The 121,896-nt window shown below is 42.4% G+C and overlaps 3 protein-coding genes across 9 annotated transcripts; 1 reads left to right on the top strand and 2 right to left on the bottom strand.

Moving 5' to 3' along the window:
* Positions 1-49,050: 49,050 nt before the first annotated feature.
* Positions 49,051-81,180, top strand: ep300a (EP300 lysine acetyltransferase a). Of its 6 annotated transcripts, none has more exons than XM_080872482.1 (31): positions 49,051-49,583; positions 51,991-52,658; positions 56,732-56,911; positions 57,364-57,682; positions 57,965-58,084; positions 58,485-58,724; positions 59,107-59,212; positions 59,340-59,462; positions 59,921-60,038; positions 60,328-60,469; positions 60,596-60,667; positions 61,040-61,125; positions 61,315-61,464; positions 64,925-65,416; positions 65,844-66,264; positions 66,374-66,492; positions 66,637-66,700; positions 66,866-67,041; positions 68,653-68,741; positions 72,183-72,293; positions 72,698-72,754; positions 72,850-72,927; positions 73,032-73,099; positions 73,431-73,581; positions 74,025-74,171; positions 74,301-74,414; positions 74,547-74,712; positions 74,818-74,985; positions 75,136-75,297; positions 75,416-75,697; positions 75,867-81,180. In XM_080872482.1, the coding sequence occupies exons 1-31, from the start codon at positions 49,490-49,492 to the stop codon at positions 78,951-78,953; spliced, it is 8,370 nt and encodes a 2,789-aa protein (XP_080728608.1). In that variant the 5' UTR covers positions 49,051-49,489; the 3' UTR covers positions 78,954-81,180. The 6 variants fall into 6 exon arrangements, with proteins under 6 accessions (XP_080728608.1, XP_080728610.1, XP_080728611.1 ...); XM_080872484.1 differs by having other exon boundaries at positions 72,213-72,293; XM_080872485.1 differs by having other exon boundaries at positions 60,328-60,415.
* Positions 81,181-85,232: 4,052 nt separating this feature from the next.
* Positions 85,233-104,374, bottom strand: cbx7b (chromobox homolog 7b). Its single transcript, XM_080872069.1, has 6 exons — positions 104,086-104,374; positions 94,178-94,221; positions 91,439-91,504; positions 89,632-89,698; positions 89,174-89,513; positions 85,233-87,547 (listed from the first exon to the last, which is right to left on the bottom strand). The coding sequence occupies exons 1-6, from the start codon at positions 104,152-104,154 to the stop codon at positions 87,357-87,359; spliced, it is 777 nt and encodes a 258-aa protein (XP_080728195.1). The 5' UTR covers positions 104,155-104,374; the 3' UTR covers positions 85,233-87,356.
* A 483-nt stretch (positions 104,375-104,857) lies between these two features.
* On the bottom strand, positions 104,858-119,757 carry josd1 (Josephin domain containing 1). 2 transcript variants are annotated; one of them, XM_080872220.1, is made up of 5 exons: positions 119,618-119,757; positions 118,201-119,064; positions 117,966-118,094; positions 115,479-115,673; positions 104,858-109,389 (listed from the first exon to the last, which is right to left on the bottom strand). In XM_080872220.1, the coding sequence occupies exons 2-5, from the start codon at positions 118,569-118,571 to the stop codon at positions 109,290-109,292; spliced, it is 795 nt and encodes a 264-aa protein (XP_080728346.1). In that variant the 5' UTR covers positions 118,572-119,064; positions 119,618-119,757; the 3' UTR covers positions 104,858-109,289. The 2 variants fall into 2 exon arrangements, with proteins under 2 accessions (XP_080728346.1, XP_080728347.1); XM_080872221.1 differs by having other exon boundaries at positions 119,514-119,739.
* Between the last annotated feature and the right edge of the window lie 2,139 nt (positions 119,758-121,896).

A 121,896-nucleotide genomic window follows, 5' to 3' on the forward strand; every position in this document is an offset into this window, starting at 1 on the left:
TTTGACGTTTTTTGATGCTTCCTGTTAAGAGCAAAAAGTGGAAAGAGAAGGTTTAAAAAATGTTCTCCAGTATTGTTCAGTGGGTCGTTAAGTAGTCGTTCAGTGGGCTATTCAGTCGTTTGTTCAGTCAATGGCAGGGGGGGTGAGATTCTAATCTCAATGCACTCACCCCCCCCCCCCCCACATCACTTGTATAAGTTAATAGTGTGGAGAATCTCATAAAGCCTTTAGGCAATCAAATGTAAATGACAATATTTATGAGTGTCTTAAGTTTTAAAATGGTCAGGTTTGATTTGAACATGACTGGAAGGTCATGTTCCACCCCCTTACTTTAGTGTTCGTAGTCATAATAGAGATTGACAGACCACATGACTTTCATGCATTGCATGCCGGGCACTAGTGGCAAAACAATTAAAGCAATGCATCAAATGCAAGCATTTGCAGCACCGCAAAACGTTCATTCTCCGGTTCTAATACCTTCTTGCTTTTACTTTGCCCCCCAAAAGAGGTATGTACAAAAACGAAGGAGAACAATACCGCTCCGTACAAAGACAAACTTGATGAAAAGTCAAAGAAAAGATACGAGGAAAAAAATCAAAAGAGTGAAAGGGTTAGACCCTTACGAGCACACAGAGTGGACAAAAGAGTTAGCGAGAGCCCAACTTTCACCACGCTCAAATTGATAATCATACGGTTCTTGGAGTGAGTGCATACACTCATGAAGTTTTTAGTAACTTCAGGTCACTTTAACAAGCCCAGGTCTAGTTTACCGACAGATGGGTACAGGACCTTGAAATGCACCGTGTAGAATGAAAGACCATCGTACCTATCATAAGTTTACCAGTCTCACAAATCGTCTTCATAAATACACATTCGTTAACCGTTTATTAATAGGACCTTTAAGCTCAACGGTAATTAATTAGTAGTGGAAATATTTTCTGGTTCATTACAGAAATGTAGCAGTGACAATAATATTGTATGCTGTAATCGTACTGCGCAATTAGTGATACAAAAAAAAAGTTTTATCCTGTGAATAAAAGTATATGTTTTTGTTAATGTACCATGGTAATAAAAGAAACGAAACGCAATATTGTGTCAGGACAATTCAGTATTTATGCACAATAAACACAGGCGCATAGCGCGACAATTTCTGTTCAGCGCCAGACTTGCTTGTAACCTATATCAACAATTCTGTTATGAAGAATGACATATTAGCTACTACAAAACACTGACCTTTGTGTAAATGCTTGGAGCAAACTAACATGTGAGCTGGAGTGTGGATGTTTGTTTAATATATTTTTTTTCTCTTTTTATTGTAGATGCCAAGAAAAAAGGGTTTTCGCATGCGGCGCACACCAAGAATCACCTCTGGTAAGTCCAATGCTAACCCAAATGTTTGCATTTGTGCAGAGAAGTTGCAAGCATCCATTGTTGCTGGGACTGCTGTTCAATGTGCACCATCCACTTCAGATGTGAATGCCTTAATTGCCTGCAGTGTTGTGGCTGCAATCAAGCATATGATAGCTCCAGTGTGTACATGGAAACCAGAGGATGTTGATGATATATGTGTAGAGGGGTGCCAGTTAGGTAGGTATATAGCTAAGGCAAGACAGGACATTGGCAGCAAGCATAGCGTTTGCAGGCTGATTGGGCAGCACACTGTGTTTGGCCAAAGATGGAAAGTTGATATTGGCCCGCCAGTTTACATAGCTTTTGGGCTGTCGGAAGGGGAAGCTGTGTTGTATGAAAAGCTGCAGGAACATCTGTTGAGGGATGGCATGTGTCTGTTGGATCTTCACACTGCAGTTAGTGTCATCATTCATCACAAGAATTATTTTGTTGTTGTTGATTGTGGCACACGTAATGCAGCTGGGCTGGCATCTGAGATTGGCACAGCTGTGGCTGTTTTTAACACATGCCTTGACGACCTGATGCTTCACATCAGAAATTTACAGACGTCTTTAGATGCACAATGGTATGCTGTTAGCAGCATTTCTGTGCAGGCAGGTCAAGTTGATGTTGACGTGGAGAGCAGTGCAGTGTTTGTGGACAGGGATGTTGACACGAATCTTACAGCTAAAGTTGATAACACTTCTGTCAACCTTGAAACTGTTAATGCTGTCACGGGAGTTGGAGCAGAGGATAGCTGTTGCATTATAAAGAGTGTGAGAGGATCATTTCACCAGGCTGATGATCGATTTAAATATGGAGGAGTTCAGTGTATGGCTATAGGTCTGGTTAGCCTGGCAAAACATAAAGTTGATAGCGTCTTTTCATGGGAGACAAAAGTTCTTGACAGAGTTGTAGTTTTAGGTGACCTTTTGTACACCAATTTGAGAGACGGCAACATGATAAGCAACTCATCCAGTGTGTTGTGTGTCCCTGATTTGCCTAAAAAGTATTGTATTGATGGGCAAAACTTTGAGTTTGAGTATGGAGATTTTGTCAGTGGGGATGTTGATGTGCTTGAAGGGGAACTCATTGAGAATGGTGTCTACACTACCCTGCAGACTGGGCTGCAAAAGATCTGTGCCATGTATAATACATGTCTTCTGACATTGTGTGGCAGTACATGTGCAGTCATTTCTGAGAATGGACAATATGCACTAGTTGATTCTCATGCACGCAGTGCTGTGGGTTTGGTCAGTGAGCAGGGAAGAAGTGTTGTTTTGTGCTTCAGGTCACTTGAAGATGTGGTCAGACACATCTGCCAGCTGGCAACGGGCCTGAGTCAGAAGCAAAAGCCTTTTGAAGTAGCTGGTGTTTGTGTTAGGTACCTTATGGTGTCTGATAGTGCCACACCCAAAGACAGTTGTGAAAAAACGTGCAAAACCTTTACACCAGAATCAAGTTGTGATTCAATCCAGAATGAACCAAACATCAGTGATGTTATCATCGTGGAGTCTTTAATAGAGGCAGAGAGTTGCAAAATGTCTGGAAAGACCTTGAGTTGTTCTGAGTATAATTTGGGGTTATTATGTAATGATGCAACAAGAAAGCGCAAGATTTCAGTGGGTCACAGTGAAGCTAAGAAGTTAAAACAGTATGATGTGTCTCAGGTGAATTCAGATGTTGAATTTGTTAGTGAAGTGACAAACAACAAGCTGGTGTTTAGTCCCATTTCTGAGTGGGTTTGTCAGGCTTTGTGCACACAGTTAAATGTGGAGTTTGAAAAAATTAGTGTACCAGCGTCTACATGTGTTGGTTTGTTAGGTGTTCCATGCAAAAATGAAAGTATAGTGGCTGATGGGAACTGTTTCTTCAGAGCTATTTCTCAGGTTGTGACTGGCACACAAAAGCACCATCGCAAGATAAGACTTGCCATTGTGAAAGAGTTGGAGAGGAATGCTGCAATATATAGAAATATTTTAAGATCAGAGTATTCAACAGTTGCAGACTACATTCAGAAATCTAAAATGAGAAATGTTAACAGCTGGGCTACAGAAGTTGAAATCCAAGCAACTGCTAATTGTTTAGGAGTTGATGTATTTACATTTCATGATGAGCGTTGGCTAAAATACGGCTGTAATGGCAAGCTTTTGTCAGAAAAGGGAATCTATTTAGAAAATCGTCATGGGAATCATTATGAGACGGTGGTTTGTGTTCTTAAGCCCGAAGAGCAGACCTGTTATGGCTACTGCAAAACCAGTCCATCTGTTATCGGAAGATACAGCACTAGGTCTCATAGTAAGGATAAAAGTACTTTTGAGAAAACACAGGATCACACATTTTGTGCAGATGCAGTAGTACTAGATACAGATGCTGATGTTGAGGTTTTGAATGATGAAGGTCAGAAAAAGATTAGCTTTAGTCCTCTTTCTAATGGAGTTGCACATACTTTATGCTGCAAATTTAATGTTGAATTTGAGAAGCAGGATAAAAACGTTCATTCTGTGTATGGTCCTTTAGGTGTTGTTTGTGAAACAGATAAGGTTGTAGAGGATGGAAATAGTTTCTTCAGGGCTTTGTCTCATATAATCAGTGGTTCTCAGAAGAGTCACAGGAAGATAAGGCTTGCTGTTGTAAAGTATATAGAGAATAATGGTGAAAAGTACATGAAGTTTGTGGGAAAAGATTATGCTTCAATATCAGAGTATATTTTAAAGTCAAAGATAAAGTATGTTGGACATTCTGCTACTGACACAGAATTTCAGGCTGCAGCAAATGCTTGTGGATTGGACATATTAATATATAATGGTGACAAATGGAAAAAGTACAGCTGCACGACTCCTGTTGTCATAAATGAAGGGATATATTTAACGTGTCAAAATGGTCATTTTGAGCCAGTAATTTGTGTGCAAGATGTTCATAAGGCTGTTTGTTTTGGTTTATGTAGCAAGACTAATTCATCTGCACAACAGAATATGTGTAGAATAAAAACAAAAGAACAAGCAAAGGATAATTCAGATACCTTTAGTTCAAATACTAACTATTGTTTTTCAAAGTATTTAAAAACTAAACGATGTTTACACAGTCAAATGACCTATAATGAACATGTCATGCGTAAAGCAAGATTAAAACAAATAAGCATTAGTAAATATAAACAAAACATGTCGCATAAAGAAAAGGTCAAACAAATGAGCATTAGTAAATATCAACAAAACATGTCGCATAAAGAAAAGGTAAGGCAAATGAGCATTAGTAAATATCAACAAAATGTGTCGCATAAAGAAAAGGTCAAACAAATGAGCATTAGTAAATATCAACAAAATGTGTCGCATAAAGAAAAGGTAAGGCAAATGAGCATTAGTAAATATCAACAAAATGTGTCGCATAAAGAAAAGGTAAAACAAATGAGCATTAGTAAATACAGATCAAATGAGTTGCACAGGAAAAAAATAAATGCAATGGCAGCTAGAAAGTATCATGGAAATCCAGAACATAAGATGCGTGTTATTGCTGGTGTCAAATTAAAAAGGCAGCAAATGAAAGAAAAGGCAGAGCAGTCTGATTTTGTGATGGAATTTTTTTTAGATAAAGTAAAAGATGGACCAGATTTTGTTTGCTGTGTCTGCCATAGGTTGTTATTTAGACATCAGGTGTTACATTGTCAAAAAAACTATTATAACAAAACTAAAACTGCAGTAATGATTGCAGAAAAATGTATAACTGAAGACTATTTACACAAATGTAATAAAGATTGTATAAATCCATGTCACTGGTTGGACACAGCTAAAGCTAAACTGTGGATCTGTTATACATGCCATTATAAAATTAATAAAAATGAAGTGCCTCCAGAGTCTGTAAAAAATAATTTAGAATTGCATCCAATTCCACCTGAATTGGCATGTTTAAATAGCTTAGAACAACATTTAATAGCTTTACACATACCATTTATGAAAATGCTAGCCTTACCTAAGGGTGGACAAAATGGAGTACATGGACCCGTGACATGTGTTCCAGCAAACATTGTAGAAACCACCAATGTCTTACCCCGTTCTAGCATGGAAGGCTCTTTATTACCAGTAAAACTAAAGCGCAAGTTAACTTATAAAGGCCATTATCAATACCAGTTTGTTGACACTATCCACATAAGACAGGCTTTGCAATATTTAAAAGGGTCAAATGTGCATTATAAAGATGTAGAGTTCAATGAAAGTTGGCAAAATCAGTTTTGTATGCAGCAAGAGGAAGCTGTGGAAGAGGAGAGTGATAAAAATGCAGTAAGCGGTGTTGCATCTTCAAATGTTGATGATGAGCTTTTGCATGACAGACAGCAGCACTGTATGTTTCAGGACACATGTCTCATGCCTGTTGATATTGGACAGGAAGCACTAGATCAATATTTTACTAACATATTAAATCTAGCTCCAGCAGAAGGGAATAATCCTGTAAAATTACTTTCAGATCATGCAAATGAAGCCAAATGTTTCCCAGTGTTGTTTCCAAATGGGTTGAATGCGTATCATGAAAACAGAGAGAAGCGTTTGACATTGTCCCGTTATTTTAATAACCGGATTTTACATGCTGATGGTAGGTTTGCACAAAATGTCGAATATATCTTTTTTGCTCAGTATATGTCTGAGATTGAACAGGTTATCTCAAATGTTTCAATAGCATTGCGAAAAGGAAAAGGTGATTGTACATATCAGAATGTTAGCCATGAGTTGTTGAAAGATGAAGAGTCTTTGAAGAAGTTGTTGGAGTTTGATGATGGGTACCGTTTTCTTAAGCCTATTAGAGGTACTCCAGCTTTTTGGCAGGCAGCACAGCGTGACCTCTTAGCTTGTGTTCGTCAGCTTGGTATCCCCACATGGTTTTGTTCATTTTCGTCAGCTGACATGCGATGGACAAATCTTCTTTATAGTATTTTGAATCAGCAAGGTAGAACAGAAACAGTTGAACAGTTAGAGTGGGCAGACAGGTGTGATTTGCTGCGTCGAAATCCTGTGACTGCAGCAAGGATGTTTGACTTTCGGTGGCATTGTTTTCTGAAGGAGGTACTCATGTCTCCATTGCATCCGATTGGTAAGATTAAGGATTACTTTTACAGAGTGGAATTTCAACAGCGAGGTTCACCACATGTGCACTGTCTGTTTTGGATAGAGAATGCTCCACAGATTGATAAAAATACAGATGAAGAGGTGATTCAGTTTATAGATGAATATGTAACATGTGAATTGCCTTCACAAGATGAGACTTTATTGGACATTGTCTCATCTGTACAACAGCATTCAAAGCGGCATTCTAAAACTTGCAAAAAAAAGAACACAGTTTGCCGGTTTAATTTTCCCAGGCCACCATCTAGTCGAACATTTATATGTCGTAGGAAAAGTGATGTTTCCGAGCAAAAATGCAAGTGTCAAGTCGATAAGAGAGAAGATGATTTACAACAATGTGCCTGTGAAAGTCAGCGTCAGCAAGACTCTATTAAGATGAGAAGAAAGCAGGCAAGTGATATCTTAACAACAATCAAGAAGGCTCTTTCAGATGAGAGTAGGAGTTTTGAAAGTGTGGAGCATTTGTTTCAGAGTTTAGGTATGAATCAGGCAACTTTTGAGGAGGCATACAAATGCTTTAGTCGAAATACACATGTTGTGTTGAAAAGGAAGTTAAACGAGGTTTGGATAAATCAATATAATAAGCCACTGTTGAAATGTTACAATGCTAATTTGGATATTCAATTTGTAATTGATGCTTATGCCTGCTGTGTTTATATAATTTCTTACATGTCAAAATCTGAAAAAGAGATGGGTTTGTTGTTAAGTAATACTCAGAAGGAAGCATATAAAGATGGAAATGTTAGTGCAAGGGAGGCTTTGAAGTCATTAGGCAGTGTATACCTTCATAACAGAGATGTTAGTGCTCAGGAGGCTGTGTATAGATTAACAAATATGCATCTAAAAGAATGTTCTAGGAAAGTTGTGTTTGTGCCAACAGGGGACAATGTAGTTAAAATGAGTTTGCCCTTAAAAGTGTTAAGACAAAAAGCAACATCACAGGATTTAACAGCAGAGGACATGTGGATGACTAGTATTGTAGACCGGTATAAGAATAGACCAAAAAACATTGATTTTAATGATATGTGTATGGCCACATTTGCCTCCGAATATCGTGTTTTGAGTAAAAGTGAAAAATCCACTAAGCCAATACAGTTGAACAATAGATGTGGTTTTGTTACTAAGAGAACACGATCACAACCTGCAGTTGTTCGTTATGCGCGATTTTCAGAGACTAAAAATGCTGAATTGTTTTATCATAGTATCATGCAGTTGTTTTTGCCATATCGTGTAGATCAGGAACTAAAGCCTTCAAACTATACAACATTTGAACAGTTTTACAAGAATGGCATTGTGAAGTTTAGCGATGGATTTCTGCATTCAGTGAAATCAGTTGTTGATGCAAATAGACGTAAGTTTGAAATAAACGCAGATAAACTGGATAACATTCAAAATACAATTGATTTGGATGGTGTAACAGAAGATGCCTGGTGTGAGCTTTGTCCAGAACAGGAGTTGGAGCGTTTAGAGTGTGAGCAGGAATGGAAAGATAAAGAGCAAATAGGGGAAGAAGACAATGAGAATATTCCAGATTTAGCTGTGTGCAGCCAACAGGTTTCACATTTAGAAAAGAGAAATGACATTATGCCCAGAAGAGACGGTTTGGCTTTAATTAGATCTCTAAATGAGACACAGCTTTCAGTCTTTTATCAGATTAGGCAGTGGTGCTTGGATAAGACAGTAGGCAAAAACCCAGATCCATTGCATGTATTTATTACTGGAGGTGCAGGAACAGGGAAAAGCCATTTGATTAAAGCAATTCACTATGAAGCAGCAAGGTTATTGTCACCAATGTGTCGTCATCCTGAAAATGTTTGTGTTTTATTAACTGCGCCTACTGGGATTGCTGCATATAACTTACATGCAACAACAATCCACAACACATTTAGCATTGGTAAAGATGTCCGCTTACCTTACACCCCTCTGGGTGAAGAAAAGTTAAATTGCCTACGTGCTAAATATTGTGATCTGCAGATCCTGATAATTGATGAAATCTCCATGGTTGATCAGAGACTAATGGCTTACATCCATGGTAGATTAAGACAGATTAAACAAATTGGAGATTTTTCGCCTTTTGGAAATGTTAGTGTTATTACTGTTGGAGACTTTTTTCAGTTGCCTCCAGTAAAAGGAAAACCCCTGTATGTTGAGGATGTTGGTATGAACTTGTGGTCTAGTCTATTTAGGGTTGTTGAACTAAATAAAATAGTAAGGCAGAGCGATGTTGGGTTTGCAGAATTATTAAACAGGTTAAGAACTCACATTAAAGGGGCTCCATTATTAGAAAAGGACATTAAAAGCTTGAAGCATTGTGAAACTGGTGAAGTTAGCTCAGCTTTACACATTTTTCCAACAAACAAACAAGTAAATGAGCATAATATGCAGCAGTTGTTTAAGTTGTGTCCTGATTATGTTGAGATACCTGCTCAGGATTTTGTCAATAGTAAGAAAACAGGGAAACTGGAGTTAAAAACTGGACATCATGCCAAAACATATAACACGTGTTTGAATGAAAAGCTTCTCTTGGGGAAAGGTGCCCGTGTAATGTTGTGTAAAAATGTAGATGTAATGGATGGTCTTGTTAATGGTGTATGTGGTACGGTAACACACATAGTTTATGTTACTGAGGACAAGAAGCTTCCCAAAACCATTTATGTAAAATTTGATGACAATCATATAGGTGCACAAAGGAGGAAAAACTGTGTGTATTACCCAGCAGTTGAAATAGGCTCTACAGGTATTGAAGCAGAAGAAGAAAAGGTAACTGAGAAAGGTGGATTGCGACGGCAGTTTCCACTGAAACTTGCATGGGCTTGTACAGTACATAAGGTACAAGGAGTTACTGTTGATGATGCAGTAGTGTCTCTTAAAAATGTGTTTGCTCCAGGACAGGCATATGTTGCCTTAAGTCGTGTTAGGAGTCTGTCAGGTTTAATAATTCAAGATTTCAATGAAAAAGCTATTTACTCTAAAGGTGGTGTAAAGGATGTAATCGAAAGAATGCCCCAATTTTTGTCTGAAAATACAGCATGTACTAAGACACGTGATTTCACAGTAGTGTTAATGAATGTGCAGAATTTAACTCTACATGTAGCTGATCTGGTATTGTGCACACAGCATTTGCAGCCTAACTGTATTGCTGTTACAGAGACATGGATGTCTGCCGATTCTTCATTAGACACTGTAAAAATTGACGGTTATGGGTTTCAGCATAATCCACGAAGTGCATCTTACACTAGAAGTAACCCAACATTTATTGAAATACAAAGCCAACAGCATGGTGGCGTTGGCATGTATACTGCAGACAGTTTGACATCTGAAATTATAGCTATACCAGATGCCAATTTAGAATGTTTACTTTGCAACTATTGTACATTGAACATTTTAATAGCAGTTATTTATCGGCCTCCTTCTTATACCATGGCACTGTTTAAACAAAACCTAGGAAAGTTACTTGATTGGCTAGATAAAAAAAGTAATACAGTAGTAGTAATGGGAGATTTTAATGACAATGTTCTAAAATCTTCAAGTATTTGCAAGTTTGTCACAGACAAAGGATTCATTCAACATGTAACACAGCCCACCACAGAGAAGGGCACATTAATTGATCATGTGTATGTTAAAACAACACATTATAATGTAAAAGCTGTAGTCTTTCCAACATATTTTAGTGACCATGAAGGGATTTTTTGTACGTTTAAATCCAAGACTCCTACATGACAAAAGGGCAGTGAGCAGCAGTGTGTGTGTGTGTGTGTGTGTGTGTGTGTGTGTGTGTGTGTGTGTGTGTAAATTTATGTAAATAATGACCTAAAAGTACAAAAAGCACAGCTAACCATGAGAGAAAAGAAATATTCCGCTCTTCTCCTCTCTTCTCTTCTTCCCTTTTCTGGAACGCAGTGGGGAGGTAGAGCGTACAGCCTAAACCGGCGGGGAGGTGTGGGAAGCCAGACCAGGCGCCCCCCTTCTAGCTCTCCTCTCTGCTCTCTCCTATCTTGTCCCTTTTGTCTTACTTCTCTCTATCACCTATTCTATCCCGTTGAAGAAGTTATCCTCCGTAAATGCTAAAGAGAAAAGAAATATTCCGCTCTTCTCCCCTCTACTCTTCTTCCCTTTTCTGGAACGCAGTGGGGAGGTAGAGCGTACAGCCTAAACCGGCGGGGAGGTGTGGGAAGCCAGACCAGGCGCCCCCCTTCTAGCTCTCCTCTCTGCTCTCTCCTATCTTGTCCCTTTTGTCTTACTTCTCTCTATCACCTATTCTATCCCGTTGAAGAAGTTATCCTCCGTAAATCCTCCGTAAATCATGAAGCAGATGTGAGGAAGCAGTTTAAGAGTCTGAATGCTCGGAAAGCTCCCGGCCCAGACGGTGTGTCTCCTGCCACCCTCAGACACTGTGCAAACGAGCTGGCCCCAGTGTTTTCTGGCATCTTCAACTCCTCACTGCAGGCATGTCATGTGCCTGCCTGCTTCAAGTCCTCTACCATAATCCCTGTCCCCAAGAAACCTAGGATCACTGGACTAAATGACTACAGACCCGTGGCTCTGACATCTGTGGTCATGAAGTCATTTGAGCGCCTAGTTCTCTCCCATCTCAAGACCCTCACGGCCCCCCTCCTGGACCCCCTGCAGTTTGCATATAGAGCCAACAGGTCTGTAGACGACGCCATCAACATGGCCCTACACTTCATCCTGCAGCATCTGGACTCCCCAGGAACCTACGCCAGGATCCTGTTTGTGGACTTCAGCTCTGCCTTCAACACCATCCTTCCAGACCATCTCCGAGACAAGCTTTCCCAGATGAATGTGCCTGATCCCATCTGCCGGTGGATCACTGACTTCCTGACGGACAGGAAGCAGCATGTGAGGCTGGGAAAGAATGTCTCGGACTCCCGGACCATCAGCACCGGCTCCCCTCAGGGCTGTGTTCTTTCTCCTCTGCTCTTCTCCCTGTACACCAACTGCTGCACCTCCACCCACCAGTCTGTCAAGCTAATCAAGTTTGCAGATGACACCACCACCCACCAGTCTGTCAAGCTAATCAAGTTTGCAGATGACACCACCGTTATTGGACTCATCTCGGACGCCCCCCTCCTGGACCCCCTGCAGTTTGCATATAGAGCCAACAGGTCTGTAGACGACGCCATCAACATGGCCCTACACTTCATCCTGCAGCATCTGGACTCCCCAGGAACCTACGCCAGGATCCTGTTTGTGGACTTCAGCTCTGCCTTCAACACCATCCTTCCAGACCATCTCCGAGACAAGCTTTCCCAGATGAATGTGCCTGATCCCATCTGCCGGTGGATCACTGACTTCCTGACGGACAGGAAGCAGCATGTGAGGCTGGGAAAGAATGTCTCGGACTCCCGGACCATCAGCACCGGCTCCCCTCAGGGCTGTGTTCTTTCTCCTCTGCTCTTCTCCCTGTACACCAACTGCTGCACCTCCACCCACCAGTCTGTCAAGCTAATCAAGTTTGCAGATGACACCACCACCCACCAGTCTGTCAAGCTAATCAAGTTTGCAGATGACACCACCGTTATTGGACTCATCTCGGACGCCCCCCTCCTGGACCCCCTGCAGTTTGCATATAGAGCCAACAGGTCTGTAGACGACGCCATCAACATGGCCCTACACTTCATCCTGCAGCATCTGGACTCCCCAGGAACCTACGCCAGGATCCTGTTTGTGGACTTCAGCTCTGCCTTCAACACCATCCTTCCAGACCATCTCCGAGACAAGCTTTCCCAGATGAATGTGCCTGATCCCATCTGCCGGTGGATCACTGACTTCCTGACGGACAGGAAGCAGCATGTGAGGCTGGGAAAGAATGTCTCGGACTCCCGGACCATCAGCACCGGCTCCCCTCAGGGCTGTGTTCTTTCTCCTCTGCTCTTCTCCCTGTACACCAACTGCTGCACCTCCACCCACCAGTCTGTCAAGCTAATCAAGTTTGCAGATGACACCACCACCCACCAGTCTGTCAAGCTAATCAAGTTTGCAGATGACACCACCGTTATTGGACTCATCTCGGACGGGGACGAGTCTGCCTACAGGAGGGAGGTTGAACGTCTGGTGTCTTGGTGCAGCCACAACAACCTGGTGCTGAATGCCCAGAAGACAGTGGAGATTATTGTGGACTTCAGGAAGCACACAGCCCCACTCCCCCCCATCATCCTGACTGACACCCCCATCACCTCTGTGGACTCATGGCATCTTCAACTCCTCACTGCAGGCATGTCATGTGCCTGCCTGCTTCAAGTCCTCTACCATAATCCCTGTCCCCAAGAAACCTAGGATCACTGGACTAAATGACTACAGACCCGTGGCTCTGACATCTGTGGTCATGAAGTCATTTGAGCGCCTAGTTCTCTCCCATCTCAAGACCCTCACGGCCCCCCTCCTGGACCCCCTGCAGTTTGCATATAGAGCCAACAGGTCTGTAGACGACGCCATCAACATGGCCCTACACTTCATCCTGCAGCATCTGGACTCCCCAGGAACCTACGCCAGGATCCTGTTTGTGGACTTCAGCTCTGCCTTCAACACCATCCTTCCAGACCATCTCCGAGACAAGCTTTCCCAGATGAATGTGCCTGATCCCATCTGCCGGTGGATCACTGACTTCCTGACGGACAGGAAGCAGCATGTGAGGCTGGGAAAGAATGTCTCGGACTCCCGGACCATCAGCACCGGCTCCCCTCAGGGCTGTGTTCTTTCTCCTCTGCTCTTCTCCCTGTACACCAACTGCTGCACCTCCACCCACCAGTCTGTCAAGCTAATCAAGTTTGCAGATGACACCACCGTTATTGGACTCATCTCGGACGGGGACGAGTCTGCCTACAGGAGGGAGGTTGAACGTCTAGTGTCTTGGTGCAGCCCCCCTTCTAGCTCTCCTCTCTGCTCTCTCCTATCCTAAAGCAATGCATTATCAGGGACTGTAATATCTAGTCCTTTAACTGAATCACAATGGCTGAGTAAGGGAGGGAAGTGGAAAGGTTACACCTCACTTCTAGCTATGCTTTATATGTTAGTCAGCCCAATTCTGTGCACACTCATTCTTAATGACTAACCTCAGCCAATTGCTATTACAGTGGTTTTTTTTTCCTGCATTAAGTGACTTTACCATTAATTAATAAACGCAATATTTTAAAGTTTTTTGTAGATATCTTTGGGTATTTCACAATAATTTACTGGGTTCTTGTGCACATGAGGAAATTCTGTCCATAGACTTCTAAATAACTGTAACTGTTTTTTCATTCATCTTTCAGATACAATGTATGCATCACACATAGAAAAATAAAATGTACAATTTGCTAAAGATAGCAGTAAGTATTCACTTTTAAATAGCACATAGTACAGTTGTGCTATCAAACAGAGTAGTCATGCTCACATGTTGTTAATGCAGGTTTTGCTTTATCCACTTAGCCTTAAAAAGCAAAAAGACACTGGTAATGGTACTCCTGGTTTACTGGGATAGGGTTCGACTCCCTGTGGTGTCCTTGCTTATGGCTATAACGGACTAATACATGCTATTGACCATTACATTTACATTAAAGTAATAAACAACCATGTCGATCCAGTTACATCTATATCGAGGGTGCTTCTGATTGATGATTAGTGCTTCAAGTTTGGTTTGTAGCTTGTAATTAGCTTTCTGGTCTGGGCAAATAAAGTCTAATAGCAAAGTGTAAAGTAGGGTTAAGTGATATGTAAAGATTTGCCAACCAACAATTTTAAGTCCAACAATCAACAATATAAAATATATATACATGCATGTGCATACTTTTTGATGGGCGGGGCAATGTAATCATGCACAGACTGATTTGAACGTTTACAACAAAGAAGTCCAAACTAATTGCCATAAAAAATAAAGTCACCAATTTAGGATTTTATTTGACTACCAAAACAGTGTGCTACTTGTGCAGATGTATAATGCAAGCAAAGGAATCAAACACGACTAACTTGCATGAGCATGTATGTGTCCACCATCCAAACATTTTTTCTAACATAGGCTCGTGCCTTTCTTTGTGTCTGTTTTGAATTTCAGTAATTGAATCACTGCACTTCGGCACACTCTGAGGAGAGTGCAAAAAAGGTGGTGTTCAAACAGTGCTGTAATTTCTATCCTCTTAACTGCTTCTATTAGTTCCATCATTATTAGCAAACTTACTTATGGGCAAATAAATAAATCGCCCATATCATCGAATTGCGAACCTTAGCAGACAGATGGAGAGGGATGACGTAAGAATGCACCAGCAGAACTTTATTCCTCTGGAGGCAGTGAACACAATATACAGCTGAACACTAATATTTCACCCAAAACGGGCTCTTGAGAAACTCTACAGTACCTTTTCTTTTTGTCACTCTCTGTAAACTTTAACTGCAAACTCTCACTCGCTAATGTGCAAACACCACACAAAGAGAGGTTGTCCTTGTCTTCTCTACCACATTGAACCTGTGGCACAGATTATATTATGTTTCAAGGCTATTAATTAATTTGTTTTTTATTTGTTTTTATGTTTTTCACCCAATTCTTGTAGAAGCCACAGCTGAAAGGGAAAGGAATTCCATGTGACTCGCAGACCTCTACAATGAGTACAAAAGTATACAACCTGGAAATTGCAAAAATGTGTCATAATGACCAAAATAATTCCAAATGGAAGGCCTAAAATGTGAAACAGAATGCTGCAAGAATCACAATTTAAAGTCAAAAACATGCAAAAATGTTTGCATTGATCCATGACATTGACCATAAAACATGAATAAAATAGGAAAACAGATAATTTTTATGGCAATATATCAAAACTCACTGTGGCACCATGGCCAAACCACTAGCTAACATTTAATCTCATTCAACAATGATTATTTTTGTCCCACTAGGTGGCGCTCTAACATTACTGACAAATGGCATATCAAATATTTCTGAGCTTGACTCTCGACTCATGCCTGCGATGTTTGGGAGAGATTGGACATTGTGTCTTTGAGTGACAGCAGATTACTGCTTTTTGGCGAGTGACTGAAACTCCACATGCCGCCATGACCACCCCGTTTCCCTGAACGTAAAAACCTTCGCAATTTAACATCACAAAGGTCTTTAAATTCCACACACTGGAGATTGGTTCAATATGATGAAATCCCTTGGAGGAGTTCGTCAAAGAACGGTGCCTGGAAAGAGGGGAAAATGTCACAAAAATTACACATTAATTTTAAAATGGCTGACTTCCTGTTGGATTTGGGATATTGCTCCAAGAGACTTTTTTGTACATCTTGATATCTCCTATAAGCTTACCAGGTTTCAGACTCATACATAAAACACAGAGCTGAGGCTGATGTTTTGAAATATTGTAGGGGGCGCTGTGGAGCCATTTTGCGCTATTCAATGAAAATGATCACATAACAACAAAGCCTTAAGCACAATGGAGGTGTGCGCCAAATTTCAAGCCTCTATAAACTTTCCAAGCCCCTCAAAAGCCACTTCATTTTTCATGGTGAACAGCGTTGCCACCAGGGTGCGCCGTTCAGTTTAAAGTCACAATTTTTGCACTAAAGCATCATCAAGGACTGATGGTGATATTCACCGCTTTTGAGGTGGCCACTATGAACCTGTGAAAATCAGTACAACAAAGTGTAAGACATGACATTTCCTGTTCCCACTAGGTGGCGCTCTTCATATTCCTGACAATGGGCACATCGATCTGTTCAGGGCGGGTGTGACATCATGCCTGTAAAGTCTGGTACTAATCAGACTGGATTTCATGGAGTTATACTAATTTGTTTCTTCATGGCGAGATATCAAAGTTCGCCATGCTGCTGAGGTCACACCCTTTCGTGAAAAGCCACAGTTTTCACTGTACCTCAAGACCAACTCCTTAAGGCTTTCCTGGAGAAATTTGAGGCTACAGATGTCACCCATCACTATACTGTACCCCAAAGTGTAAAACATGACATTTCCTGTTCCCACTAGGTGGCGCTGTCCTTGATGTAAAATATGGCATTTGAAATATGTTCAGGGGTGGAGCCTTATCATATGTGTTCACTTTGGTCAAGGTCAGAAAATGTATGACAAAATGAGAGGCAATAAGATTTTCATGGCGAGTCATCGAAATTCGCCATGGCGCCACGGCCTCATAGTATTGTGAAAACTCAAAAGCTCCGCAATTTAACATGGCACAAGGGTGTAGTTGGCACTGACCAAATATGAAGGTTATGAAATCAAACCCCAAGGAGGAGTTCGTTAAAGTTCGAGGCATGGAAACGGTAAAATCAGAGCCAAAATGTCACCTTCAATCCAAAATGGCGGACTTCCTGTTGGGTTTAGGACATTGCCATAATAGACTTTTTTGTTCGACTCTGAACGTTATATAGGTGTACCGACTTTCAAACATGTAGGTCATACCCATATCGGGGGCTCGCGTTTTTCATTTTTCTAGGTGGCGCTACTGAGCTAATTTTCCCTGGCCATGTCTGAGAACATTAAAATACGTAAATTTTCACCAGACCTGACGCGTGTGCAAAATTTCATGAGTTTTCGAGCATGTTTAGGCCCTCAAACGGCCAATTCATTTGCCGAAATAATAATAATAATAATAATTAAAGCTGCAAGCAGCGTTATGAGGGCCCGAGCACCCCCGGCGCGTCGAGCCACGCCCAACACCTAAAACCACCACGTCCGATCGATGTCACATTGATGGAATTCATGCATTTAACCACCAGCTAACATTTCAGCTCATTCATTCATGATTAGCTAGTCGTTCCACTAGGTGGCGCTCTAACCATTATGTACAAATGGCATAACAAACATTTCCGAACTCGAGTCTCATTATGCCTGCGACCTTTGGGTGAGATTGGACATTGTGTTTTTGAGTAACAGCAGATTACTGCGTTTTGGCGAGTGATTGAGAGTCTACGTGCCGCCATGACCACCCCGTTTCCTTGAATGTAAAAAGCTTCGCAATTTAACATCACAAAGGTCTTTAGATTCCACACACTGGAGAATGGTTCAATATGATGAAATCCCTTGGAGGAGTTCGTCAAAGAACGGTGCCTGGAAAGAGGGGAAAATGTTGCCAAAATTACACATTAATATTAAAATGGCTGACTTCCTGTTGGATTTGGGATATTGCACCAAGAGACTTTTTTGTACATCTTGATATCTCCTATAAGCTTACCAGGTTTCAGAATCATACATAGAACACAGAGCAGGGGCTGTGGTTTTGAAATTTTGTAGGGGGCGCTGTGGAGCAATTTCGCGCTATTCAATGAAAATGATCACATGCCAACAAAGCCTTCATCCATTTGGAGGTGTGTGCCAAATTTCAAGCCTCTATAAACTTGCCAAGACCCTCAAAAGCCACTTCATCTTTCATGTTGAACAGCGTTGCCACCAGGGTGCGCCGTTCAGTTTAAACTCACAATTTTTGCACTGAAGCATCACGAGGGACTGATGGTGATATTCACCGCTTTTGAGGTGGCCAAGATGAACCTGTGAAAATCAGTACAACAAAATTAAAGCCATGACATTTCCTGTTGCCACTAGGTGGCGCTGTCCGCATTTCCGACAATGGGCACATCAATCTGTTCAGGGCGGGTCTGACATCATGCCTGTAACGTCTGGTACTGATCAGACTGGATTTCATTGAGTTATACTAATTTGTTTCTTCATGGCGTGACATCAAAGTTCGCCATGCTGCTGGGGTCACACCCTTTCGCGAAAACTCACAGTTTTCACTGTAACCCAAGACCAACTCCTTAAGGCTTTCCTGGAGAAATTTGAGGCTGCAGATGTCACCCTTCACTATACTGTACCCCAAAGTGTAAAACATGACATTTCCTGTTCCCACTAGGTGGCGCTGTCCTTGAGGTCAAATATGGCAGTTGAAATATGTTCAGGGGTGGAGCCTTATCATATTTGTGCTCTTTGGTCCAGATTGGAACATGTATGACAGAATGAGAGGCAATAAGATTTTCATGGCGAGTCATCGAAATTCGCCATGGCGCCACGGCCTCATAGTATTGTGAAAACTCAAAAGCTCCGCAATTTAACATGGCACAAGGGTGTAGTTGACACTGTCCAAATTTGAAGCTTATACGACCAAATCCCAAGGAGGAGTTCGTTAAAGTACAAGGCATGGAAACGGTAAAATCAGAGCCAAAATGTCACCTTCAATCCAAAATGGCGGACTTCCTGTTGGGTTTGCGTCAATGGGCCCCCAGACTTTTTTGTTCGTCTTGGCATGATACACATGTGTGCCAAATTTCATACATGTAGCTGAAACGATGTGGTCGTAGGGCTGCATTTAACAAGGCATAGGTGGCGCTCTAGAGCCATTTCCCAGTGCTCATATGTAAAACCATTAAAATACGTAAATTTTCACCAGACCTGACGCGTGCGCAAAATTTCAAGAGTTTTCGAGCATGTTTAGGCCCTCAAAAGGCCGATTCATTTGCCGGAATAATAATAATAATAATAATAAACAGAGCAATTACAATAGGGCCTTCGCACTGTCAGTGCTCGGGCCCTAATAAACAGAGCAATTACAATAGGGCCTTCGCACTATCAGTGCTCGGGCCCTAATAATAAACAGAGCAATTACAATAGGGCCTTCGCACTATCAGTGCTCGGGCCCTAATAATAATAATAATAATAAACAGAGCAATTACAATAGGGCCTTCGCACTATCAGTGCTCGGGCCCTAATAATTAAAGCTGCAAGCAGCGTTATGAGGGCCCTCGCACCCCCGGCGCGTCGAGCCACGCCCAACACCTAAAACCAGCACGTCCGATCTGATGTCACATTGATGGAATTCATGCATTTAACCACCAGCTAACATTTCAACTCATTCATTCGTGATTAGTTAGTCGTTCCACTAGGTGGCGCTCTAACCATTATGTAGAAATGTCATAACAAACATTTCCTAGCTCGAGTCTCATCACGCCTATGAGCTTTGGGAGAGATTGGACATTGTGTTTTTGAGTGACAGCAGATTACTGCTTTTTGGCGAGTGATTGAAACTCTACGTGCCGCCATGACCACCCCGTTTCCCTGAATGTAAAAAGCTTCGCAATTTAACATCACAAAGGTCTTTAGATTCCACACACAGGAGATTGCATCAATCTGATGAAATCCCTTGGAGGAGTACGTCAAAGAACGGTGCCTGAAAAGAGGGGAAAATGTTGCCAAAATTGCACATTAATTTTAAAATGGCTGACTTCCTGTTGGATTTGGGATATTGCACCAAGAGACTTTTTTGTACATCTTGATATCTCCTATAAGCTTACCAGGTTTCAGAATCATACATAGAACACAGAGCAGGGGCTGTGGTTTTGAAATTTTGTAGGGGGCGCTGTGGAGCCACTTCGCGCTATTCAATGAAAATGATCACATGCCAACAAAGCGTTCATCCATTTGGAGGTGTGTGCCAAATTTCAAGCCTCTATAAACTTGCCAAGACCCTCAAAAGCCACTTCATCTTTCATGTTGAACAGCGTTGCCACCAGGGTGCGCCGTTCAGTTTAAACTCACAATTTTTGCACTGAAGCATCACGAGGGACTGATGGTGATATTCACCGCTTTTGAGGTGGCCAAGATGAACCTGTGAAAATCAGTACAACAAAATTAAAGCCATGACATTTCCTGTTGCCACTAGGTGGCGCTGTCCGTATTTCCGACAATGGGCACATCAATCTGTTCAGGGCGGGTCTGACATCATGCCTGTAAAGTCTGGTACTGATCAGACTGGATTTCATTGAGTTATACTAATTTGTTTCTTCATGGCGTGACATCAAAGTTCGCCATGCCGCTGGTGTCACACCCTTTTGCGAAAAGTCACAGTTTTCACTGTAACCCAAGACCAACTCCTTAAGGCTTTCCTGGAGAAATTTGAGGCTGCAGATGTCACCCATCACAATACTGTACCCCAAAGTGTAAAACATGACATTTCCTGTTCCCACTAGGTGGCGCTGTCCCTGATGTAAAATATGGCAGTTGAAATATGTTCAGGGATGGAGCCTTATCATATGTGTTCACTTTGGTCAAGGTCAGAAAATCTATGACAGAATGAGAGGCAATAAGATTTTCATGGCGAGTCATCGAAATTCGCCATGGCGCCACGGCCTCATAGTATTGTGAAAACTCAAAAGCTCCGCAATTTAACATGGCATAAGGGTGTAGTTGGCACTGACCAAATATGAAGGTTATGAAATCAAACCCCAAGGAGGAGTTCGTCAAAGTTCGAGGCATGGAAATGGTAAAATCAGAGCCAAAATGTCACCTTCAATCCAAAATGGCGGACTTCCTGTTGGGTTTAGGACATTGCCATAATAGACTTTTTTGTTCGACTCTGAACATTATATAGGTGTACCGACTTTCAAACATGTAGGTCATACCCATACCGGGGGCTCGCGTTTTTCATTTTTCTAGGTGGCGCTACTGAGCTAATTTTCCCTGGCCATGTCTGAGAACATTAAAATACGTAAATTTTCACCAGACCTGACGCGTGTGCAAAATTTCATGAGTTTTCGAGCATGTTTAGGCCCTCAAACGGCCAATTCATTTGCCGAAATAATAATAATAATAATAATTAAAGCTGCAAGCAGCGTTATGAGGGCCCTCGCACCCCCGGCGCGTCGAGCCACGCCCAACACCTAAAACCAGCACGTCCGATCTGATGTCACATTGATGGAATTCATGCATTTAACCACCAGCTAACATTTCAACTCATTCATTCATGATTAGTTAGTCATTCCACTAGGTGGCGCTCTAACCATTATCTACAAATGGCATAACAAACACTTCCAAGCTCGAGTCTCATCACACCTGAGACGTTTGGGAGAGATTGGACATTGTGTTTTTGAGTGACAGCAGATTACTGCTTTTTGGCGAGTGATTCAAACTCTAAGTGCCGCCATAACCACCCCGTTTCCCTGAACGTAAAAAGCTTCGCAATTTAACATCACAAAGGTCTGTAGATTCCACAAGGTGCAGATCGGTCCAATCTGATGAAATCCCTTGGAGGAGTTCGTCAAAGTACGGTGCCTGAAAAGATGGGAAAATGTCGCCAAAATTGCACATTCATTTTAAAATGGCTGACTTCCTGTTGGATTTGGGATATTGCTCCAAGAGGCTTTTTTGTACATCTTAATATCTTCCATGAGCTTACCAAGTTTCAGACTCATAGATAAAACACAGAGCAGGGGCTGATATTTTGGAATTTTGTAGGGGGCGCCATGGAGCCATTTTGCGCTATTCAAGGAAAATGGTCACATAACAACAAAGCCTTCGTCACATTGGAGGTGTGCGCCAAATTTAAAGCCTCTATAAACTTTCCAAGCCCCTCAAAAGCAACTTCATCTTTCATGGTGAACTGCGCTGCCACCAGGGTGCGCCATTCAGTTTAAAGTCACAATTTTCGCACTGAACCATCACGAAGGACTGATGGTGATATTCACCGCTTTTGAGGTGGCCACGATGAACCTGTGAAAATCAGTACAACAAAGTGTAAGACATGACATGTCCTGTTGCCACTAGGTGGCGCTGTACGTATTCCCGACAATGGGCACATCAATCTGTTCAGGGTGGGTCTGACATCATGACTGTAAAGTCTGGTACTGATCAGACTGGGTTTCATTGAGTTATACTAATTTGTTTCTTCATGGCGTGACATCAAAGTTCGCCATGCCGCTGAGGTCACACCCTTTGGCGAAAAGTCACAGTTTTCACTGTAACCCAAGACCAACTCCTTAAGGCTTTCCTGGAGAAATTTGAGGCTGCAGATGTCACCCATCACTATACTGTACCCCAAAGTGTAAAACATGACATTTCCTGTTCCCACTAGGTGGCGCTGTCCCTGGTGTCAAATATGGCAGTTGAAATATGTTCAGGGGTGGAGCCTTATCATATGTGTTCACTTTGGTCAAGGTCAGAAAATCTATGACAGAATGAGAGGCAATAAGATTTTCATGGCGAGTCATCGTAATTCGCCATGGCGCCACGGCCTCACCGTATTGTGAAAACTCAAAAGCTCCGCAATTTAACATGGCACAAGGGTGTAGTTGACACTGACCAAATATGAAGGTTATGAAATCAAACCCCAAGGAGGAGTTCGTAAAAGTTCGAGGCATGGAAATGGCAAAATTAGAGCCAAAATGTCACCTTCTCTTCCAAATGGCGGACTTCCTGTTGGGTTTGCGTCAATGGGCCCACAGACTTTTTTGTTCGTCTTGGCATGATACACATGTGTGCCAAATTTCATACATGTAGCTCAAACGATGTGGTCGTAGGGCTGCATTTAACAAGGCATAGGTGGCGCTGTAGAGCCATTTCCCAGTGCTCATATGTAAAACCATTAAAATACAAAATTTTTCACCAGACCTGGCATGTCTGCAAAATTTCATGAGTTTTTGAGCATGTTTAGGCCCTCAAAAAGGCCCTTGTTTTGCCTGAATAATAATAATAATAATAATAATTAAAGCTGCAAGCAGCGTTATGAGGGCCCTCGCACCCCCGGCACGTCGAGCCACTGCCAACACCTCAAACCGGCACGTCCGATGTGATGTCACATTGATGGATTTCATGCTTTTAATCACCAGCTAACATTTCATCTTATTCAACCAGGATTATAGTCATGCCACTAGGTGGCGCTCTAACCATTATTGACAAATAGCATAACAAACATTTCCAAGCTCGAGTCTCATCACACCTGCGACCTTTGGGAGAGATTGGACATTGTGTTTTTTAGTGACAGCAGATTACTGCTTTTTGCGAGTGATTGAAACTCTACGTGCCGCCATGACCACCCCGTTTCCCTGAACGGAAAAAGCTTCGCAATTTAACATCACAAAGGTCTTTAGATTCTACACACTGAAGAATGCTTCAATATGATGAAATCCCTTGGAGGAGTTCGTCAAAGTATGAGGCCTGAAAAGGGGGGAAAATGTCGCCAAAATTACACATTAATTTTAAAATGGCTGACTTCCTGTTGGATTTGGGATATTGCTCCAAGAGACTTTTTTGTACATCTTGATATCTTACACAAGCTTACCAAGTGTCAGACTCATAGATGAAACACAGAGCAGGGGCTGATGTTTTGAAATATTGTAGGGGGCGCTGTGGAGCCATTTTGCGCTATTCAAGGAAAATGGTTACATAACAACAATGCCTTCATCCATTTGGAGGTGTGTGCCAAATTTCAAGCCTCTATAAACTTTTCAAGCCCCTCAAAAGCCACTTCATCTTTCATGATGAACCGCGTTGCCACCAGGGTGCGCCGTTCAGTTTAAAGTCACAATTTTTGCACTGAAGCATCACGAGGGACTGATGGTGATATTCACCGCTTTTGAGGTGGCCACGATGAACCTGTGAAAATCAGTACAACAAAGTTAAAGCCATGACATTTCCTGTTGCCACTAGGTGGCGCTGTCCGTATTTCCGACAATGGGCATATCAATCTGTTCAGGGCGGGTCTGACATCATGCCTGTAAAGTCTGGTACTGATCAGACTGGATTTCATTGAGTTATACTAATTTGTTTATTCATGGCGTGACATCAAAGTTCGCCATGCTGCTGGGGTCACACCCTTTTGCGAAAAGTCACAGTTTTCACTGTAACCCAAGACCAACTCCTTAAGGCTTTCCTGGAGAAATTTGAGGCTGCAGATGTCACCCATCACTATACTGTACCCCAAAGTGTAAAACATGACATTTCCTGTTCCCACTAGGTGGCGCTGTCCTTGAGGTCAAATATGGCAGTTGAAATATGTTCAGGGGTGGAGCCTTATCATATGTGTGCTCTTTGGTCCAGATCGGAACATGTATGACAAAATGAGAGGCAATAAGATTTTCATGGCGAGTCATCGAAATTCGCCATGGCGCCACGGCCTCATAGTATTGTGAAAACTCAAAAGCTCCGCAATTTAACATGGCACAAGGGTGTAGTTGGCACTGACCAAATATGAAGGTTATGAAATCAAACCCCAAGGAGGAGTTCGTCAAAGTTCGAGGCATGGAAATGGTAAAATCAGAGCCAAAATGTCACCTTCAATCCAAAATGGCGGACTTCCTGTTGGGTTTAGGACATTGCCATAATAGACTTTTTTGTTCGACTCTGAACATTATATAGGTGTATCGACTTTCAAACATGTAGGTCATACCCATACCGGGGGCTCGCGTTTTTCATTTTTCTAGGTGGCGCTACTGAGCTAATTTTCCCTGGCCATGTCTGAGAACATTAAAATACGTAAATTTTCACCAGACCTGACGCGTGTGCAAAATTTCATGAGTTTTCGAGCATGTTTAGGCCCTCAAACGGCCAATTCATTTGCCGAAATAATAATAATAATAATAATAATAATAATAAACAGAGCAATTACAATAGGGCCTTCGCACTATCAGTGCTCGGGCCCTAATAATAATTAAAGCTGCAAGCAGCGTTATGAGGGCCCTCGCACCCCCAGCACGTCGAGCCACGCCCAACACCTAAAACCAGCACCTCCGATCTGATGTCACATTGATGGAATTCATGCATTTAACCACCAGCTAACAATTCATCTCATTCAATCATGATTATAGTTGTCCCACTAGGTGGCGCTCTAACCATTACTGACAAATGGCATAACAAACATTTCCTAGCTCGAGTCTCATCACGCCTGCGACCTTTGGGAGAGATTGAACATTTTGATTTTGAGTGACAGCAGATTACTGCTTTTTGGCGAGTGATTGAAACTCCACGTGCCGCCATGACCACCCCGTTTCCCTAAATGTAAAAAGCTTCGCAATTTAACATCACAAAGGTCTTTAGATTCCACACACAGGAGATTGGTTCAATATGATGAAATCCCTTGGAGGAGTACGTCAAAGCACGGTGCCTGAAAAGAGGGGAAAATGTTGCCAAAATTGCACATTAATTTTAAAATGGCTGACTTCCTGTTGGATTTGGGATATTGCTCCAAGAGACTTTTTTGTACATCTTGATATCTCCTATAAGCCTACCAGGTTTCAGAGTCATACATAAAACACAGAGCTGGGGCTGTGGTTTTGAAATTTTGTAGGGGGCGCTGTGGAGCCATTTTGGGATATTCAATGAAAATGATCACATGACAACAAAGCCTTCGTCACATTGGAGGTGTGTGCCAAATTTCAAGCCTCTATAAACTTGCCAAGACCCTCAAAAGCCACTTCATCTTTCATGGTGAACAGCGTTGCCACCAGGGTGCGCCGTTCAGTTTAAAGTCACAATTTTTGCACTAAAGCATCATCAAGGACTGATGGTGATATTCACCGCTTTTGAGGTGGCCACTATGAACCTGTGAAAATCAGTACAACAAAGTGTAAGACATGACATTTCCTCTTCCCACTAGGTGGCGCTCTTCATATTCCTGACAATGGGCACATCAATCTGTTCAGGGCGGGTCTGACATCATGCCTGTAAAGTCTGGTACTGATCAGACTGGATTTCATTGAGTTATACTAATTTGTTTCATCATGGCGTGACATCAAAATTCGCCATGCCGCTGGGGTGACACCCTTTTGCGAAAACTCACAGTTTTCACTGTAACCCAAGACCAACTCCTTAAGGCTTTCCTGGAGAAATTTGAGGCTGCAGATGTCACCCATCACTATACTGTACCCCAAAGTGTAAAACATGACATTTCCTGTTCCCACTAGGTGGCGCTGTCCCTGATGTAAAATATGGCAGTTGAAATATGTTCATGGGTGGAGCCTTATCATATGTGTTGACTTTGGTCAAGGTCAGAAAATCTATGACAGAATGAGAGGCAATAAGATTTTCATGGCGAGTCATCGAAATTCGCCATGGCGCCACGGCCTCATAGTATTGTGAAAACTCAAAAGCTCCGCAATTTAACATGGCACAAGGGTGTAGTTGACACTGTCCAAATTTGAAGTTTATAGGACCAAATCCCAAGGAGGAGTTCGTTAAAGTACAAGGCATGGAAACGCTAAAATCAGACCCAAAATGTCACCTTCAATCCAAAATGGCGGACTTCCTGTTGGGTTTAGGACATTGCCATAATAGACTTTTTTGTTCGACTCTGAACGTTATATAGGTGTACCGACTTTCAAACTTGTAGGCAATACCCATACCGGGGGCTCGCGTTTTTCATTTTTCTAGGTGGCGCTACTGAGCTAATTTTCCCTGGCCATGTCTGAGAACATTAAAATACGTAAATTTTCACCAGACCTGACGCGTGTGCAAAATTTCATGAGTTTTCGAGCATGTTTAGGCCCTCAAATGGCCAATTCATTTGCCGAAATAATAATAATAATAATAATTAAAGCTGCAAGCAGCGTTATGAGGGCCCTCGCACCCCCGGCGCGTCGAGCCACGCCCAACACCTAAAACCAGCACGTCCGATCTCATGTCACATTGATGGAATTCATGCATTTAACCACCAGCTAACATTTCAACTCATTCATTCATGATTAGTTAGTCGTTCCACTAGGTGGCGCTCTAACCATTATGTACAAATGGCATAACAAACACTTCCGAGCTCGAGTCTTATCACACCTGAGACGTTTGGGAGAGATTGGACATTGTGTTTTTGAGTGACAGCAGATTACTGCTTTTTGGCGAGTGATTCAAACTCTAAGTGCCACCATAACCACCCCGTTTCACTGAACGTAAAAAGCTTCGCAATTTAACATCACAAAGGTCTTTAGATTCCACACACTGGAGATTGGTTCAATATGATGAAATCCCTTGGAGGAGTTCGTCAAAGAACGGTGCCTGGAAAGAGGGGAAAATGTTGCCAAAATTACACATTAATTTTAAAATGGCTGACTTCCTGTTGGATTTGGGATATTGCACCAAGAGACTTTTTTGTACATCTTGATATCTCCTATAAGCTTACCAGGTTTCAGAATCATACATAGAACACAGAGCAGGGGCTGTGGTTTTGAAATTTTGTAGGGGGCGCTGTGGAGCAATTTCGCGCTATTCAATGAAAATGATCACATGCCAACAAAGCCTTCATCCATTTGGAGGTGTGTGCCAAATTTCAAGCCTCTATAAACTTGCCAAGACCCTCAAAAGCCACTTCATCTTTCATGTTGAACAGCGTTGCCACCAGGGTGCGCCGTTCAGTTTAAACTCACAATTTTTGCACTGAAGCATCACGAGGGACTGATGGTGATATTCACCGCTTTTGAGGTGGCCAAGATGAACCTGTGAAAATCAGTACAACAAAATTAAAGCCATGACATTTCCTGTTGCCACTAGGTGGCGCTGTCCGTATTTCCGACAATGGGCACATCAATCTGTTCAGGGCGGGTCTGACATCATGCCTGTAAAGTCTGGTACTGATCAGACTGGATTTCATTGAGTTATACTAATTTGTTTCTTCATGGTGTGACATCAAAGTTCGCCACGCCGCTGGGGTCACACCCTTTTGCGAAAAGTCACAGTTTTCACTGTAACCCAAGACCAACTCCTTAAGGCTTTCCTGGAGAAATTTGAGGCTGCAGATGTCACCCATCACTATACTGTACCCCAAAGTGTAAAACATGACATTTCCTGTTCCCACTAGGTGGCGCTGTCCTTGATGTCAAATATGGCAGTTGAAATATGTTCAGGGGTGGAGCCTTATCATATGTGTGCTGTTTGGTCCAGATCGGAACATGTATGACAGAATGAGAGGCAATAAGATTTTCATGGCGAGTCATCGAAATTCGCCATGGCGCCACGGCCTCATAGTATTGTGAAAACTCAAAAGCTCCGCAATTTAACATGGCACAAGGGTGTAGTTGACACTGTCCAAATTTCAAGTTTATAGGACCAAATCCCAAGGAGGAGTTCGTTAAAGTACAAGGCATGGAAACGGTAAAATCAGACCCAAAATCTCACCTTCAATCCAAAATGGCGGACTTCCTGTTGGGTTTAGGACATTGCCATAATAGACTTTTTTGTTCGACTCTGAACGCTATATAGGTGTACCGACTTTCAAACATGTAGGTCATACCCATACCGGGGGCTCGCGTTTTTCATTTTTCTAGGTGGCGCTACTGAGCTAATTTTCCCTGGCCATGTCTGAGAACATTAAAATACGTAAATTTTCACCAGACCTGACGCGTGTGCAAAATTTCATGAGTTTTCGAGCATGTTTAGGCCCTCAAAAGGCCAATTCATTTGCCGGAATAATAATAATAATAATTAAAGCTGCAAGCAGCGTTATGAGGGCCCTCGCACCCCCGGCGCGTCGAGCCACGCCCAACACCTAAAACCAGCACCTCCGATCTGATGTCACATTGATGGAATTCATGCATTTAACCACCAGCTAACAATTCATCTCATTCAATCATGATTATAGTTGTCCCACTAGGTGGAGCTCTAACCATTACTGACAAATGGCATAACAAACATTTCCTAGCTCGAGTCTCATCACACCTGAGACGTTTGGGAGAGATTGGACATTGTGTTTTTGAGTGACAGCAGATTACTGCTTTTTGGCGAGTGATTCAAACTCTAAGTGCCACCATAACCACCCCGTTTCACTGAACGTAAAAAGCTTCGCAATTTAACATCACAAAGGTCTTTAGATTCCACACACTGGAGATTGGTTCAATATGATGAAATCCCTTGGAGGAGTTCGTCAAAGAACGGTGCCTGGAAAGAGGGGAAAATGTTGCCAAAATTACACATTAATATTAAAATGGCTGACTTCCTGTTGGATTTGGGATATTGCACCAAGAGACTTTTTTGTACATCTTGATATCTCCTATAAGCTTACCAGGTTTCAGAATCATACATAGAACACAGAGCAGGGGCTGTGGTTTTGAAATTTTGTAGGGGGCGCTGTGGAGCAATTTCGCGCTATTCAATGAAAATGATCACATGCCAACAAAGCCTTCATCCATTTGGAGGTGTGTGCCAAATTTCAAGCCTCTATAAACTTGCCAAGACCCTCAAAAGCCACTTCATCTTTCATGTTGAACAGCGTTGCCACCAGGGTGCGCCGTTCAGTTTAAACTCACAATTTTTGCACTGAAGCATCACGAGGGACTGATGGTGATATTCACCGCTTTTGAGGTGGCCAAGATGAACCTGTGAAAATCAGTACAACAAAATTAAAGCCATGACATTTCCTGTTGCCACTAGGTGGCGCTGTCCGTATTTCCGACAATGGGCACATCAATCTGTTCAGGGCGGGTCTGACATCATGCCTGTAAAGTCTGGTACTGATCAGACTGGATTTCATTGAGTTATACTAATTTGTTTCTTCATGGCGTGACATCAAAGTTCGCCATGCTGCTGGGGTCACACCCTTTCGCGAAAACTCACAGTTTTCACTGTAACCCAAGACCAACTCCTTAAGGCTTTCCTGGAGAAATTTGAGGCTGCAGATGTCACTCTTCACTATACTGTACCCCAAAGTGTAAAACATGACATTTCCTGTTCCCACTAGGTGGCGCTGTCCTTGATGTCAAATATGGCAGTTGAAATATGTTCAGGGGTGGAGCCTTATCATATGTGTGCTCTTTGGTCCAGATCGGAACATGTATGACAGAATGAGAGGCAATAAGATTTTCATGGCGAGTCATCGAAATTCGCCATGGCGCCACGGCCTCATAGTATTGTGAAAACTCAAAAGCTCCGCAATTTAACATGGCACAAGGGTGTAGTTGACACTGTCCAAATTTGAAGTTTATAGGACCAAATCCCAAGGAGGAGTTCGTTAAAGTTCGAGGCATGGAAATGGCAAAATTAGAGCCAAAATGTCACCTTCTCTTCCAAATGGCGGACTTCCTGTTGGGTTTGCGTCAATGGGCCCACAGACTTTTTTGTTCGTCTTGGAATGATACACATGTGTGCCAAATTTCATACATGTAGCTCAAACCATGTGGTCGTAGGGCTGCATTTAACAAGGCATAGGTGGCGCTCTAGAGCCATTTCCCAGTGCTCATATGTAAAACCATTAAAATACAAAATTTTTCACCAGACCTGGCATGTGTGCAAAATTTCATGAGTTTTTGAGCATGTTTAGGCCCTCAAAAAGGCCCTTGTTTGGGGTGAATAATAATAATAATAATAATAATTAAAGCTGCAAGCAGCGTTATGAGGGCCCTCGCACCCCCGGCGCGTCGAGCCACGCCCAACACCTAAAACCAGCACGTCCGATCTGATGTCACATTGATGGAATTCATGCATTTAACCACCAGCTAACATTTCAACTCATTCATTCATGATTAGTTAGTCGTTCCACTAGGTGGCGCTCTAACCATTATGTACAAATGGCATAACAAACACTTCCAAGCTCGAGTCTCATCACACCTGAGACGTTTGGGAGAGATTGGACATTGTGTTTTTGAGTGACAGCAGATTACTGCTTTTTGGCGAGTGATTGAAACTCTAAGTGCCGCCATAACCACCCCGTTTCCCTGGACGTAAAAAGCTTCGCAATTTAACATCACAAAGGTCTTTAGATTCCACAAACTGCAGATCGGTCCAATCTGATGAAATCCCTTGGAGGAGTTCGTCAAAGAAGGGTGCCTGAAAAGAGGGGAAAATGTTGCCAAAATTGCACATTAATTTTAAAATGGCTGACTTCCTGTTGGATTTGGGATATTGCTCCAAGAGACTTTTTTGTACATTTTGATATCTCCTATAAGCCTACCAGGTTTCAGATTCATACATAAAACACAGAGCTGGGGCTGTGGTTTTGAAAATTTGTAGGGGGCGCTGTGGAGCCATTTTGGGATATTCAATGAAAATGATCACATAACAACAAAGCCTTCGTCACATTGGAGGTGTGTGCCAAATTTCAAGCCTCTATAAACTTGCCAAGACCCTCAAAAGCCACTTCATCTTTCATCGTGAACAGCGTTGCCACCAGGGTGCGCCGTTCAGTTTAAAGTCACAATTTTTGCACTGAAGCATCACGAGGGACTGATGGTGATATTCACCGCTTTTGAGGTGGCCACGATGAACCTGTGAAAATCAGTACAACAAAATTAAAGCCATGACATTTCCTGTTGCCACTAGGTGGCGCTGTCCGTATTTCCGACAATGGGCACATCAATCTGTTCAGGGCGCGTCTGACATCATGCCTGTAAAGTCTGGTACTGATCAGACTGGATTTCATTGAGTTATACTAATTTGTTTCTTCATGGCGTGACATCAAAGTTCGCCATGCTGCTGGGGTCACACCCTTTTGCGAAAAGTCACAGTTTTCACTGTAACCCAAGACCAACTCCTTAAGGCTTTCCTGGAGAAATTTGAGGCTGCAGATGTCACCCATCACTATACTGTACCCCAAAGTGTAAAACATGACATTTCCTGTTCCCACTAGGTGGCGCTGTCCCTGGTGTCAAATATGGCAGTTGAAATATGTTCAGGGGTGGAGCCTTATCATATGTGTTCACTTTGGTCAAGGTCAGAAAATGTATGACAAAATGAGAGGCAATAAGATTTTCATGGCGAGTCATCGAAATTCGCCGTGGCGCCACTGCCTCATGGTATTGTGAAAACTCAAAAGCTCCGCAATTTAACATGGCCCAGGTGTGTAGTTGACACTGACCAAAGATGAAGCTTATACGACCAAATCCCAAGGAGGAGTTCGAAAAAGTTCGAGGCATGGAAACGGCAAAATTAGAGCCAAAATGTCACCTTCTCTTCCAAATGGCGGACTTCCTGTTGGGTTTAGGACATTGCCATAATAGACTTTTTTGTTCGACTCTGAACGTTATATAGGTGTACCGACTTTCAAACGTGTAGGTCATACCCATACCGGGGGCTCGCGTTTTTCATTTTTCTAGGTGGCGCTACTGAGCTAATTTTCCCTGGCCATGTCTGGGAACATTAAAATACGTAAATTTTCACCAGACCTGACGCGTGTGCAAAATTTCATGAGTTTTCGAGCATGTTTAGGCCCTCAAACGGCCAATTCATTTGCCGAAATAATAATAATAATAATAATAATAATAATAAACAGAGCAATTACAATAGGGCCTTCGCACTGTCAGTGCTCGGGCCCTAATTAAAGCTGCAAGCAGCGTTATGAGGGCCCTCGCACCCCCGGCGTGTCGAGCCATGCCCAACACCTGAAACCAGCACGTCCGATCTGATGTCACATTGATGGAATTCATGCATTTAACCACCAGTTAACATTTCATTTGGTTCAACCATGAGTATAGTCGTCCCACTAGGTGGCGCTCTAACCATTATAGACAAAGGGCATAACAAACATTTCCGAGCTCGAGTCTCATCACGCCTGCGACCTTTGGGAGAGATTGGACTTTGTGTCTTTGAGTGACAGCATATTACTGCTTTTTGGCGAGTGATTGAAACTCCACGTGCCGCCATGACCACCCCGTTTCCTTGAACGTAAAAAGCTTCGCAATTTAACATCACAAAGGTCTTTAGATTCCACACACTGGAGAATGGTTCAATATGATGAAATCCCTTGGAGGAGTTCGTCAAAGTATGAAGCCTGAAAAGAGGGGAAAATGCCGCCAAAATTACACATTAATTTTAAAATGGCTGACTTCCTGTTGGATTTGGGATATTGCTCCAAGAGACTTTTTTGTACATCTTGATATTTTCCATAAGCTTACCAGGTTTCAGACTCATAGATGAAACACAGAGCAGGGGCTGATGTTTTGAAATTTTGTAGGGGGCGCTGTGGAGCAATTTCGCGCTATTCAATGAAAATGATCACATGACAACAAAGCCTACATCCATTTGGAGGTGTGTGCCAAATTTCAAGCCTCTATAAACTTTCCAAGCCCCTCAAAAGCCACTTCATCTTTCATGGTGAACCGCGTTTCCACCAGGGTGCGCCGTTCAGTTTAAAGTCACAATTTTTGCACTGAAGCATCACGAGGGACTGATGATGATATTCACCGCTTTTGAGGTGGCCACGATGAACCTGTGAAAATCAGTACAACAAAGTGTAAGACATGACATTTCCTGTTCCCACTAGGTGGCGCTCTTCATATTCCTGACAATGGGCACATCAATCTGTTCAGGGCGGGTCTGACATCATGCCTGTAAAGTCTGGTACTGATCAGATTGGATTTCATTGAGTTATACTAATTTGTTTCTTCATGGCGAGACATCGAAGTTCGCCATGCTGCTGGGGTCACACCCTTTCGCGAAAACTCACAGTTTTCACTGTACCCCAAGACCAACTCCTTAAGGCTTTCCTGGAGAAATATGAGGCTGCAGATGTCACCCATCACAATACTGTACCCCAAAGTGTAAAACATGACATTTCCTGTTCCCACTAGGTGGCGCTGGCCCTTATGTCAAATATGGCACTTGAAATATGTTCAGGGGTGGAGCCTTATCATATGTGTTCACTTTGGTCAAGGTCAGAAAATGTATGACAAAATGAGAGGCAATAAGATTTTCTTGGCGAGTCATCGAAATTCGCCATGGCGCCACGGCCTCATGGTATTGTGAAAACTCAAAAGCTCCGCAATTTAACATGGCACAAGGGTGTAGTTGACACTGTCCAAATTTGAAGGTTATGAAATCAAACCCCAAGGAGGAGTTCGTTAAAGTTCGAGGCATGGAAATGGCAAAATTAGAGCCAAAATGTCACCTTCTCTTCCAAATGGCGGACTTCCTGTTGGGTTTGCGTCAATGGGCCCACAGACTTTTTTGTTCGTCTTGGAATGATACACATGTGTGCCAAATTTCATACATGTAGCTCAAACCATGTGGTCGTAGGGCTGCATTTAACAAGGCATAGGTGGCGCTCTAGAGCCATTTCCCAGTGCTCATAAGTAAAACCATTAAAATACAAAATTTTTCACCAGACCTGGCATGTGTGCAAAATTTCATGAGTTTTTGAGCATGTTTAGGCCCTCAAAAAGGCCCTTGTTTGGGGTGAATAATAATAATAATAATAATAATAATAATAAGAAACGGAGCAGATACAATAGGGCCTTCGCACTCTCGGTGCTCGGGCCCTAATAATAATAATAATAATAATAAGAAACGGAGCAGATACAATAGGGCCTTCGCACTCTCGGTGCTCGGGCCCTAATAATAAGAAACGGAGCAGATACAATAGGGCCTTCGCACTCTCAGTGCTCGGGCCCTAATAATAATAATAATAATAATAATTAAAGCTGCAAGCAGCGTTATGAGGGCCCTCGCACCCTGGCGTGTCGAGCCACGCCCAACACCTAAAACCAGCACGTCCGATCTCATGTCACATTGATGGAATTCATGCATTTAACCACCAGCTAACATTTCATTTGGTTCAACCATGAGTATAGTCGTCCCACTAGGTGGCGCTCTAACCATTATAGACAAAGGGCATAACAAACATTTCCGAGCTCGAGTCTCATCACGCCTGCGACCTTTGGGAGAGATTGGACTTTGTGTCTTTGAGTGACAGCAGATTACTGCTTTTTGGCCAGTGATTGAAACTCCACGTGCCGCCATGACCACCCCGTTTCCTTGAACGTAAAAAGCTTCGCAATTTAACATCACAAAGGTCTTTAGATTCCACACACTGGAGAATGGTTCAATATGATGAAATCCCTTGGAGGAGTTCGTCAAAGTATGAAGCCTGAAAAGAGGGGAAAATGTCGCCAAAATTGCACATTAATTTTAAAATGGCTGACTTCCTGTTGGATTTGGGATATTGCACCAAGAGACTTTTTTGTACATCTTGATATTTTCCATAAGCTTACCAGGTTTCAGACTCATAGATGAAACACAGAGCAGGGGCTGTTGTTTTGAAATTTTGTAGGGGGCGCTGTGGAGCAATTTCGCGCTATTCAATGAAAATGATCACATGACAACAAAGCCTTCATCCATTTGGAGGTGTGGGCCAAATTTCAAGCCTCTATAAACTTGCAAGCCCCTCAAAAGCCACTTCATCTTTCATGTTGAACAGCGTTGCCACCAGGGTGCGCCGTTCAGTTTAAAGTCACAATTTTTGCACTGAAGCATCACGAGGGACTGATGTTGATATTCACCGCTTTTGAGGTGGCCACGATCAACCTGTGAAAATCAGTACAACAAAATTAAAGCCATGACATTTCCTGTTGCCACTAGGTGGCGCTGTACGTATTCCCGACAATGGGCACATCAATCTGTTCAGGGCGGGTCTGACATCATGCCTGTAAAGTCTGGTACTGAACAGACTGGATTTCATTGAGTTATACTAATTTGTTTCTTCATGGCGTGACATCAAAGTTCGCCATGCTGCTGGGGTCACACCCTTTTGCGAAAAGTCACAGTTTTCACTGTAACCCAAGACCAACTCCTTACGCCTTTCCTGGAGAAATTTGAGGCTGCAGGTGTCACCCATCACTATACTGTACCCCAAAGTGTAAAACATGACATTTCCTGTTCCCACTAGGTGGCGCTGTCCCTGGTGTCAAATATGGCAGTTGAAATATGTTCAGGGGTGGAGCCTTATCATATGTCTTCACTTTGGTCAAGGTCAGAAAATGTATGACAAAATGAGAGGCAATAAGATTTTCATGGCGAGTCATCGAAATTCGCCATGGCGCCACGGCCTCATAGTATTGTGAAAACTCAAAAGCTCCGCAATTTAACATGGCACAAGGGTGTAGTTGGCACTGACCAAATATGAAGGTTATGAAATCAAACCCCAAGGAGGAGTTCGTCAAAGTTCGAGGCATGGAAATGGTAAAATCAGAGCCAAAATGTCACCTTCAATCCAAAATGGCGGACTTCCTGTTGGGTTTAGGACATTGCCATAATAGACTTTTTTGTTCGACTCTGAACATTATATAGGTGTACCGACTTTCAAACTTGTAGGCCATACCCATACCGGGGGCTCGCGTTTTTCATTTTTCTAGGTGGCGCTACTGAGCTAATTTTCCCTGGCCATGTCTGAGAACATTAAAATACGTAAATTTTCACCAGACCTGACGCGTGTGCAAAATTTCATGAGTTTTCGAGCATGTTTAGGCCCTCAAACGGCCAATTCATTTGCCGAAATAATAATAATAATAATAATAATAATAATAATAAACAGAGCAATTACAATAGGGCCTTCGCACTATCAGTGCTCGGGCCCTAATAATAATAATAATAATTAAAGCTGCAAGCAGCGTTATGAGGGCCCTCGCACCCCCGGCACGTCGAGCCACTGCCAACACCTCAAACCGGCACGACCGATGTGATGTCACATTGATGGAATTCATGATTTTAATCACCAGCTAACATTTCATCTTATTCAACCAGGATTATAGTCATGCCACTAGGTGGCGCTCTAACCATTATTGACAAATAGCATAACAAACATTTCCAAGCTCGAGTCTCATCACACCTGCGACCTTTGGGAGAGATTGGACATTGTGTTTTTTAGTGACAGCAGATTACTGCTTTTTGCGAGTGATTGAAACTCTACGTGCCGCCATGACCACCCCGTTTCCCTGAACGGAAAAAGCTTCGCAATTTAACATCACAAAGGTCTTTAGATTCTACACACTGAAGAATGCTTCAATATGATGAAATCCCTTGGAGGAGTTCGTCAAAGTATGAGGCCTGAAAAGGGGGGAAAATGTCATCAAAATTACACATTAATTTTAAAATGGCTGACTTCCTGTTGGATTTGGGATATTGCTCCAAGAGACTTTTTTGTACATCTTGATATCTTACACAAGCTTACCAAGTGTCAGACTCATAGATGAAACACAGAGCAGGGGCTGATGTTTTGAAATATTGTAGGGGGCGCTGTGGAGCCATTTTGCGCTATTCAAGGAAAATGGTTACATAACAACAATGCCTTCATCCATTTGGAGGTGTGTGCCAAATTTCAAGCCTCTATAAACTTTCCAAGCCCCTCAAAAGCCACTTCATCTTTCATGGTGAACCGCGTTGCCACCAGGGTGCGCCGTTCAGTTTAAAGTCACAATTTTTGCACTGAAGCATCACGAGGGACTGATGTTGATATTCACCGCTTTTGAGGTGGCCACGATCAACCTGTGAAAATCAGTACAACAAAATTAAAGCCATGACATTTCCTGTTGCCATTAGGTGGCGCTGTCCGTATTTCCGACAATGGGCACATCAATCTGTTCAGGGCGGGTCTGCCATCATGCCTGTAAAGTCTGGTACTGATCAGACTGGATTTCATTGAGTTATACTAATTTGTTTATTCATGGCGTGACATCAAAGTTCGCCATGCTGCTGGGGTCACACCCTTTTGCGAAAAGTCACAGTTTTCACTGTAACCCAAGACCAACTCCTTAAGGCTTTCCTGGAGAAATTTGAGGCTGCAGATGTCACCCATCACTATACTGTACCCCAAAGTGTAAAACATGACATTTCCTGTTCCCACTAGGTGGCGCTGTCCTTGATGTCAAATATGGCAGTTGAAATATGTTCAGGGGTGGAGCCTTATCATATGTGTGCTCTTTGGTCCAGATCGGAACATGTATGACAAAATGAGAGGCAATAAGATTTTCATGGCGAGTCATCGAAATTCGCCATGGCGCCACGGCCTCATAGTATTGTGAAAACTCAAAAGCTCCGCAATTTAACATGGCACAAGGGTGTAGTTGGCACTGACCAAATATGAAGGTTATGAAATCAAACCCCAAGGAGGAGTTCGTCAAAGTTCGAGGCATGGAAATGGTAAAATCAGAGCCAAAATGTCACCTTCAATCCAAAATGGCGGACTTCCTGTTGGGTTTAGGACATTGCCATAATAGACTTTTTTGTTCGACTCTGAACATTATATAGGTGTACCGACTTTCAAACATGTAGGTCATACCCATACCGGGGGCTCGCGTTTTTCATTTTTCTAGGTGGCGCTACTGAGCTAATTTTCCCTGGCCATGTCTGAGAACATTAAAATACGTAAATTTTCACCAGACCTGACGCGTGTGCAAAATTTCATGAGTTTTCGAGCATGTTTAGGCCCTCAAACGGCCAATTCATTTGCCGAAATAATAATAATAATAATAATAATAATAATAATAATAATAAACAGAGCAATTACAATAGGGCCTTCGCACTATCAGTGCTCGGGCCCTAATAATAATAATAATAATAATAATAATAATAATAATAATAATAATAATAATAAACAGAGCAATTACAATAGGGCCTTCGCACTATCAGTGCTCGGGCCCTAATTAAAGCTGCAAGCAGCGTTATGAGGGCCCTCGCACCCCATCGCGTCGAGCCACGCCCAACACCTACAACCAGCACCTCCGATCTGATGTCACATTGATGGAATTCATGCATTTAACCATCAGCTAACATTTCAACTCATTCATTCATGATTAGTTAGTCGTTCCACTAGGTGGCGCTCTAACCATTATGTACAAATGGCATAACAAACACTTCCAAGCTCGAGTCTCATCACACCTGAGACGTTTGGGAGAGATTGGACATTGTGTTTTTGAGTGACAGCAGATTACTGCTTTTTGGCGAGTGATTGAAACTCCACGTGCCGCCATAACCACCCCGTTTCCCTGGACGTAAAAAGCTTCGCAATTTAACATCACAAAGGTCTTTAGATTCCACAAACTGCAGATCGGTCCAATCTGATGAAATCCCTTGGAGGAGTTCGTCAAAGAACGGTGCCTGGAAAGAGGGGAAAATGTTGCCAAAATTGCACATTAATTTTAAAATGGCTGACTTCCTGTTGGATTTGGGATATTGCTCCAAGAGACTTTTTTGTACATCTTGATATCTCCTATAAGCTTACCAGGTTTCAGACTCATACATAAAACACAGAGCTGGGGCTGTGGTTTTGAAATTTTGTAGGGGGCGCTGTGGAGCCATTTTGGGATATTCAATGAAAATGATCACATAACAACAAAGCCTTCGTCACATTGGAGGTGTGGGCCAAATTTCAAGACTTTTTAAACTTTCCAAGCCCCTCAAAAACCACTTCATTTTTCATGGTGAACAGCGTTGCCACCAGGGTGCACCGTTCAGTATAAAGTCACAATTTTCGCACTGCAGCATCATGAAGGACTGACGGTGATATTCACCGCTTTTGAGGTATCCACAATGAACCTGTGAAAATCAGTACAACAAAGTGTAAGACATGACATTTCCTGTTCCCACTAGGTGGCGCTGTTCATATTCCTGACAATGGGCACATCAATTTGTTCAGGGCGGGTCTGATATCATGCCTGTAAAGTCTGGTACTAATCAGACTGGATTTCATGGAGTTATACTAATTTGTTTCTTCATGGCGAGATATCAAAGTTCGCCATGCTGCTGAGGTCACACCCTTTCGTGAAAAGTCACAGTTTTCACTGTACCCCAAGACCAACTCCTTACGCCTTTCCTGGAGAAATTTGAGGCTGCAGATGTCACCCATCACAATACTGTACCCCAAAGTGTAAAACATGACATTTCCTGTTCCCACTAGGTGGCGCTGTCGCTCACGTCAAATATGGCAGTTGAAATATGTTCAGGGCTGGAGCCTTATCATATGTGTGCTCTTTGGTCCAGATCGGACAATGTATGACAGAATGAGAGGCAATAAGATTTTCATGGCGAGTCATCGAAATTCGCCGTGGCGCCACGGCCTCATGGTATTGTGAAAACTCAAAAGCTCCGCAATTTAACATGGCACAAGGGTGTAGTTGGCACTGACCAAATATGAAGCTTATACGACCAATTTCCAAGGAGGAGTTCGTTAAAGTTCGAGGCATGGAAACGACAAAATTAGAGCCAAAATGTCACCTTCACTTCTAAATTGCGGACTTCCTGTTGGGTTTGCATCAATGGGCCCACTGACTTTTTTGTTCGGCTCGTCATGATACACATGTGTGCCAAATTTCATACATGTAGCTCAAACTATGTGGTCGTAGGGCTGCATTTAACAAGGCATAGGTGGCGCTCTAGAGCCATTTCCCAGTGCTCATAAGTAAAACCATTAAAATACAAAATTTTTCACCAGACCTGGCCTGTCTGCAAAATTTCATGAGTTTTTGAGCATGTTTAGGCCCTCAAAAAGGCCCTTGTTTGGGGTGAATAATAATAATAATTAAAGCTGCAAGCAGCGTTATGAGGGCCCTCGCACCCTGGCGTGTCGAGCCACGCCCAACACCTAAAACCAGCACGTCCGATGTGATGTCACATTGATGGAATTCATGCATTTAACCACCAGCTAACATTTCATTTGGTTCAACCATGAGTATAGTCGTCCCACTAGGTGGCGCTCTAACCATTATAGACAAAGGGCATAACAAACATTTCCGAGCTCGAGTCTCATCACGCCTGCGACCTTTGGGAGAGATTGGACTTTGTGTCTTTGAGTGACAGCATATTACTGCTTTTTGGCCAGTGATTGAAACTCCACGTGCCGCCATGACCACCCCGTTTCCTTGAACGTAAAAAGCTTCGCAATTTAACATCACAAAGGTCTTTAGATTCCACACACTGGAGAATGGTTCAATATGATTAAATCCCTTGGAGGAGTTCGTCAAAGAACGATGCCTGAAAAGAGGGGAAAATGTTGCCAAAATTGCACATTAATTTTAAAATGGCTGACTTCCTGTTGGATTTGGGATATTGCTCCAAGAGACTTTTTTGTACATCTTGATATTTTCCATAAGCTTACCAGGTTTCAGACTCATAGATGAAACACAGAGCAGGGGCTGTTGTTTTGAAATTTTGAAGGGGGCGCTGTGGAGCAATTTCGCGCTATTCAATGAAAATGATCACATGACAACAAAGCCTACATCCATTTAGAGGTGTGTGCCAAATTTCAAGCCTCTATAAACTTTCCAAGCCCCTCAAAAGCCACTTCATCTTTCATGGTGAACCGCGTTGCCACCAGGGTGCGCCGTTCAGTTTAAAGTCACAATTTTTGCACTGAAGCATCACGAGGGACTGATGTTGATATTCACCGCTTTTGAGGTGGCCACGATGAACCTGTGAAAATCAGTAGAACAAAATTAAAGCCATGACATTTCCTGTTGCCACTAGGTGGCGCTGTCCGTATTTCCGACAATGGGCACATCAATCTGTTCAGGGTGGGTCTGACATCATGCCTGTAAAGTCTGGTACTGATCAGACTGGATTTCATTGAGTTATACTAATTTGTTTCTTCATGGCGTGACATCAAAGTTCGCCATGCCGCTGGGGTCACACCCTTTTGCGAAAAGTCACAGTTTTCACTGTAACCCAAGACCAACTCCTTAAGGCTTTCCTGGAGAAATTTGAGGCTGCAGATGTCACCCATCACAATACTGTACCCCAAAGTGTAAAACATGACATTTCCTGTTCCCACTAGGTGGCGCTGTCCCTGATGTAAAATATGGCAGTTGAAATATGTTCATGGGTGGAGCCTTATCATATGTGTTCACTTTGGTCAAGGTCAGAAAATCTATGACAGAATGAGAGGCAATAAGATTTTCATGGCGAGTCATCGAAATTCGCCGTGGCGCCACGGCCTCATGGTATTGTGAAAACTCAAAAGCTCCGCAATTTAACATGGCACAAGGGTGTAGTTGACACTGACCAAATATGAAGGTTATGAAATCAAACCCCAAGGAGGAGTTCGCAAAAGTTCGAGGCATGGAAATGGCAAAATTAGAGCCAAAATGTCACCTTCTCTTCCAAATGGCGGACTTCCTGTTGGGTTTGCGTCAATGGGCCCACAGACTTTTTTGTTCGTCTTGGCATGATACACATGTGTGCCAAATTTCATACATGTAGCCCAAACGATGTGGTCGTAGGGCTGCATTTAACAAGGCATAGGTGGCGCTCTAGAGCCATTTCCCAGTGCTCATATGTAAAACCATTAAAAAACAAAATTTTTCACCAGACCTGGCATGTGTGCAAAATTTCATGAGTTTTTGAGCATGTTTAGGCCCTCAAAAAGGCCCTTGTTTGGGGTGAATAATAATAATAAAAAGAAACGGAGCAGATACAATAGGGCCTTCGCACTCTCGGTGCTCGGGCCCTAATAAGAAACGGAGCAGATACAATAGGGCCTTCGCACAGTCAGTGCTCGGGCCCTAATAATAATAATAATAATAATAAACAGAGCAATTACAATAGGGCCTTCGCACTATCAGTGCTCGGGCCCTAATAATAATAATAAACAGAGCAATTACAATAGGGCCTTCGCACTGTCAGTGCTCGGGCCCTAATAATAATAATAATAAACAGAGCAATTACAATAGGGCCTTCGCACTATCAGTGCTCGGGCCCTAATAAACTTTCTCTGAATGGTGTTTGTGCTCTTTCTTAGAAATAGGGTAGATGAGTCATTCAAGAGGGACTCAGCGTATAAACACTATACTCCTCCTAATCAAAAGGAGCAAGTTGATGTGATTTGTGCATCAAACTAAGATACTGTCTGGATACCTCCCAGGTGAGGTGCCCAACAGGGAGGAGTCCTCAGAGGAGGCCCACAAGGAGAACTCAGGACACGGTGGAGACATTACATCTACTGACCGGCTTGGGAATCCTAACCTGGGGATGCTAGCTTGGTAGTGCTTCAGTGTCCCCACATAATTAGGGCCCGAGCACCGAGAGTGCGAAGGCCCTATTGTATCTGCTCTATTGTATCTGCTCCGTTTCTTATTACTATTATTCAGGCAAAACAAGGGCCTTTTTGAGGGCCTAAACATGCTCAAAAACTCATGAAATTTTGCACACATGCCAGGTCTGGTGAAAAATTTTGTATTTTAATGGTTTTACATATGAGCACTGGGAAATGGCTCTACAGCGCCACCTATGCCTTGTTAAATGCAGCCCTACGACCACATAGTTTGAGCTACATGTATGAAATCTGGCACACATGTGTATCATGCCGAGTCGAACAAAAAAGTCTGGGGGCCCATTGATGCAAACCCAACAGGAAGTCCGCAATTTAGAAGTGAAGGTGACATTTTGGCTCTAATTTTACCGTTTCCATGCCTCGAACTTTTTCGAACTCCTCCTTGGGATTTGGTCGTATAAGCTTCATCTTTGGACAGTGTCAACTACACCCTTGTGCCATGTTAAATTGCGGAGCTTTTGAGTTTTCCCAATACGGTGAGGCCGTGGCGCCATGGCGAATTTCGATGACTCGCCATGAAAATCTTATTGCCTCTCATTTTGTCATACATTTCCTGACCTTGACCAAAGTGAACACATATGATAAGGCTCCACCCCTGAACATATTTCTACTGCCATATTTGACATCAAGGACAGCGCCACCTAGTGGGAACAGGAAATGTCATGTTTTACACTTTGGGGTACAGTATTGTGATGGGTGACATTTAGAGCCTCAAATTTCTCCAGGAAAGCCTTAAGGAGTTGGTCTTGGGTTACAGTGAAAACTGTGACTTTTAGCAAAAGGGTGTGACCCCAGCAGCATGGCGAACTTTGATGTCTCGCCATGAAGAAACAAATTAGTGTAACTCAATGAAATCCAGTCTGAACAGTACCAGACTTTACAGGCATGATGTCAGACCCACCCTGAACAAATTGATGTGCCCATTGTCAGGAATACGCAGAGCGCCACCTAGTGGGAACAGGAAATGTCATGTCTTACACTTTGTTTTACTGATTTTCACAGGTTCATCGTGGCCACCTCAAAAGCGGTGAATATCACCATCAGTCCTTCATGATGCTTCAGTGCGAAAATTGTGACTTTAAACTGAACGGCGCACCCTGGTGGCAACGCTGTTCACCATGAACAATGAAGTGGCTTTTGAGGGGCTTGGAAAGTTTAAAAAGCCTTGAAATTTGGTGCACACCTCCAATGGGACGAAGGCTTTGTTGTTATGTGATCACCTTCCTTGAATAGCGCAAAATGGCTCCACAGCGCCCCCTACAAACTTTCAAATCATCAGCCCCTGCTCTGTGTTTTGTGTATGAGTCTGAAATCTGGGAAGCTTATAGGAGAGATCAAGTTGTACAAAAAAGTCTCTTAGAGCAATATCCCAAATCCAACAGGAAGTCAGCCATTTTAAAATGAATGTGTAATTTCGGCGACATTTTCCCCTCTTTTCAGGCACCGTTCTTTGACGAACTCCTCCAAGGGATTTCATCAGATTGATGTGATTTCCTCTGTGTGGAATCTAAAGACCTTTGTGATGTTAAATTGCGAAGCTTTTTACGTTCAGGGAAACGGGGTGGTCATGGCGGCACCTGGTTTCAATCACTTGCCAAAAAGCAGTAATCTGCTGTCACTCGAAAACAAAATTTGTCCAATCTCTCCCAAACTTCACAGGCTTGATGAGACTCGAGCTCGGAAATGTTTGTTATGCCATTTGTCAGTAATGGTTAGAGCGCCACCTAGTGGGACGACTATAATCATGGTTGAATAAGGTGAAATGTTAGCTGGTGATTAAATGCATGAATTCCATCAATGTGACATCAGATCGGACGTGCTGTGTTTATGTGTTGGGCGTGGCTCGACATGCCGGGGTGCGAGGGCCCTCATAACGCTGCTTGCAGCTTTAATTTTAATTACTTTGCCTCGTTATCCCTATTTTCCCTATTAGCCAACTACAGAGGGGGGTATAGATATCCCTGGCTAGGTTTCTTGCCCACTGAATCCCTGGATAAGTGAATGTGGAAAAGTACATTTTATTACAGAATACTGCTACTGCCCAGCCAAGCTTGACCTCAAATTTGGCAGCACGTGGCACGAGGGCTAAAATGAATTTGACACGACTGCGTTAGAGGCTTCCTCACAAGAGACAAGTTGTTGTACCCTAAAGTTACATTATGATATTTTACAGTGGCTTGCAAAAGTTTTCGGCCCCCTTGAACTTTCCCACATTTTGTCACATTACAGCCACAAACACGAATCAGTTTTATTGGAATTCCATGTGAAAGACCAACACAAAGTGGTGCACACGTGAGAAGTGGAACGAAAATCATACATGATTCCAAACATTTTTTACAAATAAATAACTGCAAAGTGGAGTGTGCGTAATTATTCAGCCCCCTTTGGTCTGAGTGCAGTCAGTTGCCCATAGACATTGCCTGATGAGTGCTAATGACTAAATAGAGTGCACCTGTGTGTAATCTAATGTCAGTACAAATACAGCTGCTCTGTGACGGCCTCAGAGGTTGTTTAAGAGAATATTGGGAGCAACAACACCATGAAGTCCAAAGAACACACCAGACAGGTCAGGGATAAAGTTATTGAGAAATTTAAAGCAGGCTTAGGCTACAAAAAGATTTCGCAAGCCTTGAACATCCCACGGAGCACTGTTCAAGCCATCATTCAGAAATGGAAGGAGTATGGCACAACTGTAAACCTACAAAGACAAGGCCGTCCACCTAAACTCACAGGCCGAACAAGGAGAGTGCTGATCAGAAATGCAGCCAAGAGGCCCATGGTGACTCTGGATGAGCTGCAGAGATCTACAGCTCAGGTGGGGGAATCTGTCCATAGGACAACTATTAGTCGTGCATTGCACAAAGTAGGCCTTTATGGAAGAGTGGCAAGAAGAAAGCCATTGTTAACAGAAAACCAGAAGAAATCCTGTCTTGATGCATTCTCAATCATCCAGGAAAGGAAATCTCCAAAAGTCGATTCTGTTCATCTGGACGTAGCGTTTTGTGGGAGAAACATTTCGTCACTCATCCAAGTGACTTCTTCAGTCTCAGCTGACTGCAGGTTTCCCCAAATCTTATAAACAGTACATTTGCATAATGACTGAAACCAGCTCACTGAAGGAACAATGGGCTAGGAGGTCAGTTCCTTCATCATAATTATGCAAATTCTCATGACCATTGATCAACAACCACTGACCAAAACCCACTGATCAAAGACCACTGATCAATGGTCATGAGTCCCATTCACAGAGAGTTGGGGAATGGCTGCAATCACACCATTGTAAGATGGCGAAATATGTTCTTGATCTTCTTGATGTGCTGTTCTTCTGCCTCCCTGGCCGCTGTGTCAGTGGGGATGGTGTTCGCTCGGTGTTGTAGCGTCCTGATGACACCCAGTTTGTGCTCCAGTGGATGATGAGAGTCAAACCTTAGATACTGATCCGTATGTGTAGGTTTACGGTACACGTCAGCTTTTAGATGTCCCCCATTACTGATGGAAATCTCACAGTCTAAGAAGGCTAACCTGCCACTTTTCATATCCTCCCTGGTGAATTTGATGTGTCGGTCCACTGAGTTAATTTGATCCGTGAAATGTGGTACGTCCTGAGATTTGATTTTCACCCAGGTGTCGTAAACAAATCTGAACCAATGGCTTGGTGGTCTTCCAGGGTAGGATAGCAAAGCCCTCTTTTCCACTTCTTCCATGTACAAATTTGCCACAATGGGTGAAACTGGGAAGCCCGTGGCACACCCATGTTTCTGCCTGTAGAACTGACCCTTGTATGTGAAGTAGGTGGAATGAAGACACAGTTCCAAAAGCAAACACACTTGGTCGATGCTGAGAGTGGTCCTGTTGCTGAGGTTGGTGTCATCCTGTAATCTCTTACGGACTACCTCCAACGCTTCCGTGACTGGGATGCAAGTGAAGAGAGATGTTTGGGGAAACCTGCAGTCAGCTGAGACTGAAGAAGTCACTTGGATGAGTGACGAAACGTTTCTCCCACAAAACGCTACGTCCAGATGAACAGAATCAACTTTTGGAGACATAAGAAGTCCCGTTTGCAGTTTGCCACAAGCCATGTGGGGGACACAGCAAACATGTGGAAGAAGGTGCTCTGGTCAGATGAGACCAAAATGAAACTTTTTGGCCAAAATGCAAAACGCTATGTGTGGCGGAAAACTAACACTGCACATCACTCTGAACACACCATCCGCCCTGTCAAATATGGGGGTGGCAGCATCATGCTCTGGGGGTGCTTCTCTTCAGCAGGGACAGGGAAGCTGGTCAGAGTTGATGGGAAGATGGATGGAGCCAAATACAGGGCAATCTTGGAAGAAAACCTCTTGGAGTCTGCAAAAGACTTGAGACTGGGGCGGAGGTTCACCTTCCAGCAGGACAACGGCCCTAAACATAAAGCCAGGGCAGCAATGGAGTGGTTTAAAACAAAACATATCCATGTGTTAGAATGGCCCAGTCAAAGTCCAGATCTAAATCCAATCAAGAATCTGTGGCAAGATCTGAAAACTGCTGTTCACAAACGCTGTCCATCTAATCTGACTGAGCTGGAGCTGTTTTGCAAAGAATGGGCAAGGATTTCAGTCTCTAGATGTGCAAAGCTGGTAGAGACATACCCTAAAAGACTGGCAGCTGTAATTGCAGCAAAAGGTGGTTCTACAAAGTATTGACTCATGGGGCTGAATAATTATGCACACCCCACTTTTCAGTTATTTATTTGTAAAAAATGTTTGGAATCATGTATGATTTTTGTTCCACTTCTCACGTGTGCACCACTTTGTATTGGTCTTTCACGTGGAATTCCAATAAAATTGATTCCTGTTTGTGGCTGTAATGTGACAAAATGTGGAAAAGTTCAAGGGGGCCAAATACTTTTCCAAGCCACTGTATTCTGTGGAAGTGCACAGCATTTGTATAAAGTATTGCTTGAGAGGTGATTGATTGTTGTAATGAAAAACTTAAAAAGAATCAGTATATGCTGAGATACTTGTTAGAGAATGCATCACCAAAAGGCCCAGATTAAATAAGTTTAAAAAGGGCATTTTTTAGTGTGTTCACTCTTTACTCCAGATCAAGCTGTAAAACATTTACCAGCAGCTAACAGTAAGTTATTCTAGCACAGATCATGTAATTTATAAAAGCAAACTGATTCTGTGTTTCAGAGACACATGTGAAAATTCACATTGGTGGATATAATGGAGCAGTAACTAAATAAAGTGACCTTTGATTAAACTCAGACAGTGCATGTGTGTACCATTACTGTACAGATTTAATGGAACATGCTCATAAACATATTGCAAATGTTAGACAGTTACATTTTGTGCAGTTTTACATCTTTGAATACTTTTACACAGAGAGAGGTTTGAGGGGAAACACCAGGGGGACTGGAAATTAACACGTTAAAACAATCACTGTTCAAACAGGTTCTTTCTTTTCAGTGACATATTTATAAATGTTACTGAAAAGAAAGAACCTGTAGATTGGTTTTGGACAGTTTACTTGGCCTGAAGTGGAGAGTCTGGTGACAAGCTTTTAATGCTTTTCTCAGTGAAACTGGCTTTGGAGCAACCCTGCAGAGTTGCACCATCATCATGGGAAGATTACAAATTTTTGTGGTGTCTCACTGAAAGTTTAGCTATAAATAAAACATTATGTATTTAAATTAGAAAATAATCAGGCTCAGCCAAACCTTTCCACAGAATACAGAGTTTTCAAGCTTCATGAATCAACTTCGGTCTGCTAAATTCCAAGTTATTGCACTATTTTGTTCTTTAAAGCTTCCACTTACAAAATGTTTTAAAACATAAGTTCCCCTTCTTTAACACAGTTCAAAATGAATCTTTGCAACTATAAACCTCAGGAACAGAAGATCACGTTCATCTTGCTGCATAGATGAATCATAACCAACTTTGAGGGTTTTTGGGTCTTTATATGCATAGATAATACGCATTATATTTTGTCAACCATTGCACTTGAATATTTTCAGTTTTATTTTTTTAATTTGCATCCCCGCATCCTCACCCGCTGCCACCAGCAGCACCACCGTCACTTCGCAGGCAAACGAGGCTTTTCTGCCCGACATTATCTTCATCCAGACTCCGCTGGAAAGGAAGCTGAAATGACGGATGCGATCATGGGAGAGGTAGCAGGGGCTAGTTTATTTACATCGGAAGAGGCTCTGTAAGTTTAGAGGGAAGCCGATGCGTGTGTCTCCCTCTACTTTCACGGACCCCCTCCTCCTCCGCTGGCAGAAATTTATAAAGAACAAAAAATCTGACGAGGGAGGGAGGGGGTTGATATACGCCGAGGCTGAAATCGAGAGGCGAACCCAGGGAAAGAGGAGTAATTCGTACCCGTGACTTTCCCCCTCTTAGTCCCCCAAAAGGAGGGGGAAAAGTCGCAATATTGGAAACGGAAAGGAATGAGGTTCTAAAGGTGTGAAAACGACTGCAATTGTGGATACTTTATATATTTTTATTTCGAAAAAATATGGCCGAGAACGTTCTGGACTCTGGCCCGCCTTCAGCCAAGAGGCCTAAACTCTCCTCTCCGGCACTTTCCGCGTCCGCCAGCGATGGAAACGGTAAGTACTGGCTCAGGTTATAATTTGGTTTGGTGTTATTCGTTGAGTTTTTTGTTTTTGAACGGCTTGTGGTTACTTAAAAGAGGAGGGAAACGCGGGATTACGCTTCTGTTTTTGTCGTAGCTTGCTAATGTTAGCGTGCTAGTAGTGAGTGTGTGTACGTGAAGAAACGCTCCCCGTCTAGCTCGCATGCTAACAGCCATTTTAGCCGGAGGTAGCTACTAGCCATTCAGCTAGCGCTAGGCTAGCCCACTTGAACGCGGATCTTGTCTTGACGGTCCCGTGTCTAATGACTACTTTAGCCGGGTTGTTTGTAACCCCATTGCCAGTCAAACTTACGATGAAGTTTCTTGGTGTCATAGAGTTGTCTTAAATTGACAGCCATGTATACGTACTGCTATTCTGTACTCGAGTTTTTAGGCTGCTAGGGTTTAAAACAACCTTGTTTTGCCCCATCATAACTCGGACCCTTTCTTAACTGCCGTAAGCCATCGTTAATGATGTTAGCGAAGACAGAGGTTGCAGACGGTGGTGCTGCTAGCCTGGTGAGAGCTAAATTTAGGCCCACGGGTCCGACTGATTGTTAAGCTCAAACTGCCATTGTTGGTACGTTTTTTTTCTGCGTGTGTGTGGATGGCGTGTGGCAGCAGCTGGAATAGTGGCCCGAGAACGAAACGGTGGAGCATGGACACAGCGCCATGCCTAACCACCGAGCTGCTAACCAGAAAGCCCAGTTAGTGACCGAATACTACTACACGCACGAAATATTCACCCAGATTTCATCACTTAGACATTCACTCAGTCGTTACACCAAAGCCAGCTGCGTCTCTGCCCGCCTGCTCGGCAATAAGAGAGACCATTACGGTTAAATTAGTCAGGCACTGCACACATTTCCGTCACCTTACAAAGTATATATCGATGACAGACGCATTACTGCCAAAAGATAAACACGATTTGAGGATGTAATTAACTGCACTCAAAATTATTCTTCGTGTCACTGCCATGAAGTGTGGTTGTTGCCGAAAGATGCTTCCCGTTGATGTCTCCAGTTGTCTTTAAATCGTAGCATTAATTGAACTGCAGGTTATTTTCATGGATGGTCAGTCTATTTGAAAAAGCATTTGGTCTACAAAACAACAAGAAATGGTAACGGTGCTACCTAAATGCCTTAGTTAGGTCAGATAGCTCCCAAAACCCAAACTTTAACAATTACAGCAATGCAATACTTAAAACAAACAAGCAAACAAACAAAACTGTTACTCAAATGTCATAGCACTGAACCATTGAACCCGTTGCATTTGTATTTTAAATAAGGCTTAAGTAATTATTTGTCTAATATTTCTGCTTCCTGAGGGGAAAAAGTTAAGTGTGGACAGAATAAAAGCATGTTTCAAATGTTTGTGAGCTGCAGTGAATTTATGTTTAACTTAGTTATGTTTAATTGCTGACTGCCACATTTCTTTGTAATGTGTCAGATAACTAACTGATTGTAATGTGTATGTTACACATTACCTGGTAATGCTACACATTACCATTACTTGGTAATGTGTAGCATAAAAATTGTGTTTGACTGAACGGAATATAGCCTGCTAAAGCTTGGATTGCTGTTCTCACTAGAAATAATTTATCCCCGGTCCCTGTGTATCTTACCAATTTTTGTGGCCTTACTTCGATGAAATAGTCCATTCGTCAACCTGTCTGTGCAACACTTTGAATGTCTTTACTGATCAGAGACTCTTTCTGCAAACCTGGGTAGTAAGGTTAGTTTTAAATCACACATCACACTATTGGTTTACTGTTCTTGCTTGGATACAAAGCCTGCCACTAAAAACTTAACTGTCTCTGCAGATAGTAGATCGTACAGTAGATACTACAAATTTTTTTCTCTCTCTTGACTAGAAGTGGTGGTTATTATTGTCCGTCACTTTGCTTCATTCAGCATTGTTGGTTAGCTGCTATACTTTGTCTGTCATGCCATTTTCTCTTTTACAAAATGTGGTAGACTCACAAGATGCATAGTGCGTCAAATGAATATCGTCCTACTTGTGCCACAGCTGATCACACTTTTGGTCATTTCATATGGAGGGAAAAAATGCTTAGACAACACTGTTTTTATTTTATTCATCATATAAGTTTGTCAGGTTGCCCACCTCTAAATCATTTACTGGTTCGGTGCTCAGTGTTGTTGCATTGGATAGTATGTTTTTAATTTCTGATGTGAGAAAATTGGTCATGCATGATCAGCTTTCATAAATTTTTGATGTCAAGCAAGTGATCACATTTTCACTTGGTCATGCTTAAATATGATGGATTATACCAGCTTAACATTGCTGTGGTCCCTGTTGTCGTCCTCCTCGCTCTTTTTCTGCTTTTTTTGCCTTCTTGAACTTGCCTTTCTTCATTTCAGATTTCGGATCTCTTTTTGAATTGGAGCACGACCTCCCAGATGAGCTCATCAGCTCCAATGAACAAGGTCTGGTCAATGGTGGGGACCCTAACCAGCTGCACACCACTCTAGGAGGAGGACCGGCATTGTTGGGTCCTGGAGGCGGTGGTGGAGGGGCAGGAGGATTGGGTCTTGGGCTTGGTCATGGTCCTGGGGGAGTTGGTGGAGGGCAGGATGCAGTGGCCAAGCATAAACAGCTGTCAGAGCTTTTGCGTGCGGGGGCAACACCCTCAACTCAGCCGGGGCACCAAGGAGCCATGGGTAGCCCAGGAGGCCCCGCTGCCATGGGGCAGCACTTAGCGAACATGAAGGCGTCCCCTGGTCAGGGGCCTCAGCAGATGATGGGCCAAGGACAACACCTTTCCCCTCAGCAGCAGGCCAACATGATGCAGCAGCAGAGTGCTGCAGGTGGAATGATCAGGACCATGATGGGAGCACAGCAGAAAGGCAGTAATGGACAGCAGCAGCCAGGCATGATTGGGAACCAGGTGATTAATGGCTCTCCAAGGATGGGTTTCGGCAATCAGGGGATGGTCGGTGGCAGCAACCTTTTGGCTGAGACCCTACAGCAGCCGGGAGCTGGGGGCCAGGCTGGGATAAGAGGCCAGCAGCCTGGAGCAATGAACAAGGTAGGCAGTGCTTCAGATATATATATATATATATATATATATATATATATATAAGGGTGCAAAGATATTCGTATCGATATTGAACCGTTCGATACAGTGCTTTCGGTTCGGTACGCATATGTATCGAACAATACAACATTTGTAATTTATTTGATCAACTTTCCTTCTGACGATGCTGTCTGTGTTGAGCGCTCAGTGAATCTGTGTTCGACTACTCCGCCTAGGCTGCACTGTCCAGCGCAGATCCACTGAGCGCTCAACACAGACAGCATAGTCAGAAGGAAGAGCGCAGGGCAAGCTAGCGAGACAGAAGTTAAGCTCTCCTTGTAACAGGCAAATTGAACCTCATTCAGATCTGGCGTTTGGAATTATTTTGGTTTTCATGTGACGTATGACCCTGAAGGTAAGCGAGTCATGGACTAAAGTAAAACAGTATGTTGGATGTGCCATGCAATGCTCAATTACATTGGTGTGAACTAGTGTGTTAGCGCAGTTAGCTCGTTAACGTGTTGGCCGTCTAGCCCCATGCACGGAGCGATCGGCGGTAGCTCGTTAACGGAGATTTGCCGTGTTGTGGCGTTAAGGTCATTTCAACGAGATTAACCTGAAAGCACTAGTGGGAACACAACGAATATGACTGCACATTTACGCCGACATCATCCTAGTGCAAAGACAAATACAACAAGCATGCTACTAACTTTAGCCGAGTCATTTAGACAGCTGTTAGCACATGATTCTCCTTATGCTGCTGAGAATATAGCCCAGAAGAAGCGGATAGTATAGCTTTTATTTTGGAAAGAGCCATTTCTCTGTAATAAACTCTCTTTTCCAAAGATGAGTGATTCCTCAATCAGATACAGGGCTCGCAAAATCGCTAGCCCGACGTCCCGGAGCTAGCGATTTTTTCAGTCGGGCTACCAAAATCTATCTCTTCCCTGCCTGTCGGGCTATTGTAGGAAAAATATATGTCAATGCTTTTGCATTCTTTCAGAAATGTAGCTGGGTAATTATGTCATTGGCATCGGTGAGCCACTGTCAATATGTGACATATTGAAGTCGCGTTTGAATTTGCGCTTGTTTTTTTGCTTTCACTTTGCAATCGTGCGAACTGTGTATAGAGAGCGACAGCACTGATCTGTGAGTGATGATAATTTGTGCACCAATTCCTCTGACATCGTCTTATTAATCGTTAGCTTACTATGCAAACATGACAAGTGAAATCTCCCGCAGCAAGCTTAAACATGTGAGAGGTTGATCACGCAGAAAATCGCTGAGCTTATGTGAGTGCATGTGTAAAAGCATTTCAGTTCTGCTGAGCCAAATAAGACAGGTCAGGGTGAAGAAGTGACAGCCAAAGAAAAGCTTACCACAAAACGGAGAAGTTATGACAAATCAGACTATAAGGCAAAAAGAAAGTGCAGCTTTATGGTTTCATGGACAAAAGAATTTCTGTGGCTGCAATATGATGAGCTAAATAACCAGGGCTGCACATAAGTGGTCCGCAGGTGCGCATTCGCTGTCAAAATAAAAAACACGCACAAGGGTTAGGGTTAAATTTAAAAACTGTACTTTTGAGTTAAAATATATATTTATAATTTTAATAAATGACAAATAAAAAATGCATGAACATTTTTTTTGTATCGAAAAAATATCGAACCGTGACACCAAAGTATCAAACCGAACCGAACCGTGAATTTTGTGTATCGTTGCACCCCTAGTATGTATGTATATGTGTGTATATATATGTATATGTGTATATATGTGTGTGTGTGTGTGTGTGTGTATATATATATATATATATATATATATATATATATATATATATATATATATATATATATATATATATATATATATATATACACATATATATATGTATATATATATATGTGTATATATATATATATATATATATATATATATATATATATATATATATGTATATGTATATGTGTATATATATATAAATTTTTTTTAAAGGAAAAAAAATCTACATTTGCAAGAAGCTTGCAAATGCAAAATAGTGGAAATTAACCCTTGCACACACTTAGTCTTATTTGCCTTAATAGTAATTTGTTCATCTGTGAGGTAATTTTCTAAATAAGACTGAATTTTCTTCAGCCTTACAATTTCAAAACTTAAGAATTTAAGCAGGCATAGATGTATAATTATGAAAGGTGTTCTCACGTTTTTTCATTGTTAACAAAGTTCTATTTAGAGACACTTAGACTTAAGACATAATGTTTGGGGGCACAAGAAATTCTCAAATCCTGTTTTTATTTCTTAGAATTTCTTATTCTTTGCTGCGGACTTCAGTTTGTTCTCAGATGGTTAAAGGTTCATGGTTGTATTTGTTTATTGTAACAAACGTAAGTAGTGCACTTGGTTTTTTTTTTTTTTTTGAGTCCATCTGTGTGATTGACAGTCCCACAGGAGTGATGGTAAAATGTTGCAGCTGCAGGTACTGGTGATTAGGGCTGCCACAAACGATTATTTTGATAGTCGACTAGTCACCGATTATTTTTGCGATTAGTCGACTAATCAGATCATCATCCATTGGACGTAAAACTACAGCTTATTGCACCAGCAGCATCTGCTCTTATATAACTATCATTAGCTTACAGCTTTAAGTGTTTAAGGTCTGTGCTAACTAAAAATAAAGACAAGATGATAGTTTATTAAATTTTAATGAAATCTGCAGATTGTTTTGGTGAAGTTTAATCAACTCCTTGCTATCTAAAATATAACGGGACACCGGAGTAAATTTTCCAGCATCTCACACTTCTGATAATCAGCTGTCTGCTTGACGTTTATTCAGCTGTGTAAGAACTATAACTTTAATCTCAGCCAAACCGATTTACTCAGGAACAAATAAAATACTAAAAAAAGCCAAACAATAACATTTTAAGTTATCTAAGTGACTTATATATATTTAACCTGAGTAGCGAAAGACGGCAGTGGGTTTGAAAACGATCTGCCGGGAGTCCGGTGTTCTCACGGCTCTAGTGAGCCTAGCCCCCGGCTCGCTATCGAGCTAGTGGGTAACAGATGTCTCCGAAAACGTCGGAGCGCTTTTGAAAATATGTGGTGTCTTGATAAACTGAGCAGATATTTGAGGTTTACACAGCTACATTCTCGCCTGAAAATATGTTAAACGTTTATTTTGTGACCCAGAAAGAATAATAAGAGTAACATTAAAACTAACTAGCTGCCGCCATTGTTGGAAACTGGGCTGGGCCGCGCTATGAATTCTGGGACAGAGCTTCTTCTTCTTCGGGGTTTAACGGCAGCTGGCATCCTTGTACATGCAGTGCTGCCATCTTCTGTTTCAGTCCGTTATTACACTCTTAAATCCTACTAATTCCTGCGTCTTTTGGGATCTTACAAAGCTTCAAACGACGCGTCGACTATTAAATTAGTCGTCGACGATTTTGATAGTCGACGTAATCGTGACTAGTCGACTAATCGTGGCAGCCCTACTGGTGATGAAGATGATTCACTGTGGTAGAGCTACTGATGGTTGATGTTTACCCAATCAAATGCAATGAGTGGGATTCCTGGTTAGGAATAGGTTAAAGGAAAAACTCAGATGAGCTTGTGTTGGCCTCCTCAGTGTGGAGGGAGAAAAGAGAATCGCATCAGAATTGCTGTTGCATTCTCTCCTACTGTGAATTGCTGTTTTCGTTTGTTTCAGGTTATATTCTAATGATATGGTTAAAACATGTTCTATCTCCACTACTGTGAGATTTCATTGACTTAGTTGCTCCTTTTTAACTTTCGGTCTTATAAAGTTCGTGGTTTGTGGAAATATCCACAAATCCAGCTTATTTAACAACTGAGACTTGGGTTCTTGAGACTTGATTACACTACAAGATTATTTGGTAAAATAAGAGCACAACGTGCTGGCATGTATAGAGCTCAGATGCTCAACTCATCCTCATATCAGTGACATGCAGTTTAACAAAAAGAAGGCATAGAATAATTTTAAGTCTTGTTTTATCCTTGTCTTCATTATTGACACAAACATTTCTCTTTTTCAAAAAATTAAAATAACTTGTATTTTCATTTGCTAGATGGGGATGATGGGGAATCCAGGGGGGCCCTTTGGAGGCCCATATGGAAGTCAAGGGAATCAAGGTCTGGGAGGCGCAGGGCTGGGCCCTCAGCTCCAGAACAAAGGTTCCATGGCTAATAGCATGGCCCAGTTCAATGTGGACAAGAAGAACCCGCCCATGCAAGGAATGGGCGCCATGGTAAGGAAGAGATGATCAAGAGAATGTTTCCAATAAATAAGTTGTATTCTGATCCGTGTTATGAATTAGTAGATTACTATAAACTCTAGGACAGTACCAGATACTGATGCTGGTTGATAGCCAGTAATGATGAAAATGTTTTGTGTGAGCGTTTAGCAAAAATTGATGTGAAAGAGTCAGACAATACAGATATCTGTCAAATCTATCATTTAATCTCCCAACACAATCAGAAACTAAATTACCTCTTCCTGCTGCATTACCTCTTCATGTCCTGTCATTTGACTTGAGCACTCAGTACTCTAGTATTGCTGTAAACACCATCCTTTTATTTTCTTCCTCCACCTCCTCTTCCATTTTTACTCCCTCTAATCTTCTGCCTTCTCTTTATTCTGTTTCTTTTCTCTTATTTCCTCCGTCTCACCTTGTCTTGTTGTCGCCCACTTTCTTTCCAGGGCACACAGCAGTCACAGACAGGTGTGGGTGGTCCCACAGGTGCACCTGTGGGAGGAGCCCCTGGGATGGTGCCGGGCGCTCAAGCAGTTGGTACCCAGGTTTCTGCAGCATCCGCTGCAGCCGGAGCACCGCCCACAGCCGACCCTGAAAAACGCAAGCTAATCCAGCAGCAACTGGTACTCCTGCTACATGCACACAAGTGCCAGCGGCGGGAGCAGGCCAATGGTGAAGTCTGGCAGTGCAACCTGCCCCACTGCCGGACTATGAAGAATGTCCTCAACCATATGACTCACTGCCAGGCTGGGAAGTCCTGTCAGGGTAAGTAGAAAGGATGCTGCATCCTCCTGGAAACACTGGATAAAATAATCCCTTCTGTAGCTGTCAAGCTGGCAACGTTCCTCGTAATGAAAGTGTATCTCACCTATTAAAATGGTTTAGTGCTTAAGCACATGAAGCTTAATTTTATTATGCTACCTGATTTTTGAGAGTAGTACTTAAGAAAGAAAAAAAAACAGCCCCCCCCCTCCCCCCCTCCTTCTCTAATACACCTCCATTTCCCAACTCCTGATTCCATATCTGTTTTGCCTCATTGACCAACAGTTGCTCACTGTGCATCATCGAGGCAGATCATCTCCCACTGGAAGAATTGCACGCGACATGATTGTCCTGTCTGCCTGCCGCTGAAGAATGCCGGGGACAAGAGGAACACGCAGTGTGAGTGTCTGTATCCGACCAAACAAAAGAATATACCTTCCTTCATACCATTGGATAAATTTTTTAGATACTGTGCTGTTATCATTATCAATATATTTACACATTTATATTGTGTAAATGTATTAATAATGACCAAGTTTGATGTTCAGAATCAGAATACTTTATTAATCCCGAAGGAAATTAGGGGTTAACGTTGTAATGCTGATAATGTAAGTATGATTTTGTACTGGGTTTGAAATGACAGCGTTGTTTTGAATATACTAGTCAGTATTATATTATAGCACAAAAATATAATAATTTTTGCTGAATTTTCTATAAGTATTCAGTAAATGATTTTTATTTATTTATTTTTTAATTCTTAGCTTATTTTATTCATTCATAACTTTTGTTTTTTGTGTTCTTACAGCTCTACTTGCAGGGGCTGCTACAGGACTAGGCAGCTCACTTGGTACAATCCCTGGTAGCCAACCAAGTGCTCCCAATCTCAATCAGCCAAGCCAGATTGATCCCAGCTCTATAGAAAGGGCCTATGCTGCTCTGGGCCTCACCTACCAAGGGAACCAAATCCAGGCTCAGACTTCCCAGCCTAACATGCCCAACCAAGGCCTTCAAGGGCAGGCTGGTGTGAGGCCTCTGAACCCAATGGGTGAGTTTAGTTTATTTTCAGTAAAAAGACATTGTCTGAATTGTCTGCTCTTTTACAGCTTAATGCTAAGCATTTCTTTTTTTCAATGCCAGCAAGCGGTTAGGACCTTCAGCTTTCAGAATGAGTGAATTGTATACTTAAAGTGGCTTTTCAAAAGCTGTTTATCGCTGGTGGGAGCTATGAAGATAGCTATATAAAATTGTTTGTCAGATCTCCAGGAAAAATAATCATCTCAAGAATATGTTCCATGCTATGTAGCTTATCTTAACCCCTGGATATGTTGAAAAACATGTCCAGGCAAAAGCTTGTCCATTGTGTCCTACTGTTAGGATGACACTGAGAATAAACATATATAATTTCCTTTCTTTTCTATGCGGTGTAGGTGTGAATCCTATGGGAGTGAATGGAGGTGTGGGTGCTTCCCCTCAGAGCCAGCAAGCTAGTCTGCTGCAAGATACAATGATGCATCTTAATATGAACAACCAGGGGTAAGAGCAAACACAAAGGCTTTATTGTATTTATTTATTTTTTAAAGATTTGGTCAGTTCTACAAGGGTTTTAGGACATACATTTATTTTAAGAAGCCATTTAAAGGATTCACTCTGTCTCTTCTAGTCTGAATGATGCTGGTGGGGTCGGTTCCATGCCCACAGCAGCCCCTCCCTCCGCCACAGGCATGAGGAAAAGCTGGCATGAGGACATCACACAGGATCTACGAAATCATTTGGTACACAAGCTGTAAGTATTAAAGAGAAAAGCTGCATTATTTATTTAGTTTTGGACTGCACATAGGATCACAATTAGCATTGCTGTGCGAATACATTTAAAAAAAGGGGGGGGGGCTTGTGTTTTCTTTTTCTTTTCTTTTTTTTTTTTAAGTTCCATTCATCTGCCTGGATATAAAAAATTAGGTGTCATGTATTTCTGTAGTCATAGATAGAAAACATACTGGTGGATTATCATATTAAATATGGTGAATGTTTCAGAAATAGATGGAGGGTTATCTGCTTGGTTTCATCAAGGTTTTTTTCTTCCTTTTTTTCTGGGATCTGAATGATGCCATCGAGACTGGATATCCATGTCATGTTCATCTCAGACACATACCTCTGTCCGCGCTGTAGTTAAAAACTACATAATTTCCACCATTTTTTCCTTCATCCTGTTTTCTGTCCTCCTCTTTACTTGTCCCTCCACAGTGTCCAGGCCATCTTTCCGACTCCAGATCCCGCTGCCCTCAAGGACCGTCGAATGGAGAACCTGGTGGCTTATGCCCGAAAAGTTGAGGGTGACATGTATGAATCAGCTAACAGCAGAGTAAGTTGCTCCTTACACTTGAGAAATCAGTGGTGTCGGTGTTTCAGTATCTATGTCAGTCATTGTGCTGTCATTACTTGTTCATTAAATTTATAGCAGCAGGTGAACCCCTGTCTTTTTTTCCTGTTGTTAACTTGTCTTTTTCCAAGATGAAAGAGAGCCACAGATTTGGTATTACTTGAGTTTCAAAATACTTCTATAATTTTCAAAATAATTTATATTTTTGTGTCCTTTCTGTGTTCAAATTCTTGTTTTCTAATGTCCTTAATCTCTTGTTTTCTTTTGACAGGCTGAGTATTACCATTTGCTGGCAGAGAAGATCTACAAGATCCAGAAGGAATTGGAAGAGAAGAGGAGGACCCGACTGCAGAAGCAAGGTGTGAACATTGGACCTGCTGGCATGGGACAGCCCCCTACTGGGCTGCCTCCAAGTGAGTGAACCTGTTGGGGGCAGGGGAAGAAGTGAAACGTTTTTAGTGTTTGTTCAAAGTGTTCTGCTCATGCTTGGTGAACACACGGCAGTTTAACTTCCTTCTTCTCCTCCCCTATCTTTACAGACGGTCCCCTAACTGACCCGGTAATGGTGCGACCAGCAGGACCAAATCAGATGAACAGAACGCAAGGCCCAGGTAAAACATCTGTAGTTGCAGGCTCATCATTTTATGGTGGAATTGAAGCTTACACTGATTTTTTTATTTTTATTTATTCATTTATTTATTTTCTATTTATTTTTTTTATTTATGTTTTACCAAATGTTAACTTGGAGCCGAATGGGCTGAGTGTAATGCCATGATTAATCTCCACTGTGGACATAGACAGCTGGAGTAGCTGCGCGTCTCTAATATCTGCTGTCGTGCTCACTCTGATGACGAAGGCTTTAGAGTTGAGTGTCTTTGCCCTCATGTTGACACAGCCCCCCCCCCCAGTGTTGATTACTTTGAAAAATAAAATCCATGTAAAATATGTTTATGTTGTATATCATAAATTCTGTGTTTTGTCAGGTATGAATCAGTTTAACCAAATGGGAATACAGTCTATGGGCCAGAGGTCAACACCTCCTCTACCCTTGGGACCATCTGGCAACCAGGTGAGTACACACAGTGTTTCAGATATGTAGAAGAACACAGTTTAAAGAGTGGGGGAAATAAAATGAGTAGCTGTTAAATTAATTTGATTTTTTTATAACAAACTTCTAAGAAAATATAAAGTTTGGTTTTTTTGAAGACCAGTGCTTTTTTTTTTTTTTTTTTTTTTTTTTTTTTTTTTAAAACTTCAGATGGGAATGGTTGGACCCAGGGTGGGGCAGCCCAATGTTAACCAGCTGCCAGCCCCGTATATGTCCCAGGGACAGTTTCCTGGCTCAGGACCTGGAGTTGGAGCTCAGTCTGGGATGACACCACCTGGGGGACCAGGAGGTATGGTGCAGGTAAGAGGGCTCGCACTTCTTTTTGATGTTGCTTAGAAACCCTGATTGTACCTGTAGCAATTCATATTTAGGTCTTTAATAAGGACCTAAATAGTCCTTCCTTTCTTTTCTTTTCTCTTTCATTTTTCCCCCTCCAACTCAAATATAAACTCTGTTGTTAATGTGTTGGGTGTGAGGAGGAGAATTGTAAAGAGTACTGTGCAGGTCATCGTGTTCTGTAAGTACACACTACACTAACCATTAGTTATACATGTAAATCTAGGGATGCACCAACCCTTTGGATCAGATATATTTCCAGTTGTAACTTGGTTCATTTCTATGTTGTTCTGTGTTATTCTGTCATATACCAGTAGAAGTACATATAGCTTCCTCTAAGCTATAACAGGAAAAGGCCTGTACATTTTACTCAACCACATACTGTGGTCAAGTGAGTTGACATGATTGAAAAGCTCCAACCATCCTTTCCCTGCGTGTCTGTTTATTTCTCTCTCGGTTGTTGGGAAGCTTTTGCTGCACTTACAGTAATAAAAGTGTTGTCGCCAATTTAATTAATATTGACTTCAATTGTCTCTTGCTAGCTCCACTCTACATGAGAGGTGTGTATATCTGTGTGCACTCGCTGTGAGTCAAGGGGAGGTGAAACTAGTGCGAGTGTAAATAACAACAGTATAAAGTAACCTAATGATGTTCACGCTGAGGTGAAAGTGTAATTTTTAAGCCCACCGGAGCAGGCACTATTTTTAAGTGACGTCATTTTTCATAGGAAACGTAGTTTTTTTTTAACTCTACAGGGCCTTTCAAAAGTTTACTGGTGTTTCTGTAGTTTCTGGAATGCATAGAAATTAAATTGCACTGTTGGAAAAAGTTAATTTGATGCACGTTGTGTGTTTTTTTTTTTTTTTTTTTTTTTTTTTTTATTTTATTTTATTTTATTTTATTTTTTTTGGTCGTTGTGCACAACAGTATTTTTGTTTTTCCTGCAGTTTACGAAAACTAGTGCATCTTAAAAGTGAAACTATGAAGACACTCAAATTTCCTATGGTTGAAAACTATTTTATGCAACTTTCTTGCATTTAGTTTTGAGGGATATACCTCTGAAACTTCTGTAACTAGAACTCGGGTCAGTTTGGCACGCCTCAACATAGTTTTTAGGGTTTTCCATTAGGTCATAGTACCAGGTACTTTTTAGTAGTTACTCGACTGTGGGTTCCAAGGCAAACCAAAAATGTCACGCCAACAGACTGCATACTACCGATTGACTAGTCAGTGACACTCGATGAGTCGTGAGAGCGTCTCCTTTATTAAAATGAAAACTGCCAATTTTGAAAACTATGGCAGTTTTCAAAATTGGCAGGGAAATGGCCGCACAGAAACAACACTGTTGTCCCCGAGTCTGACAAAAAGTAAAGTCATGTTTTAGTACGACTTTGGTAAGCTATGAAGGCGCACCGCTTGATGGATTGCCGGAGCATTACGGCTGCCGTAGTCAGGAGCCTTTTGGAGTAATCTGGGTCCAAAACTCCGTCTGCTTCAGGTCCCACTGCGGCATCACTGAGAGTTAAAAACTGTCTAAATTCTTTCATCTTTAATAAAATGATAGGCGTTGCTGCTTTACCAGGTGTAACAATTAAGTTTAACATCCAGACATCCATGAAAACAGAATTTAGTAAATTCAACTGAGTTAGAAGTTAGCAGGAAGTTAGCTCGCTAGTTTCCACCTAAACATGATATAGCATGTTCTGACTGAGAGATTTCTGAAAAAATTAAAACGTACTGCTCTGCTATCACTTCCAACATAAATGAAGACAGAAAATTAAACAGCAGTGACGTTTGTAGGGTTACTGAAGTTGGACTAGCTGGTATATAATGATGTGCTACGTGATCGCTAGCAAAACAGCTACGTTAGCATAATATTAGCACAGTGAAGCTGAAGGATGAACGCTAACACTTTTCCACTTGATAAAAGTTAACGTGAGGGTTTCTGGGGGTTAGGGACAAATGCAATCACATGGCAGGATGCTATAAACGGGCCAAACTTCAGTCAGGAGAACAACTGAGATAATCCATCCACAATACAAGGTTAGTCATTAATATACTGCAACAACACGGGAATAGAGCAGTTGCGAGAGAATTCAGCATTAATGAATCAATGGTACGGAAGTGGAGGAAGCTCAGTTTTTGGCTTTCCCCATATTCCAAAAGTGCTTCGTCTCTTTGCTATGACTGTCGCCCGGCATAATTTGCAGATGATGTTGTTTGCAGCTGCTGCAATGCTTTCAACCCAAAACAGGCGCAGATTGATGACACCATCAACATGCGCTATCGCGGTAGAATGGTATAGTCAAAATCTCTACCGTTGGCCAAATTTATATAGTTTCTACCGTATACAGTTTATATCGCCCACCTCTGATTTAAATTTGTCTGAAGGAGAAGACACTAGATATGTATTTTCATACATAGGCTTTCTCCAGTTGTAAGACATAACCTTCACCAACAAAGGAAAGAAAATGCCACTGACATCTTCACAAAATGTTATCTTCTTTCTTAACATCTTAAGCTTCATCTCCTGAACTGAAGTCAGGTCTCTGACACAGGAAAACATGCATAAACATGCTTATTTATTCCAGATATCGTCACAGTAATTAATGTCAGCAGATTAGACACATGACCCTCCCATCTCAGAACAGCTGACAAGGAGCCAGCTAAACAACGTCGACAGCTGGTTATACGCTAACATTGTGACAGCTAATGTGGACTGTCAAGTAACTGAGTCCAAGAATGTTAGTGAAACTGTCTTTTGAGTGGATCTAAAGCCAGCTAACAGATGCTAAAACAGCAGCGCTTATCAGCAGTTCAACTTACCCTCAATAATTCATCTCCGCATCAATGAGACATGGAGTGTAAAGTCATGGTGAGCGGGCGTTTTTATTGTTTTTGATCTCTTGGCTAATTTAAACATGTTTTACCTGAAGGAGCCACTGTAGCTAGTGCACTTGAATTCGGGGGGGGGGGGGGGGTGTTAACTCTAATCTGCAATCCAGTCTACTGACATCTAACAGTGAAATTTATGCACACTGTAACTTTAAACTAACATAAGCACTGATACTCTGTACTGGCAGATATCTAAACCGGATTGGTGCATCCCCATTTAAAATGTAGCAAACTAAAATTTAAACCTGAAGAAGAGAAAACACACTCCAATAATTCCTGGATCATCAGATAGAACTGCAATATTCTGGGTTAATATAAAACTTTATGCGGTAAAATGTAAACGTAGGAGATGAGTAACCTCTTCATTCTTGCCATCCTCGGGCAGTATTGTTACAATTTCCTTATAGCGTGATGTTAAGAAACATGGATAGAATATAAAGCATCCTGATGTGATCTCATCACATACATTCTTAGGTTACCCAAAGAACAACATTTTCTGTCTCTTAACCAACTCTACCTCTGTCTTCAGACGCAGATGGGCACTCCTCCCCCCCTCTCAGTTGCGAGTCCTCTAGCACAGCCGGGTTCAGCTGGCACTCCCAGTGGTGTCCCTCCAGTAGGGCCAATGGGGCCTCAAAGCGTGGGTGGTGGAGGTCCCAACTCAGCTGTTGGAGCCCCTGCCTCATCAATGACTCCATCTAACACAAACCAACAACCCAACTCCAACCCTCATTTGGGGCCCATGCGTGGCAGCTCACCCTCTCCTGCTCACAGCCGATCACCTACTCCCCACCAGACGCCCCCCAGGCTTGCTGGGTCGCAGACGCCACAACCACACACCCCTAATGCATCACATTTGGTGCCACCCCCAGCTCCTCAGCAGAACCAGCTTGGTCAGGGTCCTGGCTCCAACAAGCCCCTCCAGCAGCAACACATGGGGCCTGCTGGTTCAACCACTCCATCTCATCCTGGAATGGCCTCAAGTTCAACACCGCATGGCAGTCAGCTGCCACGTACTCCGGTCAGTGTCCCTTATTATTAAAAACTGGCATTTATTTTTAATTCATGAGTTAGAAACTTTAAAAAATATTTTTTTTAAATCAGGTCTTTTAAGTTTGAAAAGTTTTAGACAACAATAAAATACTTTAAAGAGAAAATACTTTATAAATAATAGCACAAATATCTGAATCAGATCATCATCATGATATCAGTGATTTGCTGTGGGCATGCTTTGCCTCAAAGGTAAATTTACACAGTTCATCAAAGTTCTTTACAGATTTGATGCTCCAAGCAACTGCCAGAAGGATTAAGCTATGTCGCATTGCCCTTTCTGTTAATGTAACACCAAACTATGAGCAGTTTGTTCAGTTTTACTTGCATGTTCCCCTGTCGTTCACCACTTGCATATTTACTACTTGTATGCATCTAATTTGTGTATCTCTCTTCAGTTATCCCAGAAGGGTTCGTTCCCAGCCGACAGTCAGGCCCCGACCCCAGCTTCTGTCAGCAGTCTAGACACCTCGTCCCAGCAACCGGCGTCAAACACTTCAGCCACCAATGTGGACATAAAGATGGAGGTCAAACATCAGGATGAGGAGGACGAGAGCGATGCTGGGAGCTGCTCCAAAGGAGGGAAACTCGGCAACCTCAAAATGGAGGAAAAGCCTGTGAAATCCGAATTTAAAAAAGAAGAGTGTTCTGGAGAAGGCGGTAAAGGAGTTCCTATGGAAACGTCGACTACAACACAGGGGTCAGGAGTAAAGATGGAAGACAGAAAACCGGAGGTGAAGAAAGAGGTGAAGAAAGAGGTGAAAGATGAAGAGGAGAGCTCGGAAGCAGTCGTGTCGCAGGCCCCAGTGAAAAAGAAGAGTAAGTCAAAAATACATTTTTACCAGCTGTTTTACACCTGCTGAAAATGAATCATGTTTTATTAATCCTTTCATCTCACTCTGCCCTCTAATCTCCATCATTCTTACAGTCTTCAAACCGGAGGAGCTTCGTCAGGCCCTGATGCCCACGCTTGAATCGCTCTACAGACAAGATCCAGAGTCTCTGCCATTCAGAATGCCTGTTGATCCTCAACTGCTCTGCATACCTGTATGTACCCCTGCTGAGGTTTAGATTATTTATACTTGCTCAGTTTCACATTTGCAAAAAAGTCTAACTTTTTATCTGCATTTTAACTCGTACAAATTTTAGTAGAGGGCTTAACTGCTCTGTTTTGACGTTGTGATGTTCCAGGATTACTTTGACATTGTGAAGAACCCAATGGACTTATCAACCATCAAGCGAAAGCTAGACACAGGTTAGTATGTGCTGCTGTATTTATGGAAACTTAGTAGACCACAACGAAAAAGCATAGATTTGGGGGTGTTAGAAGTTGATGTGTTAAGAAGGGAGGACTAAAAGTGTAAAAGTTTTTTGATTTCTAGATTGGAAAGTCATCATGGTTTGCGTGTGTTGGTTTTAGGTCAGTACCAGGAGCCCTGGCAGTACGTGGAAGACATCTGGCTGATGTTCAACAATGCCTGGCTGTACAATCGCAAAACCTCACGAGTCTACAAGTACTGCTCCAAGCTGGCTGAGGTTTTCGAACAGGAGATCGACCCTGTGATGCAGAGTCTTGGCTACTGTTGTGGGAGGAAGGTGAGACAAAGTGTGGAATAACTGGCTGAATGGACGAGGTGGAATAGGAGTGGGTACAGGTCACTCTTAAATTGGCAACAGCACTGCATAGGTTAGAGCTGTTCAACAGAGTTCGGTAATGGTTTGAGAGTCATTTGTATGTTCGGCAAGTATTGTGCATGTAAGTGGAAACACAAGCAATCTGCCAGAAAATCTAGTGAAAGTGCATTACATAGACAGACAAATGTCCCAAATGTTTTGTATAGCAGCCCAGAGCTCACACGATTATTAAAAAAATAAATAAAACAACTATTGGTTATTAAACTAACCCTTATCTTAATAAGCTAATTTAGTTTAGCTAAGTGTGTGCTCCTAAATGGCTCTTTCTCATCTGAGCTGCTGTGCAGAAATTTGCAGTATGTATGCGGATTTAAAAAAAAAAAGAAAGAAAGAAAGAAGCAAAGCATTATTAATGCACTGGATTGGTATCGCGTTCCCAAGTTGTAGGACGTCACTTACACTGCTCAAGTTAAGGTGCTAAGTTGGTAACAACACCAAAGGTGAAGAAGCCCAATCCTGACACGGTGTGAAGACCTGAGTGCACGTTTGCATTGGTTCAAATTATCCCGGCCAATTAACTCATCAAAGTATTTACAAATGAACTTGAACCAGAGTCTAAGTAAACCAGGGCTTAGTGTATCTGGCTAAATATTAAGGAGTGATGCCGATAAAGTCTTACACTTTTATACTTTATAGAGGTTTTGTTTCAACACGTGAACCAATCCATGGAGCCTAAAACTATTACGGTTTTATAAAACGCAGGTTGAAGATGTGTGTTTGAATTCCTTGACCATGTTTCAGACCTGAAAACAGAAGCAAGTGAAGTGGGTTCATAGCTAAAATTGGCCTTGAGCATGCCACTGCGATATCACATTTCAGCTCTCATTAGACTCTGCTATTTTTGGTTTTGCAGACAAATAACAAAACTGATTGCCCCTCTATTATTAAAAGCTGGCTGAAGGTATAGTACAGTGTGACAAATCGAAGTAGAACTTGACTTAATCAGTAAAGTTTTTTTCTCAGATAAAATAAAAACCTAAACAGAACTTGGGAAATGTTGTCTCCTGTGAGTTTTTTTCAGGTTCAGGTTTTGTTTCTGGTTCCTCAAGTCAAGTACAAACATTTTTCTTGAAATTGTGTATATATCTTTGCCACTGTCACAGTGTGATTAAACTGAAGGTCAGTTTTAAGAAGTGCTTAGACTTGATAATAGTACTGTTGTGTGGTGTGGGGTTGTTAACTCGGGCAGCTGTCCCAGCAAGAGTGCGGGGGTGCGGTGCAATTTAACGTTGCACTTGACTGAAGTAGCACTATCCAGCAGCTTCAATGCTAATCGTATGACATAGATGGAATAGCTGCCTAGGTCGAACTCCCCACATACAGGTCCAGGGACATAAAAGTAAGACTCGGGGAGTTTATTTCATTACTTTTATAAGTATCGTAGGCTATACCAGTGAGAGGGCACTGATGAGTTTGCCTCATTCACATGATGCTGAGTGGCTAAAGATTCAGTTGTTGATGGTCAAGAGGTTAACGAGTTGTTTATCATTTTTCTTTGCTTCTCTCCATCAGCTGGAGTTCTCTCCTCAGACGTTGTGCTGCTATGGAAAGCAGCTGTGCACTATCCCCCGAGACGCTGCATACTTCAGCTACCAGAACAGGTATGGGGGGAGAAGGGAAGAGCAATAAAGAAATGAAGGGTAATAGGAAGAATGGATAGTAAAAAAGGAAGAGATTATAGAAGAGAGCCATTAAGAAGAGTTTTAGCAGTGGGCCAGTATTCAGAGAATATGAGGTAAATGCCAAATAATTATCTGATTAATTTTGTTTCCCTAAACACTTCCCTTCACTTCATGTTCTCCTTTTTTTTTTTTTTTTTTTTTTTTTTTTTTTTTTGGTATTAAATATTTCCATGTGGTGCCTAATGCACTGGCATTTTAACAGTCAGTCCTCTGATCACATTCTTTTAGGTGTGTGTGTGTGTGTGTGTGTGTGTGTGTGTGTGTGTGTGTGTGTGTGTGTGTGTGTGTGTGAGAGATTTTTTTTTAAAGAAAGCTTAGAATATTTAAACACCAGTGCAAAGCAGACAAGGCTATTGACCGGACCTCATACCACAGGCTGTACCCAGGGGAGTCTACACCAAGTCTGTATGGTTTACCGAAAATACATAAACAGGGTGCTCCTTTAAGACCGATTGTCTGCATGATCGACTCTGTCACCTACTATAACATCTCCAAGTTTCTGGCTTCGATCCTCAAGCTGGTGGGCAGCTCTGAACACCACATCCAGAACACCCTGGATTTTGTTGAGAAGGTGAGAGATGTCATTATGGAGGCAGATGAAACCATGGTCTCATACGACGTTACATCTCTCTTCACTTGCATCCCAGTCACGGAAGCGTTGGAGGTAGTTCGTAAGAGATTACAGGATGACACCAACCTCAGCAACAGGACCACGCTCAGCATCGACCAAGTGTGTTTGCTGTTGGAACTGTCTTCATTCCACCTACTTCACATACAAGGGTCAGTTCTACAGGCAGAAACATGGGTGTGCCATGGGCTCCCCAGTTTCACCCATCGTGGCCAATTTGTACATGGAAGAAGTGGAAAAGAGGGCTTTGCTATCCTACCCTGGAACACCACCAAGCCATTGGTTCAGATTTGTTTATGACACCTGGGTGAAAATCAAATCTCAGGACGTACCACATTTCACGGATCACATTAACTCGGTGGACGGACACCTCACATTCACCAGGGAGGATATGAAAAGTGGCAGGTTAGCCTTCTTAGACTGTGAGATTTCCATCAGTAATGGGGGACATCTAAAAGCTGACGTGTACCGTAAACCTACACATACGGATCAGTATCTAAGGTTTGACTCTCATCATCCACTGAAGCACAAACTGGGTGTCATCAGGACACTACAACACCGAGCGAACACCATCCCCACTGACACAGCGGCCAGAGAGGCAAAAGAACAGCACATCAAGAAGGCCCTGAGTAAATGTGGTTTCCCAGCTGGACTTTTTCAAAGCTGGAAAGGCGCCTAAAAAAAGCTCCAGCTGATCCATGAGAGAAGGACAACCGCTGCCCAAGCAAAAACCTGTAGTGATCCCATATGTGTCAGGAGTATCGGAGCAGTTGACACATTTTTTCTAAACACCGGGTCTCTGTGGCTTTTAGGTCCCCCGACACAAACAGAGTAACATAGTGTACGCTGTTAAGTGCCAGGAGGATTGCCAGGATTTATACATCGGGGAAACCAAACAACCTTTGGCGAAGCAGATGGCACAACACAGAAGAGCTACCTCGTCAGGCCAGGACTCTGCAGTCTATTTACAGCTACAGGCCAGTGGACACTCTTTCAAGGATGGGGATGTACACATCCTGGACAGGGAGGAACGCTGGTTTGAGCGCGGAGTCAAGGAGGCCATTTACGTGAAAAGGGAAAGACCATCTCTGAATCGAGGAGGGGGCCTAAGGGTACATCTTTCGCCATCTTACAATGCTGTGATTGCAGCCATTCCCCAACTCTCTGTGAATGGTACTCATGGCCATTGATCAGTGGTCTTTGATCAGTGGTCTTTGATCAGTGGGTTTTGGTCAGTGGTTGTTGATCAATGGTCATGAGAATTTGCATAATTAAGATTAAGGAACTGACCTCCCAGCCCATTGTTCCTTCAGTGGGCTGGTTTCAGTCATTATGCAAATGTACTGTTTATAAGATTGGGGAAACCTGCAGTCAGCTGAGACTGAAGAAGTCACTTGGATGAGTGACGAAACGTTTCTCCCACAAAACGCTACGTCCAGATGAACAGAATCGGCTTTTGGAGATTTAAACACCAGTACTAGATTTTATCTGTGTGGTAGCGAGGCAGGAAACCCATGAACAACTGCAAACGAACACTCCCTCGCTTCCTAAAATGGTTAATAAATAAATAGCATTTATATTTTGTGACAATGATCAAAGAGGCTCAATCATCTGCCTTCCTTAGTAAGTTCTCTACCCAGTGGACGGACTCCTGATTTGTCACCTTTGACTCCAGGTGCCGAATTTTATTTTTTATTTTTTTCTACAGCATAGCGAGACATAACTCTCCACCCTGCTGCAGGTTCTGGTTAGGGTGGCTCTCCACAACCAATCAAAACTGGCATCACAGGCTGTAGTCAGAGACTGTCAAGTAAAGTCTGTTCCACCAAAGGACAAGGGACTTGAGACAGGTGAAGGATATTGAGGACTAGCCTACTTGTAGGGAAATGAGATGGTGAGGAATGAAACTAGTTGGCAGTGACAGACTTTTCAAAATAACTGTGGTGGATTGGTTACTAGTAAATCAATAATGTTAAATGTAATTAAAAGTAATGGGTGACTCGCCAAAGCAAAATGGAACTGTGGGGAAACTATGCTAACGCAAATTGAAGTAGGAAGAAACTGGACAATAAAGGCCACACTTTCAAAATCTTCCCTTGATCATTTTTAAAAATTATTTCTATCATCATCATCATCATCATTATTAAGTCCAGTCATGCAAACTTTAGCGGAATGTGAAAGGACCGACTTTAAAATGAACTTCCTGAATGAACAGCTGAGCAGTTGTCTGTGCTTGTTCATTATCTGTTGAGTGTTTGTATTACGTCCTGTGCCACAGCTTCCTGCTCCCATTTAGCTCCTGTTGATTCTGCTCCTGCTCTGTTAGCTGTGGTGGTTGTTGTTGTTGCTGTTGTTGCTCATCCTCTCATGTCCAAATTGCTAATCTGTGCTTTGCCTCGGCTCTCTGCTGTGTGTTGTCCTGGATGTTTGTCTCGTCTTGTTCCCATACGACGTGTCTGTCTCCCCTCCTCAAATGATTGTGATATCAACATTGGCTTGCATTTGCCTTGCCCCACCATGTACCACCAACCCCCCCTCCACCTCATTCCCTCACCCCTTACAATCATGACTGGCTGTTGCGGTGACGACTTCCCTGCTGTCCTGCGTTCCTCCTTCCTGCACTTCCTGCTTGCTTGGCTTGTGGCACCCTGCCTTGCCCATGTCCTATACCATTTGGTGACTGCCCTCCCATGCGCTGTCTGTGGTTGACTGTGCTGTGGGGAATGGTGTAGTTCACCAAAATTTGGGCTTCTTGCTAACAGGTACCACTACTGCGAAAAGTGTTTCAACGAGATCCAGGGAGAGACCGTTTCCCTGGGTGACGACCCCACCCAGCCACAGACGTGAGTATTAGTTAATAAAATGTGATTTTTGAACTTAAATGTCACCTTTCAGCATGCTAGATGCTTTTTAATGCTTTCCAGTTAATCTCTTGTGTGAGTCTACACTGTTCATTTCTATTATAGGAAAAAAAGAAACTGCAATAGGTGTGCTTAAATCATATTTCATGGTGTAAACTTTACCAGCAAAGCCATGGGATGTAGACTCCACACCTAATATTTGATTTAGCAGATTTTAATACGTCAACGAGAAAAGAAAATGAACATTTCTGCATTCCACTCAATTTCTAATCAAAATTAATTTCCTCAGCATGCCCCTGAAAGAGATTTTATTAAGTGTTTTGCAATAATTTATTTTCAATTTCCACCTGCTGCAGTTTTACAGTATCCCTCTTTGTTGGTTTTAGATCAATAAGCAAGGATCAGTTTGAGAAGAAGAAGAACGACACACTGGACCCTGAGCTGTAAGTCTGCCTTTTGTCGTGGGCAAATTTAATTTTTGTGGTGGGGTGAAGAGATTTGGTCTAAGCTGTGTCCTCCCCTCTGTCCCTTTCGTCAGGTTTGTTGAATGTATGGATTGTGGTCGGAAGATGCATCAGATATGCGTCTTGCACAATGACACAATCTGGCCAGAAGGGTAAATAGCCTTTTTGTTTCCATTTGTTTGATTCCTGTGAAAGTCCAGCTGGTGTTTGGTAAAAACTGATTTTGGTTTTTATCCATCTTGTTTCTGTTTCATAGTTTTGTATGTGATGGCTGCTTAAAGAAGTCGAATAAGGCGAGGAAGGAAAACAAGTATTCTGCCAAAAGTAAGTGGACATTTGTGAGCTCACTTTTGTAATTGTGCAGCTTTTAGTGTTTCACACAGATCAGTTTGTCGTTGGTGCAATGTGGGTGTATATGCATAAAATTATACCTGAATTAACTTTGGCTATATGTTGCTCATATAACCATTTGACCAAACTCTGACATAAAATAATAATTACAGCTAAAGTTTGTGTTGGCTTTCCTCCAGCTTGATGTCTTTCCCTGCAGTTGTTCAGAGTGTGTTAGACGTACACTTACCAACAGAAGTTTTTATATTTGTCATTTCGTGCTGGCTGTTTTATACAGTTGTTGACTAACTTAACTGTCCCACAGGGTTGCCCCAAACGAAGTTGGGGGTTTTTCTGGAGCAAAGGGTGAACGACTTCTTAAAGCGACAGGCCCACCCAGAGTCTGGAGAGGTCTTCATTCGTGTTGTTCATGTATCTGATAAAGTCGTGGAGGTCAAACCAGGCATGAAGTCCAGGTACAACACTCTTCATCCAGAGCTGGAGCTAGGTTTTACCTACATCCGCTCTTGTGTGTCAACTAGATCAAGGCGTTTTGGGAATTCAAGTTGAAATCTTGCGTCTGGTAAAACCTGCAACATTTCATTAATTGAGATAAGGAAAGGTGTCAGTGTTTATTTGTGAATTAATTTTTCGATTTACTGAATTGTAAAGAACGGAGTAATGGATAGTTAAAGCTATAAATGCTTTTAAAACAAAAGATTTTGCCTTTAATTTAAAATTTCCTGATTAAAATAGTGTTGAAATGGAAGCTAACAGTGATTAAGCTAATAATTATGATGAAATAAATGCAATCTAGCTATCAGCTTGTTGCAGACGTCTGTGAGTATAGGCTTTCATTTGATTTGTACAGATTCACATTATTCACAGCTCCTGTATTAACTCGTGTTTTTGTCTCCAGATTTGTGGACAGCGGCGAGATGTCAGAGTCATTCCCATACAGGACTAAAGCCCTTTTTGCATTCGAGGACATTGATGGAGCAGACGTCTGTTTCTTTGGTATGCATGTTCAGGAGTATGGATCTGACTGCCCTCAGCCCAACCAGAGGTAAAGATATCACCATATTGTTAAACTTTTACCAAGTACTTTGTGTTTTTCTATGTTGGAATCATTTAAAATGCAGTTTTGACACAATGTTTTTTTAAAGTTACATTTTTTCTTCTTTCATCCACTCAGGCGAGTGTACATCTCCTACCTGGATAGCGTACACTTCTTTCGGCCGCGCTGTCTAAGAACAGCAGTTTACCATGAAATACTCATTGGCTACTTGGAGTATGTGAAGAAATTGGGGTGAGTGCTGCTACAAGAAAAAAAACATTTTTTGTTCCGGGCTACACAAATTCTTATAAAAAGTTGTTATTTTGATATAGTTTAATTTGTCCAGTAGGTGTTTGATTTGTGTTCTCTTGTTTGAACTCGTAGCTACACCACCGGCCACATCTGGGCCTGCCCACCTAGCGAAGGCGACGACTACATCTTCCACTGTCACCCTGCAGATCAGAAGATCCCGAAGCCCAAACGCCTTCAGGAGTGGTACAAGAAAATGCTGGATAAAGCTGTGGCAGAACGGATAGTGCATGACTACAAGGTAAAGAGGCATTCTTTGACCTCTGGAGGGTTTAAAACAGGAGTAAAGATAAACTTTATTGTATAATACATGCGTAATAACAATACTGTCTGTTTACCCCAAAAGGATATATTCAAGCAGGCGACAGAGGATCGTTTGACCAGTGCCAAGGAATTGCCTTACTTTGAGGGGGACTTTTGGCCTAATGTGCTGGAGGAGAGCATCAAGGAGCTGGAGCAGGAGGAGGAGGAGAGGAAAAGGGAGGAGAACAGCACTTCCAATGAGAGTGTTGATGTAAGAATTAACGACTCAATGTAGTTCTTGAATCTAAATGCACTGATTGAAAGAGGGGTGAATAAGGGTTAGCATTGCAAACGTCAGTTTCTCATCAGTGTGATTGTTTTGTTTTAAACCACTTTTTTTTTTTTTTTTTTTTTGGTGCAGGACACAAAAGGAGACAGCAAAAATGCAAAGAAGAAGAACAACAAAAAGACTAGTAAGAACAAGAGCAGCCTGAGCCGAGCCAATAAGAAGAAGCCTGGGATGCCTAATGTGTCCAATGACCTATCACAGAAACTCTATGCCACTATGGAAAAACACAAAGAGGTATGTGGGGTGGGGGATTTTGAGGTTTTGCCATTTTTGGGGGATGAGCTGCTGGCAAAAACGTGAAACTGTTTTAAAGACTACGTTTCATCTGATCTCCTCTCTTTTCCTCTCCTAGGTGTTCTTTGTGATTCGGCTGATTGCAGGCCCAATGGCAAATGCCTTGCCCCCTATTGCTGACCCAGATCCCCTGATGGCATGTGACCTCATGGATGGTCGTGATGCTTTCCTGACACTGGCCCGAGACAAGCACCTTGAATTCAGTTCGCTGAGGAGGTCCATGTGGAGCTCAACGTGCATGTTGGTGGAGTTGCACAACCAAAGCCAGGACCGCTTCGTTTACACGTGCAATGAGTGCAAACACCACGTGGAGACTCGCTTCCACTGTACTGTTTGTGAGGTGAGTTGGAAAGAGAAGTGAGGTGTGTTTGGTTTGTCTGATTTGTCCCAGGGCAAAATAGGTGGCGTTTGGGTTTATTATTATTACTATTATTATTATTTTTATTATTGTAATTGTTCAAAAACCTCCAAGTTACACTTCTAACTGTCTCTATTGTCATCTGTTTTAGGATTATGACCTCTGCATCACATGCTACAACACTAAGGGACATGAGCACAAGATGGAGAAGTTAGGCCTCGGCTTGGATGATGAGAGCAGCAATCAGTCTGCCGCTGCCACTCAGAGTCCCGGAGATTCCCGTCGCCTCAGCATCCAGCGCTGTATCCAGTCGCTCGTCCACGCATGCCAGTGCCGAAATGCCAATTGCTCTCTGCCGTCCTGCCAGAAGATGAAACGTGTCGTTCAGCACACAAAAGGATGCAAGAGAAAAACCAACGGTGGCTGCCCCATCTGCAAGCAGCTTATCGCATTGTGTTGTTATCATGCTAAGCACTGTCAGGAAAACAAGTGCCCAGTCCCCTTCTGTCTAAATATCAAGCACAAGCTTCGCCAGCAGCAGCTGCAGCACAGGCTTCAGCAAGCTCAGATGCTGAGAAGGAGAATGGCCAGCATGCAGAGAGTGGGCCAGCCCGCTGCAGGAGGAGCACCTGGGGGAAATGGACAACCCTCTCCTGGAGCCAACAATGGAGCTACTGGTCCTGGTACCCCTACATCGGGAACGCAGCCCCCTACCCCACAGACACCTACCCAGGGTAACATGTCTGCACCTTCTCAGCAGCAGGGGGTTGGGATGGGTGGTATGGGAACTCCAGGTGAGCAACAGCAAGGTGGTGGCATCCCCCCTCAACACCATCTCCACCAGTTTCCATCAGCAGGTGGAGGGGGGATGATGAATTCTCCTCAGCAGCAGATGGTACCTCAGCTTCAGCAGCAGCCACCAAATCTCCAGCAGCTCCAGCAGCAGCAGCATCCTGGTAGTTTGCCTCCATACAACCCCAGACCAGCTGGAGTCCCTGCTCTTCATCAGCCCCTTGGGAAACCTGGAATGGGTCCAGCAACCCCTCCTCAGCAACAACCACCACCCAATCAAGGCCAGGGGTCCATGGGTGTCCAAGGCCAGCAACAAGGGCCACCCCTGGCTGCTGTAGAGACGGCACTAAAAATCCAGCGCCTGGCAGAGACCCAGAGACAGATGGCTCACGCCCAAGCACACATGCGTGGCTTGGGACAGGGGGGCATGATACCTCCACATCCTCACCATCAGAACAACCAGGCCCAGATGAGAATGCCCCACATTGGGGCCCAGGGCATGCCGCTCCAGGCTCAGGGAGTTGATGGAAGGACTATGTTAGATCCACAGCAACCAGGAACGCTAGCAGGGATGCAACAGGGTGGTCCTCCGTCACAATTGCCGCCTCAAGTTCAGCAGCAGGTCCAGCCAGGTGGACAGCTTCAGCCAACAAACCAGCAGTGGGGTGCTGGGGGACCAACCATGAACCAACAACAACGGCCAAACATGATGGGTCATATGACACCACAGCAGCAGCCAGCAGTTCCCCAACCACAGCAACAAATGCTGAATCAGCAGCAGCCTCAACCAGGAAACCGAGGGCTGATGCAGGCAATTGGAGGAGCAGGGGGGGTACCTGCTTCATTAGTAGCTGGATCGGGGAACTTGCCACAGGCAGCACTACAAGATCTCCTGCGAGCGCTACGCTCCCCAAGCTCAGTCTTGCAACAGCAGCAAGTCCTCAACATCCTTCGTTCCAACCCAACGCTCATGGCTGCTTTTATTCGGCAGAGAGCAGCCAGGTATCAAGGTGCTCAGGGTGGCCCTGGAGGAGCAGGCGGGCCTCCGCAAGGAGGTCCTGGAGGTGTGCGTTTCCAAGGAGCTGCTGGAGGTCTGCCTGGTGTAGGAGCGCCTGGAGCCAACCAGCTTGCCAATATGGATGGACAACAGCAGGTTAATGTGAACCAGGCAGGCCAGCCAGGGATGAACATCCCTCAGGGTGGAGCAGGGGGAGGAAATATGCCCACCATGGCTCAGCTTCAGCAGTTACAGCAGCGCCCGATGTTGCCAGGAAACTTACAGCAACAACAGCAAATGGCCACTTTGCAGCAGCAGCAGCAGCAGCAACAACAGCAGCAGCCACAGGGAGCAATGCAACCAGGTCAGCAAGGGAACATCGCCAATATGACACCACAGTTCAGAGAGATGTTTTTGAGAAGACTGCAGCAACAGCAACAGCAACAAATGGGGAACCACGGCCAGTTCCAGCAGCCTCAAGGACTCCAGCAGCAACAAGGCCAGCAAAGCTTCATGCAGCCTGGCCAGGGACAGCCAGGGATACCCCCATCTTCTCAACCCCAACCTGGGGGTGGTGTAGGGGTTCCCCAGCAGCAAGGACCACCACCAGGTGGGCCAGGACAGTTAGGCCAGCAAGGCTACCAGATGTCACAAGTAGCTGCAGTGCTCCAGCACAGGCTGATGCAGCAGCAGCAGCAGCAGCAGCAGCAGCAAAATCAAATGGGTGGTCTTCAAGGACAAGATGTAGGCCCCAGTGGAGGCCCTGGAGGACCTCCACTCCAGCCTGGACAAGGTGGATCAGGGCCAGGGCAACAACCGCAGAGTGGTGCAGGTGGTGGCCCCCAAATGCCACAGACGTCCCAAGCCATGCTTGCCCAAAATATCCAGCAGAGGCTCCTGCAGCAGCAGCAACAGCAGCACCTTGGAGGGGGTTCTCCAGCCCACCATAGCAGTCCTATGAGTCCCCAGCAGCAGATGGCCCAGTCCCCCCATCACCACCTACAGGGACAAGGAGGACTCGGTCCAGCTGGATCGCTCAGCAGTCAGGTCCGGTCCCCTCAGCCCTCACCAAGGCCACAGTCGCAGCCTCCACGCTCCAGCCCGTCCCCACGCATGCAGCCTTCCTCCCAGCCTCAGCCCTCACCTCACCGCATCTCCCCTCAGACCCAGAGTGGGTCGCCCCACCCAGGGCATCTCAGTCAACATTACTCCAACATGGCACCACCCCAACCTCCACAACCCCAGCAACAGCAGCCAGGTAGTTCTGTAGATCCTAGTCAGTACAATTCGGACCAGAACTCTATTATGTCTCAGCTGAGTGGGATGACGGGGATGCACGGTGGACAAGGGGGGCAATCAGACATGTTGGGTGGGAACAACAACAGCGGCGGCGGCAGCAACAACAACAACCAGGAGCTGGGAACGAACATTAACCACAACCTGATGTAGCCTTGACTCTGTACTGTCTCTCCGTCGTGATGCTCTGATCTGTTGCCCCAAATGACAAACTGCCATGAAAGGAGAGCGGGGCAGCTTTGGGGTTTTAGAAGTTTTTATTTTTTATTTAAATATTTTTCTGATGTATAAATATGAACTGAAAGCTTCCTTCCTATGGGAGATGCAACATCAATCTTAGAAGTCAATAATTGAATAAATTAAAACAATGGTAAGTTATTGCTGTTAATAAATATCTATATATTTTTGCCAATTGTGTACAAAAAAGGTGGAAGGTCAGTGTTTCAGGTTGAAGATATTACTTCTTTAAGTATATGACAATATTTTTGGGGACTGAGAATTTTTGCCTTTTTATGAATATTTTTAAGATTTCAAATGTTGCTAAAAATGAGAGTTGACATGATGTACTTTTTTTTCTTATTCTTTTATTTTTTCTCCTCAAATACCCATCATGATTGTATCTATTTTGCAGAGTACGTTTATTTTATTTCTATATTATTATAATTATTATTATTTCGTGCCCTCGGCGATTCGTTAATCAGGCATCAACATATCTTCCGTTACCCGACCCTTCTTCTGGACACACAAACGTAGATTTTTTTTCCAGTGACTGCAGCGATTCAGAAGTATATTTATTGGGTTTGTGGGTGGTTAGGAAGGTGTGTTCAATGCAGTTTGATTTATTTTTTACATTTTTTTTGACAGCTATCCCAGGTTTGTCTTCGTCAGGGTTTCTATAATTTGAATTAAACCGTAAGATCTTTTGTTTTTGTTTTTTTTCCCTTATGGGGCCGCCTCTTCGCACTTCTCCTGTGAATGTGCACACTTTCTTCATCCTAACTTCTCCTGCTCCACAACCTGCGTACTATATACCTGTATTATAGCTGTTGAAGCTCGCTGATGATTTAAAAAAAGAAAAAGAAAAAAAAAAAGGTTGTGTGTACATATATTACAGCTGCATTTATGAACAGTAACCTGGAGAAGAGGTCGCTAAAATCCCGCCTTTATCCCGAACCCCAACAGTTTTCCTTACATCCTTATCCTCCCCCCGTCCCACACCCTCACGACTGCCTCTCAGCCACAAGGTTTAATTCACTGTTAGTACTGTACAAATTAAGAAATGGTGGACTTGGATACTTTTTGTTTGTTTGTTTTTTCTTTTGTAATGAAAGTGAAAGATGTAAAATAAGTGTACATACTTTAAAATCTTATGAGCAGAGACATTTTCTGCTGTTGTTTCCTCTTGTTTGATTGAATATTTGCTTGTATGTGTTTGGAAAAAAAAGTGCTCCTGAGCTACTGTACAGTATTGTTTTGTTTTGTTTTCTATAATGTACAGTATGGGGTGTAGTCGGTCACAAGCACCAATGCGCCTTTTTCTGTGTAAGGTTTTAGGGAGGCTATAGCAACCGAGTCACACACCTAAACAATCTCAGCAGTTAAGACAGGAAACCTGTACGACGATGAGCCGAAGCTGGGGTCGGTTAGAGGTGTGACTTAAGAGTTCAAATTTGGTCATTTAGCTTTTTATGGAGAGGACTGAAGACACAATATTCACATGCTCACTATTTTTCTTAAAGGTCGGGCTTGCTGGGTATGGGGAAGGGAACGCATCAGAAACCAGGTGGCAATATATCTTGAGACTTATTTTATAAGAAAAAAAAAAAAACAAGGAAAAACTGTCTTTTATAAATAGATATATTATTTAATTTTATTTTTTGGAAATAAAACTTGAAGCTACAGGAATTAATAGATAAAACATGCTTTGTTTTTGTATTAAAGATGTTATGGTGATGCAAAAAGAACCTGCAGACAGTCTTTCAGTTCGCCTGGGGAGGCCTTGGAGTATATTATACCATCCTTTTTTTTTTTTTTTTTTTTTTTTCTTTTCTTTTTGGTTGTTTTGAAGAAATGTTTCATGTACATGAATATAGTTGTAAACATACTGAATCACTGTACAAACTGATGGCAACTGAACAAATAGTTTTGTTTTTATCATTTCTTTTTCCTAAAGAGACTGGAAGTAAGACTATTTAAATATTTGTTTAGTATTCAAATGGAATCTTTGACCACTCTTTTCTTTTTTGTTCTTGTTAACAGTTTTGGTGCTTGCTGAGAGAAAGCAAAAATAACTGTTGCTCCATTTTCATTAGTTTCTTTTAAGTTATTTCGGTGGTCTGATTGTTTTTGTTTTTGCCAATAAATTAATTGTACAATAAAGTATGTTTGTACCATTGGGGAAAAAAAACTTTTTTTTTTTTTCTCTGTCAGTTATTAATGACAATATGATGCATCTGCGCATCAGTCAGAAGCCTGTGCCATTTGAAGATGGACAGTAAATAAGTCTAAAAAAATTCCACATTTAAGCGATGAAGAGGTTTAAAGGGTTTTTGCCAGAGGACACTGAAAATTGTTTTGTCATCCTGTGGGGACGAGTTTGTTCAGCTCTAGCATTTTAGAAAGAAGTTGTGTCAGCATGTTTTCTGTTAAAAGATCAGATATTGTGAGATATTTTTCAAACTCTCAAACACGTGTATATAGTCCTTAAAATTTACTATATCTTGTACGAAGTGCCAAACTGGAGTTCTTGAATTGTCATTTGAAGCTGCCTTCAGAAAAACGATTCTGTCCGAGTTTTAAGCCTGAGATTTGTTTTTTCCAAGTTCCTTCCTTACAGACCACAACTGTGTAGGTAAGAATAATGTATTTACTTATGGTTTAAAGTTAAGCATCTTAGGGGAATGACTGTTTTTAATGGCTTTTTTATCACAGTGTTGTGCAAAGTGATGCAAATGCATCAGCTGTTCCAAGTTCTCCAGTAAGGAGTTTTGTTTTTACTAGCCTAAATTAGCATCACAGTAAGTTCAAATAAAATGCAGTAAATTAAAGATGCAATTTGCTGATTAAGCTGTCTAAACTGTGCTAAGATTAGCTGATAAATCTCCAGCTCTACCCTCTCAGTCAAATATGGACATGCATACCTAAAAAAAAAAACAACCCAAAAACAAATATGGAGATGGGGGGGAAAAATGCTAAACCTGCGCTTTCATCATTCTCCACAAACCAACAATGGACTGATGGCTGCATCCATCATTTATATACAGTCAATGGTCTAAATATGTGAAAACTATCAAGTCAAAGAAACAAAGTTTAAACTTGAAATCTGCTTTTAAAAAACCTCTGCGTTAATATTTTTTCGAACGTCCCCCCACGTTATTCCTAAACATGGCATTAGAGATATTACAGACCATGTCTGCAGTAGAAAAGTATGACCATTTAAGTCAATGTAATATGACTAAATTAAGTACAACGATTTAGGTTTTTCTAAGAAAAGAATAGGACATAAATATATATTTAATGGTACACTGAGTAAAATTTCACCACTAGATAGCAGTAGATTGCAGTCATGTGAATTCTGTTCTGCCAATTCAAGTAGGTAATCCCAGCTGCACCTGCAGTGAGTCTACGCTGTCAGTCTGCTGTGTATATTTACTCTGGAACAGGCTGTAAAACTTTGTGAAATGAGTCCAATACAATATATGTCTTTCTTTAGTCTTTTCACTTGTTAGCTGAAGGGGAGCCATTCTCAGATGATAAAATATAAAACTTCATATCTTGAGTCTGAAGTTGCAGACACATTAAAATTTGCCTCTTTTTTGCCTTTTACATGCAAGCCATGGAGGCTCTCTGACAGCTTTACCTCACATTCAGTTCTTCAGTTCACTTAAAGTGACACCACATGTCGACCCACTGTAGATCTGTTATAACCTTTAGACACAAAACTGCACCTGGAAAAAGTCACTCGTGTCACTGTAAATAATCAAGAGGCTGACTTCAAATGATATTAAACATGAGCAACATTTATTTTAGTAGTACCATAGAAATAGTTTATACACGATGACACTTCATAAACCGGAGCATGTAATCTGTAGGGTTACATCACAATAAAGTGCAAGGTTCTTCGCTCAGTGGTGGACGAAAGCAGCGCGAGCAACCACGTCAGGCAACGTCAAATCCAAGGTGCTTTTTACGTCATGTCAGCAACACTGAAGTATGGCATGAGCTCAGTGGTTATCACAAACTGTATAAAAAACTATCCTTGTTGGTCATCGAAGTGACAAATACACCCTCAAAGAATAAATATACATTCAGGTCAATGTAGAAAAATAACCACCAAAAAATACACGTTTCCTCTCCGGCTTCCTCCTCGCGTCGCCTTGTTTTTCAAGTCTTAGTAACATCATTGAAGGATGGTGAAATCCAGACATACAGAAACAAAACAAAACAAAAACAGCCAAACAAAAAACTGGGACGGGAAAGGTGTGTTAATGTGTGTGTGTAAAAGGGAAGTATTAGCCCTAAAAGCTCCACAGACAAAAGAAAAAAAGGCAACATCAGGCACTTCCATTCCCTGCAGCTCGTTGTCACACAGAGACAGTTTGAAGATCATGAGAGGCTGACCCATCAATCCTCAGTGTGATATAAACAACATGTGGACCAATGCGATGCCTCTGTGGGAGATTCCATAGATGTGACACATCACATCGGCTCCTGCGTCCCCAGTGGAAGCCTGTGGAGTCAGACTGACCTGCTGGGTCCAGAGTTAGGCTTTACTTCTTAGTTTGTTTTGAATTTGTAATACTGATCATTCAGTGTCGCTCCCTGATAACTCAAACCTTCCACTTTTGATTAACACATCGCAATCATTTGTCAAGGTTTCCATTTATTTGAGCCGCTGGCTGCTCAGCTGTCATGGAATTGATCATTTTGAACGTTGATATCTTTAATCGTTTTTAATATCATCTAAATGATTTGGATTTCTGTGATTTTCATCTCTCGGTGTTCTGAAACCTTTTTAGCAGAACTGAAGCGAGGTGGTGTTTTAAAGTTTAGTTTAAAGTCATGTATGAACTGCAAAAACTCAACTTTTTCAGTCAACGTTAGAAGAAATGTTCATGGAAATGCAGACGAAAGAAGGAATCTCTAAGCAAAACCCGGTGATGAAACTAATGTAAAATAATAAGCCAAACCTACTCGGGTGAGCAGAAGCCCGTCCTTATGTGGGACCGTGCAGCACTTTGATTCCTTGTCCAATCTATGCAATGATGCAAACAGAACTACTGGAATAACAGAGACATAAAAAAGAAAAATACAGGAGTATATAAAGCCCATCACATCATAGCATAAGAACAAACTAGAGCTTTCTTTTTCAGTAGTGTATTTACTTACTGGGAGAGTTGGAACATGAACAATTTATTGTATTTTTATTTTGTGGTTGGATATGAACGTTTCAGACTACCTCTCAGCATCGCTGACGTGTCCCTCACATTCAGTTTCTTGGGATCTGGTCACCCTAGCTATAGGTTAGCCTGGTCCAAAATGACCTTTTACTCATAATTACTGTGAATATATCATGTTACAGATACTTATGTTATGAGATAACCAATTATAGGTTGCTAGAGATCAGTTGGCGGCCCCTCAGACACCACCGGTCCCTCTGGAAAAATGTGCATTCTTCTACGCACATTACTTTGGGTTCCTATTGGTCTTTAGGCTGGTGTGACTGGGGATTTATACAGTTTGGAAAAGTGTTTTATAAAGCCTGCTACAGCTTCCAACATAAGAGACTCTACATGTAGTTACACAGTTTCAAATTTTAAAGTATAGACTCTCGTCCAGTTTTACATGTTAATGTCCACGTTAGTCCCTCTTTGTTTTCAGAGACCATTTGTTTAAAACTGAAAGGTTTTCCTGCATTATTAAATGACATTATCACTGGCTAAGAGCCTTAGCCGGCTGTTAGATGATGGGTTACTAATATTATCTGTTTTATTAGCCGAAAAGCACATTTTCTGAAAGTTGTGCTGGAACGCTACACGGTTGACAAAACTAAATGCATTAGCTCGGCTTTTTAGCCTTTTGGTAATTGACTTAATGAGGCATTTCCAGTTTTAAAAGAATCACATTAATGGATAAGGACAGTGCAAATGATATGATTAAAAGGGACTGAATATTGGTGCGAAACATCAGCTGGTAGCAGCTTTAAAACTTTGCCTTTGAAATTCTACCCATCAGTCTTTGCAAAGAGAGCCTCCCGGTGGACACACAAACCTCTATGATGCTAATACAGTGCAATTCCTTAATACATTCTCTCATTTAGTTTCTCCTTTTGGTACAAATTTGTCACTTGTATGGTGGGCTATATGTGCAGAGATGAAGAGCTAGTTGAACAGAGAAGACTACACCGTCTTTATATCGCTATAGTAACTGTACTGGAGGAGAAAGGCATGCAGGCGGATCAAATCTTCTCTCGGAGGATTTTGAAACGCATACAAGACTAAAGCCACGTGTTGTACAGCAGTAACAGTCTATGAGTTTACAGGTTACAGGTACAGCACTGTGTGTTAGTATGGGTCTGATACCTAAGCCCACCTCACGGAGTATGTACAAAATGTTTGAGTCCAGTCAGGCTGGCTTAGTGTGGCTCCGTTTACATGCACAGAGAACTCCTCCCTTCTCTTCCTCACATGTTTACTAATGTAGCCTGTGTGCTTCAATGACCAGGAGAGCTGTGCCAGTGGGAGCAGAGGCTCCTGGTAGGGATACCCAGGTTGAACAGGTCAAAGGGTAGAGGCCAGACAAATTTGAACCACCTCTAAAGCTAACATGTCTAAAGCAAAAAACAAAAACAAAAGCCCATAACTATTACACAAACATAAATGGCAAACTCAGATCACGCTGGTGGGGAGTTGTCAGTGGATTTTGCTCGTCATGGGGCAAATGGGCTTAGAGGAAAAAGACGATCTAATGTAAGGTCAAACATTTAGCCAAGAAATTTGCTCAGGCGCTAATGAAAAGTGCAATATCAAAGGAATTGGCTGTTTGACTTTCCAGTTTTGTGCTACTTTAAACTGTGAAACTACTACATATACTTCATCGCTGGAGTTCAAAAATAAAGACTCTGCATGAAAGGTAAGATCCTCTCGATTCACAGTGTTCAGTCATAACTTGGGATCCACGTAAAGTACGGAGCTCTGTGTTTCCATCACTAAAACCATGGAATTGCCTGCGGGAGCGCTACTTTACTTGTTTTCCATCATTGTCTGAATGCCTCCGGGATCAACATTTATGCAATTTCAAACAGTTACAGGGATTTTAAATCCACATGGGTCAATAATTTGGACATTTGGGACATCAAGGAGAAGAAATACTTCATTCTCAAAGCAACTAAGTTTTTGGTTTCACGGTGCCTGTCAGTACTGTCAGGTAGCCATAACCAATGACCCACCACTGACAGCTTGGATGGATTGGTGCGATCTGGCCGCTCTGCCAAACCTGGTAAACTAACTATGAAGCAGGTGACTTTTCAAATGGTTTGTCGTGGCAGAAATGTGTTTTGCATCTTTATTATACCTTGGGGTAACAAAGAAAACCCCTATCCACTACTGTGCGACTGTAGTTGTGTTTCTTTGAAAGACATCTCTAGAGGAGAACTTTACTTTGGACATCTATGCATTAAGCAATGCCAACAATACAAGTAAACTCTGAGCCATTTTACCTCCACACATTTCCAGCTGTTTGATTCCAGATGTCTGGACATTCTTCACATTTGATCTGTCAGTGTTTCTGACTGTACCTTGGTCATGATTAGCTGAAATACTTAATGTGGCCCAGTCTTTGCTCCAGTGGCAAAGGAAAGAACAGATACCAAAATGATTTTGCCAGTATTCAATGCCTTCACAGATATTCAGTACTGTCTTTTCATCACGTTTGTGTTGGACCTGTGTTTGGATAACCTGATCTCTCTCTCTGGAGATGTAGCTTTCCATGTTTTTCTGTTGTCTTGGTTGTCATAAAAAATGAAAATTCACTTAGAAAAATGGAGCAGAGCAAGATTTTTGCAGTTGTCCACATGACGTACCACGTGGACTTCTTCTGTGGCTGATCCACTTATTTAATGCATGAGAATGCTACGCAAGTTGTATGGTGGCCATTTTTTAAGTTTTGGTCAGAAGGTCCTTACTGTGGCCATCACTTTATAAGCCTCTCATTCTACTGGAACCACAAAATAACTTCCTTTCAGGATTTACTCAAGTTTTAAATCCTGTTCTTAATATAAACATTGATGTAATGCTCTTCTTATTCAAGGCAACTCAGTCTGATTGTAGGAAAAGTGTCAAGAACAATGAAAATAACACTTTACCTGGAGATCAGCTTATATTCAGGTGACTCTGTGCATGTAAATGTACCACTCAGAAAGTTGGGAGAGGCTGGCAATGAGACAAGCAGAGAGAGAGTGAAAACACCTACTGTGGCACCTTTTACCTACTGTGTCGGTGCCTTCAGCTCCCTCTCACCATGCCTCCACTGCTAACCGGCCAACCCCATTTCCAGAATTCAGACTTTCAGGCCCCAGTCTCTGAAGAAGCCTTTGGCCACTCTTGACTCTCGGAAAGTCACTGTGAGGGATTTCAGGGTGATGTCTGTGACAGTTATTTCTCCCGGACATATGACGGGTCTCCAGATATTTTCTGATGTAGTGCCCTCGTCTGGTCCCGTGGAGCTCCAGCCGTCTGTCCTCTCATGTCCTGGTTGAGGCAGGGACACAGAGGGAGAAAGGCAGAAGGTGAAAAGTGTACATTTACACTAAGACAACTACTGCATCAAGGCTGCCACTCGAGTTCTGAGTTAGCTTGCCTTGACTGATCTGTTTTGATGCATGTTATAACATGCATCAAAACAGAGTGCACGTGGCTGCTTATGTTTCCCAGAAAACAGAAGAGCACACTACGGTTGGGATTACTGCACGATCATGCAGAACAGTGAATATCAACAAGACCGCTCCCTGTTACTGAACTAGGAGAGGAGGCAATCCCTGTTAAATTCAATTCAAATAGCACCAAATCACAACAAGAGTCACCTCAAGGTGCTTTATATTGTCAGGTACAGACCTTACAATAATACAGAACACCCCATCAATCACACAATCTCCTTTGACCAAGCACTTGGCGAAAGTGGGAAAGAAAAACTCCCTTTTCACAGAAAGGGGAAAAGGTGAGGGTAGAAAGAAGACAGTTTTTGGAGAGACAACAAAAGACACAAGAGAGATTAATATTAACTAATGATCACTAATTACTATAATAACTAATGACTCATAGTGAGTAAATGACAAATCAATCATCCCAAACCATCTCTCTTTATCGGGGCAAAACAATATTTATCAAATATAAACAATTTATCCATCCAGTTTCTTCCACTTATTCAAGCTTGGATCAGGGTTGCAGCAGGATAAACAGGGTATTCCAGATGTCTTTTCCCCTATTGTTTTCCACTTCTCTGTGGGGGTTTAAAGATACATACTCTCTCCAGCAAGTGCTGGGTCTACCCTGTGTATGTGTTATTGCAGCTGGGTGGGGAGGAGCCCAGGAGATAGCCTGAGTAGATGTGTGAAAATTTGTAACACAAACAATTGTGCATTCACAGACTTACACTGTGGCCTGGACACCCTTCTGGATAACACTAGCATTAAGAGAACAGCATGATAGTCTGCTGACAGCTGGGAGATGCTCTGTCACTACAATACATTTACAGAACAGAGAGATGGAGGATGAAGAACAAAGACTAGAGTTACACTAGAAGTGCTGAAAGGTGGTGTAGCCCATCCTCCAGCCTATGATGGGTGGGAGAGGTGACCTTGATATGGATCAGCAGAAGAAAATGGACGGATGGTATCTCATATTGAAAAACAACTGCACATGGATGGGACTTATTGTTGATCAGAAGGACAGCAAGGTAGAAACAACAGGAACTGCTACAACAGACATGTATAGTAGGTGATTCTCAGCCACCCAGAGGTGTAAACGTGAGTGTGTGGTTGCTCTTCTCTCTGTGTTAGTCACTTGATTGATGGGCTTAAGCCCCTCTCCCCCTGACTCGGGTCTTTGCACTCCAAACAGCAGAACAAGCTACTTAAAACCTTAGAAAAGGACTAGTCAGTGAGGGTCGACTGGGACAAAAACAACCCGGTGTCAATGCTTGTATCAAGTTAATGTAGTCAGTTAATTAAAAAAAGCAATAACAAAGATAGACAAGTCATTCTTTTTATCTATTAAATACAGTTGCTTGTTTATTAACTGGCCCCTGACCTCATGAGAGCATCCCAGAGGCAAACGCAGCTGATTAGAGTCCACTGGCTGACCAAGTGACACACATACCATTTAAAATGCCATCGCTCTCCTTTGCTGTGTTCTTCTGAGTCTCCTCTTGCTCCTCCTCCCTGTCCTCATCATCTTCCATGCTGTTCTCTCCCTCTTCCTCGTCCTCCTCCTCCTCGTCTTCCTCTCCATGCTCTTTCCAGTTCTCTTGTCTTGGACTTGGAGGGTTTGAGTTAAAGCATCTGAACTCCTTTGTCCTCAGTCTGTGTTGTGATTCCTGTCTGTATGGCTGATGGTCATCCTCGGGGAGCAGAGAGCGTGTCAGAGACAGACGCAGGCGCGGTGCAGGCTTTTCGGGAATCTTGTGAGCGCTGCGGAGATCCATGGTGTAGACAGTATTCTGAATCAAGATCAAACAGAAAAAGAAAAAAAGAGTAACGTCATTGTCAGGCCCCAATGAGAGAAACACAGTTTGAATTTTATATATATATAATTTTTAATCAAATTCCAAACTTTACCTGCAGAAGGATTCTTTTGGATTTGGCTCCTTTCCTTCTGGGACCCAGAGCTCGTTCTCTCTGTTCTCTGGAAAAACCAAGCAGACCTTTGTCAGGCAGGAAAAGCATCCAAGCCAAATTGTGCGTTCTGACTCGGGGTCAGAAAGTCTGAAAAGAGCTGTACTGTAATGTTGGGAAGCTTTGAGGTACTACATTAGACAACAACCACTCAAACTACGCCATGTGTGCCATCATACATAGGGACACTGTGCATTAACAACAACACAACTGTTGCTCACCACCGAACAACTTTGGCCCCTCCCTAATTAATTCAAGCTGAAAGGTTGCGATTGTGACATTTTGGAATCACTGCAGACGTACAAATGTAAATGGTCAGAGAGGGGCTTTCAAGGAGGCTTCTAAAAATAGTCTTCCAGTGTTGCCCAAGGAGACTACCTACATGCTTTACTTCAATATTCGTCCAAAAATTATATAAAAAAAAATTATATATATGTGTGTGGGTGTTGTTTAGCAATTCTCCTTTCAGAAATCACCAACATATATATGATTAAAGAACCAAGTACCAATTTAGAGGTTATACAAACAAATAAGAAGAAATCTTATGTCTTATTTCAAATGTCATAGTTAAATGCAAATTTCTGTCTATGTTTCTATATGTGCTTTTTGATGATTTATAATGATTTGTAAATCCAAATAACTGAATTCTACATGTGTATAAAATCAAGCTCCTCGGCATGCAGACTGCTTTTACAAACATTGAAAGAATGGGTCGCTCTCAGTGAATTCCAGGATCGTACTGTGATAGGATGAAACCTGTGCAACGAGTCCAGTCGTGGAATTTTCTTGCTATTAAATGTTCCACAGTCAACTGTTAGTGTTATTATAACAAAGTGGAAGCGACTGGAGGAAACGATGACAACTCAGCCAAGAAAAATCAGCAGTGCGGTAGCAGTGCGGTCAGCAGATGCTGAGGCACATACTGCGCAGAGATCACCTACTTTCTGCAGAGTCAGTCGCTACAGACCTCTAAACTTCATGTGGCCTTTAGATTAGCTCAAGAACAGTGTGTAGAGAGCTTCATGGAATGGTTTTCCAGGGTCAAGCAGATACATCCAAGCCTTACATCACCAAGCCCAATGCAAAGCGTTGAATAAGGATGTGTAAAGCACGCTGCCACTGGACTCTAGAGCAGCCCAGACCCTTTGCATCTCTAAATCCCTCTTCTCTGTCTAGTAAACCAATGGACAAGTCTGGGTTTGGTGACTGCCTGGAGATCAGTACTTTGTGCATTGCGCCAAGTGACAACGTCCAGGCCTTCTCTTCCAGCATCATTGTCTGATCTCACAAATGCCCTTCTGGAAGAATTATCAAACATTCCTATAAACACGCTCATAAAACTTGTGGAAAGCCATCCCAGAAGATCTGAAGCTGTTGAAGCTACAGAGGGTGGGCAAACATCATATTAAACCCTATAGATTAAGAATGGGATGTGAGTCAAGTTTATATGTGCGTGAAGGCAGATGAACAAATACTTTTGGCAATATAGGAAAACTGCTGGATTATCAGATTCAGAGTGTATGCAACTGCCAACTTGACCCCATTCAAGTGCAGACAGATATCAGACTGATAACACACTGCCTCCAAGGGGAAACCCTAAAAATATAATATAATTTGTATCTATATACGTATATATATGCACACATTTATAAACAAAAATTAGACTCTGCATGTCAGTTTGTGTTAAATAAAGGAGCAAAGTACAAAGTTGAAAAAATAAATGACAAATGGTGGCTGAAGGCAGCCTTACTTCTCTTCGTAGGCCTGAACCAAGCGCCGGTCCAGAATGTGTTCCTCAGGTTCCCAAGTGCTGTACCTGTAGGAGGATGCAAAACATATATAAAAGCTTTCTTCGTTTTTCAATGACCTCCATAAATAATTTATTATTATAATCATTTAGGTAATTAAAATCAGTCTGTTGATTCATTTAAAAACAAGGCCAAAGTGCTGACACAGTGTATTTATTGTATTTCTAAATCAGAAAAACAAACTTTAGAACTCCAGTTAAAATAAATTCTTGCCCTGGTGTAACTTTTCAAAACTGTATTTCTATATTTTTTAGTATGTTGATATTTACAACATTAAAACCACTGACAGCTTAAGTGAAAAACACTGATCGTCTGCATACAATAAAAAGTTCTTCTGGGAACCCTTAGATTTTAACATTCATGTGGATGTCACCTGACACACACCACCCACGTAAATATTGCTCCATGGTAACTACACTCCCTGATGATAGCGGCTTACCCCGGGAGAATAATGTGCCCGTGCACACTGCAAAAATTGCTCAGGAATGACTCGAGGAACACGACAAAGATCCCAAAGCGTTGACCCGACCTCCATGCTCCCGAGATCTCAATACAATCGAACAAGAGGACCTACCCTACAACCCAAACAGGGCCCAAAGAAGGACACTCCCAGAGATCCTGTGTCCATGCCCCAATGGGTGGCAGCACCAAGGGGACCTACAGAGTATCAGGCAGGTGGTTTTAATGCTGTCGTGGGTCAGAGTATACACAACCCCATTCCCACAAAGTCAATACACAAAAAAAATCCCATTTAAAACCTGTATTTAAGTTGAAATAAAACAAGGACGACATATTGAATGTTTAATTGATCGAGATTTATTATTATAAAAACGAATTCTCATTTTAAATTCATGCATGGTGTCAGTAACATATTTCAATAAAAGCTGGATCATAAGGATGAGCACCACTGTGTTCTTTTAACAACACTAACTGTTTAGGGACTGAGAAAAGCAGCTGCTGTAGTCAAGAAAGGAAAGTATTTACCCACTGTTGCTTGATATATAACTCCTTCCTCTTGCTTTTTAATGTCTCTATGGCTCTTTAATAATGATGGCTCTTTATTAGAAACTGATTCTGCTGTAATACATGTCAAAACAGTTTGTTACTCTCTTCTACAATAAAACAGCCCGTACCTGAAGAAGTAGTGGTCTGGATGGTAGTATACATAGATTGCTCCAAAATCTATAGTATGGTTCAGCATTAATGGTGCCTTAGCAGAAGTGCAGATTAAATGTGCCACTGTACATCTTGTTGTGCTCATAACAAACCGAACAGTGCCTCTACCCCTTAGCCTGGAGGACACAGCATCCATAATTTCAAGAAAGAATTTTAAATTCTGCCTTATCAGACCGTAAAACAAATTTTCCCTTTGCCTCAGTCCATCCAAAGTGAGTTTACGTCAGAGAAAGTGACAGTGTAAAGATTTTCACAATAAAACTGTGTCAATCTTTAATCCAGAGCTATCTAAGAGCCTGATAACTATGGTCATTCAATACAGGTTCTCCCCTGCATAGCTTCTCTCTGAATACCATCCATCCATTCTTTTCTGCTTATCCTTGTCAGGGTCGTAGGGGGTGGAGCCTATCCCAGGTACCATAGAGCAAGAGGGAGGGTACACCCTGGACAGGTCGCCAGTCCGTCACAGGGTTAACACATAGAGAGAGAGAGACAATCATTCCCACCTATGGGCACTTTAGAATCATTAATTAACCTAACCCCACTAACTGCGTTCTTAGGAAGGCAAAGTACCCAGGGAGAACATGCAAACTCCACACAGGAAGGCCCGAGCCAGATGGTAGCCTGGTGGAATGGAACTCAGGACCTTCTTGCTGTGAGGCTACAGTGCTAATCACCACGCCACACCATATGTGATGAAATCCTCTAATTCTCTGAAATTTTGCTCTGACAAACATTCTTACAGTGTCAAACTGCCAAAGCACAGACCTCGCCTATAGGATGTCCTATTATCCAATCATACTGCTACTGTACATTAACTGATTTGTCATGAGATCATCCTGTTTTTTTTGTCCCTGTTTCAACTTTTCTGAAAGATGCAGCTTGCATCCAATTGAAAATGGGCATGTTTTTCAACAAATTACTACATTTCTAATTTCACAACATCTGATGCATTGTTTATATACTTTTAAAAAGATAAATATGATTGATTGCAATGTTGAACAGTGTGTTTATGTGGAGAGTAAATCTTGGCCCAACTGGCATTTCTTCATATTTTGCTAGGAATATGAGAAACAGGTGATGGAAATTATTGTAACATGTGCAACAATGCACAGAAATTCAGTCTGTAGTCAAAATCTAAGTTTGCACACTTTTAACAAGCCATAAGGTCCATATATAATATGACCAACTTTATTCTTCATATAGTTTGAAGTGTTTTGGGCAAGCTTTCTTGTAATGTTTTAAACTTTAGGAATAGCTCTCCGGGGTTCTTGAAGGATACTCCAAAGCTCTTTTTTGGATGCTAGTTGTGTTTTACCTTCAGAAAGTCAAAGGACTACTGTTCAAAACCACTTTCAAAAAGTTACAGGCAAAACTGGGTCCTGTTAAGTACAATATTTTTAAAAAAAATGAGGGGTGGCTCAAGACTTTTGCAGACCACTCTGTGAGTCACATTCAGTTCCATTTCATGTTATCCATCCTATTCTTCTAATCTACATACTCACTTTGGAGGCCATCCTTTCCACTTCAGCAGATACTCCACATTCCCCTGTGGAGACAAAGTTTCAGAGCAGCTTCAAATAGAGAGTAGTGTTTGTCCCCCCCGTTTTGAACTGTTTAAGTAATTGAAGAAACAAATTACAAGCCAAAAAAAAAAAAACCAGACAAAAAAAAAACAAAAAACAAACCAAAACAAAACTTTCTGCTCCTCTCTTCTCTTTTTTCCTCCACTCAGTGGATCTTGTGACCTACTGTGAGTGCTTTCACCTCCAGGTTGGGAACCACTGCCAAGCACAATGAAATCAGCCCATCAACAATTACCTCATCTCTCAGACGCACAATGTCTCATTTTGATGCAACTTAAGGGAGTGCATCGCTATTCTGTGCAGCATTTTCACATTTAAACTGATTTAACTGCCTGGATGTGATATCGCGGGGCCAGGCAGTTAGATTTGATGGTATCAGGTTGTTCAGGTCACTTCCATCAAATATGAATTCTGCAAACATTAATCTCCTGCTAAAACCAGGCAAAGACCCTGTATATCCCTCAAGCTATCGTCCAATATCCCTTATAAATGTAGACCTTAAAATAATCTGCAAAGCTCTCTCAAAGAGACTGGAGAAAATAACCCCCCTCTTAATTCATCCTGACCAAACTGGTTTCATAAAAGGTAGGCACTCATCAACAAATACATGTAGATTACTTAATTTGATAGACTACTCATACAGTAAAAACCTAGAAACTACAATATTCTCTTTAGACGCAGAAAAAGCATTTGACAGAGTTAACTGGAAATTTCTATTTGCAACTTTACACAAATTTGGTTTTGGATCCTCTTTCATAAACTGGTTAAAAATATTATATAATTCCCCAACAGCTTCTGTTAGAACAAATGACCAGACATCCTCCAGCTTCTGTCTCTTGAGGGGCACCAGGCAGGGATGCCCACTCTCCCCTTCACTATTTGCAATTTTTATTGAACCACTAGCAGCAGCAATTAGACAGAATTCAGTAATTAAGGGCATAAAATGCAAGAACGTGGAACATAAAATCAGCCTTTATGCGGATGATGTGTTACTCTTTCTCCAAAATTCACAAACCAATATCTCTGGGGTGATTGAATTGATAAACTCTTTTGCAAGAATATCAGATTACTCAATTAACTGGTCAAAATCTACAGTCCTACCGATTAATTGCTCCTTCCATAATTCCTCTTCTACACCACTGCAAGCGGGAAATATAAAATATTTAGGTATTAATGTTTCTCCCAAGCTTGCAGATCTAACTAAATTAAACCATATCCCACTTTTAAAGAAGGTAGAAGATGATCTGGCTAGATGGAAATGTCTACCCATATCACTCATGGGAAGGGTTGCCGCTATAAAAATGATGGTCTTACCAAAAATAAATTATTTATTCTCAATGATCCCAACTAAACCGCCACAAGATTGGTTCAGATCTCTAGATTCATGTATGTCCAAATTCCTTTGGAAAAATAAACCCCCACGTATAAGCTTAAAAACACTACAAAAGACCAAGGATAAAGGAGGACTAGAACTGCCTAACTTTCAGCACTACTTCTTAGCCAACAGGCTTCAGTTTATCTCAGGATGGCTAAAACACACCCTCTTAGATGAACCTTGGCTAGATGTAGAACAAGCACTCTGCAATAATCTAGAGATCTCAGACCTACCATTTATCAGCTCAAACATCCAACGACATGAATGCTTTAAAAGCATCAACATCAGCTCTTCTCTGACAGCATGGTGGGAGTTTCTAAAATTGACAGCGTCTTCATTAATCCCATGCAAACGTACACCTATCTGGAACAACCCTGACATATTACAAAACAATAATATGATAAACTTTTCAGATTGGAGTGATAAAGGAATCAAATATTTAGAACATATACTAGAAGGAACAGAATTTATTTCATTTGACGGACTAGTTACACAATATGGGATCAACAAGAAAAGATTTTTAGAATATCAACAAATTAAATCCATAGTAAAAAAGAAATTTAAACCGGGTCAAGTTGAACTACAAACACCACCAAGTGTGGTTCAATTTCTTACTCTTAAACCCCCCAAATTACTATCCAAAATATACAGAATGCTTTCTAAAACAGATGAATCAATATCACTTCCTATTGCAAAATGGGAAGCGGATTTATCAGTTAACTTAGACCTAAACTTCTGGTCTCAGATTTGCTTAAAAACCTTTCATCTAATTAGAAATCCCAGTCTTCAATTAATTCAATACAAAATATTACATAGAGTGCACTATACAGGTCATCGGATGTTCAAGATGGGCTTTACGTCTACCAACAACTGCTCACACTGCCAAACCAATTCACCGGACAATTATATCCACGCTCTTTGGTTCTGTCCACCAGTTCAGAAGTTTTGGCGCGAGATATGTGAAGACTTATCGAAGTGTCTGAAATGTAACATTCCAACTTCCCCCTTAGTGTGTTTGTTGGGCAGCTTAGATAATGTCACTTCAGAAAAGAATATAGCCCATATGGTTTTCGCTGCCCTATGCATAGCCAAGAAAACAGTCCTCATGAACTGGAAAAATAAAAATAATCTTAATTCTAACCAATATAGAAATTATCTATTAGATTACATTAGTCTTGATACAGCCTCTGCCACCACATCAGATCAATTGCTCTGGGCTCCTTTGATCAGCTCCATCACCTAGTGGGGGTGGGGGGTCATAGTTTGGTCCCGCCTTCACTGTTGTGATTGGTGTGGGGGTAGGGACAGGCTTAGGGCGTCGGGGGGTTCCCCGGAGGCATCTTCCTTTGGGCTCAACCCGGGGTAGCGGTCACGTCCGGTTGGGGGCTCTGTTGGCTCTCAGGTGACTGTTTCCTCGCGGCTGCGTGCAGCGGGGCTAGGGGAGGGTCTGTGCTGACGGACGTGGGTTACTGACCTGGTAGCCTGGCTGCCCCTGGGTGGGTCCGGGATGGGCGTGAGGTTCTGGGGGCGCTCCGTCTCTGGGCTGGGACCCGGACCGGGCCTCGGGGGCTTGGGTCCTGGTTGGTGTGTTGCCGGGGTTGTGGGCGGGTGGGTGCATGGGGGCCCAGCCCTGGAGCAGGGTGCCGCCGGTGCGTCGAGCCACCTGAGGGGCTCTTCAACTGGTGGGGGAGATTGTCACATCTTGCAGGAGCTTTCCTCTCCTCAGGAGCTCCCTCTGCAGGAGGGGGAGATACAGGAGAGGTGGAGGAAGATCTCAGCCTGGGTGTTTATTGTCTTATGTAGTCTGGAAGATGAGTGAATGGTGGGGTGGGTGCAGTTTTCTCTGTGGTGGGGTTGGGTGGACTGTCCCGGGCTCTGTGGGGCCGGGCGGCGCTGCTGCACTGGGCCCCGGTCTGGATGGGCCTGGGCCCCCTTTCCCTGGCGGGTCGTGGAGTATGGGGGTGCCTACTGGGGTCAGCGGGGGAGCTGGCCCCAGGGAGGGGTCACTTGCCCCTCCCTTCCTTCCCTCCCCATCTCCAGCTGCCTCCCTCTTCCCGCTCCACCACAACCACCCACACATGCAGGGCCTTGGAGTAGGGGTATGTCACCAGGGTGCAGAGGAGGCTACCCCCCCCCTCTGTCCCCTTCTGGCTGCCTCTGCCTCAATTTTATCCCACAACTTAGACATTCACATTACTCACACTCTCATTACACATACATATAGGATCTTGGGGGTGGGCACGATACACGGAGTCCAAAGTACCATCAGGGTGTACACCCCACCCCTGGCATCGTTGCCCACCTCTCAATTTTAAATACACGTAGACATTGAGGGCCAGCAGGAGGGACTATGCGCTTACCTGCTGCTCTCTGGCAGGTAGCTCCAAGCCCTCCTGGGTTTTAAATGCACCTTAGAACACACATGCATCAACACTACAATGAGCGGGTGGAGGGAGGTTTGGAGTCTTCTCTCACCCCCATTCTCTGCGACCTGCTGGAGCAGGGGGGCTAGGAGGAGGAGTTGGCCGTCCGACTGCGGTCTGGAGTGTGGAGCCTTCCTGCTGCTGCGGAGTCGGGGCGGTCTGCCTCCCCCCACCGCAGGGAAAAGGGAAACACCACCTGGGTCTGGGTGCAGTTCCCCCCTCCAGGGGCGGGGGCACCTAGACCCGGTTTGTAGAGTACGCTTGGGGAGTGTGATCATGTGTACAACGTCTCTTTATGTCTGTCTCCACGTTGGTTGAGTGTGGAGTAAGTGCATATGAGAGCATGAGGGTGGGAATGGATGTTTGTGTCTGTGTGTGCCTGTATGTCTGTGTCTATATGTCAGGTTGGGTGTCAAGCGCCACCTCTCTGGGGACATCTCAGGCCCTCCAAGGTATGGAGGCCTATCTCCCCCTACCACCACTTCCCCTGCCAGTGGCGGACCCCCTCAGACATCGGTGCGTTGGTGGTTCTTTGTGTCCGGGGATGGGCGTCCAGGTACACACCGGCTCACTCCTTGGCGGCCGCTTATCGGGGCCTAGAGCCTGGGGCTCGCTCGGGCCACTTCGGAGGTGGGGTGCCCCCGGCCTCTCGGCCTGGGGCTCGGTCACTCAGGCGCAGCTGGCTGCCGGCGGAGCTCACGGGCGCGTCACTGCAACTCCCCCTGGCTTCTGCTCCGCGGCTGCTGAGTGAGCCCTCATCTGGGACTCTCCTCAGCTCTTTCCGGGACAGTGGCGCGGCTGCCCCTCTGTTGGTCTTCCTTGGTCTCTTGTGTTCTGGGGGCCTCTGGATGTCTGGAGTTTTGATCTCCTCCATACCTGCTTCATGCCCTGGAGGACGGGGCTGTGGCCCCCCCACACCCTCTAGCAGATTATTACATGAAGGAACCTTTTAAAAAAAACAAGCGCGTCCATGCTCACAGGTGTACACACGGGTGATCACACCCACAAACTACACCCTTTTTGGCTCCTACCTCAAAGCACACTGTGTTCTGTTGATCTTATGTGCTGCACAATAATGTTTAACATTTAGTATTTACTGTCATATTCCCATATATCATTGTGATGTTGTTTATTCTATTACTCTTGTTCTCTTCTGCTTGCTTTCTTTTTTCTTTCTCAGCAGGTGATTGATATATGCATTTTTTTCTCTGCCCGTTCTGTTGGTTTTTGTCTTTTGCCCTTCTCCCCCGTCCCTCTTCTCAGCTTTTTCTCTTTCCCTCTTTCTTTCTCCCCTTCTTTCCCCCAGTCAAGTCTGTCCCGTATTCAGTAAGTGAAAATAAAATAAACAATAAAAGGTGAATCAAATGGACCATTACGGCAAGGCTGGGATGGTCAGTTTGGTAAAGTAAATCCGTTGGGCATCTTTCTTTGTCTTTAGACAACAATTCTGATGGCAAAAGAGCCAAACGGGACAGGCCAAAAAAAAAAAAAAAAAAAAAAAGGTTGTTCAGGTCAAAATGTCAAACACATAAAGGTTGTAACTGTCAGGGCTCTGTGTGCAGGCGGATGGAGAGGAGGATCCAAATGCGAGACTCGGACACTGAATACAACTCAAAACCTCAGCTTTATTGCTGGCATGAAGACAAAACATGAAGTGACTGCTGAATACTGAGAACAGAAACCCACAGGCATAATCTGATGGCACGACGCGACACTGAGCACAGGAAAACACAGGACTAATATACACAGGGTGGTAATCAGGGAATGGGCAACAAGAGGGAGACACAGCTGGGAGAAATTGGACTATACGAGGCAGGGGAGCAGTAGAACTGAACACACTCACATGAGACAGACCTTCACAATAAAACAGGAAACCACTAAAGAAGGACGCAGACAGAATATAACACATGCAACAACAAATCCTTAAACACCGATAAACAGAAACATGTAACTCTAATAATAATAATAATAATAATAATAATCATCGAAACAAAACAATCATTCAAAAATAAACCAAAAGAACTCAAAATGCTGGGTCGAACCTGACCCAGAACCATGACAGTAACCCCCCTCCAAGGGCTGGCTCCCGACAGCCCAAAAAACCCCCCCCAAAAAAAACAATGAGCACAAGAGTCCAAGAACCGGAGTCCATGAAAAGTTCAGGGGGTCAACCCGGAGGTCAACAGCACAAGGGCCAAAACAGTTCAGGGGACCGACCGTGCCCGACCGGCCCTCCAGCTGACGAGGCACGAGGCTGGACGGGCGCCTTGGGCTCTCCAGCTGGAGCAGATGCAGGGCCAGAGCCATTTGGGACCCCTGGCTGAGGGTGAAGATGAGTGGCTGACTGAATGGGTGAAAGCACTGGGGCCTGAACTGATGACAAAGTTAATGATTCCTCTACCAGCTGAGCTACTGACTGGGCTGTAACAAAGTTTGTAGTAAGTCTGGTTTTGGTAATGACTGAGCTATGGGTAGCAGGGCTGAATGTGGTGGAGGTGGAGACTGAGCTAGGGACTGCAATAGAGGTTGTAGTGACGGTGGTTGTGAAGGTGACTGAGCTAATCCTCCTGAGCCTTCTGAACATGAGAACAACTGCTGGACGGGCTCACCTGAGCCTCCAGCCGACACAGGAACAGGTGCTGGCAACAGCTGAACACCGGCCCCTCCCACCCGAGGTACTGAAATGGGTGGAGGGGAACGCTGGGCCCGAGCTACCCTGGGAGCAGGAACAGGAGGAGAGAGAAGCTCAGGAACGACCTCAAAATGCACAATATTGCCAACTGGGTCTGGGCATATAGTCTTTGCAGAGTGGGCAACCTCAGACACATCCAGCAGGGATACAGAACAGTCCCTAGGAGGAGCCACAGTCTTAATAGATTGTAGAAAGGGGCAACTAGAGTCCTTAAATGTCCTTGGGGAGCAGACAGCCTCTTCCTTCAGAGAGCCCAAGTTACAGCCTGCAATCTCAGTCCCTACCAACTGCCTGTGCCCTTGATGAAAAGTACATGGCTGAAAAGCTGACTTAGAAACATTAACCACCTCCCTTTCCGCTGACTTGAAAACAGAACTTGCAGCCTCCAGAAATTTCACAGCAGTCCGAAAATTTCCCCCCCCAGATTCAAGTAAAGTAGTCTTAGTCATTTTAACACTGGGTTCAGATTGTGCCGAATGAAAACCGGTTCTTAAATCCTCAGAGCAGGAGTTCACAGAGTTAACAAACACAGACTCAACTACCTCTAAGTTAGCAGATTTAGATTCACTTGCATGGCAGGTAGCCTTCAGGGTCTTAGGGGTGTATTTATTGTTCGTTACATTCATGAGTTCAGGAGGAGCATGAGAAAAACAGTCTGTTGCTCACCACTGCTGATTGTCCAGAGGCAGCGGAGCGACGGCTGCGTGAGCGTCGCTCACTGGGGGAGGAGGGAGGTAAGCCAGACTGCGAATCCTCCTGCAGACCGGACCGAAAGTCTTTCGGTGGGCCGGGCTGGGACGAAGAAGCGGGAAGTTTGTGTAGCTCCGAACGTGGAAGTCCCAAAAAACAAAGCAAAGGACTGCAGTGGAGTAAGCCCAGTGTCTTCCACCACATAATCCTTCTTTTGCCACTGCTTGCCCCTCCTGCAGGGCCTGAATTCTAAGAGCAGCGGCGGAGTGGCACCAGAAAACTGAGGAGCTGCTGCCTTTGAGAGAGAGCACTTGCCCCCTCGCATCCCTGACAGAACAACTGATGGAACGGCGGTAGCCATCGCGGTTTGGAAGCTGCTGGGCCCACCCAGAGCCAAACGAGACCCATCGAAGGGTGACTCGTGCTCCCAGGTACACCTAGCCTCCTGCCTCTCCCTCTCCTTGAGGAAGGTAGAAACTGCGGGTCGCCGATACCGCACGGAGTCCACTGGATCCATTACTGGTTGCGTCGTTCTGCCAGAGCTCTGTGTGCAGGCGGATGGAGAGGAGGATCCAAATGCGAGACTCGGACACTGAATACAACTCAAAACCTCAGCTTTATTGCTGGCATGAAGACAAAACATGAAGTGACCACTGAATACTGAGAACAGAAACACACAGGCATAATCTGATGGTACGACGCGACACTGAGCACAGGAAAACACAGGGCTAATATACACAGGGTGGTAATCAGGGAATGGGCAACAGGAGGGAGACACAGCTGGGAGAAATTGGACTACACGAGACAGGGGAGCAGTAGAACTGAACACACTCACATGAGACACAGACCTTCACAATAAAACAGGAAACAAGAAACCACTAAATAAAGACGCAGACAGAGAGGCAGACAGAATATAACACATGCAACTCAAACAATACATGAAACAACAAATCCTTAAACACGGATAAACAAAAAACATGGAACTCTAATAATAATAATCATCATAGCATCAGAGAAACAAAACAATCATTCAAAAATAAACCAAAACATAAGAACTCAAAATGCTGGGTCGAACCTGACCCAGAACCGTGACAGTAACTTTTCCATCAGTGTCTTGGATTTCATTGAAATGTGCCGTTTGCTACAACCAGAGGTGGTTTCTTTTTTTGTGGTACATAGTAAGTTTGTCTCTTTTAAGCTTTTATGTGTGAAACTATATAAACAACATTAGAAATCCTAAATGTAACATATTATACAAGTATATCACATGAAAACACAGTAGCATGACTACAAATCTGAAATGGAACAAATCAAACTTTAAATTAGTTTATTTAATGATTATCTGTTATTTCTTATCTATTTCAGGCCTCGTCGCATTCTCATTAAATGTGCAGGAAGATGTTGCCATGATGTCATCAGAAGATATCTATAATTAACACAATTCAAAATGTATTGTATGTTTTCCACATACTAGCGAATCTACTCAGATTAGTCATCCTCTGTGACATCATCCAATAATAACTTCCAGGCTCTCAACGGTATTCTCAGTCGGTGAAATCACCGCTTTTCCCCGACTTCATTTTAATCACTAGTTACACATACACAAAAAAAGACTGTATGATTAAAAGCACCTCATATGTTTGACTGTAATAAATACATTTATTACCTATCATTTCTAAACCTTGTAATAAGATCACATAAATATTAGAGCCAATATAGAATTTAAAGACTGATACTGATATTTGATGTTTTAAAAATCTGATATATTGGCCAACATATCAACATACGACTACTATACTAATACTACTACAATATACTACACAAGAAATGACTTTAATGTTAGTCGTTATTTATGAATACAGTTTAAAAATAATCTTGTTTTATTGTCACAACAAGTTGTGGATTATGCATGTGCTGCCCGCCTGATGCACTCAGATCCACTGGTTGCTGGTTGTTGTTATGATGTTGCAGAGAACTCTGTTGGACAAACTATGCAACATTAACAGTTATAACATGGATGAAGGTTCTCTCATCTCTTCTTCACTTTTTACATTTTCATTCCTTGACTGCTATAAATGCTGATTCTGACATATCAGCAAATCGCTAATTTCACTTGGGAAACAAGTATGTAAGTGGATCTTTAGCACTGTATTTATATTCTGTATATTAGTTGTTGACACTGGTGGAAACCACTAGTTTCACCCCCTCCCCCCCCCTCCCCTCCCCTCCTGTGCCCTGCGAGTAAACAAATGCGTCGCGCCTACACATGTCAATACAACACGGTAACTTAGACCCAAACACAATTAGCGAGCAAATGGGCCCAAAGGCAGAGTATTTTGGGGTTGATAGCGCGTCCTCCTTCAAGCCTTATAAGCCAAACACCTGACACTTTAAGCTGTAGTACAGGAACAACAGTCTCCGTGTCAAATTAAAGGGACATCCTCCGCTCACCTGCTCCCTCAATACACTCCGCAATTAGATAACCAGCTTAGAAACGCTGCTCTCCTCGTTTAATCTCCAAAGCTTTCATTAGCATCTTTAAAGTAGCATTCTGGTTCACCAAAAGAAAAAAAAAGCGTGTCTCCTTAAAGTGCTGAGAGCTAGAGAAGCTGATAATTTGGCCGCATTTTGTTTTTTACACGCTTACCTTTCTAACTCTTTTCTTGACGATTGATTCCACTGCAAACACTTGCTCTCCGATCGCTGACAGCTCCATCTCTTCGCACGCCGCCGTCCGCTGGCTTTTAACTGTCAAAGTAACGTCCCTCTCCCCGACAAACTAAGCTAACGTTAACTGCGTATGACAGCCCTCCCTCGGATACGTCTTCTTCCACGCGTGTCTCCTTCGGCTGCCTCGTTTTCCTGAAAGTTTAAAGGCCCATTTATCCAGAGCGACTTCCTTTTGCTGGCTCTTTCCATGCGTCCAGTGACTTTACAAAATCTGCGACACATCTGCACACCGCTTCGCGCGCGCCCGCTCTGGCCCAAAGCGCGTTTCCGGCGCGCGCCACCAGCTTCCCCATCATCCTTATTATGCAGCGTGTATACGGATACCAAAGACGGTGATAGTACTTTCCTCCTCTGCTTCACTTAAAGCAGCAGCACCGTAGTATAAACAGTCATTCTTTTATTATAATATTTATGATATAATATCGTTATTACATGTATGGAAGCTGCTCATTTTTAAGTATGCACTTAAAGTAAGCCAGCTTTCAAAGGGTTAGTACCTGAGGTGTAGAGGAATAAACGAACATTAGCTTGGATTTCTTGAGTCTGTACTTTTATTGTGACATATCTGATCACAGAATTATGACGTTGATCTTGGTGAGAGGGTCCTTTTAGTGTTTGGTGGAACAACTCAGGTGTCTAACGTGTAAATAGGGGGCCCAACCAAACTTTGCTTTTATGCAGGTCTGGGCTTGCAAAGCAAATGTTTAATGTTTAACTGTAAACCTTCATGTTGGAGAGGAGGTAGGGATACAGCTGTCAGATGGAGTTATCATTTTTTTAAACAACATTATTAGTGCATCTCAGAAAATTAGAATATTGTAAAAATGTTTGTTATGTCCCCACATTTAGTTCAAAAAGGCAAGCTTTCATTTATTATATATGCATTACATGTAAGGTGAAACATATTGTCTTTTCTCTGTTATAATTTATATTATTGCATTTTTTGACTTACAAAAATCTTTTCAGTTTGATGAGTCCGCCAGTATCAATACTGTGTCTAGTTCAGCACATGCAACCACTGTTCAGTAGCTCAGCGATCTTCCCCAATCATGAGGAAGACTGCTGACTTGACAGTTGTCCAGAGCCACAGAAGGTCATTGCTGCATAGATTGTCTGTCGGAAAAAGTGGACAAACAAAAAGGATGACCAGTCTTCAGATGATTGTGTGTTAGAAGAGCTTTGCAATCAGTGGACTGTAGCTGGTGTTAGTGCATTAGGAGGCACCACAAGCAGACATCTTTAGGAATAGCGGGGAACAGTCACACACTAATTTTTTGCACTTCATTTTGAAATTAAGGCGGTAGAGCACACGAGTCACATACAACTCACTTTGATCTTAGGTGCGATGGCGCAGTGACATTACAGGATAAATGTGTAAAATTACAGAAAGAGTTTGGGTAGTTTATTGCCCAGGCTGTCCTGTTTGTTTTTTTTTAATCATTAATTCACAGAAATGTTTCTTCTGTGAATTATTTTACTGTGGACTCACAGAAAAATAAATTAATAAATGAAAAATTAAAAAAAACTTACATGATTTAATTTAATAATTTGGTGTAGTATTAATGGTATTTATTTTGGGCGGTGGTGAGGTCTTTACCAATAGGAAAAGCTTTCAAACTAAAAGTTCAAAAACTATCCTCCACTTAATGTTTTCCAAAGTCTTTGCTGGGCTGATCCTGCTCCCTGGGCCTTATCGTTGTTTGGAGGAAGAGTGGGAGAGGCACAGAATCCAGTGGGAAGTTTCCACGGTCTGTGATGATGCTGATGTTGTTGGTGGCTGGCCCACTGTGTGTTATGAAGTCCAAAGTCAACACAATCGTCTTCATGGTTCCATCTGCTGACATGCTTTATGGAAACACAGATCTCCTTTTCCAGTAGGACTTAGCATCTACCTCCAGTGCCAGAACTGCTACCGAATGTTGAACACCTTATTGTGTTTCATTGGCCAACCAGCTCCTGACCTGAACCCTGTAGAGAATTCATCTACAGGGTCAAAGCCACCTGGGCTTCAATAACACCTCAGCAGAGCCACGATGCACTAATGCAGCAGTTCTTGGTAAAGGAGTCCAAACAAAAAACTGAGTAGAAGTGAACAAACTTTTCAAGAGAAAAATAGTCGGAAAAACTGGATTTCTGATTTTCATGAGCTTACATGAAGATCATCAAGTTGGGGGGGAAAAAAGATTTGAAATATTTCACTTGAAGTATGACGAATATATAAGGTATGAAGGCTTACATTCTCTGACGCACCACAATTTCCCTGTGAAATGAACAAATGTTCTAAAGGGCAACATGTCATTGTAAAAGTGAGACATACTTTCCACACACTCACTGAGGCTCAGAATAGCAACATTATAATCTACATGTAACCCAACAATGACCCTTTGAAAGCAAATGGACACCCATTTAATACACCCACACACCAGCTTATACATAAAGTGCCAATATAAGCATTTTATTTCTATTGAAAAGAAAATTACAGTGACAATCAGGGTCCTTTAATAGGAAGGGCTAAATGGATTGTCATGGCAAAAAAAAAGAAGAAAAAGGCAAATGCTGAGTGCAAATGTGCCACACTAGTCACGACGTGATTGGGCTGAAAACTCTCCACAAATTACTGACGATTGCTCGGCTTGGATATAACGAGGTGGTGATGGCCAACAGCCTGCGCTGGAGTCACTCTAAAATAAGACATGCACCATTAAAATAAATCTTTTTTCCTATAAAAGTCATTTCAAACGTTTGAATAGAACATAAAGTCCTTGGCGGCAAAACTGAAAATATCATTACAGATTAGTTTCTTTGCTTACTGGATTTCTCGTCGGTGCTTTGGAATTAACCTCCTGAAGTGGCGCCAAACTGCACAGCCCCCCCGTCAATATTTCAGAGCAACGTATATCTATATGTTTCTTTCAATGTAAACAAGTTAAGGCCAATATTGTCGTCAACAGACAATACATTTATAGTAGCAAACAGTTTTAACAGTTGATAAATACGAAAAGCTACAACAGCAGAATCTCTCATTAGGCTCATTTCACTACACTTTCCCACAGCACGCGTAAAGGCTGGAAATTTGGGACACTTTCCGACTTACACTTTCTTTACCTGACACCTCCTAAAGATCTTCAAGCTTTTTTTTAAGTTTCATTTCCCCTAAGCCACCAACAAAATCTTCCACAGATTGAAACTTCACGCAACAGAAGCAGCTGCGTAAGACTTGGTGGGACAATCGTTGACATTCTCTCAGAGCTGTATTTTGGCAGGATATTTATGAGAGGATACAGAGAAGGAGAATCTCTGCATAGGCTGAGCTCCAGTGCTACTGAGGACTGCTGTGGTGGGGACACTCGCAAGCCAAAGTAAGAGGTAGGGTGGGGGCTACAGTGGGTTGATAACTGTTGTGTCATCTGCGTGAAAGATCACTTTGAAGACGTATAACAAATGTTGGTGGCTCTGAGTAGAAGTCGGTGATGGAGGGAAACAAAATTATTTCCTCATATGCATGATCTCTCGTTAGCTGGCGTACAGAGCCCAACTGGTATCTGACTTAACTGATATTTTTAGACGACACTCACCTATTACAGATATCTCAGTATCAGTATATAAATGCCATCTGATATGTGCAGTAACCTTTGTTTTTTTAAATATTACTGTTTCTTTAAGGAAAATAATGGAGAAAGGGATGTGTCGGGCAATTACGGCGACATTACAGAGTTTTACACACTCCCATTCTTTTGCCTTTAATACAATGCCATATTGCACCTCAGCAGATCTGAATTAACAACAAAAGCAATTCCTCCTCTAATTTGACACATGTATTTATATGCTGTATATGTATATGTAGAATACATATACATAAAAAAGCAACCCATCAGGAACAAATCGGCCTCTACAAAATATGGTGAAGTTTTTTCATTTTGTAATATGGAACAGGCTTTGCTGGTACACTTTTATCTATCCTTTAGACTTACATTTGAAATGTCACACTAAATTGATTATTATATGTAAAAGAATCCTGCTAAAGGTAAACACCACCTTTTCAGATATGCAAACTTAACTCTGTTGCAGTGATACTCTAACTTTGGGAGCTTATATAAATGTGATTTGGGTTTTTTTTAGGGAAAATGGACAAACTGAAGGTTGATGACTCTTGTGCTGACCAGTGTTTAAGCTAAATTAAAGCTGGACCCATTATGATTAATGATTGATTTAAAAGGAAAAAACAGTCATGGGGCATTGGCTTCTTAATCAAGGCATGCTATAAGAAGTTTGAGACTTCAGAAAAACTGGATAGGTGATGATGGTATGTCTTGCTTGACTGAAAATTAGGCGAACATCCACTAGAGGGTCTACTTGGCCAGGGTGCTGTTGCATTGCTTTGTTGCCATATAAAAGTGTTGTGTTGGCAGAGCCTCCGCAGCAAAGGCTCTGTCTGTGCCAGAAATGTTTGGGAGGTGTTGAAGTATACAAACTTGGCAACGTGATCACTCACCGATTCTTACCAGTGACGTGAAAAAGACAGAGATGGAGTCACGCTGAGGCAACGAAGGGCACGCTTTGGTGAAAGTGATACGGACAAAGAGAAAGAGAGCTTTACAACACGAAGGGAAGGACACAAACACAAAGTCACATCAGTGAACGTCATGACAGAAGCGGGGAGGATCACTGAAGGAGACAGGCACATGAACATAGCAGTTTTCATAAAGCCTGAACTCGAATGACTTTGGAAACTAGAAAAGTAAAAAGGGAAAAAAACAAAATCAAAAGATCAAAACTGACATTGAAAATATGCATCAATATAAAAAAAATCCACAAGAATAGCAGAAACAGGATAACACTTCAGAAGTCTTAGCTGTGTCGTGAGAAAGAGCTGTGATTCTTTGATTCTCCCTGTATGTAAAGTGTTTGCTTCCTTCATTGCATTGTATCTCGCCAGATAATTGTCCAGCAATGGCTGTGTAAACAAAACCTCCAAAAAAGGTGTGTGTGTGTGTAGTAGATATATATCTGCAAGTGTGCATCAAAGGGGTTTGGCTGAGCACAACAATGCTAGTTCCTCTTCCGTTTATTCTGCGATTGGACTGCTGGCCCAGTTAGAGCTGTGGTAGGCTGGTTAAACCCTTAGCCATCAGATCGCCATGTCTGGTGCGCCTCCACTTCCTCTGAGACGACTAGCAGGAGTTCACAGTTCTTCCCTCGTAGCTGCTGGTGGAGAAACTTCCTGAGAATGTGATAAAAATCAAACAAAGAATTACATTTTTTTAAATTAAAGTGAAAGTGATTAAAGTGAAACAACAACAACAAAATTAACAAGGTGTACGCTGATGTAAAGCTTCAATGAATTATTTTTTAGCCCAGCAGAACAAGTTGTAAACCACAATACAAGTTGTAATTCAAGTTGTTCAGGTTCAGTGAATAGCTTGAAATGAACTGCCAGAGGTTAAAAAAAAGTAAAGGTTACCCAAAACTAAAGAAATAATGCAATTTTTCTTAAATGAATTATACTAAAAGGCCTTTTTCATGGAACATAAAATGGGTTAACAATTTAAACTGTTCTGCAGCAACGGAGGTTTATCAAGCCTTGAAACCTGGTGTTCCAACCCTCTGTCTACATAAACACTGGAACACACTGGATCCATACCCTCTTGAGCATCGGTTGAACAGTATTGCGCTGCATAAAATAGTGTGTTGCTACAAAAATGGTGAGAAAAAGGCAATTAATAATGGAAGATGTCTGGCGCACCCAAAGCCACACCTGAATCAGACGACAAGTTTCTGAGAGTTAACAGCTTGCATGATAGGCGGCTCAGAGGACAACAGCTTCAAGCACAGCTTAATAGTGGTCGTAGTAAGCAAGTCTCAGTCTGAACTGTGATGAGGAGACTTCGAGCGGACAAGTTGCAGCAAGAAAAATATAGTTAAGACGTCAGAATAAGACAAAGAGGTTTGCCTGGCCATGAAACATTGCCAATGGACTATGGGCAGAAATCTGTGCCATCAGAAACTGAATTTGAATAAGTTAAATTTGAATTTGAATTGCTCAGATTGAATCTGAATTGTAACTTGAATAAATGCTTTTGAAAACCGAATTTGAATTAGTCTAATTTGAAATTGAATTTATGGTTTGAAAATGATCATCACTAAATTGAAATTGAATTTTATATTTTGAAAATGAATTGATTTGCTTTGAAACTGCATTTTATCCTTTAAAAATTCAGCTCTCGAATAATTTCAGTTTCACTTCTCACCATTCAGTTTCAGTTCTACAATTCAATTTCAGTTCCAAAATTCAGTTTTTTGGAACTTACATCCGGTTCCGGTTCAAGCGCAGATTAATAGAACTACGTTTTACTAGCGGACCGAAAGTGTTACCGACGGGAATCTACAGCGTCTTGAGCTGAATTAAGACTTCAGAAGTCATTCGTCATGTCGAGTGACCAGCGGATAAACTCTCAGGTTGGTAATAAATGTATTACATGTATAAGAACAAGCGTCATGTTAACAAATGATAGCCGTACGGTAACTTTTATGCTTATTGTAGCTGCTAGCTAAAAACGCTAATTTAGCGTAGTTTGCCCTGAATTCAGCTTTGACAACAAATATGATCGACTGTTTCTAGTAGAATTCCAAAGTTGTCATCTTGGACCCTCTCAGAGTACCCCCTCTGTATGCTTGCAGAGACCCCTACAGTAGGGAAACATGCAAAACGGTGTCCAAACCTTTGTATTTTAGCTTTATTTATGTCTTACACAGCATCCCAACTCTTTAGCTAACTTAATAACTTTAGCTAAAGTGAATAGTTAGTCTAATTCATTAGTGCAGCATTACTGGATCACCTTTGTTTGAAGTGATATAATATGATATACAACTTTCACTGTGTTTAACTACCATAATAATTCTACTTAATTAATTTTTTTTTTTAAACATACTGCTCCATTAATATGTTTGACAGGCTGAAGTTGTCGGGTCACCTCCTAAATCGACCATCTTTTACAGGTGTTTTGTGCCAGAAATGGAGTGTCCACTGAAGACTGAAGATACTGAATCTCTACGCCTTGCAATCCATCCCTCTTGTGCCTTCATCTAGACAAGAGACATTAACTTAACCACTCTCATATGCTCTGTACCTACATCACCTTCCCTGACAGTCGTAGCTTGGCTCATCTGAGGGTGAAATTATAAGAATGTGTTATTTTGCAAAGTGCTCTCTAGGGTTCCTAAATAAAATATGGCATTGAGGTCTTTTGAATTAATCCCTTCTTCTGAAATATAAGAACCTCTCCTGGTTTTAATGGCACTTTGGATTTCCTTACTTTCTGTTCCACTCCCAACCCCAAATAGATGCTGACAAGCTGCCACAGTAACATGGAAGAGGGAAAGAAGTTGGAAAGGACTACTACAAATAAACCTAATGCCTAACAATGTAAAATAAGAACAATAATAAAGATAAGATGAAGTAACAAGTTTTTAGTTTTTTGTTTATTCCAAATGATCATCCAGATGTCTGTGACATGTGATGACAAACACCATAATGGAAGGCCTTAGTCATCACATGCTTAAACTCATATTTTTGCATATGCTGAACAGGCAGTCAGACATGCTGTAACTGTGGGGTAGAAAACAGCATAAACACCATACGGCAGGGGTCTCAAACTCCAGTCCTCGAGGGCCAGTGTCATGCAACTTTTCCATGCCCTCGAGGACTGGAGTTTGAGACCCCTGTCATATGGAATATGACAGGGGTGGTTGAACTGCATGAAGACTCTGAAGTTTCTCTTCTCTTCTGGCAGGACAGGAATGTGGCCTTGTCCTGTGAGCCACTGTAAGGATGTACTTAGAGTAGAACTGGACTGTCACCAGCCTCAGGCTCTTCACCCTTTTCAAAGACAAAGAAGTCATTTAGATAAAATATTAGATATTGTTTACCTGTAAATGCACAAAGTAAATTTAGAAATGTAATTATTGTTAAGAGTGAACAAGCACTGATAGTGTAATCTACAGCTGTGGCCAAACGTTTAGAGAATGAGAAGTGTTGTTTGCTTATTTACAAAGTTTGCTGTTTCAGTGATAGTTGTATATCATATTATATCACTTCAAACAGAGGTGATCCAGTAATGCTGCACTAATGAATTAGGCTACCTATTCACTTTAGCTAAAGTTATTAAGTTAGCTAAAGAGTTGGGATGCTGTGTAAGACATAAATAAAGCTAAAATACAAAGGTTTGGACACCGTTTTGCATGTTTCCCTACTGTAGGGGTCTCTGCAAGCATACAGAGGGGGTACTCTGAGAGGGTCCAAGATGACAACTTTGGAATTCTACTAGAAACAGTCGATCATATTTGTTGTCAAAGCTGAATTCAGGGCAAACTACGCTAAATTAGCGTTTTTAGCTAGCAGCTACAATAAGCATAAAAGTTACCGTACGGCTATCATTTGTTAACATGACGCTTGTTCTTATACATGTAATACATTTATTACCAACCTGAGAGTTTATCCGCTGGTCACTCGACATGACGAATGACTTCTGAAGTCTTAATTCAGCTCAAGACGCTGTAGATTCCCGTCAGTAACACTTTAGGTCGGCTAGTAAAACGTAGTTCTATTAATCTGCGCTTGAACCGGAACCGGATGTAAGTTCCAAAAAACTGAATTTTGGAACTGAAATTGAATTGTAGAACTGAAACTGAATGGTGAGAAGTGAAACTGAAAGTATTCGAGAGCTGAATTTTTAAAGGATAAAATGCAGTTTCAAAGCAAATCAATTCATTTTCAAAATATAAAATTCAATTTCAATTTAGTGATGATCATTTTCAAACCATAAATTCAATTTCAAATTAGACTAATTCAAATTCGGTTTTCAAAAGCATTTATTCAAGTTACAATTCTGATTCAATCTGAGCAATTCAAATTCAAATTTAACTTATTCAAATTCAGTTTCTGATGGCACAGATTTCTGCCCATAATGGACCACTGAAGACTGGAAGATGGTATTATGGACTGGATCAAAATTTGAAATCATCACACAAGATATTTGTACGGCATCAAGTAGGCGAAAGGACAACTGTCAAACATGGAAGAGGAAGTGTGATGGTCTGGAGCTGTTTTGCTGGACCCAGTGTCGGTGACTTGTACAAAGGGTGTTACCACAGCGCCATGCAGTACCCTCTGGTCAGGGGTTCATCCTACAGCAAGATGATGACCCAAAACATAAGTCCAAGCTATACCAGAGCTACCTCAGGAAAAAAGAGCAAGACGGTAAGCTTGAAAACATGGAGTGGCCAGCACAGTCTCCAGACTTAAAGCCCATCAAGCTGGTTTGGGATGAACTGGACAGAAGAGTGAAAGCAAAGCAACCTACTGCCACACATTTATGGGAACTTCTGCAACAGATATTGTAAGAACTTTTTGAAGAATATTTAATTTCTATTGTAGAAAGAATGCCACGGGTGTGTTCAGCTGTTATATCTGCCAATGGTGGCTACTTTGATGAGTCAAAAGTTTAGAATACATTTTGGTCTATAAATTGATTCCATGATTTTTTTTTTTACTCCAATTGCTTATTTCTACTATGCTTTCATCTTAGAGTGCAATGAGACATTAAACTGCATAATTTTCAATTCTAAAACGTTTGACTGGTAGTGTATGTCTGATTAAACCGTGTCTTTTCCATGCATGCTCAACTTGCACATAGAGGCTCAGGCAAATAGTCTTTTGCACATTTACAACCACATGCTAACATGTTCTTTTTTAACTTTATATTTTCAGTGTACACTGAGGGCCATGGGAGCATTGCGATTTCAAATTCCTGTGTATAACTCTACATATGGTCTTCAACAATAAAGCTGACCTTGATTTGACTTTGTTAGTATGTGTATAGAATGGGCAATGTCACCAAATTTGTCAGAGTAAACCACGGTGTGCCCACCACGAGACTGCTCGTAACAACAAACCTAATCAAACACTTGAATTACCCTTGACCAGCTGAACATGGACATTTTAAAGAAGCTAACAAAGGAAAAGTGATTAAAGTGAAAGCTATCCAGAGCTTAGAGTCAGCCTCGGTATAATCAGTGAAAAACCCCAAAAAACATTAAAGCAGCCAACAAGGAAAACTTGTTTGGTTAAATGTATAATATATATAAATATTTGTTATTGATATATACATATCAATAACATATCAAATATATCAGGTAAAAGTGGGTGTACAACAACCCATTTTAAGTTGTTTATTAGTTAGTTATTTGTACCTCTTCTTAGTAGCAGGGCTCTTTATTTTTATTGCTTAGGGGAGAGAAGATTCTGCAACGCGTGCACCAGGTATAGCGGAATGGTTCAGTTTGTCCCCAGTATACCTTTTTTGCTTTCTTCTGACCACTACTCATGCTAGGGCCTTCATCTGGGCTGTATGGTTTTCAGGGTTTTCAGGGTTTTCAGCGTTATTTTGTTATCGTTTTTATCGTTAACTCGATTTTCCTGGGTCTTTTCACGTGTGTTATGAATAAATCTTCTTTTTTTCGGTACCGGTACTAGTTTTATTTTGTTGTATTTATCCGCGACACCCTAAAGGCCGGTCCGTGAAAATATTGTCGGGCATAAACCGGTCCGTGGCGCAAAAAAGGTTGGGGACCGCTGGCTTAGAGTACTAATCAGGTGGAACCAGATTATCTTCCACAGCACACCTGATCATTTCTCGCGGCACACAGTGGTTGGGAAACACTGGTCTACAAGACACAGCCCTCTGCCCTGACCTCTGTCTACACTTTCTGATGAGTTTATAATCTCACTCATTCATTTCAGGACATATGTAATAAAACATTAAGACTATATGGTAAAGTTAGGTCATTCTAAGTAAGTAGCATGAGGTTTTATCACTATAATAGATGGCTAGAACATTTTTGTGGATCAACATGGCTGTCTTGGGCCTTTACAGATCCTCGAGTCATCTAGAATCGTTATGAGGTACATTTCGTCATGAGATGATGAGCTTGATGGTCCGTGCGGCTGTCCGCGTGCCTCTATCGTCTACAGATTTTACATTACAATGCAATAACTATGCATGCACCCCAGGCAGCAGACTTCAAAGAACTACAACAGGAATAACTACTCATCTGTGATGCATTAGTTGTCCATGTACATGCAGAGCATCATCAAGGCTTCACACTTACTTCTAACATGGAGCTAACTGTACATTTCTCAGCTAGATCCTCTCCACTGGCACATCTATTAGTTTTTAAAACTTCATGACAACAAAATTATAAAACAACACAGCTGCTGCTGCTACACATGCACACACTCCCCATCCCTCTCACCTGAGCTCATCCGGATTGCCAATTGGTTGAGGGCTACGTAGCTTGGAGTCCAAGTTGTAGTAGACTCCTCCCACCTCTCTGACGCCTATCCAGTGCTGGCGCTTAAGCGGCAACCGGAGGGGCCCCCAGCGCAGATTGGACGGTACGTTCAGGATGAAGCCCTCCACGTTGGACAGTTCAATATTGCCAACATCCCTAAAAAAATATATATTTTTAATAATAACAATAACAACAACAACAATATTAGTAACACTAATAATACATATATATTACATGACTATTTGAAAATATTTGTATTTACTTTTTTTAAAGATTTTTTTTTTTGGCCTTTATTGGATGGAGACAGTGTAGATTGAAAGGAAAGTGGGGATTGAGAGAGGGGAAGACAAAGGGCTGCGGGTCGGACTCGAACCCGGGCCTACTGCTCTCCAGCCATACAGCATTTTTGTTACCTGTCATTATTTGGGCTTGCATTTACTTGAGCAATATATATATATATTTATTTTTACATTGAAACTTTCAGCTATGTTCAGATAAAATGCACTTACAAGTGTAGTCACAACACAAAGGTCCATTCTAAGTCAGGAAGTCCAGAAAAAAAAAACCCTGTGATAAACCATCCGCAGTAACAATCACAAGCAAAGCTATTCAGCTATGTACAGGACATCGCAAGAGACTGCGTAGAATACCAGAGAGAAGCATTCTTGCAGCCAGAAGTTTAAACAAACCAGGAAGGCGTATCCATTTTCAAATGAAACAAACAGGTTATATGGCACACATGCTTACGGCACTGCAAAGCACTCTTGATTTTTTATCAGTTCCCATTGATGACTGTAACGAACACTGTGTAACTCAACTGCGCTGACCTTTGTGCAGTTTGTGTAGCGACATGTGTTGCAAACTTTGCATCTGTCAAAATTCAAAACTGTCATTAACTGGCAAACGAAGACTGAAGTGGAGACTGTGAAGTTTTAGTGCTTGAATGCCTGCCACACCTACGCTCCAGTATCAGAGCACACTTCTAAACACAGTTGACTGTACACTGATGATAATACTACACGAGGACAACGATCAACCAATCAGATTTAATAAAAACTCAGAGTTTGTGGGTTTTCTGCTCCAGAAAGAGAGCTAACTTAAACTCGGGGTCTATTATTGGAGTAACAGACTCTGAGACCGCTGGCAGGTTTTCTTCAACAAACTCTGAGCACATACTGAAATGTATTAATTTAAGAAGTTTACAAATATTATAATCCCACTGATATGTTAGCTTAGTATTTGTTCTATTTAACCTGAGTGCTTATAGAATTGATCTTTTCATCTGTGATTCTGTGGACAATAAGTCATCTCTGAGGCTGTCTGGTGAGGGTTCTCGTTGAGGGACATTCACATTTCTGGATTAAAACGAAGGCTCTGCGTTTTCTTTACCCAATGCTGGTACCTTTTTTTTTCATTACACATGCTGAACTGCTAGAAAAAACCTCAAGAGGTTTTTTTTAACCTGCTCTGTGGATCAGGGCACCAGATTTCCTTGTCTTATCAATCACTTGTCCTCTCATAAGTGACCTTATTATTTTGCTCCCTTCCAAAAATAAATGATATTTATAAATACTCCAGTTGTGGGTTGGAGCTTTTAAGCACACTTTTTTCACCGTGGTCCAAATACTTAAAAATATCTTGGCTGCAAGTGTTTACCGCATCAAAAATCCCCTGTGAGTAGAGTTATAAAAACAGCCTCAGGTCACAGGAACTTCATAAACATAACCAAAGAATAAAAAGAAGTCATGTCTTCTCTTGTCGAGAAATCCAAAATGAGAGAGCGCTTAAGTGCTAGTCCATTCATCGCGTTGTTTTCTCGCCTCAGTCTCCGGTTAACGTGCCAGCAACCGAATGTTTACAACATGTAAGCATGTAAAGCCTTAGTTACATGCAAAAAAGAGGTGAATCTCCACTGTGTTATGCCAAACAACAACAGCGCGCATCTGCAGAGCTCAAAAAGAGAAAAACAGGAATGGGTTTTATCGATATAGCAAGTCTGTGTTTGGTGCTGCTGTCAACAGTCATGTAAGACTGATAATGAAGGAAGAAGGAATGCTGATAAAACCGACTCAAACTTTATCAACCACAGGAAGCACTGACTAATCACAGGGATCACTCAGGACCCTGCTGATGAGGTGGCTGAGGTGCAGATGAAAACAAGGGGTGCCTCCTTTTTAGTATTGACAATATATGTGCACTCTAGCGAGATAAGAGAGGAACAAGTGTAAACAAGTACAGATAAGCAACAATAGACTGATTGCTTTTCTTTGGTTTGGGTTTCCTCAGCCTAACATTGACTATTTTGGGAAACAATCAGGGGTAGAAGTCATGAGGCAAATTGCAGTTACAACGTAAGCAAATGGAAATAAATCTATTAAATCAATACTTCTACTAGATTAAATATGATTTATCCATGCTAAGGCTTCTTTTGTTGCTACTCCTACATACCTTCTTTTATCCCACCAAACTGCCTCAAACCCTCGGGTCTGCAGGGCTGCCATAATGACATTGACGTCATAGTTCCCGTTTCCCAGCATGCTCTTTTTGTGAGGCGTCACCATAGTGCTGGGAGAGAGCCTGCAACAAGTCGACAAAAGGGATCGTCCACAGATCACTTAGTCAGATTGTATTTACGAAACATTTTATGCACACCTTAACACTTTTAATCCACATACTGTCTCACCTCTGGTAGATCTCCTGCAGGGTGTCTCGGCTGAAGGCTGTCCCATCCTGGAAGACGTTATTGAGTGCGTGCAGGGCACACAGCTCCCGCCGTTGCTTTTCGTGATAAATGGCCGGAGGCACCAAAGAAGCTTGGGGAGGAGCTGGCGAGGTGAGTGAAGAAGAGGACGATGAGAGATCTTGCTGCTGAGTTTCCCTGGGATCCCTGGACCTCTTCTCCTCTGCTCCCACCACCGCCTCCCCTCCTCCTCCCCCTCCACTTCCTCCACCACCTTTCTGTTTGCTGACCTTCCAGGGCATGCACCCCAGCTCCTGCAGGCTGCCTCGCCCCTTCCCCTTCCACTCACCGGCTGGATACGGAGCACTTCCCATCCCTGGATGTTCACCACCGCCAGCGCTGTCGCCGCCCCCACCTCCACCGGTACCTCCTTCAGCTCCACAACTACTAATGTCAGGACACTACATGAACATCATGACAACCATTTGCGTGATAACCTCTCAGCCACTTGGAAGAGAGGAGCTTGTATCTGGAGGGAGGGTAAATGAGACCTGTGGCTCTCAAACACCGCAAAACCTTCTTTCTGTCTCTTTCCCACTAAAGGACAGATGTGCAGAAAGATCGCTATGAGTGACCAAGTATAACCAGCAAAGATACTCTAGATACTCCAAAATGACAGACTAGTCCTCCAACAGCACAGCGGTGTCATCAATCATAGTGCCGTCACTCTTTGCGTTTTCCACTTCCTCCATCCTCTATGTGCTGACAGCTCTTTCCATCTAAAGCCTACAGCTTAGCAGGTCTTTCCATCCTCCAAGACTTGCTGACGGCAAAGCTACAGTTCCACAGGAACAGAGGAGTCACACACTGTGGAGAAAAATACAGTCAATAAGCAACTGAAATGCAAAAAATAAACACACTGTATTAAAAAGGAAAGGAAGGTCACGTGTTTTTCCTCATAATTTAGCTATTACACATAATAACACAAGTCCCCAAATCACACCTCGGATATGGTTGGTTAAAGAATAGCTGCCAAATCGGCCTAAACAACACGGTGAAGCACCACTGAATACGCTGTTACATTATTTAGAGCTTCAGTTGGTCAGCAGAGCTCAAATGAAGGGAAGGTAAACATTTCGAGCAGCTTTGAACTGGATAGAGGAAGCAAGCTGTTCACTGAGCTAGCAACATTTGACAAGAGCTACACGTTAATGTGAAGCTTACACAGCGTTAAGGAGACATAGCAAATATATTCCCCTAATAGCAGGAAAAGAAGGTTTTAATCCGTGTTAGCAGATATCTGGCGTTGTTCTTACTGCTGCTCTACGTGACTCCGTGTCTCCAGCAAACACAACCACAACGCCTCCTTTTATGATTTATAACTTCATTTTCTCTCGCCGACCACTTCCCCGCCCGTTACCTGCCGCTGGTGTCACAGCTGGGCTGCCGTAAACCGGTCTAAAACCCGAGTCTCCTCTGTCCTTTTCCCCCTAAAGGGTGCTCAGACCTTTGTCTTTGCCACTTTTTTCCTGTTGTGGCTCTCTCCTGTCTCTTTCTCCGTCCGTGCAGTCGCGGACATGCGCAGTAGCGCCTCCCTGGCTCCATATTGCTGTCACCGCCTGCGTCAGTAGACTGGAGCAGATCCTCCCCCGAGACTGCCAAAGCCTACCTTTCCCACTTTGTTCTCACCTGTAGTGCGCTTTTCATCACAATACTGCTGCACAAAGGGTTTAAATACGTATGAAAATATGTTTTACCATAGGAAACATCACCTGCTGTCTTCTTAAAGCAGTTCCAACTCTTAAACTTTACTTCATGAATGGGTCATACAAATGAGGACTGCTTTAGCCTCCTTTAGCTTATTGTTTAGCTTTGTCATTTTTGATTTAGTCTCACAACATAAAATTTGCCAGTCTGTAAATACTTAAGCTGCTTAAAAGTTAGATATTTTCCACTTGGTGGGAACTTAAAAGAAAAAAAAAAGTATTTCAGTTAAACAAACTAATGCCATATGCCTATGTCATTGTTCACTGGTTGAGCAAATTAATAGGACGGCTAAGTTTGAAATTTGTTTTTGGTACAAAATCTTCCCAAGAGGTTGATTCTGTTCATCTGGATGTAGTGTTTTCAGTGGGAGAAACGTCTCAGCTGACTGCAGTTTCCCCCAACCTTATAAACAGTACCTTTTCACAATGACTGCAACTAGCACCACTGAATGAACAATGGGCTGTGAGGTCAGTTCCTTGATCACTGGCTGGGGAAAACTTGCAGTCAGCTGAGACTGAAGAAGTAAAATGAATGAGCGACGAAACGTTTCTCCCACTGAAAACGCTGTCCAGATGAACAGAATCATCTTTTTGGGAATTCCTTACCGGGATGATCAAGCATGCATCAAGATGTTACAAAAACTTGATAAAAAGTATATGCAATATGTGCAACAAATTAACAGGAAACAATTGATGTGAAACACAACACTGCCTCTGAAGCAGTCTTAACATGATGGCCTTCTTGTGTTGTCCTTCATTAAAGAAAAGTGAGAGAACTGTCTCACCCCTTTATTTATTTTACTGACATTTAGAGGGACACAGGAGTTTTCTCTCTTAATTTAGCATTTTGATTTGAAGCTACTCTTTCGCAGTCACCACCAAGCACCAGGCGTCAAACCAACATTTATGATGTTAAACACATACCAGTTCAACTGTACCTCAAAAACCCCACCAAAGGACGCCCTCTCTAAAGTAAAAGCAGCGCAGACAGTGTGTTGCATTGTCACAAGAATTTGCATAGTCAGTTGGTGAAGCAGAGGACACCTTAATATATATATTTTCATGCTTCCTCCTGATTTGCATATAAACTGCTGGAATTGCAGCTCACACTACACCCATTAAAAAGCTGATCAGTTCATTTGTATATTTGCTTATCACCGAGAATAGCCAATAAACACAGTTTTCACTTTATACGTGTTGTTTTGTTACTCTTTATAGAATTTTATCAGAATTTTTACAGAATTTTATCATCTGTTCCTCTGATAATGTTTGATTAAAGCGGAGGGCAATCCGTTAAGTTTGTGCTGCAGGAAGAGTGAAATGATGTGTGAAGGAGAAACCCTGAGTTAACAAACAAAGTTTTTTTGTGATAAAATGTTTATTGTGTTTAGAGAAATGTAAAAAAAGAGTAAGGGAAAAAAGAAAGAAGGGGGAGAGGAACAGACAGAGAGGCACTGAGTACAATAAAGACTTCAAATTTTACGCAACATCTTCTTTAGCTTTGTGGGTTCAGGCTGCAGTTCAAGATAAGCAACATCCATGAAAATGAGCAACCACTGCTGCCAAGTGAGCAACTGAAGCTTCCTCCGTGTGGAAATCAACTTTGTAGCAGCTATTAAACCAGCTAAAAACACACTTTTCTGAGCCTCATGCACTCTTAATTGACACAAATCCCTTAAAATTGAAAAAAATGGGGAAATGGAACTGAAATATGTTATAAAGTAGAAAGATTTTCTTAAAACATTTCCAAAACGTGGACACTCCAGGACTTTCCCATGCCATGTCATAAAAGGTGGGTTGGCAAAGTCAGCCTTAAGTTTCATACTATAAAATCTTTGTGAAGTCATATATGTCCTATGTACAAAATAAAGAAATGTATTTGTTGATTATTAGGGTTCCTGGAGGACTGTTTAACGATGTCCCAAACACCGTC

This window comes from Rhamphochromis sp. 'chilingali' (genome assembly GCF_963969265.1).
Source record: "Rhamphochromis sp. 'chilingali' genome assembly, chromosome: 22".
In the NCBI taxonomy this organism is placed as follows: Eukaryota; Metazoa; Chordata; class Actinopteri; order Cichliformes; family Cichlidae; genus Rhamphochromis; species Rhamphochromis sp. 'chilingali'.

Coding starts and splice junctions, on each gene's coding strand:
- ep300a (XM_080872482.1), top strand. CDS start 49,490: ATGGCCGAGAACGTTCTGGACTCTGGCCCGCCTTCAGCCAAGAGGCCT. Junction 60,668..61,039: donor GAACAGAACGCAAGGCCCAG/GTAAAACATCTG, acceptor GTGTTTTGTCAG/GTATGAATCAGTTTAACCAA. Junction 74,172..74,300: donor TGCCCTCAGCCCAACCAGAG/GTAAAGATATCA, acceptor TCATCCACTCAG/GCGAGTGTACATCTCCTACC.
- cbx7b (XM_080872069.1), bottom strand. CDS start 104,154: ATGGAGCTGTCAGCGATCGGAGAGCAAGTGTTTGCAGTGGAATCAATC. Junction 89,514..89,631: donor CCAAAAGAATCCTTCTGCAG/GTAAAGTTTGGA, acceptor ATCTTGATTCAG/AATACTGTCTACACCATGGA. Junction 87,548..89,173: donor GAGCGATGGCATTTTAAATG/GTATGTGTGTCA, acceptor TGCCTCAACCAG/GACATGAGAGGACAGACGGC.
- josd1 (XM_080872220.1), bottom strand. CDS start 118,571: ATGGGAAGTGCTCCGTATCCAGCCGGTGAGTGGAAGGGGAAGGGGCGA. Junction 118,095..118,200: donor CTGCAGGAGATCTACCAGAG/GTGAGACAGTAT, acceptor GACTTGTTGCAG/GCTCTCTCCCAGCACTATGG. Junction 109,390..115,478: donor GGCAATCCGGATGAGCTCAG/GTGAGAGGGATG, acceptor TCACATTCTCAG/GAAGTTTCTCCACCAGCAGC.